This window comes from Pseudopipra pipra, chromosome 8, assembly GCF_036250125.1.
Source record: "Pseudopipra pipra isolate bDixPip1 chromosome 8, bDixPip1.hap1, whole genome shotgun sequence".
NCBI classification, from domain to species: domain Eukaryota; kingdom Metazoa; phylum Chordata; class Aves; order Passeriformes; family Pipridae; genus Pseudopipra; species Pseudopipra pipra.
The window spans coordinates 37,463,645-37,576,601 of NC_087556.1; the positions used below are offsets into that span (position 1 = coordinate 37,463,645).

The following is a 112,957-nucleotide window of genomic DNA, read 5'->3' on the forward strand; positions in this document are numbered from 1 at the left end:
TGCACAATCTGGTTGATATTTTAAAAATGCCTTGACAGAATAGCATTTTTTACCATATATAGTTGGGTGCATATTTGGAGAATAACAGATGATGGTATGATCATGTTAAGTTATATAATACATCTGTTTCTTCTGGGGCTTTGTTTGTTTGTGCTTTGTGTTTCTTTGGCTTTGTTCTGGATTTAAGACACCCAGGGTAGAGGAAGGGCAATGAATTTAAGGAGAAAAGGTGTTCAGGACATACAATGTGAGTGGGAACTCTTTGGAATTGAATTTATCTTTTAATTCTGTGCACACAGCAGCTACACATTCCATTGTGATCCATGAGAAGACCATAGAACATTTATATGATGGGAGTGCTGGACACACACTAACAGTGTAAGCAGCGCTGAGGGCTAAAGTACTCTCCAAATGAGTTAGTGTGCTGCCAGAGATTTGTGAGCACCAGAGCCACACTTTTACTGTCTCCAGCCCAGCAGTTTTGCTGAAAAACCACCCTGCTGTGAAATGCTGGAGAACTCTATGCCGGCAGTGTTCCCAGAGGGATACACTTCCAACAGATGCCAGGATACCAGGAATGAGAAATGTATAAAAGACAGGTGAAAATTATATAACCTGTTCCTTTTGAAGAAATCCTTCATATTCCTATGTGCACAATAAGCTGCTTTAATGAAAGGCTGTGACAGTGATGAATAGTTTTTCATTCTTCTTATCTTTACAGAGACTTCTTTAGTATTAAAATAAAAGGCTGTTTTTAGGAAAGGGGAAGATAAAAACTGCATCTAGGGTAACAGATTGCCAGTTGACTCTGTAATGAAAATAATTTTTAAGTTTTTTAGCACATGAGCCAATAAGCAGAACTGGAGAGGGTTAAGTGCTGTAAGCCAAAAAACTGTACAGCTGGAATGAAGGAGGACACTGCAATAAGTTATGCAGGTGACAAACAGAAACCAGGTATTGTGTGTTTAATGATGCTCCAGAAACTACTACGTAAGAGGAAACTTTGAAGTAAGAAACCATTAATCTGGGAATTTTAATTGAGCAGATAAACATGGTGCTTTATGAGGGATTCCTGAGCTGCCAAGATGCAAGGTGTCCTTACCTGCTTTCTATTCTTTTGTTTGAAATGTGGTGTGGTTTTTAAAGATACAGCTCTCCCTGGTAGCAGTATTGGGCTGGGTGTTGGGCTTCAGTGGCGGGCTGGTTTCTGTGTCTGTGATAACGTCCGTACCTCGTGCTGTCAGGTGCATTGAAAGCAATACTCAAATGCCTGTATTTCTTCCAGATCTCTGTGCCTTGTGTTTCCAGCTCACTGATTCTCCGTGCTACCCCATCAGTGCCTCACTTAGACCCCTGTACTCATGAGTGAGAAGCACAAAGCTCTTCTCACTGACTAGCCACAGTTTTCCACAGCTCTCACAACGTGCGGGTATGGCCCCGAAAGGGCACTCTGGTGGTCTTCAATTCTCTCATGAAATTTTGATTGATGCTAATGGATCACATGGATGTGGTAGCCCTGCTAAAATCAGTGCTAGGTTAGGCAGCTATTGTTCTTGTACTGGCAGTTTCTGCCAGCGTGTCTGAACCCCTTGTGTGATGAATTGAATGGTTTGAGGCTGCAGCTTTCTGGGGATCACCTAGGCTGCAGATGCAAAATACAGTATATTAAACCACTTCTCGATTGTGCTTGAGGGGTGTTCAGTCCAAAATAGATGGCTGAGAGGGAACTTAAAGCAGACATCTGCCCCAAGCTACTGCAGAAATCATGCTTTTCCTCATAGTCAGGCAGTACCATAACAACTAGGTTGGTGCTTGAGTTGAACACTGATGGGTGCCTTGGTTGTCTGACGGAATAACACTCTGATGTTTCAGGGTCAAAGAAAGGTTTCCTTTCTGCTACTACTCTCCTGTAGTGTACTAAGCTAGCTGATGTTACTTCACTGAGAAAGAAAAAAGTTCTTTCCAGACCCACACTAAAATTGAATCTTGTGTATGGGACAAGCTGAGGTGTTTGTATGAACAGGGGTTCAGAGGATGTAGATGACTTGATTTATTTCATCCTTTTCAAAATCCATCCATTCATTTTTACATATTTAGACTGATTTTTCTGTTAGACTTATAATATAATAAACAATTAAAAGCACAGATTCCAAACAACCTGTCAAAATGACCATAGAAATGACAAATTCCTATGGAGTAAGTAACAAAAATGGAGCCTCTTCAGCCCCAGAGCAGGGTCATTTGATATAGTGACCTTTTCAAAAAGGTTTTTTTTTTCATATGAAATGCACTTTTTTTCACTTCCAGGGGAGAGAGAGATGATAAGGGAAAACTAATGAAATATTTTATTTTTCTATAATTAATTTTCATATAATTTTTATCTACATAAAGCAAAACTAAATTTAAGGGGCCTTAGTTCTCAATTTTATATTTCAGATTGACAATCTAATTTTACTTTAAATGTATTTCTTTTTAACGGGGTTATAAAAGTACGTACCATGAAAGGTCTTATTTCTGAAACTAGCTAGTCAGTCACATGCCTTCAAATATGCTCCTTCTGCATTATTCAAAACACCTACAGCTGAGTGTGTAACTTAGGCAACCTGGCCTGATATTGAATAATGCAGTCACTGCCGTGACATTCGGAAAGATGTCTGCACCCAGTAAATGCTATTTTTATGTGTGTTGTCTTGTTTCTTGAGGGATTGTGGAACTAGACTGCATACAATATTTTTTTTTCCAGAAAGTATATGATTTGGATATGTGTTTAGGGGTTTCTTGATTGCTTCTTTTCTTTTCCTCTGCCTTTGTTAATCATCTCAATACATGTTTAAAGCCTACCATTAATTGCTATTGAAGTGCATTTAATTTGAAGGAAAAGTTTCTGCTATTTAAGTCTCTTGTCAGGAAACCAAGTGTTAGAGTTGTTTGGTTTCTTATTTCCGAGGCTGTTTAATGACAGCGTAAATATTCAGCCTGACTCTAAATAGGTAATTAAAGCCAACTCTTGGCCAGATGTTCCCCTTTGTTGCCTGGCCTGGAGCTGAGGGAAGAGCAGGAAGCGGCAATCCCAGTGCACGCTGTCCCACTGCACACTGTCCTCGGGCTTTGGTAAACTGTGGGTGATCCCCACTGAGTGTCCCAGGGAACCTGAGCTTACAGCTGATGTGAACAGTGGAATGAGCTGCTGTTCCACCGTGCTCCTTCCCTCTCTCCTCCTCAACAGTTTAGAAAATCCCTTTAGGCTGCTGATTTTGAGAGGTGAAGAACTGAGTTCAGCTTTTTCCCTGGATGAGACACTTTCAGGGAGAGAGAGTCTTCTTAGCGTGTACAGGGTTGGTGAAGGCCTTTGAGAGGGGTCAGGTGTGTAGATGTGAAGGAGTTTAGTGCTTTAACTTTTGTGCCACACCTTCTGTCCTCAGAGGCAATAAAACTTACAGAGAACAGAGCAAAGAGAAATGAGAGCAAGAAACCAGGGAACAGAGGGAGGTGCTGAGTAAGCACCTGCAGCATCTGGGATTTTGCTTCAAAGTTCCCCACTCTCCAGGGGTTTCACAGGGATCCTGCCTTGTGTGAGCAACAGCTTTGGTGAGAGGACATGGGAGAACTTTAGGTGGATTTTACACTGCAATGAATGCCAGTGACCTCCTGAGCCTAGGAATTATCAAGGAACTGAGGCTGTGCTCCTTTATTTATTTCATGTGAACTGCTGGCAGTGCTTTCAAAATGTGACTGGCTGCTGAGGCTGGAAAGCAAAGGAGATTTAGACAATGAAGCACGGGAGGAAACCAGGAGAACCCTTTTTCTGGCTCCAGGATTGTGCATGGGAGGATACCAGCCTTATTTTCATTCTTGTGTTTGTAATGGCCTCTTATATAGTTTGGAAAAGTCTTAATCATGGATCAAGTGACAGCAGGGGTGTTTCTCTCTCAGGTCCTGGAGACAATTAGCTAAAAATCACTGGAAACACGAGGTTCTGGCCTGATGGCACCGCAGAACCACGTGGAAGAGTTCATTCCAAAGACAAATAAAAAGAATCCCATGTTGTAAAAGTCACCCCGTAATTCATGATGCCGAGGGACCTATTAAAGTCTGACTGTTCGGGTTACCTCTACCTACACACCCCTGGCAACCCGACGGCAAGCAGCCGGTGCAACCTTTGCAGGCATCCTCACGGCTCCGTCTCCCGCAGGATTCCAGCACCCTCTCCCGGCGCCCAGGACGAGGGAGTGGCCACGGAGAGGGGTCTCTTTCCATAGCTGTCCCCGGGGAGGGGTTTCTGCTTCAGCAGCCGTGAAATCCGCATCTGGGGCTGGGCCGTCCGTCCCTCGGAGCCGCCCCCCGCCGGTCCCCTGTGCGGCTGCGGGGAGGGAGGGGCGGTGCGGCCCCGCAGCCGGCGCGGGAAGGCGTCAGCGCCGGGCCGGGCGCGCAGCCCTCCCCTGGCTCCGCGCAGCCCTCCCCTGGCTCCGCACCGCCCGCAGGAAGGCGCAGCGGGGTGGGGACGGGAGGAAGGAGCGGAGCCTCCCCCGGGCTGGGCAGCGCGGCTCCAGCCCCTGCCATGTCGGAGGCGGAGAGCGGAGCTGCAGGTAAGGGGCAGCGGCGGCGCTGCCCGCTCTCGCTCCGCCGGGCCCCGCCGCAATGCAGGAGCGCTGCAGCCCGGCGCGGCCCCGGCCGATCGGGGGAAGCGAGCTGCGGCCGGGGGGAGCCCCGTCCGGGGCGGGGAGGCGGGGAGGCGGCAGACAATGTCCCGGCCCCGCCGGCCGGGCTGTGCCGCGCGGGCAGGGCAGGGCAGGGCAGGGCCGCCGGCCCCTCGCTCCCGGGCCCGGGGGTGTCCCGCGGGATGGGATGGGATGGGATGGGATGGGATGGGGGGTTCCTGCGGAGCGCACCCCGCGGAACCCCCGCGCAGCCCCGCGGCTCATCCTCCATCACGGGCCGTCCCCGGGGAGCCGGTGCAGCAGCGCGGGGGCTCCAGGTGACAAAGCGATGCGGCGGCACCGCGGGCGGGGCCGAGGCGGGGCGGGAGCCCTGCCCGGGGCGCTGCGGCGGGCGCGGCATCCCCGCCGGCCGGGCCTTTGTGGCTCCGACCCCCCCGCCAGTCCGGGTGTCCCTTTGCCGAGGGAGAAGAGGGAGGGCTTAGAGAGGAGATCAGGGGCTGCTGCTGACATAGAGGCAGCACCCCGCTTGTAGCGAATAGCCTGGTGCACTGGAAGAGAAAGACCTGGCAGCTGGGTGGGAGAGACGGCGCTTTCTGGGTTGAGCGCCTGAGCATCCCGACGCATCGTCGGGGACCGGGGAGCTCCCACCGAGGTGTAGGGGTGGGGGAAGCCCCGAGCGGGGCATTTTACCACGTTAGCGGGTCCGCATGTCTCCGATTCTGCAAACTTGACACGAGCTTAGCTGAACCTCGTTTTGCGTGAAACAAGGATTCTGTGTGTTTGGTCCGTTTGTGGTTACGCTGTGCCTCATAAATATAACACAGCCTTTGCAGGACAGAGGTGGTCTCTCCTTGTGTGGAAATGGAGCTGGGGGAGGGAAGGGGGTTCCTAGGATACAAATGATATGGGTGAATAACTCTTAAGGGAAATGCAGACTCAGCCTGATTTCATTCGAGTTCTCCATCCCTTCTTCCTCACTGCATGCTGCAAAGGTTTGAGGAAACTGTAATGCTGAGCCAAAGGTGCTGGTAGAAATGTATGGGGAAACTTAAAAGGTTGGGTTTGAATACAAATAATAGTATTTGGGGAACATTTGGAATAATATAGCTTAATTTCAGTGCAAATGGAATAAAAGAGTAATAAAGTATCCATTGAAAAAACCTAAAACCAACCGGACTACAATACTTAGAAACTATTTGAGTCTCCAAGACTACCTGCTCTACTGGATTTTCTCTCTCTCCCCCACCTCCCATCTAAATGTTCTCAGTGCTTCCTAAGTAAGTTCTCTAATATCTGTTTGATTTGAAGTAACCTGTAACAATTTTCTAGCATGCAGCTGACAAAGGGAAGAACAGACTGACGGATTCATTTGTCTTTCAAATGACAGGGTATCATGTGTTTTGTTTTCTGCCAACTTGCAAGGTTAGCGTGATGCAATACTGAAATGAAGTAATTTGTGACATAGGGAGAATTTGCACAGGAGGGATTTTGTTAGAAGACTGAAGACCAGGTAGTAAAGCAATGATTTGTTATGTCAGAAATCTTTATGTTCTTGCCATGCGCTGGAATGCTGAAGCTGTCAGAGGAAAAAAGGCTTCAGGGATAAAACGTGATTTGGTGCGTGTTGTATTGACAGTATTGATGCTGCAGTCACTTATTGCAGCACAGTACAGTGTGTAAAGAATTATCTGTGTGTAACATAGCTGAGTGTTGTGTGCAGTGCCTGCTGATCCTTGTTCCAGCTTCAGTTAGCACAGCACTGCGGTACCTGCAGCTTGGTTAGTGTGAGCCTGGGTGAGATTGGTCATACCCAGGAGCTATTGCATGTAAAGCTTCTAATTATACTGACTTCTGTCATTTCTAAAGCGTTGGCTCACGACTGGGTAATGCTGGTTGAGCCGACAAGTTTTCCTTTATGAAACTGTCACCCTGTGAGCTTTCAGTCCAAATGTTTAGTTCATTCCCACAGGGACAGCAGTTGGTGTTCAACAGAGCTGCCCTTCTCTGTACCTGCAAAGTCTCCCCAAAGCTTCAGTCAGCTGTAGTGAGGCCCCAAAAGGTCTCTTCTGTCCAGAGGTGTTTGTAGCTGATGTGTGTATGGTGTAAGTGGGTTTCATCCTAGTCCCCAGGGCATGACCAGGGAGTCAGTCAAACACCACTGTCACTGGGTGCTGGAAGAGGCTGCTGCAGTCTCGGATGTCAGCTCAAGTTAGAGCAGCCTCTGGGAGGCCGGTTCTGTGCAGAAGACCACAATGCTGCCTCAGCTATAAAAGACTTGATCCCTGCATGTACACGTCAAGATTTAGGATATGTTTTGCTCTCTAACTGTGTCACTGGTGGTTGGGGTTATATGGGACCTGACTGGTGTCTCATCTTGTGCTCTTTTCTGCCAAATACTTCTTTATTTTGTTGAGTGCTGTTGAAATTTTTTAGGCCCCTCCTGGATGTCATATCTGCTGTTGCAATTAAGACTGAATTTCTTTTTTTTTGTTTTTCCTTTTGAAGTTGCAGATCTGGTCAAATATTTTAAAATTTTCAGTTACTTATTCTTCTAAACTGTTCTGGGTGATTAACTCCCTTTTGCTGTCCTCTACTATGATTTTGCCTATTCTATCTATAAATGCACAAAGCAACCTTCCTTTTCTTAAAAATATACTTTTTATGTTGCAACAAAAACATTAAAGGATCCTATAATGTCAGTTTTCTGTACCTGAATAGGTTCTGCCTTTTGACAATGTGTCAGATGGGATTTCACAAGTATTTGACTTCAGAAAGCACACCATTTATGGTTTTAGAAACTTCTCTCTCTGGCTGTTTTAGTCTGTAGGCATTGTGAAGAAGCAAATTGGCTTTTTTGGATATTTAAAAAAACTGTGCTGGCTCTTAGTAAACGGTAAGGGAAGATGAAAGGAATAAAAAACAATGCACGCAAACAATGCTACTTTCTGTTAGGAGAATGAGAACAGTCATGACCTTAATTTGGCATGAAGCAACATGACCTTTTGGGGAGTTTGCATCTATTCCCTTTTTTATGTTCTTTAAGTAAAGTAGATTTTGGTGTTTTCCATATGCAGCTTTAGTGAAATCTTTAGAGTATTTTGTCTATCCATAAATTACTTCAGTTCTTACTTATTCAGCTGCTGTATGGCACTTGTCCCTTTCCCATTAAACAGCCTTGGCCAGTGGAAAACAGAAATGGGTGAAACTCCAGGTTGCATCAGTATTGCACTTGCTTGTTCAGCTGTATTTCTGCAATGAGAGAGGTACCAGGAGGACTTGGAGTCTGTTCCAGCAATGAGCTCTGAAGTCCATTGGTCATGATTGTAAATGGTGCAGTTGCTTCACAAATGTTTTACTGAAGAGTGTGCAGATGTTTGGTGCTGTAAGGTCACAGATGTTGGTGTTGAGCTGAGGGAATGCTGCTGCCAAGTACAAACCTCAGTGATCTGAAATGCCTGTGACATATCTGCAGGCTTCATCATCTTCACTGTGACAAGTGTCCTGGCTCCTGGGTCATTAAATTGAAACTGCCTTTTCTCAGTGACCAGGCACATTTTTGATCTTAAAAGAACATTCCATAGCTCTCATTACTCAAAAATATCTCAGCTTTGGCTCATGTGCTGTGCTTTTAAGAGTCACAGTGATATGCATTTAAAATAAACAAATGCAAGTTTTAAATATTGCCATAACTGCTGTTAAAACAGTGACGTTGCAGTGTTTTAAAATTAGTACAGCAGTGGTTAGCTGTGTAAGTAATCAGTATTAAAACAGGAAATTCCTTCAAAGGCTGTCTCAGAGGGATTTGAGAAAGGTTTTCATGTAAATGAAAAGGAAAATGCAGTCAGTTCTAATAAGTAAGCAAATGAATAAATGAAAATACTCAGGATATGAAGGCCAGCATTCAGCCTAGAAAGCCTTTATTCTTCACTAAGGACTTGACAAAACGCCCTTACTCAGGACTGCATCAGGGTGTGTCAAGGACATCAGAGAGTGGCTCAGCGAGCGGTGTTGGTGTGCCCTGCCATCAGCACCTTGTGCTCTGCTCCTGGGCGACAGTCACTGGGTGCTCGCTGGCCCCAGCATTGATTTGCAGGGCTCTGGGTGGATCAGTTCTAAAGACATCTGAATTTGCAAGAACAGGAGACCTGGAGAAGGTTTTTCTTTTAGCTGTTTCTTATGTCAGTATTTCTGAGTCAGTCCCTGAGTCAGTACTCTCAGACTGTGCTCTGCAGATGCAGTTTCTGAGGAACACTGAGAGAGATTTCTAGTAATTGTTATCAATTTGAGTCCAGAAAAGTGTGTGTTATGTGAGGGTAGTTCCATAATAGCAATTCCATGCCATCTGAGGGAGTTAATCCACTTCCTATCTGTTTCTATTGTGGGAGCCTGCCCAACCTGCATTAGTTTCCTTGGGGAAGAGACCAGAGATAAATTATTCTCTCTATGCTACTTCCTTATCTCATAAGGATATCTGGGAATACTGCTTCAATTTGTCCATTTTTTGGATACATCTTGTGTTCTAAGTGTAGAACAACCAGTGTCTAGGGTTGAAGCAGTTTCTCTCCAAGGGTTTTGCAGTCCTAAGCACTCTATGTCCACCTGTCCTGACACAGCCTTTCTTTGAGAGGTTCCATGTGTTTGTATCCACACTTTCTCTTTTTCCTGTTCCCTGTGAGGTTGCAAGAGGGAATATTCGGGTGTCTCTTTCCTCATTACAGGGTTTGGGATGTTTTTCTCTGTCAAGAGATAATAGCAAATAACTGTTCTTTAGTACATCCTTGTCTCCTCTGTGTCATTGTTTGGGAAATGTGACCGTTTGGTCTTGTGGATTTATCATTGTTTGAGGACTCAGTGCTTTCTCCACATTTAAAGATCAGAATACCTGAGGTTAGGCTAGGCTGACTGTCAACTAGACCCGTTCCCTGGTGCCAAACAGATACAACAAATTTAACATCTTTTTCTCAAGTTTCCATGGATACCTGAGTAGAGCACATGCTGTAATCTGAACAGCAGGGCATGCCATTTACAAAAGCTTCCAGTATTGTCATTATGGAACTGCTGCACTCAAAAATCAACCTTATGTAGTAGCTTTCTTGCTGACTCAGCTATGGTCCTGTTACGATTTTAGCCACTGGAACTCCTTTGCCATTGGCTTGTCACCATGACAGTGTCACTTTGCAGTTGGTTTTCTGGCTGGTCAGTGTTGGTCTCGGGGTGATCTGTGTGCACAGTCATGGCAGCTCAGAGTGGCAGAAGTGGCACTTCAATATAAACCTGATGGATGCTAGTATAAAAAGCTCTGGAAATAGATTTTGGTTGGTGACTGCATGACTTTATGACCTACTCTACAAATACTAATCATATATTTTCTTCTTTGCTCATATTTTCCATGGAACTTTCTTCTAAGCCTGATAGCTGTTATGTTTTCAAGATCACCAAATAAAAAAAGTAAATGCAAACTTACTTTTGATATAGCAATGAGATGTCTCTCAGAAGCTAAATCAGACTATGGTTTCACAGATGACTTTGCTAATGATTTGTCAAATGTGATAGGATGTTTTTCAGTTTTGCCACAACTAATATTCTTTTATTTTCCCATCTTTGAAAAAGTTGGGTTTAATAGCCTTGAAGAATATGAAGGGATTTATATATAGCATCACTCATGCTGACTACTATAAGTAATGGCTGTTCTAGTTGGCTGTTCTTTTTACCCTGCCCGCCACTTCTTTTTTCCCTGTGAATTGGTGAGAGAGGTTTGTTTTTTCTTGTCTGGACTCTACAAATGTATGAATCGTGTTTAGCATTCCTGAAGATTGTTAATATGAAGACAAACATTTTCAAGTGTTTTTTCCAATTTATGTTTTAAGAGAAAGGTGTCACTGCATTCATCCAGCTTGATGCAATGCAAGATACTTTGTGAATCTCAGAATGCTTGAAAACTAAATAACCTTTTTGCTTTCTAAGTAAACAGATGCCCCCAAAAGTGTACTTTTTCCTGTGTGGTGGACACATGGTCTGGAAAAGCTGAACAGCAATTCTTGTTCAGTCTTTGAATAATATTTCCTTGAACATCTCGATCTAGCAGGTAGATCTAGGATTGTGTTCTTTTTGGGATACATTTGCATCTTGAGATGCTTCTTAAATAGAGATATGCAGTAAAACAGGGTTTGATAACTCTGGAATATTTTGATAATGCATTTTAAAAAGAGAAAACAATGAATTATCCCACTCTCAGGTGGGAAATCATGTTTTGTCAAAGAGAGTGATTAACATCACTGGAGTTCTGTTTTATGAGTATGGTCCTGGGAATTAGAGCATAATCTTATTAGGTGCCATTCCTGATAACCTTGCAGTAACCAAGAGGAGGAGGCAGATGATGACAGACATCATGATGAAGGAGAAGCAGCAGGAAACCTTTTCTAGGAAGTATACAGAATTCTGTACATCTCTGTTTTGCTTTCTGTTCCTTATGTGTTTCTGGAAGCAGTGATGGAGGAAATGAGAGATACAGGAAAGCAGTGCTTGCACTGAGGCAAACAGTGCAAGGAAGCCTGAAGGAAGCAAGTTCAGAGAAGAGCTTGTTGGAGGAACAGCAGATTAGTGTGTATTAAAGTATCTGTGGAATATGTAGAAAGATCATGGAGAATTCTCTTCTACCACTCGGAGCTGCCAAATCTGTTGTTAACCCACCTTTATCCCAACATGCAGCCTGCCCTTTGCAGCTTGTAACCCAGGATCAGTTTTGTCTCTCCTGGCAGTCATACGTGGGTGTGGAAGAGCTGGAGTGCAAGAAGAGAGGGATCACTGCAAGGCAGCACTGGGGAGTTCCCCCAAGCCCGGGAGCTGGGGCGTGGGCAGGTTTTGAGCAAGTTGGAATCTCATTAGGACAGGGAAGGAAAAGGGAGCTGGCTGATCACAAAAGCTGGAAAGTTCCTGAGTCATTCAAGGTGGAGCTGGATTTGAGACTTACAGTGTAGATGGTGAAAGGGTTTGAGTTCAAGGCAGCTGAAGGGCAGACAGCTGTTGGTAAGGACCTGTCTGAGGCACTATATACCCAGCATGCACAGGAGCGTGATCACTCTGGTTTAGTCCAGCTTACCAAGCATTAGTGAGGTCAGACCAAATGTAGGTAAAATAGTTCAGCCTACACCCTGTCAAAAAGAGGAGAAGGGAACATAACCCATGTGGCATTTTCAGAAGGTTATTGCGAGTTCTTGTGTGTTTCTTTCATCTTAAATTAAGTTCACAAGTAGTGTCTTTCGGTTTCCCTTTGCCAGTGAGGCGCAGGAAAATGAATATAGTCCACAGAGTGAGTTGTTAAAAAACAACTTGGGGTTATTTTTTAATACTGTTAACAATAAAGGTAAAAACTTGACTTAAAAAGCTGGATAGCATAGTGAAAAAGTAATTCCTCTAGTCAAACCGTAATCATGGTGGGAGACAGTGTAAACGCATAAATGGAAAAGGTCAAAGTCGTAATGAAAAACGTCTTATTCTTAGAATTTTATCCAAAGAATTGGGAGATTATTTTTTTTTTACTTAGGAAATTACTGCGCTCTAATTGGTATCAGTGCAATGAATACCAGCTCTTCGGGGGACCAGATATTATGAAAGGCTATCAGGAAACTTGGATTTGTATCAGAGGTTAGCTATGGCTGTGTTCATGGAAGAGAAGTGTATCACAGTCTTCCAGCAAACCAGCTGGATGCCTACTGGCATTTTAAAACAAAGAACTCTGATTCCGTTGATGGCAATAACAGTGGTGCCATTGGATTCAGTAGAAACAGAAGGTTCTTACTTCTGATATGAAATGTGGGATCTTTTTATTATGCATAAGAGTGTTTTAAGTGTTTTTATTTTTTTTAGTATTTACTTCTCTCAGTCTCTTTTTTTGTTGTTCCTTAAGTATTTTCAAAGGCCATCTTTGTGTTTACAGTTAAATGCTCTAGGTTGTCATGTTACATTTGGAAGCTCTGACATGTTGTACTTAATGCAAAGCAAAATCTCAGCAATGGGAAAAGCTGAATAAGCTAGTAGCAATATGGTAAACCCTTCTTTTCCTATTCAGCAAACATCATTAGCCAGCTTTGGTTGTGTCAAAATTATTTTCATGCTGAAAAAGATATATAATCTTTTGAATGAAAAACAGTGGTATCGTTCCATTCTCTTATTGCCTGATGACTACTCTATAGCCATATTTGATTCAGTACATCAGTTTGGATTTTTTCCCTTTTTTTCCTAAATTTTAAATCCAGACACAGTTCCTAAATAGGAAATAAAGCATTTGGCTAATATTTTGGTATTGCCAACAGTCTGGCTGAGAGCAGAGCAGTATATGTACATATAGCAGCAGTCACTCTCACCATGTGCTGGATGGCTGGAAATTCCAGAAGATTGGCTATCAGATATGTGCCAGTGTTTGTTTGTGAAAGTATTCAGCACATACATGGTAAATTCAGTTAACCTGGATTTATTGGAGCCATAAAGCTCACTTGTAATAGTGGCATTTTTAGTAGGTCTAATGCATCCCAACTTACCCTGTGCATCTGGTTCATCAGCCTACAAATAGCTGAGAGCTCAAATGTTCTGGTATATGGAACAGTGGATATGCATTATACAAATCAGAAAGAGTTATTGCAGCTTTCCTCTTGAGCCAGGGTGGTGTACTGCAGCTATTCTCAGTTGGGAGTTTGGGAGAGCCTGGAAAAGGGTGTGCAAGAAACCACTGGGTCCTTGGAGTGGATCCTCAAGCTCAGTCAGAGACTGAGATCTGCACAATGAATGGAAATGATTGCATTGTATATTACGGATTGAAAAAACCAATTCATCATTGTAAGAGCACTCCTTAAAATTCTGTAACTATGATCTAAAATAAGGAATAGTATTGATCCTGTTGTTGATTCAGAAAATAGCGAGAAGAGTTTAATTAGCAAGTGTTGGGTTTGTGGCCACTCTGTCAGGATAGAAATAGAGATTAACTTGGGTTGATTGGGATATAATGTACACACGAGTGTCCAGGCATGTTCCTACAGAGAGGTGATATCGTGGTGATGCTGCTGATTTTCAGGTTTGCAAAACAGCTGTAGGAGATCCAGAGCATGGTGAGCCCCTTTCACCATCACTTGGAAGTGAGGTCTGTGAAGGTTTGGAAAATGCAGCTTCTCTCCTCGCCAAGCCTTTGCCTTTGTAGGCATGACTCTAAAGTACTGCAGAATGTGCCTGAAAAGATCCGTGGTGGGGTTTTGCATGGCAAAGTTGGGGCTTGAGTCATTATTTCTTCTTTTTTTTAAAGTTGTTTCTTTTCCATCTGGTGTACTGGTGACACGAGACATATTGAGAAATGTCCCCCCTTTCCTGATCTGACTGCAGTTCTGTGCTTTCTGCTGTGGAGTAGCATACCATGCTGCCGGGGTTCCTACTTTGACTTGTTACATTTTTAGAGATGATTCCCACTGTAGCTTATCCATTGCCTGTGTTGCTTGGATTGCCAGGAACCTTCTGCCAGGAATCCACTGCTATGGCATCCTGCTTCGCTGGGGAAAGGAACAACTTCCATGAAATGTGAAGCAGGAGATTTTACTGATACCTTGTGTAGTTCAGTTATATATAGTTGAAATATTTAATAAAACCTGAATTTAATAGAAAGGAGAATATTTTGTGTGGCTGCTAAAACGTTATTTTGTTTGAGTCCCACCTTAGTGGGTTGTGACTGTGAGGTTGAACAGTCATCTTTCTAGAAACAGGTTGAAGCTACTGTCTTGGAACTGGTTATCTGGGCCTGTACTGGTCCATGTCTGATTTTTATTTTTTTTTTTTTTTTTTTAGTGTTCACTAAAACTCATTTATCCAGACCTGAATAGGAATGTGTGGCAGGGACTCCCAAATATTCAGAATAGACTTATAGACTTGCAGCTGCCACTAACTGATCTTTCTAGTTAAATGATGAGCTTGGTCCTGTTCTCTGGATCTATTAGAAAATCAGATTCAGCTGAACATGCAAGACTGCATCAGCTAAGTTTTTATAAATGTTCTGGACTTTGCTTCTGCTCTGCATTCTGTGACACTTAAAGGTTAATCCTTTATTGCATTTTGTTCAAATCTACAATGTAGCTGATCATTTACTGAAGAACAGAAAAAGCTAAACTGATTAGCCTATTGCAGGAAACCACAGAAAATAAACTCTTGCATGTGTTTAGATGAAAAGAAGGAATAATTTAAATTAAATCTACCAAACCAACAATTGGAGCTAATGTGATAATGAATATGATTCACTATTAATACAGTATCTGCTGATCTCATAATTTCAACAAATTCTGTAATTGTTTAGGAATTTGCAAATCAGATAGGACCCTCTGAATGTTAAAAAAAAGTCTGAAAATAGGAGCCTTCTCTGTTTTCTCTTCCACTTCTGCTCACCTTGAAAATTCCCAAGGTGTTCTTTGGCAATTGCTTAGGTTAGGACTAAAGTCAGAAATTTTAAAGATGTGCTCAGAGTTATTCTGTACACATTTAGTGAAATTACCCAAGCTCCTGATATAGACAGTCAATATTCATATCATAAGTAAATTTAAGAATTTTTATTCAAGAAGTTTGCATTGTATTTAGAAAAAGATTATTTTCAATACCGGTGTAAGTGTTCTAAGACTTACTTTAATTTGAATTCTAGATCAGATTCATCCATTTAATTTGGGGTGCAAATTGGCAAGGATTAACTGTTTATTTAATGTATACTGTTTAGCTATATGTTCCTTTCATAGCATGTAGTTTGACACAGATAGAGATCCTTAGTAAACATGGGAGATAAAGCTGGAACTTGAGCTATGTGGAACATTACTTGATGATGTTTTTTCATCACAGAAGCCTTAATAAGTTATTCTGCATTTAAGAACTGTTCCAAATACCATGATACTATCCAGGACAGGCTAGGCATCCTTTTTCTGTTTCGTGATTGCAAATCAGGTTCTTTGCAACCCTTTTCCCAATCTCTAGCTTGGAGCAGATGCTTTTGTTTCCTTCAGATCAACCAATCACAGTGCTTTAGAGATAAGAGATTCTTAAATATCCATTAATTTACTGCTCTTCAGAACACAGCTGTAAAAATTCGTGCCACATGCACATTTTTTTCCCCCAAGGAAACACTTAACAAAATATGAAAGCTCCCACATGGGCAAATATATTTTAACACCTTGCAGTTTAGATAAGGTAGAGAGTATGATGTTACAAATTTCCTAATTTCATTTGCTTTTAACAACTGTTTCACTGCTTGTTGAGAAGAAGTCTTGACATTGAATTCAGGGTGATGGGCTTGCAAGCCATTTTCTGTATGTGCCAACCACTCTGATAAAACATATCTTAACTTCCTAGTGTTCTGAACTGCACTTATTCATTTATTACCTCTCTGAGCATGTCAGAGCCTCTTTTAACAGCAGAGTTGGAATATCACAGTTATGGCTGCCCCAGTTATTGCACATGATTAGTTAGTAGTCATGAAATCAGTTCCGACTTCTGCTTTTGCAGAAGCATGATAGAACATGATAGCACCTCTATAAAACCACTCTAACAGTACCTTTGGGTTGAAATTGTACTGTGCTACTTTAGAGGTTGTAGCACTGCCTTCCATGATTTTCCTTGCTTGATCTTTCTCTAGGCTGGTGGCATGTAGGATGCATTGTAGAATTATTTTATTTAGGTGGGTGTTTGCAGGAGCAGCAGTGAATACAGTGCAGAATGGTCATGGGTTTGGAAGGGTTTTTTTTCTCTCTTCTGAAAATATTGATAAATCACCTTAACCTTCCAGCAGAGCTGAACAGTTGATGAAAATTAGAAAAAGTTAGTCCTTCTACAATTCCAGCCTTTATGTGTAAGTTGTCAAGAGCATTTTGAAAGTGAAATGGACAATTTGTTTCAAAGATTTTTGGTGAAAGTATCCAAGTCCATTTTCTGTTTTAAACATTATTTTTTGTGGATCTCTAAGACAGACCTCTTATCTCTGATTAACATTTTTGGATGTGTTAGCAAATATTTTTACACTTAGGAATACAGTGAGTGTCCTTGTATACTTTTTACATCTCTGGATTATCACAAGTTAAGTGAATAAATTCTTGATAGAACCCAAATTAGCAGTTTCATTGGATTGATATGAATATTGCACTGGTTATTTAATCACCGCTCTGTGAAATACAAAAAGAATGTGTATACTGTCACACAGGATTTTCAGAGTTACATATAAAGCTATAAATAAGTTCTCAGGGTACACCCAAGCTGATAACTGAAGACAGGATGGAAAATACATCATGGAATGGTTTGGGTTGGAAAGGACTTTAAAGATCATCTAGTTCCCTTTGCCATGGGCAGGGAATCCTTCCACTATCCCAGATTGCTCCAAGCCCTGTCCAACCCGGCCTTGGACTCTTCCAGGGATGGGGCAGCAACAGCTTTTCTGGGCAACCTGTGCCAGTGTGTCTCCACCTTAGTAGAGAATTTCTTCCCAATGTCTGGTGGAAATCCCTCTTTCACATTAAAGCCTTTGTCCTATCACTACATGCCCTTGTAAAATGTCCCTCTCTGACTTTTTTGTAGGCCCCCTTTAGGTACTGGAAGGTGCTCTAAGCTCTCCCTGGAGCCTCTCTCCCGGCCTGTCTCCAGAGCAGAGGTGCTCCAGCCCCCTGAGCATCTTTGTGGCCTCCTCTGGACCTGCTCCAGCACATCCCTGAAACATGAGTGCGGAAACAGGTAACCCAAAAACTAGTGACAGGGAGAAACACTGCAGCACAGAGAGAGTGATTGATGTCTGCATTTCTGCTCTGCAAAGTCAGCATCCTCAGCAGGGGGAAAGAGCCAGTTTCCAAAGATGTTGAGTCAGTATTGTGATGTCCTGGTCTGCTCAGGAAGTACTGGTTCAGGTCCAGCATTCCCCTGGCATGACAGCAAGATGCAAGGAATATATATTGTGATCTATTCCTTTTATTTTTTTTTCTGTGCTGAAATACTGTTCTTCAATTCTAAAACAATGATACGTTGATGGTACAATAATTAATGTTTTGAAAAGAGGAAGAAATGGCACAAAGGAGGCTCATAACAGCATCTGTTCTGAAGATATCTTAATGAACCAAGCAGACCCTGTGGTTGTCACATTTGGCCTCTTGTACTTCACTGCAAGAGGAGTAACATTATATATTCCTGGAGAACTTGTGTATGAAATGCAAACATTCTGCTTCTGTAAATGCTTCTGAAAACCAGGCTGAACATGCATGTTATAACTTAAAGAAATAAATGGTGTACAAGAGCAATATTAAGATTTGGAGGAACATTTTTTTTTCCTGTGGCAGATTATCCCATAGTTGCCCACTGCAGAATTTTTGAATCTTCCCTGGAAAACAACACATATTCGATTACCAGAAACAACAGGATTCTTCACTAAGTCATTCTAAGGTCTTTGAGAGTAGCTTCTGTGTCATCTTGGAATAAAGCTTTGACTTGTCAGTCATGTCTAGGAATTACATGCTGTGCATAAGTGTGTGATATATCCAAATAGTAATAAAAATACATTGAAATGTATTATTTAATATTTATTATGATTACTAATCTTCAGAGACCTATTACATCATTCTGCTTTACATCTCATTAGCTTGTATTCTACAGAAGAGAATTCAGTGAACTCAAGGCTTACATTTGGGGACAGAGTATGAGCAGGGACAGAGTGTGTGGTACCATTTCTACATTTTGATAAACTGTTGCATTCTTCATAAAAGAACATATGTATAAATCCTTCTAACTCATCAATACTTAATTGTTTTAATAAGCCATTTCCTTTTCTGTCATCAACAGTGTAAATACAAATAGTGCATTACAGTATTTATCACTCATTTGGTCTGTTCCTTTAAAGGAAGTTTTAGTATTGTATGCTGGGTAGAAATATTTCTTTGATGACTTGTTAATAATACTTTCCTTTTTCCCAGCTGGATTCTGTCCTGCAGTAGTATTAACAGCTGCAAGATGTTTCAGTGCAGAGTGTATTGAAGAATAAAAACAGAGACAGTATTGGGAAAGTTTCAGAATAAAGGCTCAGGATGGACTAATTGCAACTTACTCTTCCTGCTTTGTTCAATTGCTATCAACTCCTCTTTTTCTCTTAAAGTGAATCTGTCTTTTTTGATCTCACAACTCGTGTTTTATTTTCTGCATTCAGACATTTAAATCTTGGGCTGTAATGTGAGTGTGTAGTGCTTGAGATGCTTGTATCAACTATGATTTGTGAATATATTTAGGAAGAATTTTAAAATTGTACATGGCAATGTAAGAGGCAAAAGAATGGAAGTTAGTCATGAAGGTCAGACAAATATTTTAAAACTGAAACTGCAGCTGTGTCTTAGCATGTTGTAAGGGCAAGCCATGTATTTTAGATGGCAGCTGTGGAATTTGCTTTCTTTTTTAGCAGATTTGTTACAACTGAAAAATAGTATAGCTGTTTGCAAAGCATATCCTGCTCGTTCTGCTTACTGACACTGACAAACGTTTGTTTCCTTTTAGATGCAGTTTCCACATCTGCTTACTCATCACCAGCCAAAAGTTTGGGAGACCCTGGAATAACTCCACTGTCTCCTTCACATATTGTGGTAAGAAATGCACTCTTAACATATACTGTGTGCTGACATTACTTTCTCCTGCCTGTTTAGTGGGACATAATTTCTTCAGAAAGCTGTCATTTTCTCACATAGTGATCCCCTTTATGCCATCCATAGTATTAAGTGAAATTTTGGTCACACTAGGGTTGGTGACAGAGCTCTAATTCATTTCATTGTGGTCCTGGTTTTGCTGTTTTTTACTTGCTGCATAATTTTGTATCAAACACAGGGGCTTCTTGATCCTCAGGGTTCCCAAGTTCTGCCCCTGTCGTTATCACTGATTTATTTAGGCAGACCCTGAAAAGTCCCATTCAAAAAAAACCAAAGGGATATAAATGATACTGAACAGTAAAATCCAAATTCCCAGAGAAAAGAATCTCCTCCTATAGATACATACATCTAGAGAGAGAAGCTCAAAATAGAACTGGTTTCATTTCTTAAGGAAATAACAACTTCTATAAGCATTTAGAAGCTAGCAAATGTCCCATAAAGGTAGTGTGTTTAACCTCTGGTACATCATGCTGATTTTGTTGATAAAATCCTGTTAAGTCTCACATGTTTTTAAGATCATCTGTATGATTTGTAACACAGGAAATGCACAGTGTATTTCATGATATTGCAAGGGATCGTGTTCAGAACACATTTTATCCTTGTCAGACTTCTGCCTTAGCTTTCTGAATCGAGTTCAGAGTTGTACAGGAACCTATCTTGAGGATTTCCAGTGTTCTCACTCATAATTTTTTGCTTTTATTACCTTCTTTCTCCATATACTCTAGAACTTCCCCTTTTACTTCTGTCGTACTGATGAATTTACATCCTATTTCAGTTACATTTGCTCCTTAAAGTCTTTGAGGAAGACATATAAAGAACATATTGTCCTAGTTGAAAAGCTTTATTAGGAGAATCCAAATCAATCTTTTCATGATTTGAGACAGAAACTTATTACTCTTGTTTCTCCATTTTAAGTAGCAGGCCTATGGGCTGATCTTGGCAAAAGTAGGGGCACAATGGAAATGTACTGGAAGTAGTAGGCATGGAACTAATGGAGATGTGGGGAATATGGTGGTACACTGCTCACAGAGTGAGAACATATGGCAGTTCCTCTGTAAAAGATAACGACAGTTGCTTCAGTTCTGTCTTGCTAAGTTGTTTGTGCTTTAACACCCATCAGCATGTGAATAGCTCTTTGATGTTTATTACTTATTCCTCCTTTATACAGGGTTTAGGTTAGGCCACACCCTACTGGGGAATGGTACAACTTGTTTATTCACACCGTGCTTTGTATCAAATCATTATGATTTGAGCCATAATCCTTCCAGCTCTTCCAGTTAACATTCCTACATTGCCCTTGAGCATGCTTTTCAGGGATTGCAGGATTACAGGTAAAAGGCAGGAAGGAGTATTCAAATTCACTGTAAGCAGCCAAACAGCTTTCCACATTCTAGCACAGGCAGGAGGAAAGAATGCATGTAGTGCTTGCAAAGTAAGTGTTATGTAAATTCTTCATAAATAAATAATTTTCTTGGGATATAAAGTTTATTGCTGTATTTTGGATTGTTCTGTCTCTGTTATTTTTGAATAGTAATAGTACCTCATGTTCAAGGTTATCACACAGTTAACTCCTAAAACCACCAAATAAGTCCCAAATATACCACATCAATGGATATAAACATATTCTTCGGTTGATGAGTTTAAGAAAAAAACCCCAAAAACTAAAAGAACCCCAAAACCACAAGTTTTAACAATATAGGATAAGAAGTATTCAAAAAATGAGTATGAAGGAAACTCTTGATCAGAAGGTTATATATAAAAGGCTCTAGCAAATATGTTGAGTCATATATTGAATTTCCTCTTCCATTGGAATGTGCAGCTTTTTGGTGTCAGCTTTGGTCATAAATGCAACTGTAGGGAAGCTCTTATTTTATATGCATGTCACAGAGAGCAAAAATACTGACGATTTACAGTTATTCTGATCAGTTACTCAGTGTCTGTTTTGCTTCTACTATTTAACAGAAGGACTCTGATGCAGATGATGCTGTAGAACAGTTATTTCTTGTTGTTGTGGCTATTGATTTTGGCACAACATCCAGTGGCTACGCCTACAGCTTCACCAAGGAACCAGAATGTATTCATGTAATGAGGTAAGGGCTGCAATGCAGCATTTCTTTTTGGACTGTGATAACACGGGCTGTCTGCAGTAGCCATAGGTATTTCCTACAGGAGCCTGAAGTGTCTAGAACTGTCTAGACATAGTATGAATATTTCTCATGATTATAACTTTCTGTTGCATGTTATTGTATTCTAATTTGCTTTAGTAGTCAGTGGAAACATATCCTCTTATTTTGCCGAGTTTACAAGATGACACAAGTGAAAGGAGGGATCAGTGAGTATATAGAATTTTTCAGGGAGCATTATTAAGTCAGGATACCCTTGTCTTAGATACCGAGAGAAGCTACACTTTACTGAGGGTCATGGCATTTCCCAGGAGTTGCCCATCCCCTGGAATCATACTTGTGTACAACACTAAGTTACTTGCACCCAGAAACTGGTAGTTTGTTTGACTGATTGAAGCTTTGTAGCACTAAATTTGAATCCAATCTATGATAATGAAACAGTGATACTGGGAAATAAGCAATCAAAAGGCATGAATGTAAAAATGGAGGTTTAATGTGAAACCTGTTCTGTTTTATATGTGTGTAAGGGACAGACTTCAGATGCTCTTAAGTGGGGGGGGGGGATTTTTTTATTTCTTAATTAAATGAACACAATATAAATCAATACAATTGCAAATAGAAAAGCTGTTATGGCAGCTATCAGAAAGGTATGCCCTGCAAACCATTGTTACACTATTTTATAGTCTTTTTATTAAAAACCTATACAATTCTTATTGAGGTATATTTAAAATCACTATGTTGTAACAAGGCCAAGATAATTTCAGACATAAATTAGGTATGAAAGCTCAGTCACAGAAGAGTCTAAACATTGCTGCTGTTATAGCAGTAGGTAATGTTCTGCAATACTGAGAACAAAAGGTCAGAAAGACTAATTTGCTGCAGTCTAGTGTGATATACTGCAATTTTTCTAAGCAAAGATGCTGGCTGAATGCAGCTCCCTTAGTCTCAGCAGACAGTATTGGTTGTGCAGTCAGCCTGCATAGTTGGTTTGTGTATGGTTGCAGAATATTTCTAATGCAACTGAGGGATTTGAAATACTGTCTTAGGGGAGGTAAATTTCTCAATAGTATTGTGCCATCCAGGTACAAAGTACCACTTGCAGTATGGACAACTAATGCATTCGAGGGCTTTCATGCATTTCAACCCTCTGGTGTTCTCCCACCAGCACAGGAAGGTGCACGAGGCTGGAAGTCAAAGGACAGGCCACGTGTTGCTGTCTCAGAAAGGTTACAGGATTGGCAAGTTGAAACCCAAGTTTATCAGTTACTATTCTCTTTTGACAGCAAGTAATTAATTAAAGTTCTCAAAGAGGTTGGATGCAATGAGGGAAGACATCTCTGAAGCTGTACCTGAGCAAGCCTAAAGTGTATGTTCTGTGCTGTTCCTATAACCTCTGGGGAGATTTTACTGTGTGAAATCCCTACCACTTTCTAGGCAAGTCCTTCTTTGGACTCAAAATTTTATCTTAGGACCTGATTTTGCCATTGGGTTCATATTACAGACAAGCTTCTCCTTCCAGGGTACCAGGCTTCCTGCGGCCGATGACTGGGGACACTGAAATCTAGGTGCTTTGTGCCCAGCTGAGAATATATTCCTAACCTTAATTGACTTTACTACTTATGGTTCAAAACATGGTATTTTCTTCCTAACACAGTAACGGTAGCATGATTGTGATTTCAGAACTTTGTAGTTATTGTATGAGATACTGATATTGAAAGAAATTAAATAAATTACTTCATGGATTTCCAACCAGAAGAGAGGAACATTTGGCAGGGGGGTAAATGTATTCATATTTCCAATAGGTATTTCAAACAATGGAAAATATTTTAATACCAAGAATTATTTAAAAATTTTTTAAATAAATAAATAGGGCTGGCAGGGAGGAATTTTGGGCAAGATATAACTCAAACTGACTTACCAAATAATGTATGTCATGTTTTTATATATATTTATATATAAATACTCATGAAATTATGAAATTCAATTAAAAGAATGGTATATTTATCAAAATAAGTCTTCAGTAGTTCAGAAGGTATTAAGAGGTTCAAACTCTGTATATAATGAGGCTTACATGGAGGATAACTTACAAATATTTCAGGAGAGTAAATGTGACTTCCCGCCCGCACTGGAGAATGTTTACGTTAAAATAAAGCATACCAGTGATGCATGGTCCTCTGTGCTTCCTAAGATTTTTTCCACCTTTCCCTCCTTAGTGTTGATCCTTTCCAGATACTTAGATTTCTGACTGCCTTTTAACAAAGCTGCTTTTCTGTAAATGTCTCAGGGAAGGATAAGATGGGTTTATTTAGAAGGTCCTACTTTGGAAAAAATGAACATAAGGGGCTTTAGCACCAAGTTTGAGTGTAATGTCAGCAGCACCATTATTCTAGTCCTGTAATTAGTAGGCAAAGTCATGTTTTTGTGTGTGTTTATTTGCTGTGATGCCCAGTACTAAAAAGAAACAAGTTTATAAGCGTTGACCTAACAGTTCTTTAAGCATATACTTATCTTTAACTGTATGAGTAGCCTCACTCATGTCAGCATGTGTTTGCAGTTGGGTGTGTGTTTCTTGATGAACAATGAATGTCTTCACTTTGATTGCAAACCGCTGGTTACTGTTTTATCACTGTTGGGTACAACTTCACACGTGACAACTCTCGTAAGTTCCCCCCAGCTTCTCTTAAAGGTAGTTGTGGTTGACTTCAGGTTCTTGTTGCAGAGTAGGAGTATGTGTTATTTGCTGCATACCTTGACACTGTGAGTAAATGCTTATGAACAGCCTGGCCATGAGTTCCTCACTTCAGCGGGCAGGGCAGTGCCAGGGCCATGATGAAAGTTTGCTGCTGTAGAATGAGTTAATAATGTCACATTTGGAGAGAATACACGAGCTGTTACACAGTTTTTGAAAAACTCCTATTGATTTATATGCCATTACATGAAGTTACAGATGTTTTGGCTACTGGTTAAATAGCAACAAACTGAATGTGAGTATTTCACAAATGGAAAAAAATAAATGGAAAAATGCATGCAGTTGTGAAACAAATTGCAGCCCGTCTTTGGAAGGAGGGAGATTGTGGTCTCTTTTCAGTGTAACTTCAACCTTCAGGTTTTATCTTTTCCTTCTCTTCCCTGGCTTGTAGTTATTGGGAGACACACACTTGCCTTTCTGCTGTGTACACACTCCTCATGGCGTTCATCTGCACTCTGATGATCACTCTTTCATTTCCTTGACTGTTTTGCTGCAGCTCTGGATCAAAATCTCATCACTCTGCACAGATCACTCTTTGGTCTGTCTTTTAGCCTGATTGAAGTGTAAGGAAGGACATTTCTCTAACCTTAGTATAACCTTATGGCCCTTTCCTCACTAACTTTCCTCTTGTCTCTTATTTTCACTTCTCATACACAGTGAAGATGTTCTGTGGATATAAACAGGTCTGTGCCGTTTGTATCACTGTTGAGATAATCCATCTATATCAGCCTAGAAGCTCATATGTCTGCATTTGGGCAAAAATCTACCTTGGTTCTATCTGAATAGCTTTTTTGACTCTGATCCTGCTCTGAGAAAATATCCCCCATATGCATTTAGAGCAATTCTGGCTTGTATAAGTGTATGCTTTTAATAGGTATTTTATTTTTATTTTTCTTAAGAGCATTATTACCATTATTTTGCCTGTATTGGTGCCAAGAAAGAAAGCTGCAAATGAAGGTGTTGCAGTCCTAGCTCTACTGACTAGAAGCCCCCACTAACTGGAGCGAGGCCAGAGCTCCACCTGAGAAGAGTGTTGCAGCCAGGGGTTACCATTCATGTGCCTTTGCAGCTGCTTCTCTCTAGAAAAATGTCACATGGCAATATTTTTAAGTCTCCGATTGCCAATGGTTAAGTCATATTTCACTTTCTCTTTCCTTATTGCCCTTTCTGTGACTGAACAATAATACAGGCTGAGCAGTTATCGTGTCTAGTTTCCATCAGAAACTCGTCAGGAAGTGAGCATCCAATTCTCTAGGTGGCTTTGAAAATTTCAGCCTGTAGCACTGAACATAAATTTGTCTTCATTTAAACCGCACCTTAAGTGTACTTGTTCCGGAAAGAGAAGATGTGCCTGGCCGTAATGAAAAACAAAGAAGTATTGTTATTAGCCACAGCCTATTTATGGCATTTCCCCCCGTGACTCAGAATGAATCATTAATGATTCCAAGGGAAAACGATATCAGTCTGGCTCCTCTCTGCCTGCAGCGGGGGTGTGGGATTTAACAATCTGGTGAAATAGCAGTCTTTGCTGTTCATAGGCTGTGAGATCCCAGCTTCTTCACGTTGGAACCATATGTTTGCTGTAACACCTACTCAAAGATTTTGGAGTTGACCAAGTGCATTTCTAGCAGCAGGTTAGAAAGAAATGACCTGGAGCAGAGCCCTTGCCAGCTGATCATAGCTCAGGCGCTGAGTAGCAGAACTAGGGAGGCTTAGGAAAGTTTTTTCAAGTTGATGAAGATGGAAATCATTCCACTCTTTATCATGCTGTTTCTGCTTCAGAGCAGCGGAATTGTCCTCTACACTGAAAATTTTCAGACGTGTATTCTCTGCTGTCGCTGCTGCTTGTGCAAAAGGGGGCAGATTTTGCTCTGTTTGATCCAGCTGAATGGTCCGAAGGGTTTCCTGCGTGTTACAGGGTCCTGGTCCTTGGTACTTTGCCAAGTATGAACCCCTTAGTTTGCAGTTTTCCATGTCAGTTTTCTGCCTTGGTCTAGAGGTCAGTTTATTTTCAATGGATTCAAGTGTTTTTGAGAGTGAAATGGAAATTATTCTTTCTAAATAATCTGCCTGTGTCACATAAACAACTACCACAGAGCACGACAGCCTTTTTGTGCTTCAGAATAAGGACTTCGGCAGGAGTATATTCTGAAATTGTGTTTTGCTATTTTGCTATCTTTGGAAAAAAGCAATCAACATGTAGTTTAATAATGAATGCACTTGCCTTTGTGATCTTAACTTGGCTCCTGTTTGAATTGTGTTATGATTATGTCTGAGAGCATAAATAGATTTTCTACTGATGCCTTTTTAAGAAAATCTTTTCTGGTAAATGTTTGTTTCTCATACTGAACGTACTTGTATGTGAGGGGGGGAGGAACAGCCATGCAAGTTTCTTGTTCTTCCATTCTGCCTTGGGGGTTTTTTTGTGATGGGAAAGTGAGGAGAAGACAGGAATGTTCACAGCTGTCTCTGGGATGACCTTCTACTGTCTGACCTTGTTGTCCTGCCAAGCCCCCCTGCAATTCCTGCTGCTGCATGCTCTCATATTTGATGTTCTTTTTTATTTTCTTGTCCATTCTGTGAAACAAGCTTTGGGTTACTTCTGCCTTACTACTTTTGTGCCTCTTAGGTATCCTCAAAGATACCTTTGCAATCTTGATAAGAGAGGATAGTTATATTCACCAACAGTGACAGAAATATTTTGGTGCCTTTGGGAGTTGGGGAGTCTGCTTCATTTTTGACAGATTAAAACTTTTACAGCATTTTTGGCGTTTAAAACACAAAATGCATCAACTTCAGGTGAGCAGAGAGTGCAATGCAGAGAGGTCAACATCTGCAGGCATGTCTTCAGAGATTCAGGTGTCCAGGAAATGAGGCACGTGGTCAGATGTTATTTGAACTGGCTTGTCTTGTTTCAGAGAGTATTCTGTGACAGAAACAGGGATTTGATCAACTTCTCCATAGTGGTGTGCAGATGGCTTGAGCAGGTCCCTAATTCTGTATAGGAAAAATATCCCATACAAGTAAGCATTCTTGGAGCCTGATAAGAAAGTGGATAGCCCAGATTTGGGTTTTTATTAATTGTGTTCCAGGATAATTACTTTTTTTTTCCTTTTCTGTACAATGTTTCTTACATTTGTATGCTTAATTAGAAAATTTAAGTACAAAACTGTATCCTTTTTAATTGTGTATGTCTTACTTCAGGGAATCTGTATTCTTTTCTGAGTACAATTATGTCCTTAAGAATTATACAGCTAACCACAAAATGTATTGAATTACCTGAAACGAAGATTGCAGTCCTTTTTTCTTAGGTGGGAATAAATCCATTTGATTTTGGTATTACAGGGTTTGAAATTAGTATCTTTGGAGGGAAAAGCAGTCTCTGAAATTTACCACCACATTGTTTTTCTCGTGCTACACTTGGTTTTTTTCTGTGGCTCTAAACTTGAGCATTACTTACTGAAGCTGTTTCACTTCTTGGTTAGACGATGGGAAGGAGGAGATCCAGGTGTATCCAACCAGAAGACACCGACCACTATCCTCCTAACTCCAGAGAGAAAGTTTCATAGCTTTGGCTATGCAGCAAGAGATTTCTACCATGACTTGGATCCCACTGAATCGAAGCACTGGTTGTATTTTGAAAAGTTTAAGATGAAACTACATACCACTGGTGTAAGTAAGAACCAAGTAGCATTTGCTACTCAGATTATTTTCCTCTGAACAGTACTAGGTCCTTGCCTGAAGATTGTCAACTAGATGTGAAGCAGCTCTATTTCTAAGTTTAGAGGGTAAATTAAGCAAATGAAACTCTTCAGTTAACGTGATTCATTTTGCTTCTCACTGCATTTGGCAGCTGTATTTTGCCAGCCTTCTTTATAAATCTTAGAAGTTCAGTATCTACTTTGCTTAGATCTTCATGTCCTAATTTTCCTGGGTGAAATTCATAGCTGTCTGGGGAGTCTGCATGAGTTGGTTTGTTCTGTAAATCTAGTCAGCAGAAATGGAATATAAGAGCCATACTGAGCTCTAGTGCAGAGGAGCAGATTCACCCAGAATTTGCTGCCAGAACTGCAAGTGCAAATCATGCTGTTAATTTGACGTTATTCCTATTGATTATATTTTTGTCTTTAATCCATTCTAGAGTTTTGGGAATCAGCCAGTACTTTCTCTGTTGAGGTGTTTTCTGGTTTCATGTGTTGGTGGGAAGCCAAAAATCTAGCCTTTAATTCTCAACTGGGCTTAAATTTCTTGCATGTGCAGCTTTGTTGCAATTAATTACAGATACACTTATTGCAACTATTTAATATTTAATCCATATTCTTCTCTCTGCCTAGAGTTATCTGTAGACATGGTAAGTGTTTAAAAACAAAGTCTAAAATAAGCAGCAAAATTTCATGCTCCAGGAAATTCAAGTGATGAGTTAAATCCTCTTCAGAACAGTTTTGTCACTTTTTCCTCACCAGGTGGATAATAAGGATTCCCTTTCCTCAAGCAGTGGGAATAAATTTCATGTTTACCTTCTTTTAGTAACTTCCTGTTATTTTCTTTCATGTAGAATCTTACCATGGAGACAGACCTGACAGCTGCAAATGGCAAAAAAGTCAAAGCACTTGAGATATTTGCTTACGCTCTGCAATTCTTTAAGGAACAGGCCTTAAAGGTGGGGTAATACTTCCTCATCAAGATCTTCTGTATTTATAACTGGTATAAATATGAGCTTAACACTTTTAACCTTGCCGAGTTTTGACCTCAGTAGTATTTGATGTAAACAAAGCAAGGCAGGTGTAGAAACCCTGGGCAAGCTGTGGACTTGGAAGAGCTCACAGTAGTCTGAAGTATTGTTTTCCATTTCCCATTTGAAATGTCTATGATCACAAGATAGTTTATTGTGTTCTCCAGTGAAATACATGGCCCCAGTAAACTGGTTTTGGGATTTAAAACCTCATGTAAACAGTCAGTTGTGAATTAAGTAAACACTGGCTTCAAACGTGCCACTATAATGTCAACGTAAGCATAGCAGTTCCTGGGTCAAATCAGAATATTCCTCCAAACAAGCATTGTTTAAAATAGCCTTGTTGCTAAAAGCTAACCTACTTTTTTGAATGGGTTTAATTTATTTTCTCTGAGATCTCAGTCTCTTCCTTATGGCTGCAGAGAAACAGTCCTACCACTTCAATTCAAATGCCTCATCTTTTCAAAGACTTTTTAAACTGTTTTGTGGTTGGTTGTGGAGTCACAATGACTGTGAAGCTGTGCATATAGGGGGGAAATTCTTAGCAAATGTGAATGTGGTTGGGTACAGTCCCGTATTTACTGTGCTGCCTCTTCAGGGCTATGTCCTTTCCTGATGTTAATAACTAAATCCCTGGCATTTATGAATAAATGCTGGAACTAATTAGGCAATGTAAGTGAGCTGTTACTTTGGACTATAATCTGCCCCTTTCTGTTGCCTTGTGCAGTATAAAGGTACTACTTTTCCAGCATGGATTTTTGAACTGCAGCATAGCTAAACAAACACAACACCTTGGCTCAGCACATGCAGAAACACTTTTTTACGTTCTAAAGGCCTGTTGTTCACCTTTCTGAACCTTTCTGTGTTTGGATGGAGATTTAGATAGGACATATGGTAATGACATTTTACTTGGAACCTTTCCCAAAACGTGTCAGTATATCACCTAATTTGCAAGTGCAGTACAGACTTTCCTCTTTTTAAGGGAAAAAAAAGGACAATAAAAGTACTAAACTAGTCTTGAATGTTTGCTTAAAGCAAAATTTTGAAGGAGCCATCAGTCATTTTTTTAAAGGGGGTTAACTGTAACTTCCCCTTGTTAACTGCATTGTAAAACTTTGATTTAAAGGTAAGTGGTGTATAAAGAAGTAATTGAAAAATCCAGTTTGTAAAACATAATGTTCATCAGTGATACTTCAAATATTTTTCTGTCTGTTAATCAAGATGTGTGAATTCTTGAAGCCAACAGCAAATACCACACTGCGACTAGGAATGTATATAAATGTTTTGTAACACTCTGTAAATTGCTGCTTTTGCAAAAACCAAATTTTCTACTTCGTGTTTGCAGTAAACTTTTCTGTAGGTCTCCTTGAGAAAGCTTCAACCCTAATCCCACCTTTTGGCACAGTAAAGCATTCTTGACAGGTTGGAAGTAATCCTGACTTGTAGCATAGATGTAACAGGAAGAAAATTGAAAAGAAAGAGTTACTGTTACTGGAGCCAGCAGAAAATAATATTTTCTTGTAAAGTAGACACCTATGATTTTGCATTCACCTCTATTTTCCTTTTATTTAGGAGCTCAGTGACCAAGGAGGCTCAGATTTCGAAAACACTGAAGTAAGATGGGTTATTACAGTGCCTGCTATTTGGAAACAGCCTGCAAAGCAGTTTATGAGACAAGCTGCCTACAAGGTAATATTACAGGCTGAATGTAAAAATGCCCCTTTAAAGCCCTAGTTAGTAGGCTAAATGATAAACTGTATTTGGGACAATTAGCTCTAGTATAAACTGTATAAATAATGGTTTAGAAATATTGAAAGAGGAGTTAACTCTACCAAGCAGTAGCTTAAGCTATATGTATTGACCTCTTAACTGCCTTTTTCTTTCTATTTACTTTTATATGTTCATGTCCCTCACTGTAGACTGATATTTTAGTCATCCTGAACAATATATTTGAGCTGAATTCAGTGCACATGGAACAGATGCAGTTTTGAGACCCAAGGGAAAGTTGATTTTAAAATACTGGACACAGTTTTGTTTTGTTAACTTTCTTTAGGTCATCACAGACTTTTAAAGTAAAAAAGGAAAAAAAAAAAGAGGGAAAGCAAAGAGCCTCCTTGGTGGGACTTTTTTTCCAGTTCCCATTTTCCCACAGTAGGAATGAAAGGACTCTGAACTGAACAGTCTGGATATAAAATTAAATTCAACTGTTATTTTCACCAGTAAGGGGTTTATCTGCATTTAACTCTTTCCCCCCAACCACCCCTGGATATGTCCCCTTTCGGTGTGCATGCCCTTTATTTCAGTTTCAGTTTGTGTCCACGAGATGTGCATTTTCATCAGCATATTCATTTTCAGTTTGGGGTTTTTGGTTTTATGGGGGGGTTTTTTGTTCTTTGGGTTTTTTAATTTTTGGTCGGAGACTTGCATAACGCATTGGCAGCAGCTGTGTGATGCACGGTTCGTAAAATGTCTACCAGTTCATGAGTAATTTGCTGAGTGGTCCTGGGAAGCACCCAGCAGATTTTTCTAACTCTGTTTCTAACTATCTCTAATGTTGAGCAACATTTTTCTTAACAGTCTGTATTGTGGGATTGCTAATGCTAGTGCCAGAAGCAAAACACTCTTAAAGTTCTGATGGAAGGACACGGTTGTAGGTAAATCTGAAACACTAGAGACCCATTCATTATCTCTGTATATTGTTGTCTGCCTGCTGTCTGTGTGCATGTGTGCTCGTGAAGTGGGAGCTGTGGAAGGAGCAGGGCAGGGTAAGGTAGATCTCTTGGCATTTCTCATTTGTGGCACAATGGAATGTTGTTAATTAGTGTCTGTGTCTGTGGTTGTGTCTGTGATTGTGTACTTTTATGGGCAAGCTTGATAAACAGCAAGGACTGACAAGGCTTTTAACTTGGGGTGTGTGATCAGTTGCAGGAAAACATGAATTTAGGGAAATAATTGATGTTAACTTGACACACGGTTGATTGTTTTTTAAGTAGTGGGGATGAAGAAACAAATGCAGAAAAGTGAGAATTCTGCATGCCATTCAGTCTTTCAGATTCCTCTTGCTGGATCCAACTCATTCCTCAAACCAGTATGTACAGATGGAGCAGAAGTTGCAGCTCTTGTTGCTAGCTATTGGAAGATGCAAGCATCTTGAAAATGAGCACTTTTGTTGTAAGAGTAATCGGCACATCATGTAGAGAGAAGTGTGAAAAGGCAGTGGTAGAAACCCTGTTACTGGAAACACACTGCACTACAACCACTAGTCTAAGCTGAGAGTTAACTAGTGGGAAACGTTAATGAGCTTTGAAAATCTGCTGAGTAATCTGTGAGAAGCAGAGGTAGCTCTAAGAGAGCAAAACCACTAACAGCTTCAGTCACTGCTTCACAATGTAAAGCCTAGCCTTTCTGGAATGGTTAAGTACTTGTCTAGGCAAAGCTAATGGAATTATTTGAGTAGAGTAAGAAGTGTTGGAAATCTGCTGCTGTTCTCAGCATCCATCAGCTTTTGAACTGATGGTGCACAATCTCAGTGCACCTCTGACATCCCCTCATCTCTGTTTTGCCTTAGACGAAACACTGCTGACCTGGAACTCTTAATCTGCCCAAGGGCTCCTGCAGTGTCCCCTTCCAGCTGCTGTGCTGCTTTCTCATTGAATGGGTAATCTGGGTGGTTCCCTTCAGCTCACAGTTCTTCCTCTCTCTTCCCATCCAGCCTATCCAAATCCTGCTAATTCTGTCTGCATGACAGCTTTTCCTGTTCGTGCTGCTGAGCTTTCATCCAAGATGTCAGTGATTTTGCATCTTGGTTACTCCAACATCATTTCTTTGGCTTTTGGCAGCTGTCATGTGACCTGGTTTGTATCTCTTCAGAGTATTGCCACTAAAGACTTTTGTAGCCTCATATTTGACAGGGAATCAACCTACATTGGACTCCACCTGTGTCATCTCATGCATAAGCTGCATGTCCTGGACATGAGTGTCTGTATTGCTTATTCAGTTTCCTCTTCTGAAACCCTTTCTAAAATGCTGGTTTTTTTCATGCCTACAAAAACTTGACTGTGATTAGTCTGTTTATATGGGAAAACTACTCCTCATTGCTCCATGCTGTTACTCTGCCTGCCCAATCTGTATTCATCCGTTGTGCTTTGTGTATCCTTAACTCTTCTTATACCTGAGTTATTATTACCTCTTTGAAGCAGGTATTTGTTTGTTCTCATTTATCTTGCTCTCTGGGGCCTCCTGAGGGACTAAGTCTGGTAGGATGTAGAAAGTTGCACGTCTTTACAGCTTACTTTGCTGAATCAAAATTGCTTTATTCCTGAATAACAGGTGCTTCTTCCTGTCCCTCGTGCTTAATTCCTGTGTGTCCAAAGATGGTTCTAAAGCTGTGTGACACTTGATAAGGTCTGGTCACAACTGGAGAGAGCTCTGTGGCAAGAGCAGAGTGTCAACTCTGTAGGACCCACTTAGGCTTGTTTCCTTTCCCGAAACTTGTCTGCTGGGATTAATGTGTGTTGCATCACTGTTTGTTACATCCTGAATAATGATTCTTAGGATTCTTAGTCAGGTTTGTCATTGTCCTCACCCGTAAAATATAAGGTATCATAAATAGCATTAACTTTTCTTGTTTCTGTGTCCCATTAACTTGTCTTGTTTCTGTCTTGTTCTGTTTCAAATTCTTTGCTTTGGTGTATTTCTGTCAGAAGTGCTGTATTTGCCAGTATTAGAAAAAATTCCATTCTCATGAAGAACTCACATTGTGACTCATAAATTCAAATTGCTGATATATTTTCTTATTTGGAAGTCCTTGTCAGCATGGTCCAGTTGGACAGCATGTGGGAGGACTCCACCCTGTTCGTGTGGATGGGACCTGTCCTTGTTGCTGTCCTTGCAGAGGGAGCTCAATGCAACTACCTGCACTGGGCCTGACATTTAGACCCCAAAATGCAAGAATGGCTTAGGCATGGAACCAAACCACTTCCTGCTCTTGAGCACGGCCTGGCACTTACAGCCTCATCAGAATTACACGTGAACTTGGATCCCACCTCCGTGTTACCTGAGGTCCTACTGACACAAGAAAATTCATTGTTTTGTTAGTCTTGTATTACTGATGACAAAAAAACCAAGACAGTGTGTCCACTAGTAGAGAGGTGAAACTTTAAAAGTAGTCAAGAACATTTGTGTAGGAACGCTTTATATCGAGACAGGCAGGAATCATTGGTTCAGCATTAGCAGCACTTTGCTGTTGTAATATATTACTGTGAGCAGCACTGTTAATCCCTTATCCAAATGGGATTCAGCACTGCAGGTTGTGTTTTAGAGGAACACAGGATCCAATACTCTTGGCGCGTTGTTTCTTTTTAGTAAAGACATTCTTCCAGCTCATCTTTCAATACACATTCCTTGGGCACAGTAAGTGCAGAGCAGAATCTGCAGGCTGGAATTCCTTGAACATGCTAAGAGGAGTAAAGTTTTAAGGAAGAGTTTGGAGTGTGACAGAAGTATGGGAATGCAGAAGCTATAAAATAAGGAAGTAAAACATGGCATAACAAATGCGCTCAGGGCAGACAGAAGGAAAGGGAAGGATGTTGCATTTTCATAAACTTGCCCAAAATATTCTGTAGGCTTGCAAACATCATTCATTTGGTCTACTTCGAAATATCGAGGGTTTTTTTCTTTTTAATATGAACTGTTGATTTTGAAATGGAGTTACAGAGCTCTGAAGTAGATTTATCTTTCAGTTACAAATAGCAAATAAAATCATTTGCATGGTAAGCTCATATAAACAAAAAGAGAGGTAGTCTAAGTTATAGGCTTAAGTATATGAGCCTGAAATTCCGGAGGCTTTCTTTAACCAGCTACTATGCTGGATGTTTATTATTGTTTTCATATCTGTTTTGTCATGGAATATGCATGATGGGAATTACTTAACACATTGTGTTGGGGTTCACATTACATTACATCGATCAGTACTAGCTTGCTCTGTAGAAACCTTCAGAGAAAAATAAACAAATGTGATGAAAGATTGATGGGACAGCACCTAAAATTCCTTGCTAATAAAAACGTGATGTGAAGTATGTTTGTTTTTTTAAAAAGATGACTAGAGAGACTTAACCAGATTGTAATCTGTGAAGCTGAGCTACACCTACTCCTTCGTAAGTCTGTTCTTTGGTACAGAAAACACATGCAACTGAAATTTATTTGTGTAGGGACAGTGTGAGGCTTCTGCTGTAAACCACATATAAAGGTGTAAGCAGCACTAGGAAGCTGGTGATTTTTTTTAAACAGTACTTGTTAGTGAGGCAGATGAGGCAGAAGTGTGTTCATACATCAACTACCTTGATTATTTGTAGCTTCTGGGGGATCTCTTAAGTCTGTGCTTTCACTTTTGTGATATTAAGATCCTTTTAATCATAAGGATTAAAATGCTTATTGAGTGATGTGTTAGGGAGGATTCTGCATCTTGTAGCTATGTTTAATTAGGAAAAGATAACTAATTGAGGGGTGGAGATTACAGAGTGGAAAATGTGTACTGATCAATCTCTGCTTACACATTTTAGTTACTCAGACAGGTTCATGGGAAAGCAGAGACAAAGCCATCTGCTAATCTAGTCCTACATTTCTGTTTGTCCACCTCTGTGCCACAAGTTGCGACATTTGGAGAATTTCTTTTTCTTTTGCTATCCAAGTAAATTAAAAGGTTTTCATAGCATTCTGTCAGAGTGCATCTGTGCTTATGTTCTAAAGCTTTGAAACACATTTCACAGGATCTTAGACATTGCCTGAGAGGTCACTGAAGCCAACAGAAATAACGAAAAATTAAATTCTTCATTCTGCTTGGTGGAAAGAGTGTCTAGATGGGGTTTACCAACCAAAAGAAGAAAACAATGGTCTGAAAGGATGTAAACTACAATCATTAGGTAATGACAGAAGTCCACAAACAAATGTAAATTGATGTGGACAAGATCTAAAACTAGCGTGTTTGATTGTTTTTAATTAGTTCATAGAAAGGACAATGGTGAAGGATAATAGATAGGTCTAAAAGACATCTTAGATGCCAGTATTAAGTTACAGAGAAAAGAAATAAAAGGTGAAATTGGAACTGTAGTGAAAAATATTAAGGAAAATCAGAAAGCCCAAGGTACAGAATAAGATGCAACTAACAGAAAAGAGCAAGCCTGTCGTTTTCTCTGTGAAAGTCCACTCAGTCAGGCCACTTGTGTCTTTTTAATATAATCAGCCTGAACCATAAGGACCTACAATGAGGATATTTCAAAATACAGAAAAGGAGAGAGCCTGACACACTAGAAATGTGAAACTAGACTTAAATAGGAAGAGTCAGGCTTTGCTGTTGTGGTAACTGACGCATGCCCATGGTACAAAAAAGCATTTCTAGAATATTATAACATGAAAAATTGAAAAGCTTATGAGAATTTAATGGCTTCATTTTTCTGATGCACGCTAGTCATGAAACTTGCAAGTAATGTTCTCCTGCACCTTGGGGGATATAATGTAATGCAGCAAAAAATTCTTGGTAATGCCACTTGGAGCTAAGCTTTCATTTGTGCAACAAACGTGATCTGTGGCAACAATCCCTTGGGAATGAGCTGCAGCAACATCACCTTAATGAAATATGAACTGAATGCCACTGTGGTCCCATCAACTTGTCAAAAACATAACCTCCACCTTACCACGTTATCATTCAGCAATATGTGACTCAGCTTTAGTAATGCTAATTTGGATTTGTTTGTGGTTCCAGTACCTGAGAAGCTTCTGGGGGAATGAAAGGGCAGAGGCACAACAAAACAAGCAATTTGGAGATTTTTTTGCACAGAGAAAAGCATTGGTAATTTCATAGGTTGTTCTTACCTAATAAAGGATCCAAGATGCTTCTCCCTAGAAACCTCTGTCTATATTTCTGGGATTACTTCTGAGACCAAATTGTGATGGACTAGATCTGGTGTCCTAGGTAAGGTCTGCTGTAACTATTCGTATTCTTTTATATCTCACAAATACAAGAAATCCTTTTCTCTCTCATAATGATCCTGAAATCAAGTGCCTTGCCTGTGTGTAGCAAGAAATTATCTTTCTTATGGGCAGTTCACAGAACCTTTTGAGAAATAAGCACAGGTAAACTGCAGAACCTTCTCCATGAATTTTAAACAAAAGTGCTGCTTCATGATAGGTAACCAATAGTCTTAATTCAGGTATATCCTTCCTTATGCTCCACTTTCCTTCCTAAAGAAAAAAAAAAAGGTTTTATAGGTTAAAAAAAGGGAAACTGTAATACAAAATCCAGAAGACCTGACAAGTATACAGTCCTGAATAATTCCAAGTTCAGGTTAAAATAAAAGAATAGATTATAAAAATAATCTATAAAATATAAAGTATAGAAATGCTCAGGTAAAGCAGTCTGTACTCTTAGCTGGGTAATAGCAACACCAGGAAAAATAAATTGAGGCAATCAGACTGTTCTTACCAAAGGCATTTATCTCAATAAGACAGCCTAGCCATCTATAACAAACTGCTTCATCTAATCAGTGACCACATAAATGCAGCAGTTCTGGCTGTAGCCAATGCAACTCCACAAATTCATTATTTTGAGTGTGCTGAAAATAAAAGTCACACTTCATTAGAGCTCCAGGTGCCCCATTTATTTTCTTGCTTTTCAGAATGAGATAATGCCATAGTTTCTAGACAGCCATTAAGAGGGAGAAATGTTACAGGCTGTACATTATTTCTTGTCATAGGAATAGCTTTACTGATAGGTTGGTAAACAGAAGTGAAATATCAAATGGGTTCTGCTTTGGTTCAAAGCACCTTGCTAAGTAGTGGGATCAGCTGCAGGACTGGCAGCCAGCATGATTATTCAGAGTACAAGTACCCCCCATCCCAACAAACTTCACAAATAGCTCCACTGAAAACCTTGGTGTTGAGTTGGATACTCAGAAGTTGATGCATTTGCTTTAGGGGGTGGTTTCACAAAATTTAGTCCAAGTGACTTGTAAAATGTTATATAGGAAGCTTGTAGCAGAGCTGAATGCAGAAAATTGGGTTTGAAGTCCATATCTGCTATTTCAGACAGCATTCTCATACTTTTAAGCATAAAGACCATATTTTAACTCTACAATGAAATACAGGAAAATGAATTTATTAGGAACTGAATTTCCCTCACCGACAAGACATTGGACCGAGGCAGATTTTTTTGGAGTGCAGGTTATGTTAATATTGTAAACTCAGCTTGTGCATCCTTGATACATTAATTTCTTTCAATATGTTGCAGTCACTTTTTAAATGACTGCTGGCTGATATTTAAGGTTAAAGGACTGCTTAGAGCTGTTGTGCTCTATATATTTTCAGATTAAAAAAGAAGTGTGGTGTGACAAATGTTTCCTTTTGATCCCAAGACACTTAAACAAAAGTTGTAATTGCAGTCCATACAGAAACCTGTGAGGACCTGAATAGCTGCAGGCTTGTAGCAGAGGCTGGTACTGCTGTCATACTGTCAGACACAATGGGCTCCCTCTCACTGATACACTCAAGGATTTGACGTGAAAGTCACAAAGACAAGGGATTAAAAAGTGTGTAGGTCTTTGGCCTTTGGGAAGGATTTCTGGTCTTTCTCAGTGTAGAATACCTGCAGCATTTTAGAATCCTGGAAGCACTAAGTGGAAGTGTTTGTTGGAGATCTTCTAATCTGTCCTTCCATTTGAAGCAGGGTTATTGCCAACACCAGCTCAGCAGTGGCTCTCTTTAGCCAAGTTGTAAAAATCTCCAAGGACAGAGATGCCTATCTGAGCAGCTGTTCTGGTGCTGCATCACCTTTCTAGTAAAAAGGAGGTTTTATAATACCCAATTTGAAGTCTAAGAGCTGCAGTTTGTGGCTGTTGCCCCTCATTATATCTCTTGGCAAGACTGAGAGTAAGTTGTGTTCTGCTGCCTTTGTAACTGCCCTTCAGATAGCTGCAGGCAGCTCTTAGGCTGCTCCTTGGCCACCAAGAGTTTCTTCCACCATAAAACTAATTTTAATTTTAAATAAAATCTAATCTAAATCTCTTGCTCCTTCAACATACAGGTTCATGTGCAACTCTGAAATGGGGAGTAGTGTTACTATTAACTGGAATTAATTCATATGTTGTCTGGTGATGTTCACCATACCAGTGATACAGGTGCAAATATGAAGCACCTTATTATTGTCTATCCTGATTATCTGCAGGTTAGAAGGTTTCACCTAAAAACTCCCTTCACAGGAGTTCACAGCTTGTGAGTTCTGTTTGAAGTTGGAGCAGCAATAAGTTCAGGCTAGGTGAAGACTGTGGGAAGGTTGTGAATTTTCTGTGGGTTAGTTACTTTGTACAAGCTTCTGGTATGGGCAAGCCCTGGGAATTCAGAAAGCACTGCAAATCCTACGCTCTGGTATTTTAAAAGCAGGGAAATAGTGTATAAATATATAGTAGCAGTATCTATGTCCTCATAGCAGAAGGGAAGATATCTGCAGTATCAGAAGAGAGGTCTCAGGATAATCCCAAAATCCTAAGGACAGTTTAAAGACCGATTTTTACACTGGGATTCATCCTTCTGTGTCTTTCATGTTACTTAATCCCTCATGCTTGTGCAAAGCAAATAAAAGAACTATTACAGGGATCTATTAATTTCCAGTTTTGTGTCCCCTCCCTTAAAACGGTGACTTTTCCACTTTTCATCTTCCATAGCTTATCTGCAAAATGAAGTTACTTCTATTTAACCATAGCCTGAGAATTCATTTATGCTTTCTCAAGCAGTTTTCTCACAGAGAGATGAGTATCTTTGTCTTGTCACTTTACTGTACAGAAGGGGGAACTGACACTGAAGGAATTCTGCAGCTGTGATAATTATCCACTATTTTCTCACTTGTGAAATGCAAAGTATGAGTGGCACCTGATCAGACTAGGATCTGTGCCACAAGCCTAATTTTAGCTCAACCAGCAATAATAGTGTGAAAACGTGTGCATCTATGTATATCTATAATGTATATGCATGTATGTGTAGAAAATGTTGTGTAAGAGAAAGCCAAATGGTCTTGGTTCTGTAAAGCAAAACCTGCCTCTATGACATTGTAAATATCAGATCTTTGCAGTATCAACCACCACCCAAACATTGTGTTGACCGGATTAAAAAAAAAAAGTTAGTATTCAGTTTTCATCTAGGCTCTTAAATCCAGAGGATAAATTTTTGAGAGCAGGGGAGCACCCAGCACCTCTTCTTCCTGCCTTTGGCAAACCCAGCCTCTTTGCTGTGGTCACTAAGAGGAATCTTTGAAAATCCTGTTTATTTTGTGGCTGTTCAGCAATTTTAAGCATCTATCTTTGAACAGATAAGGGGACAGAGATAACTGGGCTCTGACCTCACTGTATTCTGTTTATCCGCGATATTTACTGTACTGCAGCGCTCTTCATTACTCTGAAGTCTAAAGGCAAAGCATTGGTGTATGTGATGTTGTAGTGATTTTCAGACATTCTTTGTGAAGGCTTCTCAGGGCTGAAGATCTACCAAAACTGCATGCACTGTGCTTTTCCTGCAGCTTTGTGATGCCCACTTGCCCCACTCCCGGCCAACTGAGCTGCCCCTCGTGCACCTCTTTGGGACAGTGCTGTCTTTTCCCGTGTTGCTCATCTTCTTTCCTGGCGTGCTCTGCCTCCGGAATTAGATCGCAGTCGTTTATTTGCGCCATCCCAGTTGGATGGCACGGAACTGGAGAAAGTGCTAGCTAGTGAAAAAGGAGGAGGATTAGAGGAGCTCACTTAGCAAGGCACTAAGTGGATGGTGTTCCCATGACTCCCTTCACACAATGAACTGATTAGTTTGAACGCCCTCGATTGCACGAGGCACTTCATTTCCAACCATTCTTTGTCTCGCCTTCATTCAGTTGCACAATACTTTCTTCATGCCGCCTGCACGGGGCTTAACTTGCAATCATGCCTCTCTTATTGTTACTAATTACAATAAATATCTTGGAAAATAGCAAAATGTTGATGTTAATTCTCAGCTTCTGTTGTTTTGGCTGAATGATATTGTCCTGCCGAGCTTCATTTCCTAATGAACCATGGTATCTTTATGGAGCTGTTTCATGGGATCCAACGTTTAAATTTTGTCTCTGGTGCCTACAAATGGGGCTTTAGTAGTAAAACACATTTGAAAGGTTCTTTCTACCAACCAGAAGAATGTATCATTGCACTCACCTGGCCTGTAGCGTTGCTTCAGAAGTGACTAAAGTAATGCAGTTGGTGAAGGTGAAAAATTGTGAAAGAAGAGTGGGGACTCAAGGCTGTGGTGGAGCTGTGATGTAGCTGTCCCTGCAGCTTCTGCATGTGCTACGTGTCACAGGTAGAAATGGAAGCTTGCTGTTTGGCCAACGCTAGCATTTGGCTGGGACACTGAACTGGAGTTCTGGGGTTATGGAGGAATTTCCTACCTTTTTGTGGGTTCCTATGCAAAGTTAGAAAAGATTCTTTAGTCTGTGCACCTTGGTTTTGCAACTGTGTAATGAGAGTGATTCTTTTGTACATGTTTATCTGTTTATTCTATTTATGCTTCATTTCTGTATCTAGAAATGTCCTATTAATTGTGAATGCAGTGCTTACAGCCCTGAGGCAGTACTGAATTAGGTCTTGGATGACTACAAAATATATCAAAGCAGGAAATTAGAATTCATCCAGTCAGTTCTTTCAGTCAGCTTTATAACTCAAAGAAACAGGTGCACTCCATGTAAGGCATGTTCCTTGTGTTACAGATCAGTGGTCAGGCTTTTTTTTTTTTTCTTTCCTTTAAAAAGATATCTGATGTATCTCTCTGAAAAAACCTCTTAACTGTTGCTTTCTGTAGTTTGAAAGAGTAGTAATAGGAAATGTGTACCTTGTCAATGATGGTGTATTTCCTAACATACTATTTCTTTTGAGGTCACTGTGGTGTAATAAATAAAGCCTGATAGAACAGCAGCATTCCTGCCTGGCTGTGGAGGACTACAGCTAAATGCTGATTATAGCAGCTTTCAGAGATGGGACCTTTTCATCTAGGCCTACCTGATGGCTTTCGTTGTCTTTTGAAAAGGTTCAGACTATGTAGAATATTCTACTATAATGCTGTCTTTAAGGTCATATATGGGGCAGTATTAAAACAATACTATTAAAACATTACTATTAAAACAATATTAGAACATTGCTTTTCTTTGCTGTGTTGTGGCATGTGAGACTGGGTTTTAAAAAGAGCGTCTTTTAAATCTGTAGTAATGATGATTCTGCATATGGAATGAGTGAAAATTGTTTAGTTCTCTGGAAGTGCTCAGACTGCTAATACTGAGCTTCAGTTCAGACCTGAGTTTCGCTAATGATGAATTAGGCTAACAGTTGGCAGCTAATGCTGTTCACAGAATCAGGAATGTTTTGTGGTCAGCTACGGCTCTCCTGGTGACACATCTGTGGCTGTAAAAACAAAGCTAGTGAGCCAGGTTGAGAATTCACCTGCATCTGAATAGTAAAGTTATTAATGATCCAGTACATGAGACTTTGAAGCACTTTGAGGCTTGCTGTCGATCATGAATCTTGACACATGAACAGCAATGCACTGGCACCAGCTCACAGACCTGTGTTACTGGAGTGAGTGAAAATCTGGGAGTTCTCTTGTCAAAAAATGGAATCTTAGTCCTTAGGCATAGGAGCGAAGTTGAATTTTAGCATAGTTCTTTTTATAGTGTTCTTTGCTTCTTCCAGGTGTATAAATGCAGCCATATTCTGCAAATAAATTCATTTTTAAGAACTTTTTTGGTGCTCAAAGAATTTTTTGTAATTCCATGATGAATTTTCCACTTCTGTGGTTTTGGAGAAATGGCTGCTTCCTTCATGTCTCATAAGTGATCACTGGGTTTATACTGGTAGTGAGTATTATGGGAGAAAGAAAATCTCCTTAGCAGGCTAAAGTCAAGACACTGCGCTATTATAAAGTCTGCTATAATCTGCCCTAGGCAAAAAGCAAATTGATGCATCTGTCCCACTGCCAGAATGACCTATAGAATGTTGAATATCTAGACATTGTTTAGATCTGTCCTGTTCAGGCCTGTTAATTTATGAATCTCTGTTCTTAATTGCAGTAGTACTTGGGCAGCATTGGGCAAGAACATGGAGTGAGGCAAATAGAAAGCAGCAAGTGTAAAATACAGCAGATTCACAAATGTCTACAATTAATATTTTTAACAAATGCATCACTGTTTCTTTGTGTTGCCGCCTGCTGTTTTCCCTCCTTTTTCTCTGCATGCTCAATATTTTTCTCCCATCTGTCCCTTGCTCCTTGGCTGTAATGATGGGACAGATGTACTGCCTCCTAAGTCTTCATCTTAGGGCTTGTATTAAAACAACCTCATTGCTCCATTCCTCCTTCGCATTCTGTGTGTGTTCATGGTTCTTTATCATCTCCCCTTCCTGCGTTCTCTCTGTGCTGTGTATGGAGATATATATATATATATTAAGACTAATGTGCTCTCTCTCATGGTCTAAATAGAACTGCTACATACATAAGGTATGAAATATTGATTGTTATATATATATGTACATATATGTATATACTTATATATAAATATGTATGCGGGTATGTGTATATATGTACATATATATGTATGTGTACATCTAAAAATATGTGTTGGTTGCCTTGTACTTTTCACTGTGGAAGATTCTTTATATGGTTTCTGTGATGTGAAATAACACATTCTTCATTGTAACTGGCCCTTCAAACTCTGTAAGAAAAGCTTTTAAGCAAAAAACCTCTACATATTCTTCATGAGATTCTCTTAGGATCAGCTGTGCTTTGAACTGTTAAAAACTGCCATTTCTGTTGGATGTTTTCCTCAGGAGATATTTTGGGTATGTTAAATAATGGCTAGAGAGAAAAAGTAGCAAGAATAGCATCTGCTATACTTGGAGGGTCTGAGAACACAGAGCTCAGTCCATCCGCCGCAGGTCACCGCCCTCCTCTCCTGATGGGCAGGCTGCAGTGTGAAAAGGTCAGGGTGCAGACCTGCTGGAGGAGGGAGGAAGCAAATGTTATTGTTAATGGTTTACTGTTTTCTTTTAGCAGAAGCAGCCCTGGAAGTTTGTACCAAAATTCCCCCTAGAACAGATGATCTCACAGTTAATACAATCATCCCCCTCACCCCTGCTGCCCCCGCTTCGAGTTAGGAAATACCAGTGCATTCCCTGTGTGTGTAACTCAGTTCTTGTCACCTCTTGCAAATTATCTGTGTTGTAGCCTTTGGATTTTAATATCCTGAGCAACAAACTATTTTTTCCCTAAACACAATTTTGTCTTCAGTGCGTTGGTTAGACTGAGACTAAGAATTGATTTGTCTGTGCTGCTGACACATGCCCAGTACATGGAGCAGGCTGACCACTCCTGAGTTCACCCACATTGCTAGAGATTGGAAAAACCCGCTTGCTGCTCAGATTCAGAGCTCTCACAAAACATGATAATGGATTTAATGTAAGTGAAAAGTGCAGCGGGGTAGTAAGGAGCTATTTGTTCTTCAAGCCCTTATTGGATGGAGCAACAAGTGCTGGCCTTGGAATTTCAGCAAGATTCAGATTAGGCTTTTAGCAAAGACAGTAAAGGGCTGAGAGAATCTGTGTGCAGAGACCATACATTTTTGGAATTCTTTGGCAGATTAGATAAATGTCTGTCAAAGACCAAGTATTGATCCATATCTCGAATATTGTTCTTTCCAGTGCAACAAATCAAAGCTTCCTGCGTAGGAAAGCTCAGATGAGGGTAAGTGATGTTGAAGTAAGCTGCCTTGAAACCAGCCCTGCTTGTGCCTACTACATCCAGACAGGTTGGAGGAAAGACTGGGTTTATACTAAGGCACAGTGCAAGAACTTCATCCCCAGTACAGTTCCAGAGCTTTGTCTAAGCCTGTGTCTGCCAACATGCTCACCTGGAAGTGCTGTGATGGCAGGAGGGTTATGCTTGGACCTGGGCTTGATAGTCTTTTTCTACATTTTAGAGTTACTCTGGCTGCTGTGGACCTGTGTTTTCCAAAGTTTGATTGTTTGGTTGCGAACATATAATATTTTTTCAATATGTGTTGCCACATAGCTGGCAAGGTTTGATATTCTGCAGTATTTGCACAGTATTTTCCTTCCCAGACATTTGTACTAATTTCAGATCATGCTGCTGAGTCCAGTGGATGTAACTAAAGCAGAAGGTTTTTCCTAACAGCAGTAAAAGATGTAAAGTGACCATAGTCCCAGTCGTGAGGTGTGCTTTTAAAACAATGAGCAACCTTGTGTAGTTTAACCCTCACTTTTTTATTTTGAAATTTATTTGTGGTTGTTTTGCCTATTTTGTTACCAATAGTGAGGCAGATACTTTCTGTAAGAATCTATTTATCATATTTCATAAGATGGAGAGGGTAAAATGAGTCAGTAAATGTGAAGGACAGTTTTGTGTCTCCAAGTCTTACCCTGATATTACTTTTAAACCAGCTTTACTTCGAGTTTCTAGGTGCAGGTGTAAATTAACCAGTGATTCCCACAGCCCCACAATGTAGCTGTATGAAAAAAGCCAAATTCCAGGCCAGGTCTGCAGTCCTTCCATGTGAGTCTGCCTTCTTTTGAGGATGCTCTGGAGACACCACAATGTGTGTGTATGAATTGGAAGGCTGGAAGACTGACTGTGGAAGCAGAAACATATTCATTTTGTTCTGTATTTGCTAGCATACTTTAGTACTCAGGCACTTAACTGAAAAATAATAGCAGGTAAACCAAAATTTGGGCAGAAAGAGCTGAAAGATATTTTCTGTTTTAACATAAAATCATACTGTAGGCAGAAGTACAGGGGAAAAGAAACAAAAAACCAATTTTGTCAACTGTTGTTTGAATATTTTTCTCTAAGCCCAGCTCTGAGAGTGCACTATGTGGTTACATAAGAACTTGTGGCTTCTTGAAAATCTATGTATCTGAAGGCTGAAAATCCAGAAAGAAAATAGAAAGAATGGCAAATGTTGATTTTATAATGTGGGATTATTTTTAGCTTTGTTCTCATTACATTTTAGGGAACCTGCCCCATTGTATTTTGTGTCCTTGAATAAACTGAGTATTTTGAAGATATTATAAAAGTGAATGTGCTTAAAAGCAATGGATTTTGAACTAGAAAATGTTGGTTGTAAGTCAGAAGATGCATTACTGGCAAAGTGTATTGTATATTGCTGTACAGTTCAACAGTGCAGGAACTTCATTTCAGCAAGGACTGTGTATATCTAGGACATAAGAAAGGCATACTTAAAATACTGTTGTGAGGAGGAGAGGCCAAAGGTACTCTTTCATGTCTTAAAGGAGGCTGGGGCCCCTCTTAGCAGGCAAATTCACAGGTTAATTAGGAGTTCAGGGTTTAGGCCATTCATTACAGGTTTCAAAATTATTTCGTTTCTCCACCTGTCATGTACACAGCTGCTTGGTTAGACACTCAGCATGGTAAGTGCATGCATTCTTCCCTGTGCCAGCCTGTGAAGTTGTGCTATACATTGTGGGCAGGACGATTCCCAGACCTTGACCGCTGGCAGCAGCTCCTCTGTGGGTTGAACTCAAAGGGGTGACCTAAACTGAGACCATGAGCTGGGGAGAGCCTTGTTCAAGAGCTGAAAAGGTCTGCTAAGGCTGCGGGACTTCCCACGCCACTTCTCTGATGGATTCTCTCTCTCAGGCAGGAATGGCATCTCCTGAAAATCCCGAGCAGCTGATCATTGCCCTGGAACCCGAGGCTGCCTCTATCTACTGCCGAAAGCTCCGCCTGCACCAGATGATAGAGCTGAGTAGTAGGGCACCTGTCAACGGCTACAGCCCGAGCGACACCATTGGGACTGGATTTCCACAGGGTACTTCTCTTCATTCACCTCCTGGGTCCTTACGCAGAACTTTGCTTTGGGCATGAGGGCTGTTTTCCTGCTGTTTCTTGTTGTCCTTGTTCTCTTGAAATGTTTCAGGCTATCGGTTTGCTTTTATAAACTGTGTTGCTGTTTGCTGTAGATAGACTAGTTTAGACATTGATCCAGCAGATGTCACAGAATGGTTTCGGTTGGAAAGGACCTTAAAGATTGTCCAGTGCCATCCCCCTGCCATGGGCAGGGACACCTCCCACTAGCCCAGGTTGCTCAGAGCCCCATCCAGCCTGGCCTTGAACACTTCCAGGGATGAGGCATCCACAGCTTCTCTGGGCAACCTGTGCCAAGGCCTCACCACCCTCACAGGAAAGAATTTCTTCCTTTAATTTTAGCATGCAGGTGGCTTCCTTGCCTTGCCTTTTTTGGATCTTGTGGGAGTCTTCTAGTATTTTCACAGCAGTATTTTTCTGCCTTAATTTAAGTCAGTACTTCACGTTGGATCATTTTTTTAATTTAATGTGTTGGAAACAATTACGTGTTTGATTAGCTGCATTATTGAAGCAGTGTTAAATAACTGGATCTGCAATGAAACTATTAGTCTGAGGTGTTTCAGAGTTTTGGCAGATGCTTTTTGATGTCATCTTTATGAAATACCATTAATTACTTTCAACACTCAGTGGAACACGTGGCATTGGAATATAGCAATGAATTTATCTGCTCATAGAAGACCAACTAAATAGGGCACTTCTGGTTTATTGACTTGGGATCTGTTGCTAGTGTCAGTGTTTGAGGACTGACTTACAGTGAGGGACAGGGCTTAGACCACAGTGCAAGTCACTTGCTAAAAGATCCTTCATCACCAGAGTTTTTTGAGCTTGGTATCCTGCTGAAATTGGAGGGAAATAGGAGAGAAAAAAAAAAAATCAACAGCACTAAGAGTTGATGGCTGCATAATGCACATATTTGCCATGGCTGTGCACTGTGACAATTGCCCTGATATTAATGGTAGTGGGACAGTCTATTCCAGAATGAATTTTTCAGAAGAATCTGTATTTTATCACATTTGCTATGTCAAAACAGTAGAGACAAATGGAAGATTAGGCTAGTAAAGCTATTCTGCACTTACCAGAGCATTTTTTTTTCAGTTAGCAGAGTCACTACATCATTCTCTCAAATCCATGCCTCTCCTTGCCAGCTCTTGTCAGATGTGTTCAGTGTTTGGAGGCCCACGCAGAGTACAGGACACAATCTGTTCCAGGGTACAGTCCCTTCAGGGGCCCCTCAGCTTCTGTCCCTCTCATTCATGCCCTGAACCATTCGAGTTCCATGTGATTCTACATGAACTCACTGTCAGACAACACAGGGATTTGCCTGTGGGAAAATAATAAAAGAAAATAATTTCTCTGGATAAGGTTTTGAAGCTGGGCATAATCTGTCAGATCATGGATTTCTGCTAACCCTTGGATGGGATTACCACTCTCCTTCTTGACTTTGTATGGTAAAAGCTATTGGAGATGAGAAAGGTTTCATGTCAAAATTAATGAAAACAAAGTTTGGAATGAATTAATTTGGGGTTAGAATTAAAATTTCATAAAAGCATGGCAGGCACCCAAGACAAGCTGAGAACAGATTAAGGAGAGAAAACCCTTAAATATAAACAGAGAGAAGCACTGCAAGGACCATATTATTGCCGTGAAGTCAAAACAAAAATTTTACTGTTCATAGTAGCCAGGATAAGCTTAGTTCAGTTTTAGTTAAAGACTGGCTTGTGTTCGCTTCTGGCCCACAGGATTGATGAAAGGACTGCCATTGAATTTTGGGGGCTCTGTGTCAGGCCTTTCCTTGGACCTGGTGCTTGTTCTGTCCTGGAGTGCTCGTCGTGTGAGCTCCCACTGTGCTGCCCAGTCAGTGCAGTGAGGCTGCTGTGGCTTGTCTGCATCGGGGGGGCTTTGTGGGGAGGGTACAGAGCAGGTGGAACTGCTGGTCTCTGTTCTGGTGATGGGCACTAGAGAAACAGGAAGCAAAATGCATTCTGTGATTTGCATGCTGATATTTTCAGAAGGAATTTTCACATATGACCAGATGCCTTTCCTCTGTAGTGTTTTATAAAATGCCTTTGAAGGTGAGTGAAGGATACACAGGTAATGTGGGGTTTTTTGATCATTCAGTTGTAGAGGTTGATTTAGAAGCATAAGGCAAAGATTCTCGCTATTCTGCTTTCACTTAACAGACTGTTCTGCATCTTTTAAATGTCTAAGTAGCAGTTAAGTCTTGTAAGTTAACTGATTGTTATAACAGTATGGCTATACACATAATTTTTAATTAATGTATATTTTAAATATTATGAGGGTTAGACCTCCTGATCACTGTGTCCTTAAGAAGTTACTAATTTGAACAGCAGTGCTTTGGCTGCTAGTTTTGAGACAGACTGACATCCTGAAAGGCAGTGGACTGGGGCTACTGCTGACAGAGGCTGTGACGAGCCAGTCCCCCCTACCCCACTGCCAGCCCATGCTTTGCAATCCAGAATATATTAAAAAGCCCCAAGTCAGACCTGTTTATAGCTTTCTTATTAGGTTATTAGTATGTATTATTTGTTTATATTATTTATATTAGTTAATTAGTATATATTAAAATATATATAATATATATATTAATATCAAGGAAGATTAGTGTGGCTGAAAAGCATTTTTTCTTCTTCGTAGGAGTGATATTCTAATGTTCCTGATTCCAGTGCAGTAATTTTTGTTCATCTGTTTTGTTAAGAAGTGATACATACAGGCCTGTCAGCCTGCTTGCATAACCCTGCAACTTACAATGCCCACTTCTTCATGCTTTCTTATCCTCAGTAATTTATTCTCTGTCAATCCCTAGCTAAGGAACACGTGCGTCATAAACGACAGAGTCGTACCTTTATGGTGGAAAATGTCATAGGAGAGATCTGGTCTGAACTGGAAGAAGGTAGTGTCCTTTCTTGAATAAGCTTTGCTGTCACTGGTTTTATATTGCAGGCAAATATTGTGTTTCCCACAAATGTGCTGAGCACTGCATTGTTCTCACCGTGATTATAAATAGGAAAAGAAAAAACCACAGGTTCATGTGCTGCTCTTAGTTAGTAACACTGAACTGCTGTTCCATATGCTCTAGCAAAATACGGTTTATTAAGGAGATGGTAGAAAGCCATCCAGGTTTTAAAATGCATGCAGAATATTTTCCTCAGAATAGGCCTTTTAAATATGCCCTAGTATTAATTTGGAAGCCCACTAGAATGTACACAGCAGCACGAGCGGTGCCACTAATCTGCTTTACAGCTGCGCTGAATCAATAGCTTTTGACATCTGACTTCTATATTTGTTATCAATCATTGCATTATATTTACTAGTAATGATCAAGTCTTCAACACAGACATTCTGGCTTTCTGTAGGTCATTGTCTCTCATGGTGCTAGTGCCCCTGAGAAGCTGTCATTGCAGTGTGCTGGGTGTAAGACTAATGTCAGTCCCATTGCCCTCTCCCTTCGGCAAACTAGGGGACCGTTACATCGTCGTTGACAGTGGAGGAGGCACAGTGGATATGACTGTCCATCAGATCAGGCTCCCTGAAGGACACCTTAAGGAGCTGTACAAAGCAACAGGTACTGTCACTTCCATTGCTTGCTTTATGTCATTCTATTGTATATTATATATTTATGTAATATTTTGATTTGTCAGTGAAGGAAATGTGTGCCTTTATTACATTTTCCTAACAGTTCTTCCTTAAATAAGACCAGCATTCAAAATTAATATAACCCAGCTGCTGGTCATCAGACATGGATGAATCACTTAATGCATCTGATGCTTTTGAATGGCAAATCTCACACTGGTGTCTGTAAGATTACCTCAGGAAACAACCTAGTAAAAGCAAATGGGAGAATGTACACATTTAGGAGTGTCTACTCTTAAATACAAGTCCAGCCTACACCTCCTCATGTGTGGATAAGAAGGCAGTTTGCTTCTAATAAAAATGTTTCTGATTTATAGTGCTAGTTTTATTTTGGCTATGATGATAGAGGAGTAGAAGTGAGGCAAAGGTAAGAGCATGTTGTGTATTAGACCAGCTGTTACATTTAGGAAAGACACCTCTTTCTGTAGACCTTCTCCCTTGACAGTCTTGCTCTAGTGTTGCTCTGATGTTTATGTGGTCAACTAGAAATGTAAAAAGCAGTTCAGAATATTAAAGCTGTGCTTTGTTTGTGGTATAGGTGGGCCTTATGGTTCTCTAGGAGTGGACTATGAATTTGAAAAGCTCCTGTGTAAAATATTTGGAGAAGATTTTATTGAGCAATTTAAAATCAAGCGTCCTGCAGCCTGGGTGGATCTGATGATAGCATTTGAGTCCCGTAAACGGGCAGCAGCTCCAGACAGGACCAACCCACTAAACATCACTCTGCCCTTCTCCTTCATTGACTATTACAAGAAGTTTCGAGGCCACAGTGTAGAACATGCCTTGAGGAAAAGCAAGTAAGTAGGCAATTGAAACTAAATGGATGCAGAATTAACTACTGGTAGCAAAGACAAATAATTCAAATATCCTAATTACATGTAGACTGAAAGATAATAGTGTAAAAATGTAATAAGGGTGAGAAAATGGGATTGCCTCCATTGCAGTTTCCAGAATGAAAAGTTCTGATCAATCTCTTGCAAAAGCTTTTTCTGACAACTTGCAGTTGTCAGGTATTGCTTTGTATGACTTTTATTAGGCCACCACTGCATCACTTTCTTGACTTTGACTGTGTATTGTGAGTCCCTTTCATGTTAATTAGGAGCATCAGATCAAAGACAGAATTTGTTGCCTAAAAGTTAGTTACGTAGAACCTTAATTTTTATCAGCCTGGAACAAATCCAAGACTGTGAGATGTGTAAATATGTTCATGGCTTGAGGACAGTTACTAGCAGGATCAGATCACTGGTGAAAGCATGTACTACTGCATAAAGCTCTGCAAGGGGAAAGCATTCTTCTTTTGAAGTGATGGCAGGTTTTTGCCTCTTCTGGTATTTTACCAATTAGACAATTTGCTCGATAAGTAGGGAGACATAATCCCCTCCAGAGATTTTAATTCATGATTTTCAGTATCAAGAAGTCACCCTAAATGACAAGATCATGGGCTGCTATAGAAAAGGAAGTGAGAAGAAGGTAGAAATGGGCATTTTGCATCTTTTGAAATTATTATGTACTACAGGAGACCTGGGGATAATGACATAAAAGAGAATGAACAAGAGAGCCTGTGAATCTAGGGCAGAATGCTTGGGACCTGAGAGGGAAAGATTTGATGTGTAGTACCTGTACCTTAGTATTTGTGGGTTGCTTCCAACTCAGCATATTCTCTGATTCTGTGAATGTAGTATGCAGGCAGGAACTCCTGCATTTCTTTCAAAAGTTATTGGTAAATGTACTGTAAGCCTAAATGACTTGAAATCCAGCTAAGAGTCACTTTCTAAATGAGCCTGAGGTTCTGAAATCATTAAAATTTCCCCCTCACAAGACCATCTCCTTTTTATTAATAGTCCTTATGGTGAATCTTAGAGGCAATGCTAAAAATTTCCTTCAAATGAAATGAAATTAATTGGATAACAGGATAGAAGGAGTATAAAGGCTGACATATAGTGTGCATTAGTGAAAGGGAGATTACTGAGCTGTATAGATGTGTATCAGTGATGGAATAACCTAATGCCTGTATTCACTTAATAAATGTTGTGCTTCATTAAAAATGTTGTGCTCTCTTCTGCCTCCTGAGGCTTCCAGACTTGCTTGTTTTCCTTGTGTGTTTCCCGTGGCTTTGGCCTGCTACTGCTGTAATCTAAATGTTGCCCTTCTGGGCTGAATCAGTGCTGTTTCAAATGAGCGAGCCCCGGGTTGACTGCCAGCTGTTTCAGGAAGCAGTTGAGCATTGCTAATGCTGCAAAAGGCAGTCAGGCAAAGAAAACAACAATTAGACAAGGAAAAATAATAATTCTGTTTTAAAATTTTACATTGCTGCGGTTGGTATGGGGCTAGGGTGAAGTGGGGCGCTTTCTTCCAAGCAAAATGGTCACAGATCCTGTAAACTCATTCATTCATGTATTTAGTGTGTCTGATGATTGTTTTGCAACTCAGCTGTAATGTTTTAATGTTTTTTCCTAACTGTTCTTTTCCAGTGTGGACTTTGTGAAATGGTCTTCCCAGGGAATGCTGAGGATGAGCCCGGATGCAATGAATGCTCTTTTTAAACCTACAATTGACCAGATTGTTCAGCACCTCAGTACGTATCTGTGTGTAATTCCACTTATTGGCTGAGTTGAAATGGAGGTTTTTCTTCACTGTTTCAGGGCAGTAACTGTAATAAAGTCAAATAACCTTCCTAGTATGTACCAGTTGTGGGCGAGGAATTTAGTTCTGAAACTTGTAGTTGTCTACAAATTAGTTAGGAAAATAATAAAAGTGAGGGACATCTGAACACATGCTCCTCCTGCTTAGTTCTAGTACTAGTTACTGAGTGTGATTCAGTCCTGTTACTGCCTAAGCTTCAATAATTCTGTACTTCCAGGGCTGCAAGCATTCACAAAATTAAAATGCACTGAGAAACCCAGATCCCGCTTTTCTTTTTCCTGTTTCAGGCAGCAACTTAATAATGCCAAGAGGTGTAACTAGCTTCTGATTTTTCCTGCTATTGAGACCTCTAGTTCATTTCTTCCCAGCTTTTGTTCATGACCCTCCAAATCACTGACATCTCTTAAATGCAAATACTAAATGATGCATCATGGTAAAAGTACTTCCAGGTGTGGCTTAAGCAGCACCGTATTTATTTGTCCAGTAATGGAAAGTGATGTGGGCTTATTGGGAAAATGATTATTTAAGATCTTTGTGGTGGAAGATTGGATTTGTATCAAGTAGAGTATAATGTATGTACTGAGCAAAGTGTTTCTGTTCTACACATTAAAAAACACTAACTGAATCATATTTGGAATGGAATATCCAGTTTTGCTCACTATATGCGAGGGATTATTAGGTTAACTTCAGAGGTCAGAACTTACATATGAACAGGGAGGGAGAGGCCTAGAATTACAACAGTTGTGCCATGTAACTCAGTCGTGCTGCCTCAGTTATTTTGAACTAAGGGTGAGCCTGCAACTGAACTGCATGATATTCCTGAAAGTAGGGATTGTGGGTTTGAGCTAAGAAGGAACATCTGTAAAAATGTAAGGAGGTGTAACTTTACAGATGGTATTTATTGTGGTTAATATGTCAGGGTCAGAAATAATAAGTGAATTTAAAATGGGGTGACTTATCTGGAATGCAATAATGGGTGTGGGAATCAGTTGGGTTTGAGAATGTCTCACTGATATTTGAAGTGGCAAGATGGTGTCTGTTTCCCTATTACCCATAATGTGACTGGCAGGATTTTGTTGCAAGAAATGTATGTCTCCCTTTACTCAGAGAAGCTAAATAAAAATTCTGTTCTAAAGGCCACTTCAGAAATATTGTATGCTTTGAGGTAAGTGAATTCATAGTGAAATAGAGTATAGTAGAGACTACAGAAGTGGGAGTAGTGAATGCTGAGAGTGGCAGTGTGGGCATAGATGTGGCACTTTCAGATCTTGTGCATGTGCATGAAACATTCGGTGCACTCAGACATTAGGATTTGCATTTGCACTGCCTTGTCACAGTGTGTTTTCCCTTATTGAATGGGCTCTGTTTCTGTTTAGGTGAAGTGTTCGACAAGCCAGAAGTGACCAACGTCAAGTTTCTGTTCCTGGTGGGTGGCTTCGCCGAGTCCCCCTTGCTCCAACAAGCCGTGCAGAGCGCTTTTGGTTCGAGATGTCGAGTCATCATTCCTCAGGATGTGGGTCTCACCATCCTCAAGGGAGCTGTTCTCTTTGGCCTGGACCCTGCTGTCATCAAAGTGCGGCGTTCTCCGCTCACCTACGGCGTTGGTGTGCTCAACCGCTTCGTGGAAGGGAAGCACCCGCCGGAGAAGCTTCTGGTCAAAGATGGCACACGCTGGTGCACTGATGTCTTCGACAAATTTATCTCAGCCGACCAATCCGTAGCCCTTGGGGAAACTGTGACACGCAGCTACACACCTGCCAAGCCTTCCCAGCTAGTAATAGTGATCAATATCTATAGCTCAGAACAAGACAACGTTGGCTTCATCACCGAGGCTGGGGTGAAGAAGTGTGGCACCCTTCGCTTGGATCTCACGGGAACTGATGCTTCAGTGCCGAACCGGCGGGAGATCAAAACACTGATGCAGTTTGGGGACACTGAAATCAAAGCCATGGCCATTGATGTTGCAACCTCTAAAAGTGTCAAAGTTGGTATTGATTTCTTAAACTACTAATGGTCCTTTTCCCCACCACAGCCTGTTTGTGAGACTGATCTTCCAGTATTCCATTTTTTGACATTCATATATCATGTAATCAAGTTGAATTTCAGCAGGCTGCATGAGAACAGCTAGTAGTAAGGTGGGGTAATGTCATGTTTGTGCCCTTTGATGATCAAAGGCTGGATTTTGAAAGACCCTTAAAAAGTTTTGGGAGCTAAAGTTCCAGAGGTAGTTAAAAGTTCCTAAATTACTCAAGCATGCTTAAAGATCTACCTTTATTAAGTACACATTGATTATTGTTGGGTCTCGAAGGTTAGTTAAAAATATATAAAAGTATAATCTCTTTGCCTTGTTCTTCTTCTTCCTCTTCCTCCTAAGAAAAAGTCAGTAACCCACATGGTTGTTGTAGGGGGTGTATTTGTGTGGGATATCTGTTTAAACAGCACCATCCTCTGGCAATGGGAACAAATTAGTAGTCTGTAGTATTCTTTTAACTTTACCCGGTGCTTTCGGAATTTAAAGGGCTGAAAATTAATGACTCAAAGAAATGGGAAAAGAAAATCCTCAGAAATCCCTAAAATTAGATTTAGGAAGCAAATATATATATCTAAGAGCCTAATATTGATTGCTCCAGTTTGAAAACAAGGCCTTTATTGCCAAAGCTCTCAGAACAAGCTGTTAGATTAATTAGCTAGCATTGCCCTCATTATACTTGGGAAGATTATTAAGAGCTAAGCTGTTTCCCATTTGGGTCTTTTAAACTTATTTTTATTAGTTTCCATCTGAAACCATGGAATCACATATTAGTTGAGGTTGAACAGGACATCATTGACTGTCTGATGCGACCTCTCAGCTCTGAGCAGTGTCAGCCAGAACAGGTTGCTTTCTTCAGTTCTGAATATCTCCAAAATGGAGATGCCTAAACTTCATTTGACGACTCTCACTGCAAAAAAGCTTTTTCTTCTGTTCAAAAGGAATATCTGGAGTTTGAATTTGTGCACATTGCCTCTTTCACTGGATACCTCTGATAAGTCTGACTGCATCTTCTTTACTGTCTGCTGTCAGGCATTTGTACACGTTCCTAACGTCCCCTGAGCCTTCTCGAGCCTAACAGCCCCAGCTCTTTCAGCCTCTCCTCACATGGAAGATACCCCAATCCCTTCATCATCTTCCTGGCTCTTTGCTGGTCTCAGTCCAGTGTGTCCACGTCTCTCTTGTACTGGGAAGCACAGAACCAGATCTGGCTCTCCAGCTGTGTGGTCTCACCAGGGCTGAAGAAGGGGGAATAATCACGTTCCTTGACCTGCTGCCAGTGCTGTTCCCAGTACAGCCCAGGAGGCTGTTGGCATTCTTTGCTGCAAGGGCACGTTGCTGGCTCACACTGAACCTTGTGTCTGCCAAGACCCCGAGGTCTTTCACTGCCGCCAAGCTGCTTCCGAGTCCACAGCGTGTCCTGGTGTAGGGGGTTATTCCTCCCCAGCTTCAGGACCTTCCACTTGCCTTCACTGACCTTCGAGGTTCCTGTCTGCAGATTTCTCCACTCTGTTGGAGTCCTACTGACCTGTCTGGTTTATCAAGCACTTCTCCAAGTGATTATTTTTTTTTCTTGTTAATTCCTGTATTGAGATTTGGAAGTACAGGTAGATGATGGCTGTCCAGGAACATTTAAGTGACTTAAAAGAGAGAAAACCATTCAGATCACAAGTACCATAACATATTTTGTGTAGCAAACATTTAAATGGAGTAAAATATATTGCTGTGTTGAGTTGAATGGCCAATAAAGTGGAAGGCAGAAGCCAATATAATGCAACTACAAATAGCATTAAATAAAGCTACATGGCTTTACATGTCTGTGAGCACAGAACTCTGACACAGGGGAAATGCGGAGATGGTCGTGGCAGCATCTTGTTTTCCAGATAACAACTTTCTGGAAACATTTTCTTAAGCATGTTCACCTGGAATATTTCTTTTGCAACTCAAATAGTTTCTATTTTGCAAAATGCTACAGGTGGAAAACTTCTGAAACCTACATTCTATATCTGCCATGAACTGACAACTACAGATTCAAATCCAAATCCCACTCCAAATGAGCAGACTGGTGCCACCTAGAATCACCCCAAAATACTGATGCTTTCAGAGCATTTATACAGAGCTGCCCAATTACCTGCTGGAATTCACTGCATTTTTGAAACTTTGAAATGTTATTATTAATCTAAACCTTCCTTTCTAATAAGTTGAGCATGAATTAAATTCATTGCTGACACTTTTGGGAGATAAAAGCTTCATCAGTAATTTCACTAATTTATGTTCCAGTCCTGCACTTAAGCTTTCTGTGTTTATCCTGCAGTTTTGCCACAATAAAGAGCTGCAGAACTGATCCACTGCATTTTGTCATTGAGTTTTCTGTGTCTCGTGCAGAATTCCTTAGTTGAATGGGAAGTGTGTTCTGCATTTAGCTTTAAAATATATATATAAATAAAGGACTAAGGAGAATGCTAGTCATAGTATCCAGCTGGATACTTTCTATGATTACAAAGTGTGCTTGCTAGCAGTCGATTTCCTGCTGCCTGCTAAATGCTTTAAAAGCTAAATACTGGGATTTTTTTGTGTGCTGCTTTCCATGGTTTACAAACAAGAGAAACTTTAAGATGAGTTATAAACAATATAATTTTATGTATATACAATATTTAAATATTGTACAGACTCTTTCTTTCTACAGTGCTATTTTCTTGTATAAAAATGCTCTTTGCCTCTGTTGATTTCATTCAGCTGTTAATTTTAAATAACATAGTTTCTCAATCAGCTTCTGTAATTATAGGCTTTTAAAGATGATAAGATATGAAATGTAAAAAGGTGATCTTACAATAATAGGAAAGAAATGTTGGTGTGTCAGAGAATACAACATTCTTCCTGCAATGCAAGTCATACCAGTTAAACACATTACACAGATGCACCAGTATGATGCTGGGGTTTTCATTTCTTCATTTCAGATGGTGACCATTCCTTCTCCAGCAGTTCATCATAATAATGGATGAATCCTCCTGTAAAACCAAGTTTAAAATTAGTTTGTATAATCTGGGTATACAGCTTCTTCACTAGGTTTTTGGGTTTTAATAAGGAACTCTAGTTTAAAAAAAAAAACAACAACCAAAAAACAAAAACACTGCAAACAAGAAACTACCTTCCAAAGTCAGGCAACACTCATGTATTGTAACTGCAGGTAAGACCCAGTCTCTCTTTACCATTTTCACCTACCAAAAGACAAAATTCTTAAAGAAAACCAGGCTTCGGTGTCTGTGCATGCAGTGTTAAATTGGGTTGGTCCAGTTCCGCACAGATTTGTTTGCAGTGGCCTTAACCCAGAATTTGGGCTGCTAAATGGCTGCCCTGCCCTCCTCTCCCCTATGAAGAGGAGGTGACCTGCAAGATTAGGTGGCCCATGGTTTTTGCTGTTTTCAGCTGTCTGCAGGGTGGTTCCTGAAGCACAGTTCCCTGCACACCAGTGATTCTCTGCCCTTTGTATTCACCTTTTGTAAGATCCCGTTTGGATCCAAGCAGGGGCTTCTTGCTGAAGTTACTGCAGCTGTAAAATGTGGTTTGCGTATTTTTGCACTTCCTCCTTCAGTCTGATGAGAGCACTATCAAGCTTATCTTTGCAGAGCACTGAACTACTGGACAAACTCCCAGCTATCCTTGTTGCCCTCTTTAAGAATGGAAAATTAGCTTGTCTTCCTAAGGAATTAGAATTTTAAGTAGAATGTTATGCTGTCGTCTGTAGACTATAATCCAGTTAAACAATTTCACATTGTAAGAGGCATGTGGATGCCCATTTTGATAAAGGATGGTAGGCTGTAAACTTAATGTGGAATTTACTAGGGAATGAGTAAATTTTAGAATCATAGTTCTGATACTTTTGCAGGAGGTTCCCTGTGCAGCATTTTTTTGGTAGGGGTTTCAGATGACATTGTGCAACTTAATGTTGAAAAGACAAGGCCTGCTACCCTTAGGGAAAGCAGGGGTCTTGGCAGAAGTTTTGCTCTGAGCAGCAACTTGCAAGTTTGGGTCCAAGTTACTGAACTCTAGGCTAAAGTTTTTAGCAGCTAATTGTGATGGAATGATTAATTGTGTTAGAATATGATAAATGTGCAGTGATGGTTAGGACAGTTTACATTGGTATGAATATACCAATACTTATATACAGGAGTTTTAATGCATTATTATGAGAAGGCTAGTTATATATTGCAGGCATTTAATTGCCAAGATAGGCTGCATATTTATGAGATGAAGTGGCTTAAGCGGATGAATAGCATAAAAGTTGTTGGGCATAACGTCACAGTACTCACCTGCTTGAAATAAACTATATTATAAAACCAGCCATTGTGGTCTTGTTCACCTCTGTGCAAGATAAATTCAGATTTCACTGATGTTTGGAGATGTTCACAACTTGTCTGGATTGTATCTTGAGTGTTCTCGTGTCTTCAATCATGTCAAATAAAATACCTTAAAATTAATTTTTCTTTTTGGGTGTCACTGTTCTTATGAAAATGGCAATGACTTTGGGCAATACCATAAGCAAATCTGGTATTTTCTGTAGTAGTGCTCTCAGAGAGCCAGGAAATCAAATATAAAATTTGGTATATCAAAGAGAATGGTAAGCTTTAGGTCTTGTATATTAAAAGCTGGTTTATTGTTAAAATTGTATTATCAGGCCAATAAGCAGGTATATTTGCATGAAAATGTACCTCTTTATAGATCTAGAAATGTTTAATAAGGTCCAACTGGACTAAAAAAACCTTGCATAACAATTTGTGCAATATTACATTTTTCTGCTAACAGTTGTAGGCCACATCCCTCTAAAATTTTGCATTGTTGTCACCAGCTTTCGAGAGGATTCAGGGGCATGTGTGACCTTCGTCTACGGTGCTGCTCAGATGCAGAGATGCAGAGAGTGAACTGAGATGTGTAGCAGCCACTACGCCCCAACTTCCTCCTGTGTGCTGCAATGAAGCTGTTTTACAGGTGCTTTATGACTATAATTATAAACACCATCCTAATAGGCGAGGTACTGTATTTAACTTGTAATGAACTTGATTTCATCTAAACATTCAATTAATGTTACCAGTACAATGGGAAATATAATTACAGTCTTCAGAGACACATTGAGAACCAAATTTTGCTTTCAGTGTTCTAGCACATCGCTGAAGCTTCCAGTGGAATTTCATGTATGTGCATTCAGAATTTGATCCTTTCATTGGACTTTTCTAAATCTCCAGGTTTTCTCATATGAGTGTGTTTATCTTTAAAGTTACAGCCCCATCCTGATAGGAGGGATTATGTATAAATTGTTGGTTCTACAAAATCACATAAGCCCTTACTGAAATTTGCAGATGTTATATTCATGTGAATAGCAATAGAATAAAACAACTTATAAAATGTCTTAAGGACAATGAATGCAGAGTTCCTTTACTCAGTGCAAGAGCTGCTTTATTTTCAAGACATGCAGCCTGGGTAAATTGGTGAGAAATGCAGATGCTTTGTGTAGTTGGGATTCAGGCCTGTTATTTGCCAATTTCATTAGGTACTGATATTGGAATGCTTGTACTTAATTTTTTTTTTAAGAATAAATTCTGTTTTATTAGTTCTCATTCATGCCTTGTTGTGTTCTAACACAGAGAAACATTTTTGTGGTGGAACCGATACAGTCACAATAAGTTATTGTGCTTTTTTCCTTCAAATTAGAGACCTGAATGTGGATATTCAAACAAAGCAAGAAGTTTCACTATAGCCTGTGCAGTTCCACAGATGCAAAGATCAATTTCTTGCAGCAAAAACTCTCTTGTGCCAATCCTTATGCCATATATTAAGTCAGTTGACTGCAAACATTTTTCTGCAAACTGAGAAATTCTGTATTGTCTTTGGTTAACATACAATTGAGTGGGTGTTGCTTATAATTTTAAAGTAGTACTTATTTTCTAATTTTTCAGAGACTATATAATAATAGGGAAAGGTTTACTAGACACCATATTCCAGGACCTCTGGCTTTGTGCCCACAGCAGAAGTTACTGAACTTGGACATGGTGTTCACTACCATGGGATGGCAAAAAAATTAAGAAGTTGGTAGATTGATCCTTCTATCCGTGTCCACAGGTGAGCTGACACAAACATGGAGAAATGAAAAATACAATATAAGCTTACTCTGGGAATATTGTGTGCTGCAGCAGAGCCAAGACATAAAAAGAGGACAATACCAGATTGAGTGTAAGGAGACTGAAAGAATCAGTGTGTAACCGGGATTTTGAACTACTAGGACAAAGGCATTGGTGTGCTCCGGCAGTAACAAGATCAGGGAAGGTTTCAAAACAGAAAGAAGTGGTGAGATTGAGAGCTGTGAATGCAGAGTTCATTAAACCATAGTAATCTAAGGAGTTAGAAAGGTGACTCTCCCTTTCCGAAGGGCAGCAAGGAGTATTTCCTTCCCTTTGAGGAATAAGCTCTGCACCTCTAGTAGGAACGTCCGTCTGCCCTCAGCTGATAAGAGTGGACACCAGACTGAACATATCCTCTTCCTCTGTAGTACAAAGAGCAATCTCACTGCTGCCCTGATGCTTCCCACAACAAACACCCTGCATGCCGTGCCTGCGTATTTGCTAACACACACAAGGTTGCAGTTAAAACACTGCAGTTCAATGTGTTGTTCAGAGGTTTTACTTTTCATCTAGTGACAATCATAATAGATTTATTTTCTCAGCCCGTGACCCCTCGCCAACACTTTACCTAGATGACAACTGACTCCTCAAAATGAGAGGAGCTGAAATAAGTTAACTGTGAGCAGAGCAGAATCCAGCAGAAAAGATGCTGGTCCTGGATGATATATGCAGGAGTTCTTGTATCTAAGTGTGGTTTTTCAGAAAAAACATTACAGGATCCTTCTTGGGATAATTTTCTCCTCATGTTCCTTGTGTAAGCAGGGGTCCTGGATGGCAGTACTGTCTGTAGCGTGTTGGGAACACTCAACTAGCTGCCTTATCCATGGAAAAGTCCTTAGTTGTAGAACTCAGTGGTCAGAAGGATAGATATTTTGTCAACTCAGGATAATAAGGTCAGTGTTTCAGTCTGATAATTGTGTAAGGCAGTTGAAATATCAGATATGTGATTGAGGGTGTTCCAAAAAGTGTTTGAATAATGTTGTCGCTCTTTTGTTTTGTCTTAGGGGTGAAACACATGAGATTGAAAATCAAAAAGTGCCACACACTTACCAAGAATGCTACAGGACTGAGGGGATGTTGACAAACCACACTGATCACATCCCACAGAAGCATTTTTCATTTCTCTCCTTCAGAGTCAGGTAGTACATAGTGTATAGTATATATATTTTTCCCTTTTTTCTTTTCTATCTCTGTGCAAATCCATCCAGTATTTTTGCTGACTGCAACTCTCTCTCTGTCAGAGCATCACAGGGATCCATGTAGCTGGAAAGGACCTCAGACATCAATCGTCTATCACTGTCCTGCTGCAAAACAGTATTAGTTCTGCCTAAGCTATTCCCAACTTTTATTTAGTCTGGTTTTAAACCTTCTGATCCTGCAATGATGCTGCCTGCTTGGGCAGTTGACTTGTCTTTCACTGTCCTCACCTGTCTAAAATCTTACATAATGTCAGCTTTGACTCTCTCTGGCTGTCCTACCCCTAGAGAACATGGGAACATTTCATCCCATTCCTGCTCTGACAGCTTTTGACATATCTGAAGACTAGTTTCATGCATGCCCTGAGTCTAAATCTTTAATTAAACCCCAGGTCTTTCAATCACATTTTATAGACCTATGATCTTTCTTTTATGGCTCTGTTGGCAGTGGGTGCTGATTTCTTGCAGATCAGCATCTTATTGCTGGAAGGAGATTTGGAAACAGATGCCAAGGTTATTCTGTGTGCATACACATGAAGGGCTTGTGTTGGGTACATCTCACTACGAAACAGCCCTGATGAAGCATCAACAAACAATGAAATGTGATATGGGGAGCTGAGGCACATTGTGGGTTTGACTTTTGCAAACAATGGTTAAAGGCCTTCTTGTGTGCAAACTGAAGGGTGCATGTTTGAACCTTAGGAGCTTGTAGCAGTTAATATTGTATTATCTGGATGTGTTTTGGATAAATTACACCTATGAGGTAACCACAAATTATGGTTATGAAATAGACTGTGAGTTTTGCACTCACTTTGCTTTTACAAATTGCATTGTTAAAGCATTTTCCTTGGAACTGCTATACTGTGGAGGTTCTGATAAACTACTTATGCCTTGCTGACCTGAAGTGTGTTGAGCTACATGAAAAATGCTGCAATGAAAAACTTCAAGGAGTGTGAGAAATCTGTATCTTCACGAATGACTTGTTGGGGAAGTTTGGGCAGGATAGATTGAGCTTTTTACTCTGAATTTAAAATGCAAGAAAGTACTCCAACCACAGAAAATGGGGCTCCACTCTGAGGTTAAAGGCTAATTTAATCCAGTAGTCATTCCTACTTTTGGCTAGATGTCAGCACCTCTGGTCTTTAAGTCTCCCTTTTACGCTCCTCCTGTCATTAAAATCTCTGGCATCTTCTATGTGGCTGTAATGGGACATTATGTCCTTTGGAAAATGAAGATCTAAATGAAGAGTGTTGGAAGACAGTGCTTTAGACTCTGTCACTTAATAGCTGTTACTTTACTCAAAATTGATGGGTGTGGAAGAATCTCATGACCTCTTGGTAGATTCCCAATGTTCTATCACTTAAAACTGTAAGACTAATGTGATGCCAGCACTGAATGATAAACCTTATTTATCACTCTTTCCTCTCTGCTTAACCAAAAGAGAATTTCTGTGAACAAGAGAACAGCTCCCTGTTGTGCAAACTCTGCAGGCAAGATTTGTTTCATCGGCCCTATTCTCGTCCCCCCGGCCCCGGGCCCGGCCCCGGAACTCGTGTGGCGCGGCCGCGCGGCCCGGCCGGCCCCAGGCGCGGGGCCCGGCCCCGGGCGCGGGAAGGAGCGGGGAAATGGGAGCTTGGCCTGTGCGGACAGTGCCACCGTGGGAGAGGAGAGGGGAGCCCCGAACACACAGAAGAGGAGGACAACTCTAAACCCGGGTAGATGGAGCTCGTTCAGCCCTGTAAGGCAGGTGAACCTTAGGATCAAAGGGTGGGCTCGGTTCAGCGCACACTGTGTCTCACCTAAAAAATCCACTGCGCAGGCTCGAAGGCCTTACCCGCGTTTGCGAAGCCCTGTATCACCAGCGCGCTTGTAACAATTGTGGGTAAAGACCTTTCCCAAATTTTCGTTCATGAAGGCTGGCCATGATGATGATGATGATGATTCTACTCCTCCCGAGGTGAAATGAAGCATTTTTCATGCTGTCTCCATACCCGAAATCCCTCACATGAACAAAGCTTATGGAGTTGGCATAAGCATCTTGGCATGCCCAGACAACCCTAAAAGCCCTGCCTGGCAGAGGTGCGCTGTCTGAGGATGCAGTCCTGGTTGGGAGTGAGGGAACAGCTGGACCTGTTCTGGATACCAAAGCAAAGCAAAAACAACTGGTGAAACTCCTCAAATTTATTGAATCTTCTGGGGGCTTTTTGTGTGTTAAGTTATATTCATCTTCCCAGGGTACTATTAGCATATTCACCTACATTGAAATAATTAATTTCCTTGTTATATGCCAACTCTTAATTTTTTGTTCTCTCAGAATTATTGAAATTTGTGACAAGAGGTAGTGATATGAGGAAATGCTTGGTTTCTGGTTTGTTAATCACTTCCATAATATCTCATTCTTCACAATTGCTTTATTTAATAGCACCAATTTCTGCTTTCAGGTCTTGACTTCCCTGATAAGCATTTAAGTTTCAGAATTTTTAAAAATCTTTTAACCTTTATCCCTTTGATTTTTTTTTTTCTCAGCCTATAATTTATTATACAGTCTCCTGTCAGAGGAGGAGGTAGACTAGGTGATTTTTACTGTATTGCAAATTATAATTATTATCGTTATTTGCATTAGTAATGGATTCATTCTTATCACTGAAAACAATTCCATTATCTGATCAGACAGTTATCTTCACACTGTCCGTGATCATATCTTTTCATTAGGCACCTCTTTCTCTGTGGGTCAAAAGGAGAATTATTCTTTAGTTCAGTCACTTTTCACTCTTAACATTTTCCTTGCTTAAAAAGAAGTTTTTAATCCCCAACAAGGGTCTGTTGCTACAAAAATATGCTCCTTTCTGCTGCTGTGTTGCCATCCCTTCCAAGCCAGCAAGGGATGGCACAGCGGTGCCAGGAGCTGCCCTTCAGTGACCTCTCTGTCACAGGCACTGGGAGAGGGTTTGTAATTCAGGGTCAGTGGGAGGGACTGAGAGACTGATTTTCATGACCCAGCAGAGATATTTTAATGCCTTTTGGGATTAAAGCAAAGGCTTGAGGACCTACAGTCTCTCTTTAATGAAGGGCAGAAGCCTTCTTTCCCAAACCCTCCCTGTGCTCTCTGGGAGATGCAGGTTCGGAGAGGGATAATTGCAGAATGAGGGTGCAGAGGGAGCAAACACAGTCTCCTCACTGGCTCCCCACTAAATTTACTGTCCCTCTTCAGGGGTGTAAAATGGACAGAGGCACTGATTTCCAAACTGCAAGCAAAGGGGAAAAGAGACAGGTTGGAGAGACATGTGAGGTCAGGCCACAGACCCCCCTGAGGAACTGAGAGCACCTTGGTGAGAGCTGCAGGTGGTGGACAACCTCTTTCACACCTCTCCTGATGACTTCTGAGTAAGGAATTAAGGACAGTGCAGAAAAGGTTGTCAGTCTAAACCAAGAGTTTGTTTTATTTGTTGTTAAGCAGTTCCTGTGGGAGTTTCTGTCATCTGACTCAGGCTGTGGCCAGCAAACAGAGTGCTTTGTGTTGGGAGAAGGAGGGGATGGCTTCTGCTCTTCCATCACCTCAGGCAGGAACATACACATGCTTACTTTGTGTTTTGCATTCCGTGTAAAGAAGGTGATGACTATATTCCTCCTTAATGAAGAGCCTCTTCTAAGCAAGCAGTGGTACTGCACTCAGGGCAGACCTCACTCTCCAAAAAGGATATTCAGGACTCCCAGAGGAATCCAACCTCTGGAACTTCACACCCCAAAACTGAGGTACCCAAGCCACCAGTAATGTTCATTGCTGTTATTTTTCATGAGAGCGAGACTTAGGTTATAAAAATTTTAATAATATAAATTACTATGTAAAGAAGTGCATTACTGTGGAGATTTAGATCCACCTTTTTTCCCCCTTTACCTCCATAATTGGTGAGATGTGAAGCCATTACCTACATAATGCAATTAAAGGTAAGATTTTCCGTAGGATGTGTGCCACAACAATAATTCCATGGGTCACAGCACAAAGAGGAACTTGAAGGCAACTTTTGTCTTTGGGTCTCACATGTCTTCAAGGTGCCAGCAAGGGTAGTAGCCACTCAAATGTTATGGTGTAATTGAATACAACATTTAGACATAATTTAAAGGGTACTTTGCTTCTTGCTTCTGTTTGTATATAGGCACGGTTTAGAAGTAAGTGTCATGTAGGTCACTATAAGTATTTTTTCGTTCAGGGCTGTGGAACATCACATCGACCCTCTCCTTTCTTTGCCCTCTGCCGAAGCCTCCTATTTGACCAGGTAAGAAAGGGGATACATCCTACCCTTTTCTTGTTTTCAAATTAGAGAGGGTTTGCAGAGGAAACAAAATGAGTATCTGAAGTTACATAATTTCTTTGGCAAAAAAAATATTTTGTTCTAGTAAATATGTCTTTTGACAAAGAAATTGTCCCCAGTTTATATCAGTAACAAGTTGTTAACAAATTTAGACTTGTTTTTCCACAGTTAAATACAACCATACATAGTATATATTTCTGAAGTATGAGGGTATGGCAAAATACCTTAGGATTTACACTCAAACTAAGGAAAGACTAGCCTTCAAGGCATAACATCATAAAATTCTTATTTGCAACCTCTGAGGACACATCCCAGGAAGGTATGGAAATAAATACAAGTACATTATACTGTCATCTGTGACTGGGTGATGAAAGCTCTAATATGACAAACTAGATTAAAAAAACCCCTCGAGATTCAGCAAAGAGAATTCATCAATGCCAAATTAAGATAACGCTCAGATATTTCTTGAAAGATAGAACCTCATTATCCTACTGATTTACGGAACAAAGTAATGACTGTGGACAGCATTGTCTAAAGACAACAATGAGCTCTGGTATAGCTCAGTAATAATTAGAGCCACATGAAATCTTCAATTTATTTTTTTTATTGTTCTCAGATTATTTGTAATATGGGAGAAAAATGCATCGCACATGGTAATCTCAAATGTAATAAAAATACGTGTCCCAAGTTGTTCCCATATTTAAAATTCTGATTGCAATGCTGCCCACCAACAAAATAATAGTAATTTCTGGCAGGAATTATAAAACCTTAACTACAGCACAAAGCATTTTTCACCAAATTACTCACTTTATATCCACAATTATAGCCCATTTGTTTTCTTATGCTGATAACAAAAGATACATTTAGAGATCCTCGCTGTGCTACTCTTCCTTTAATAAATAAAGTGAGCTTTTCAAAAGCTACAAAATGATGCAGATAAAAATCAAAACATTCCTACATTTAAAGATTCAATCAAAGACTTGCCATGAATGGTGTGATATTAAAGTTCAAAAAAAAATAATCAATTTAGTGTGTATTTTTGAACACAATTTGTCACAAATAGCATTCCCAATAGATAAGAATGATTATATGGTAAAGAGAGTAATTTATATATCTCAAGCGTTCTGCTTTTGTCACCAACATCGTTAAGGAATTTGACACATTTGCAGGAGAACAATATATGTCAACTGAAATATATACCAATTAGCCACAAATGGGACACTGCAATGAATGATGCATGTGCATGCTATACTTACAAGTAATAACATGTGGTTTAAAGTCGCTCGCGTTTTCAAACAAGAATTCTTTTTATGTTGTCATTTAAAATATCTAATATTTCAAAAGGTCAGGAATAAATAGCACCATTAGCATTAAAAGCTAGCTAAAGGGAAAGTAATTTGTTGTTCATTTAACATTGCATTTTATGTAATAGCTTTGTAAAATGTTCAGAGGGGGGAGATTTTGCTCGGCTAAAACAAGATGACGGCAGCTCCAGTTCATTATTAAAAGGAGATTTTTTATTATGCTATTGTCAACTTGAACGTCTTGATTCTGTTAGGTGTTTGTTAAAATTACATGGGTTGCTGAAGTGGCTATGGCAAAGGATAATGCCGAGAATATCGTAACTGTCAAAACAACTGTGTAGGCAAGAATCTGCTTATACCAAGGTAATGGAACAAAAGACAAAGGAGAAACTCTTCTACAGTGTTAGGAAGTTAATAACCCTGGTGAGGTTTCCTCAGCAGGAGGTACTGAGATCAGGAAGCCAGTGTCTGGAAGAAACAAACAGTGAAGGCAGAAGGAAGTAGGCAATGTCAGGGGGGTGTGGTCTCTTAAGGCAACAATATTATGCTCCTGAGGGAGCAAAATTGGGTGGAATCATAGAGTAGTTAGGGTTGGAATTGACCTTTAAAGGTTGTCTAGTTCACCACCCCTCCCTGCCCCTGAAATAAGTAGATACAGCTTCAACTAGATGAAGGTGCTCAGAGCCCTGTCCAGCCTGACTTTGAATGTTTCCAGTGATGGGGCATCTACCACCTCTCAGGCCAACCTGTGCCAGTGTTTTACCATTCTTAAAGTAAAAAACTTCTTCCTTATATCTAATCTAAACCAAACAGTGCCTTTTAATCTGGGCAAGAGGCACAAGTGCAATTTAGAAAGTTTTTAAACATAAAAGCAATCCTGCACATCTCTGACTAAAACTGAAATTGCTGGAAGATATTATCTTCAGTTGTGTTAAAGCAAGGAGCAGTTTGGCTTTTACATAAGGAACTTAGTCCAGCTCAGAGCATGCCCACAGGTAGCTAATCTTCAATGCTGATGACGGTCCCTTTTCTATTCTTTACAGCCCTCATCTCCCTTCAAGAGCTGGCAGAATGCACTGAATAAAAAAGAAACACTATTTTTTTTCTATATTAAAAGAGTAGTGCTCTAAGACAGAATAAATTGGTTTCAACCTCCACCACTGCACAGGGAATCTAAAGCCTTGCTGGGAGGTTGATGTCCTTCAGGGAAAGATGTTATGGGGGAGGATCAGAAAGGCAGAAAGACCAGAGCGCCCCAGTCTGGGGAACCTGAGAAGAAACTGCAGGAAAGGTCCCCAGGACTGTCAGGTCTGTGTAGTGGTAGATCTCCATCAGTTCTGTGGGATTTTTTCTGTGAGGATGGACTACTTCTGGCAGCAGAGGCAATCCAGCTGGCTTCTCCAGCAGCAGGCTGAAGGAGCTGAGACAGGATTACACAGGGTCAGAAATGAATTCCTGAACTCTCCCCACTTTAGCTGAATCTGTTCCTCAGAAAGCATGGAAAGAACCGATCCTCTCATTGCATTACCTGTTTTGATCCCATCATCCAGCAGTTTTGTTCAAGGCTGAGGCCCAGCATAAGGGATTTCAGGATACTTTGGAGAATGTTATGATTATAAGCATTTCAGTGAAACTTCACTAACATTTGAAATTTTCTATGCAGATTTCTCAAAATAATTCTGTTTAGGTCATAGAAATCCTAGAATAGCTTGGTTTGGAAGGCTCCTTAAAGACCACCTAGTTCCAGCCCACCTGCCATGGGCAGGGACACCTTTCACTAGGAAAGGTTGCTCAAAGCCCCATCCAGCCTGGTGTTGAACACTTGCAGGGATAGGGCATGGTATGAGCTCAGTTCAGCATTAACACCCCAAAACACATTCGCAATTCTCCATCAAGTTGACTATTCCATCTCTAACAGGTAATTAAACTTAAACTTCTGTCCTCATTTTGTAACCTCTCACCGTCCCCTCCTATCTCTCTTTCATCTTTATCTCGTGCTAATTCTGGGCTTAGCCTTCAGTTTGACTAAGAATATCAGATTCCTTAATCCACTCCTCCTACTCACAAGCAGATCTGCTTTCTTTTGGTACTGCCCAGGAGCCACTATCCAGATTCTGTCACCTGCCCCCTTTCCTCCTCTGGTTTGAAATTATTTCAAAACAGGCTGAAAGCAGGGGAACACTTAACTGGTTTTGGCTCATTCTCTCCTAAAGCTATTAAAAAAATTCTATCTATAGAGAGATATCCATAGACTTAACCTCTGCCTCCTAAACTAGCAAAAAAAAATCAAACCAAACCAAAACAACCAAAAAACCCAAACAGACAAACAAAACAACAACAAAGAACCCCTAAACAACCAACAGCAACCAAAAAAACCCCAAAGCCAAAACAAACAAATAAAACCCCCCAAACAAACAAAATGACCCCCACATATCATCAGTATAGGACTGCAGACTCCAGTGTTTTCTGCATGAGTAGCTTTTATTGATAGCAAGGTTATGTGCTGTTAGCAAGAAGTAAGAGTTTGCAGAACATCTTCTCTCACGCTCTCGGACCCACAGAAATGGTATCTGAAGAAGAAATAAATGCAAGCACCTTGAGTTGTCAACATTTCTTGAGATTATACAAGTGGATTTGTTTTAATGTAAGTCAGCCTGATTTGTCATGTGACACAAATGGACAGAACAAACTTTGAGCATCTAAGTTTGAAATATTACTGCTGGGGAAAGCACTGGTAGACTGTGTCCATTCTGCTTTACTGCCTGCCTTCCTTTAATTTTAGTTTCTTTTTCTTTTCCAGATTTTGTGCTACCATCACTATGTAGATGACCACAACTACTTGTACAGAGGCCATGAGTCAGTAGAAAAGTGAGTTCCTATCTACAGGAATACACTTCATCAGTGATGTGCTTTGGTGTGGTGAACAGAGACTAAACTGGACCTAGAATCTCTGCTTTAAGGTAAGTTAAAGTGGTGCCGTAATCACTTCCCTTTGCTTGAAATTGTTTTCATCTCCCATGTTGTCTTTTAAATGATGGAATCTTAACTGTGCATTTGTATATGGGTCTAAAACTTACACTGTACCTCCTGTTCTAGATACCAAATCATGGGGTGGATAAAATAAAATAACTGAACAAGCAAATGAGGGACTTAATTGGCTCAGTAAATCCTACCTCTGTAATCTGAACATCAAGCCATATTCCATGAAGTCTAGAGCAATCGCTTTTAGCCTCTTTACTTCAATTTTATAGAGAGGCTTTAAGTGCAGGCTCTAAGTACTAGTCCTCATTGGAAGGCTTATTGTCACCATCCTCTTTTGTCAATCATGACCTCAAGGATCATCCATATCAATGGAATACTTCTGCTGGTCCCAGCTGACTGTGAATCTGACACAAAAACAAGCAGTTCTCGTGGAGCTTGGCAAGAGTGATGCTGACAGTCCAGCCAGCACTAATTTTTTTCACCCAAAGAGTTATACAGGAAGCTTGCTCTTCTAAAGCCTGGAAAGATTTTAAGTTTTTCTTTCGAGTTATTTAAGGTCAAGACTTGAAGTAGTAGTGAATCAAACTATGGATCAACAGTGTCTTGAAAAGAAGGAAATAAAAGGTTTTCTTGAGGGTCTTTTTCTTTTAATGCTTTAAATAGCTTTAGTTGTGAAAAGGCTTTCAATCCACTCACAGTTTTGTCACCTATCTTCTCAAGTAACTTTCAAGATTTTCCCAATGGATATACTTACTGTGTTCCATTTTGTCCAGATTCTACTGTGATAGTTGAAGCTCCTAATTTAGGCAAAGTTGGATTAATCCAGTTGTTGTTCCAAAGAAATTTAACCTTTGTAACTTTTCCAACATTAACTTCTGCATCGATGTAGGCTGTGTAAGTGTTGTCTGGTTTGAGAGTTCCCCTGTGAAAAACAACATTTTATGGATGTGAGGCATGCCAGCATCTACTATTAATTACCAGTCCTCTCATTGGCTTGGCTGTGGTATCAAATGAGTAGAGAATTAACAGAGAGACAATATTTATCATATAATATGGTAACAACATTACTGCCAATTTTCCAACTTAATTCATCCCAAATCAGTGTTTTTCAGAGGCAGGTGGGCCTGATATGCTGCAGTCACACCTCACAGTGAGGACTCAGTTAGAGGATAATCCCTGTGGAGGTGGTAGAGTTTGCTCCCTGTTGCTTATGTAGGGAAGGGATTTTTTTGCATATAGATGAAATTTTCATTTAATGTTAGTTAGTTTATATGATACAGATGTTGGGTTTGTTTTGGATGGGCAGAAGGTTTATCTACTAGCTGCTCAGCCTGGCTGTCTAGCAGAGATTCCCACACTGTGGCCAAGTAACATGGCCGTGTCTTCCTGGTATCCCTGGTTTATAATCTGATTACTTGCTTCATATCGCACCAAGAGAGCAAATTCTAAATGACAGCAGTTTGAGACTGGTGAAGGCTTCAGCTACTGCATCTCACTGAACATTAGCCAATACTTCTCCAGTCCTTTTCTTTGCTCTCTCTCAGACCCACGCTCTATTTTCTTAAATTTACCCCTGTCAGCAGACATTTGAATGAATCACCCAGAAGAAACCTCTATGGTTTTATCAAGCTTCATGAGAAAGACAGGACTTTCATTCCTCCCCCTAGCTTTGTACTCACTCCTGCATCTGCCTGCAGAGGAGAATGTTTACTCCCCTCCATATTAAAAGACTTATGGTAGTGGAAGTAGTGAGAGACAGGACAAAATCCATCTGCCTTTTTGTTCCTCTGCTGGATCCACAGTGGCGCCTGGTAGGATACAGCAGGTTTTGCTGGAGAAGAAAAGAACTTCACATCCAGCAACTGTATTGAAACAGGTCCTACAAAGCTAGAGAGGGCTGGAGTGCATCCCATACTGCCAGGTCTGCCAGATTCATCTCAGGTGAATGCACAGATGCATATGAACTGGGATCAGCTCATAGCACACACCTTCTGCTGGCGTGAGGATGTGAAGTCCTTGGAAAAGTGGAAGTGACATAGTTATAAGTAAAAAAAGCAAAGAATTAAACCCAAACCTCACATCAAAATGCCTTCTCCGTATTTTTCATAATTTCAAATATTTTAGTTGAAGCAAACAAGAAAAATGCAAATAAACAAAAACCACAAGAGGCAAGGAAGCAGCTTCAGTGTAAGCAGGAAAGATATGAGCAACAAAAAGTAGATTTTTTTGTATAGTAAATCATAAGGTAACTTTAGCTGAAAGCAACTGTGGCAACATTTTACAAGCCTGTGAGAGACAAAAAGATCAGAACTCTCCTATTGCAGGTCCAACAAGTCCTTTGTGGAACAGCAAGCAAGCAACACCAAATTCTGGCATTTTAAAATCCTGCATTTTAACCTTTTCCCTTCAAGTATAAACCCAGAGTGAGTGAACTATTGCTACATTTACATCAGTGGTAGAATTTGATCACTTAAAAAAGATCAATTTAAACAGAATTATTAATTAAAAATATGAATTAAATATTCTAGAAGAGAAGTTTCTTTTCTGTTGAACAATTAACTTACTTGGTGACCTGGTGCTGCTTTGTGTTCCCATCACTGCCATACAGGGCAACATTTACATATCCATTTACTTTACTCTTTCCGGAGAGGGTCACAGTTACTTTGTACCTCCAAACTATACAGAAGAAATACAGTAAGTTAGGCTGTACCCAGGGAGAAACAGTCTCTAAAATATCAAATGCTGGCATTTTGTCTATTTTTTCCTGTCTGTACACAGTAGTTGAAAGCAGAAAATACAAAACACCAATGAGTCAGGTATGTCATTATGTCCTGATGAGATCAGCATCAGAAATGGTAGACATTTGTGTTACTTTCTGGAAAAGAAAAAAGAGAAACCTGGTCCCTACCCTAGTAAATACAATATAGATTTCAGCATTTTGAAGGATTTCATACACAGTGACGTTGGAAAGAAGGCCGTGTTAGGAATCAATACAGAATCTAAGCAGTGTAAAAGAATCCTGAAGCTAAAGGAAAATAATTTTTTGGGCGGGTGATTTCTTTCAGTGTGCAATAAGCAAAAGCAGCTTGAGAAGATTGTGATTTGTGTTTACAAAGGTGAAGGAAGAACTGTGTTTTGAGAGCTGACATTTAGGATAACTAAGGTTGTAAATGAGGTTCATTTGGTCCATCCAGTTCTGAAACCAGGCCAGCTGTGATTGGCTTGCTCTTGGCCTTTGTCAAATGGAGTTTTGAACATCTAAAAGGTGGAGATTTCCCAGCTTCTCTGGACCCCTCTTCCTGCCTTTAGCCACTGTCATTGTGACTGTGATTTTCATACTACTTAATAAGAAATTCCCTTGCTGCAACTTGTGTGCATTGCCTATCCTTTCCTCTCCTTGCACCTTGTAGTGCAATCCACTAAACATGTCAGTGACCTTCACTAGACTCTGTAGTTTGCTAACAGCTTTCTTGTACTGGAGGGCTCCAAACTGGGCAGTAGAGTTGGAGCAAAACAGGAAAAAGCATGAAGAACTGAACAGCCCTTGCACTATGTTGAGACCTGTTCATCTGTTAAAATTGATTGTAAAGCAGGAAAATTAAAAATTTTTTTACAAGGAGTAGGTAGCAATGGAAGGAATCAAAACTCACGAGGAAAATCCCTGGCCTCTCCAGTATTCAGGTAAAGTTTGAGAAAGTCCTCTGTAATTTTCCCTTTGAATTTATCTGCATAGTGACCCATATTTGGGCATCCTTCTTCTGGGCATGGAAAACATTTTCCCTAGTGAAAACAAATATATCTATTAATAACATTATCCAGCCAGCCAAGAACAAAAAATTAGTCGCAGGACATATTTTTAATATACCCACCTAACTGGCCCTGTATCACTGCAACAGATTTCAAGTAACCCTTTCTATGACTTGAGAAGGATCATGGGAGCTAGCCAGCTTTCTCAGAGGCTCTGATTTTTCAGGGCTCTGTGCTGCTTCTTGGGCCATTTAGTTCAATCCAACCACATCAGTGCCAATCTTGAGTAGTCTTGAACTGGAGCAGGGAAGAGAAGTGTCCTTCCCAGCAACTGATGAGAAAGAAGGATGTCTCCTTATAGCTTCAGGTTGGGTCAAGGGAGGCTTTGTCTCGAAAACAAACCTTGCTTTTATCATGGAAGCAGCTTTCTAGTATGGTGACAGAAGCAGGTAGTCACCTTCTCCCAAAGCAGTCTGAGAAGTGTGATCTCTGTCACCCACTAGAATGTGTAAAGGTGGATCTAAGCACTGTGCAAGTTTATACCTCTGTCTGTGCTGCTTGTAGGGTATGATGAGCCTGTCACCTTCCTGCTGCTCTTAGGCTGTAATTCTTTGTCTCCCAGTCTGGGACAGGGAAGGGCTTCCTGACCTTGGTCCATAAAGCATTGCTTTGTCCCTGGAGCCATCTTCAGTCACCAAAGGACTACAGATTATCACATATTATTTTACTTCTTGTTCTAAACCCAAGAGACCTAAGCTGTGTTTGAAAGCTTGCCTGCTACAGTATGGGATCACAGTCCTTGCTCTTGATAAATACATTTGGCCATTACAGGGACAGCCTGTTCTCTTTACCTCTTCCCCAGTTCAATGCAGAGGAGCAGGCCTGGGGAAGCCACACAGGCTCCAGCAGTACTTCAGGGCTGCCACACCAGCACCAAACTAGATATGCCCCTGTTCTGTTACTGCCTTCTCCTACTTTCACCTGTGTCATCTGCACAAGCTGTAATACTTCTGGACGTCTGACACCTACTCCTCTTACAGATACATTCATTGGGTGCAAGGTAGCATAAATACATTGAATTTCAGATGCACAGATAAGAGCCACTATTTTCAATAAGGTGCATCATGAAGTTCTGAGAGATACTTACTGATTGAAAAAGATCATATGAAGCACAAGGATAGCCTAAAAAGCCATTAGGGTAGATGATGCTGTCCGAGTAATACTTGTAACTCCGCAAATGATTGCAAGCCACAAAGTCCCGGGTTCCTGTGAAGAGATGCTTCCAGGTTAGTTCTTCCTTTCTGTTACCCTTCTAGGAAAGAGATCAGCACAGCCCTTGCCCTGTGATTGGGATGCATCACTCCTGCTCAAAAGCCTTACACAGTTCTTGGAGCATCAAACATAAAGTTGGAAACTAACTTACTTACTTTTGGGGAATTGATGCCCTAAGGAATGCCACTGACTCAACAGGTATAAAATGCAAACTTGAAATGCTTTGTGGAGACTGACTGTGCAGCTCAGTGCAGCCCCTGCCCCCCAAAACCCACTCATTTGTGCAATCTGACCGAGTTTAAATAGAAATGAGAACTGCATGAGGCAACAGTTGCATTACCATAACAAAAGAAACCAAATGAAAAGTATTTAACAGTGAACTTCCTAAGGCAATGCTGATTTGCCTCAGCTGAGGACTTCAAAACAAAATTATTATTTGGGGGTGCGTAAGAAAGGAGACTCTTAGGATTAAAATAATGAATATATTCTTTTTCTTTGTGTTGCCTTTACTTTCCTATCTTTAGGTTAAAAAGAAGATCATATACAGTGCAGTTATTTCTTTGTGCTTTAATTCCCCACTATTAATAACAAGTTTACTCTATCCAAAAAAAAAAAAAAAAGGAGAAAGAAAAAGTAATGCCTCCAGCTGCATTTAATAAAAGATGGAGTAAAAGGCTAGTTATCACAAATCAGTTCATGGACTCCCAGAGTTTAAGGTGTTTGCAGTAGTATAAGAAAGACCTTAGATAATATACTAAAAAATCTCCACAGCAGAAATCCTCTGGTTTTTTTTATTTTTTTTTAACATTATGTACAATTTAAGTAGATAGACAGAAATTTTGTAATACTCAGAGATTTTATTAGAGCCATATAAAACAAAAAGAACAGTGTAATTGAGCAGCTATGTGCCAATCTTTTTTTAGCTGGCTAAAAGTAGACACGATAACATCACTTCAGGGCAACTGGGATTGTAATCAGTAACTTAAAAAAGAGTTACATTAATTGTTCTATGTCAGAAGAAGAATTTCAGCTGAAGATACACTAACAGGAGCAGCTGTGAACATCCTTGCCCTGCTCCATCAGTGCTGCTGCTGAGCAACTAGACACAAAGTGCAATGTGTGCTACAGGCCCTTCTAAATGTCTTGGCACAGTTCCAGTAACTTTTGTTTCTGCTATTAGATACTTTAGAGGAGACATATTTTGCAAAGGCAAACCCTTTGTCTTGTTTATTTTTTAATGAGCTCTGAAAAATTGTGTGTTTTGAGCCTATTAATAGTTTTGCTGTGCTCTGCAGCTGCCATTGCTGGTGGACACACCAAGAGCTAATGCAAAACACCTGAATTAGAGAAAGTTAAGTGGCTACACCGTGACAGGTGACATACCCATGAATTTATAATGGATCAACATCCTTACCTTCCCAGATGCCATCGAGATCTACAATCTGTGAGACGGCGTTCTTCCCACACCCTGGCATTTCCTCTCCTCCATTTGGATAAAAGTCAATATGTCCTATTGCTGGTCTTATGCCAAAACCTGAAGCATTTAAAACACTGGTAAGCATGCTTTAAATTACCATTGTCTCATACCTGTAGCTGCTGGCTTCAAGTTTGTCTGTGCATGGTGTTTTAGGAGCTGTTAGTGACCAGTATGGTGTATTCGTTCTGTGTCTGTGACAGCACAACAGAGTCTTGATGAACAATTGACTACTTAAGTGCCATAGGGCATAAATAATTCAGTATTAATACAGTAGATCTGAATACTCACCTAAGTTGGGGATTGTGGGAGCTGAGTCTGTATGGATAATGTCAACAAAGTCTGCATCAGATTTATCCAGTCTGACTTCAGTTGGAGTGCCTTGAAAATAAGGTTGAGCAGGGTCCAGTCCTGAATGAAAATGACTAGCATTATGTATAGATAAAGAGAAGTAGATGTAGAATCATTTCACATAACACTGATTGATTATATATAGTGATTATCAATATACAGTTGCCTAGGGTTCCTCATACTAGGTAATATAGGCATTAATGAAATGAGGATGTGTGCTCTCTCTTACCAAGTGGCTTTTCTTCCAGGAAGTCAAAGAGGTTACTTTTGTGAAACCTATTAAATTTTACTAATTTATATATTTACACCAATATTGAATCCCAACCCTTGGAAATAACTTTTTTTTTTTTAAATTTAATTGAACTTCCCTTTAATAATGTTCAGACTGAGGTTGCTGTGTCTGCATCCCATATAACTCATGTGGTTTCTAGCCCACCTTGCTTGAGAGTACTCAAAGAGGAATTTCAGCTGATAGCACCCTGTGTGTTTGAAGGGGTTGAAACCTGCCTGCCTACTTCTGGCTCCAGTCAGATTTTGGGAAAAACATCTTGTTTTGAAATGACGATCTTGGCTTTTGAGCCTAGCAGAAAATAGAATTGATGTGCTTCCCACATTGCTGCAGCAATTTCAGGAGCTTGTAAAGTCTTGCAAATTACACAGTTTTTGCCAACTTATAGTTGCATCTCTTCTTGTCCCTGGGCAACACATTAGGGTTTGCTTTTAAACTGACTTTTGTAGACTATTAGTCCAAGGTTCACCAAGCCTGAAATCCCTGAGGAAAAGTAACCAATTGAAAAGGGTTGTGTTAATAATATCCAAAATTGTCTTTTATGCATGAAAGGTCACTCTGCTTAATGCACAACGTCTTGGTGCTGCCCGTGTGATGAATAAGGAGATCAAACCCATAGCTTTACCTCTGGAAGGGCTGAACATGTTAGAAAATTTCCTTTGCTGTGTAACACATGTGCAAGCAAAATAATCATCATGCTGACTGTTTTCCCACGCTTCTCAGGGCACGGCTCCTTGGTGTACCATAAGAGGCTGAGTTCTGTAATACTCAAATTACCTTGACTACCCTGCAGCCCATGGATAAAACCAGAAGAGGAAATGAGCAGCAACGTTTTGTTTGGTGGCTGAAGTCACTGACTTACCAGTTATTCTTCCAATCCCTGGCCTCCTCCTGCCAGCCTCACCAGCAGCATGTGCTCCAAGGCTGTGCCCGATTATGTGGACATCAGCCGGAGAGTATCCGTATTCGTCCTGGGGAAACAACAACAAAGAAAAATTGCTACATCTCTTTTCATCAGCAGTAGGGAAGACTAAAAAGGGGTTGAAAAACTAGTTCTAATTGGACCACTGACTCCTCTCCTATAAGGAACTCTTATAGGATTTCAGCATCTGTTTGCCTGTATAGTTACTTATGTTCAATACATAGATTTTTCAAAACTCCTTATTCGCACCTGAATAAGGTGAATAAGCCTTTGGAGGCTGTTACAGCTCCAGACAGTTCTGTTCTGAGAGGCCCTGTACCTGTGTCACATTCTAGGCCTGTTAAGATTCACAGAATGCTTATCTGGCTTACGAGAGTCAGCCAGGCAGGAACTCTGAGTTGCACCTGACAGGTTGGGCACCACATGCAGCTGGGGGAGAACATGAGAGGAGAGATACCCTCAGCCTTTTTGGACAGTAACTCAGGAGCTGCAATGCAGATGTAGAGAGTGAGACGTGGGTCAGAGCACTCCTAGACCCAGCATGCTCTCTGTTTTTAGTGATTTATAGTTATTTTGTGGGAAATGTGTGTTGAAAGCAATTAGATTAAAAGAAGGCTTCAAACCAAGCATCACTTCCCATGTGAGGCTGCCTACAAAAGTGGGCACGGGGCACCTCCTGCAGAGTTGGGTACTGTCCACCGTGGCTTTCCCTGGCGGGTCCTGCTTGTCCCCAACCACTGTTGCTCCCTGAGAGTAGTTGTCCTCCAGCCTCTGCTGACTGGCAGCTTATTTTCTGGCATTCTTACGAGCTCTTTAGTAGGTTTTGGTAGGTTCTGTCTCCATAAAGAAGCAGTTTGCCGTGTCCATTATTTCTGCCTGGCTGTACTGTGGGAATATCTTGTTGAAATTCCTATCCCAAGGTTGTCTAGAACAGTTCTTTTAAGAAAAGGTCTGGTTTCAGCACAACTGAAATGATCGTGGAGCAGAAGACTGTTTTCTGCTGGCTACATCCACATTCATGGAAGTTCCAGTACTGTATTTCTTTCAAATCAGTGTTATAGCTATAGCTTTGTACACAGAACACTCTTACCATAAGAACGTCGACAAAATAAGCGATTTCGGCGCCTACGACACGGATGTTGTTCGAGGCCTGGGTGTACTGACATCTTGCACCTCTCTTCCAGTTCACACAGATGCAGTTCACATCTTCCACAGTAAGCATCCTCTGTTTCATAAAACAAGAGTAAAACCCATGGTAAATACCATACGGAATCGAGTCGTGTTGCTTATTGCAGCTCAACTCATATATTTTGTGTGAACTTGTAGACAACCTCTTAAGAACCAAAATCTGTAGCATGTGGGTGTGGTCGTGCCTGCTCACAGTGGCGTGTGTGCTCACACAATGCTGAAATAGGGGGATGTGCTGTAGGAATGGCCACAATCATTTCAAATGCCTATAGCAGTATTTTTTACAGAAGGGAAAACAATATCAATAGTGCTACTTTTAATTTTTATTTTCAATCAAACTTTGTATGTAACACTAAGAGCTCTACTTATGTACTGATTCACTTCAGTGATTTAAAAATACTTATTTAATTAAAATTGAATTGGAACTTACATTTTTGATTATAAAAATCAACAGTGTTTTTCTGATACAGATTTTTAAAAAAGAGAATGCCTTTTTATAAGAGGGTGCATAGACTGATGGTGTTCCTGAATATCCATTCCAAATTTATTACTTTATTTGGAGATAGATAGATAGATAGAAAGATAGATATGCAGGCAGATGCCTTATTGTCTGCCATAGAATGAGAAGCTTTACTGTCCTCCACTGAGCTGGATTGTTTGGCTAGAAGTATTTTGCTTTAGAAGCTTATGTATAGTTATTCTTCTTTGCTTTGTGTTCGGACATTATAAAGAATCCAAAAACAGTTAAAACTGGCAAAGGATAAAAAAGGCAATTGAAGTGTCTGTGACCATGTTAGAAGTAATAAAAATCAATGTGCAGATAGGATTATTGCTTAATGGGAAGGAAAGTAAGTAACAGATACACATAGGAGGGTTGATGTATTCACAATCCCATTTGCTCCACTCTTTTTTAAAAAGATTCACTGAGACCAAATTTTTTCTAAATATAAATAAATTGGAGTGTTGTGATAAAACATAGGCCACCATCATGGAGAAAAAAATTAAGGATTTATCTCAAGCCTCTACATCCTTGTGAAAATTGATCAGATGGATTCAAGGTACTATCTGAAGGAAATTATGAGCTATCTCGTTGACTGTGAAGTTCTAGCAAAAACCCTCTATTTTAAGAGGGGAAAGGGGGAGAGAGAAAAGTGTGAAAACATCACTATGTTTCTAATACTGTAATTAAATTATTAACTAACAAATCCAACAATCATTTGTGAATTTTCATAAAGTGATAACATAGATTTTTTTTTTCAAGAGAAAGTGACAAATAAATTTAATGTCTTTTCTTTTTACCTAGTATCAAAGAAAAGCAGGTGATGGGGATGCAGTAAGTGTGAAATGCCTTGATTTAAGTTTCACATTGTTTCTCATAGTGATCTCATAAGTAAAATAGGAACACATAATTTTAAAAAATTGTAGTTATGTTAATAGATTTTTGAAAACCGTATCATGCAAGTGCCATCAACTGGGATTTTGCTCTGTGCTGTATGACCAGTAGCTTTCATTAGCTACAGCTGCCACATAAGCATGTTTGAAGGACTTGAGAAAACCACAAGCTGGATTTGCACTTTGTGTGGGGACAGGGTTAAGAAATAATTTGTGGAATTAGCAGAAAAATCAATAAAGCAGAGTGCTTTACTACATTCAGCGTTCATAGTAAGTGTTAGATTGAAAGCTTTGTTTGAAATGCTCCCCTTGAGGTCCCTTCTGGATATCATTTCTACAGCTTTATTGCTCCTGATAATGGCCAGCCCAAACAGCCCCCAGCCCCCAACAGCCACGCGGCAGCCCAAGCCTTTGTGATAAACTTCCACATCTAGAAACCTCTTCCTTCTCTGGGGAAAACAGGATTCAGCAGCTCTGAGTCTGCAGTTATTTCTGGAATCATCCTAGATCCTAAGCAGTATCTTTATCCAGGGTTTGTGTTGTTTTTACCGAGAAAAAGGACACTTATGGAGTCAAATCCTGTTGTCACTTACTTCAGTAAAGAGAAGAACCTTATAGATTTTGCCTCATGCTTTTCCTCAAGGTGCAAAGCTACATATTTAAGTTGATAACAATTTGAAAATGTCACCTTTTTCCCCTTTCTTATCACTTCAAATATCATGAGAAAAATTGGTTAGAAACAGGGAAATCAGACAATTTTTAGGAATGTGTTTATAAATGCAAACTAAGGTACCTCAGAGGGACAGGATGTTCCTGTGGTACATACCTTGCACATGTCTGACAGCCAGTGTTCTTCTCCATTGTCTATAAATCCATGTACTATAAATCTGGTCATCCTGCTCGTGTTAAAATTGGAGTTCTCAATTGTTGACTTATCAACTGCAGAGACTTCCTACAGGAATGTAGATATTAAATTAATGTAGATAATAAATTAATAAACCTTTAAATCTGCTTTTTGTAAATAGTTTTTCAAAATTGCAAAGACCTGAGCTATGGTTATCTGTATAGGTGTTTAAAAGTTATGCAATGTTAAACTCATCTGCAAGCATTCACATGACTATGGCTTGAGGTCTGTATTTCCATTCAAACAGGCTTTGACACATATCTTAGAGCAGAAAAGACTTTACTTTTCAAGTGTTTTCATTTTGTCTGTGGAAAAAAATACCCAAAGATGCTCAGTTTCCAAGTACTTCTCGATGGGGACCCTGCCAAGGAGCTGGAAGAGGTTGTCTCTTGAACAAAGTGGAATTTTTAACACTTTTCAGGAACACAGCTGAAGCCTGTGTTTATTCATGATTTTTGCATGTGATTTACTAATGTTTAAACGCAGCAGTTCTTACTTGAAAGTCAGTAGGATTTTCTTTTGTGTACAGGAGGAAGTGAATGTCTATACTCTCTGGTTTCCAGGGTAACTTATAGACTGGTCTTTCTACAGTCCCAGACCATGGCGCATCATCTGTGAAGCATCCAAGCCTTTCATAGCAAACTTCTTTGCCTGTAGCATTAGGATCAGATCAATAATATATGAGTGAGCAGAGAAGAGGAGCAGTTAGTCAGAACTCACAGCATCGCTTCTCTGGGGGTCTCTTGATTCCTTTTAACAGAAAGCAAAGACCAGAAGTTTCCCCCTCCTAGATCTTTAGAGGCTACAGTTTGCTGTAAGGAAAGAAGCCGCCCTCTTGCTTATCAACCAAGTCTTCAGAGGAGTTCCTCTGTGGTATCCTCTCTCATACCTTGGGTATCTTTCCCCAGATGTTGCTTTTCCCAAAGCAAAGACAGCTGAAGAGTTTCTCCTAACACCAAGCCAAGGAATTGCAAATGATCAGTAATAAATTGAGACTGTGCTGAACAGCTGACTGCACACAAGAAGTCACACTATACAAGCCAGTGTCTTCTGCTGAATATACAACTAGAGCCTCATTAGACTGCCTCCACTCCCCGCCCCTGGCTTTTTCTCCATTTCCATCACTAAATAATTCCCTAGGCATGGTAGAGCAATAGCTTTTTTCTGACATAGGAAACATCAGCATTTCTTGCTTATTCCTAGATTAGAATTTCCAGAGTGGAGAAGAGGAAGGACAACGTGCACATGCGTTCATCTCACCATTCTTGTATGGGACAGTGAGCCATGTAACCTCAATCAGTAACTGTGAAAGCACCATGTTGTAAAATAATACCTCACAAAATACAGCAACATAGGAAGGCAATATAAATACTAATCCCTAAATGCTTACCTTCTGCTGCACTGAGAAGGAATAGGGCCAGTATCCAAATTCCAAGCATCTAGAACAGTAGAAAAAGAAAGAAGAAAAAGAAGCAGCTGGGATTTGCTAACCCACTCGATTAGCAAGCACACTTAGCTTTCTGGAGCTGAATTTTCTCAAGGTGAACAGGGTGCTGTGCCTGTCTTCTCTGCAGCATCTGTTATGACTGCTGTGTACGCAAGACAAGCGTGAGTCAGCTTTGTGCTTGCTTGCTCCACTAGAGACTGGGGGGTCATAAATATACGAAAGCATAGCTTAAATCCAGAGTGATTTTTGTCCTATTGAGGCTGCACTTTTTTCCCCTAATCAGATATAGAGGAGCTACTTTAGAACTATCATGAGGAATAGCATAATGTGAGCTGTAATTCCCCGTTATACTTCTCACGTGGTGTTGTGAGAAGTCAAAAACCTGACAAGGTAAAAAAACCCCCAAATCTGAACTACTTACGATGCAGCCTCGAAGGTCCATGCAGTAATGTGCAAACTTTGCAAGCACTTTTTATAGTCTGCTTTATCCTTGGAAATGTTCCTAGAAAGATAGGAATATTTATTTCAGATTATAGATTATAGCTAAGCTGAAAAACAACTTTAATGGTTGGTTTCTCTGAAAACTCCAAAGCCCATGGACATAGATTTCTTGAATTAGTGTGCTGGAGGCCGGAATAGGATTGGGGCTCCAGAGGTAGGATAATTCCTAGGCAGCAATGCATCAGGAGCAGGACATTAAAGAGAATTATATGTGTCTGTGTGTTTTGTCTTGGCTGAGAAGACTGTTATTTTTAGTGTTGTGTAGTTGGGACTACTGGGGATCTACTGGGACAGTTAGTAGGGAGCCATACTGTTTTTATGTCTCCTTCCTTGCCCTGCATCAAGTGACTTCAGATGTGGAATTCTCCTGTGTTTCTGGGTCTTTTGTGCCCCATTCCTGACATCAGCTCAATTTGTCAAACTCAATTTGAAAAACTTCTTAGTGGTTGGTTGGTATATTCTTTTCATAGTGAAAGAGCCTTATCTTCTCCTGATATCACCTTAATTTCTTTGTTGAAATGAGTAAATGTAGAAGGACAATTATCTGACCCTTTGGATCCTTTCTATACTACCTGTGTAACCCAAGTTTTGAGAAAGCCCTTCTCTGAGGGATGAACTGAGAGCAAACACACTGGAAAGCTGTACAAATAACACACAAAATTCCCCCAGACATTGGGACATGGCTGGTTTATATAGGAACGCTACAGAGCTCAGTAGGTTGTTCAATTAGATACATCAAATAAAAGGTGATAAATAGCCTGTAGAAATGAACAGGACTAGGCCTGGGAACCCCTTGGACCTGTTTATTTTTAGGAGAAGGCTGTAAGTGAACTCAGGAAGAAATGAGACCTGAGCTAACTCCACTTAGAAAGCTTTGTCAGCTTGGCTTTGCTTTATGGCTTTATGGCCATCTATGTTTGCAGAGCTGATGTTCCCTAATCTCCACCTCTGGGAATGACCAAATGGATACCAGCTGTGTGTATAGGTGTTACACTGCTATTACCTGTGCTAGTGGAATTTGTTTCTTTAAACAGTAGTGAAATTTTATTTTGTACTAAAATATCACTTTGATACTGATTTAGAGCTTAGTGCTCCCATCTTTAATTGGAGTAGCATTTTAGTTTGTAAATATGTTCATGCCAGTGATATAGGAGAATCAGTACATGCCCTAGTGCACTGACAAGTTTTAACACTTGTTCAAAATGGGGGGGAACAGTCTTTCCCATTAGTTTAAGAGCTGGTGGAAAAGATTTGAGTTGGGATTTTATCAGAGCTAGTCTACTGCTCTATTCAGCACTGTAATAAACAGGGCAAACAGCATAAACAGACAATTCCTTAGGCCCTGTCCGTTGGGTTTCAGCTCCTTCAGGAAGAATTGGCAGTGCTGGGGTGCATGTCCTTCCCTATGATGCAGGCTGCTCTTTGCCTGGAGGAGCTGTTTGGGGCCTCACAGTCAGAGGCTTTGGAGGAAGGACAGCATTTGAAAAAGAAAGCGATAGATTAAGGCACAGCTACGTTTCTGCACTCCTGAAGAAGCTGTGGCCTGGAATAGGAACATGCAGAGGAAAGGACTGAATTTGTGGAGTTGCAGGGTGCTCTGGCTGTCTCCTGGGACACGGTGTGGTGCTTCCCAGCATTGTGCACGTTTTCCTCACCACTTTCTTAGAAGTTTATCTGCCCAAGTACTTGGACATCATTTCTCAAACGTGGGGAAATGGGAGTGAATAAATGATTAACTCTTTCTTCCTGTTCGTTAACTTAGAATTTGGGGTTTATACTTTGAAAAATATCCACTCCCTCGGTCTCTTAAAGCTCCCGGAGGCTCACTCATGCCATGTTTCGCAGAGCAGTAGTGTTCACTGAAATGGGGAGCAGTCAAAGCGAGGTTTTGCAAAGCCTAGATTACTCAGCGTTTCTCTCTAGGACTGTCAGCGGGCACAGCAAAGGTTCATGTTTGAAGCTGAACAGGAGCCAGGAGCTGGGCTTCAGTGTTTAGTTTCTGCCGAAGTGGGGAGTGCTTCACTTGTACTTCTGTGTGTTGCTTCCATGCATGTGCTGTGCACAAGGGGCTGTGCTGACCTGCCGCAGGAACGTCCTGCTCTTGTTCTGCTCCCGCCTCATCCCACAGTGTCTTCTGAGGGCTGAGTTCTTGTGTGGGGCTGGAAAGCTTTGAGCAGCAGCAGGGGCCACAGAGAGGGGCTGTTTGGGACCATCCTCAGCCTCAGGAGTATTCTGAGGACACGTGCTGCCTTGAGAGTGTTTGCTAATTTGCCAGATTTTCTATCTGTCAGTGTGGTGGAACTAAGCTCTCGCCTTGGGGCACTGGTAAAGCAAGACTGTGCAGTGTTATAAATGGATTTTAGCATCTGTGATTTCTCATTTCTCCCATAGTTACAAGTACAATAAACTTGTTTCAAACATGAAAAACCTTGACAAGTGTGTTTGCAAAGAACTGAAAAAAAAACAAAGGAAGCAACGGACTTTTTTTTTTTAAACTTTGTTTTAATTGCCTTATGTACTAACATTTCCATGCACAGGGCTGAGGGTTTGCTCAGCTGCTGTATACAGAACGTGGTGACCTCTAGCAAGGTGTAAGTAACTGGGGAACTCCGTATGCCACAGTTCCATGGCCACAATAAGTTGACCTGAGAAGAAAAAATATCTTGAATCAAGATTTATTTATCTATTTTCACCCCGTGAAAAATGAAAGGGTGTCAGCTGTCACCTTGAGGGTTGTTAGTTCAACTCATAATCCCACTTAAGCCTTCCTAAAAGCCTGCTGTACAGAATATTTGCATCTGTATATTAACAGTAACAAGGTGAATGTCCTTCTTTTGGGGACCAGCTGTAAAATTTAAGTTTTAATATATTAATAAAATTAATCTCTAGATTCACAAATATAGAACTCTAGATAAAAGTCAGAAAAGTGGGTTGTTAAGCTCCCTTTATTTAGGCTATGTGCTTAACTAGATTGCCCCAATCAAAGTTCTGCAGCTTTTTGGTTTTTAGGAGCTCATACCAAAAGGGATTTCATCAGCCTCTCAAAATAATCCATGACAATGCCAAACTATGGTTTTTCTCCTAATATCTAAGCAATATTTCTTCTGTTGTGAAATACATTAATTAAATCTTGACCTAAACCCAGTGGCTATTTGGAATAGTTGATGGTGACCCTTCACAGACAGCTTAGGCCTATGTTTCTGTCCTCCTCTCCAGGTTTTTCTTTATTGAGGAACAAACTTCCTTCAGCTGCTCTGAAGTTTTCTTAATCTTTTGATATTTTTCCAAACTGCGGTCTGTGTGTATTTTTTCCTGAGGTATACTCTCCAAACTTGAAAATGCCCCTACTTCTGGTTACAGTCTTACCCTAATTATTCCAATTAGAATAAATACTTCTTGGATCTTCTGTATATATATATATATATATATATATATATATATATAATTCTGATAATGCACCTGGGAATGAGGTTTGCTTTATCTTGGTTTGTAATTGTAAATTATTGGACATTATTCACTGCTGTGTTCTACTCCAGACAATTATTCCCTGGTGCCTACTCAAACATTTGATTTTCTGTCCAAAGTGTAGCAACTTGTCCTTGTCATTACTGAAATTCACATTGTTGAATGCAAACCATGTGTCCAATTCAAGACCATTTTTCAATCTTGTCTCCTAGGGTTTTTGCACTCCTTTCCCATTCCTTCTGACCTGTAAAAAGGATATACTTACCTCTGTCCATCCTCTCCATGCACTATATTGACTGTTTCTGCTCCTAGTCTTGTCCAGAGCAGAGAAAATATGGCTTTATTCCAGAGAAATTCAATTTTTGTAGTATTTTTGGGGTTAATTTCAACATCAAGATATTTTGTGTAGACTGCACCTTGAGTGAGGTCTCCACTGCAAACAGAATGAAGACAGCAACATGAAGTTTGACGGGGCAGAGATTGCTGAACCAAATCACATTCTCCACAAACTCTCAGTTTTTCCCTTTGTTACAACAGAAATTCGCACTTTTGTTGTTCTTTAACAGAACACAGCACCAGGGCTCGGGGGCGTTATGCTCTGAACGAGGAGAGGATGAAAACTGGTACCAGACACTTTATTGGGCCTGTGGCAGGAGAGCAGAGGGAGAGGAGAAGAGTGTCCCCCAGGCTGTGTGCCAGGTTTGCAGTGTCACTGCAGGGAGAGCTGCAGTGAGCTGGAGCACAGAAACACAGAGCTCATGGAAACAGAGGTGACTTCCATTTCCTTTTCTCAACCATCCATCTGCCCTCATGGGTCTTACTTACGTAATAACTTCTTTCATATCTGATGTTAAGCAGAATGTTTGCAATGCAGGATAAATGTTCACACAGCTTAAATATGTGGAAAATATGCAGACCAATGTTAGGAGCATTAAATGCTATAGAGAAATAATAATTTAACTTACTTGGCAATTTCATATTCTTTTGTGTGCCCCTCTGTGTCATAGAAAACTAGGTTTATGTCTCCTCTCGTTTTCTTTACACCAGACAGTTTTATAAATACTTTTTGTCTCCAAGCTGCATAAATAAAAGCAAAAATAAATTTAGATTATCATTGCTATGAGAGACCTAAAAATGCTAGTATACCAGGAAGTTATTTTTTTCTAACTGGAATTCATTCCTGTTAAGAAATGGAAGACTTTGTGAGCTTGAATTCTGATAACTAATGTAGCATTTTTTGTCAGAGATATTAGCAGTTGTTCATAGAAGCAACACAGGTACACGGCTGTAAATCACATCAAGGCAATGACTTTTCAAACAAGTGGACAACTGTAACAAACCTTCTCCACTCACCAGCAAAAGGTTCATCTGCTGCTGTATTCAAAAAATACTTTTGGTTTTCCCTCTTCAATTTATCAGGGAATCTGTCAGCATAGTGCCCCATCATTGGACATCCCTCGGGCGGACATGGGAAACAGTCTCCCTAGGGAAAAGAAGAGCATCAGTTAATGAGTCTTTTTTCATCCTAGCTCTGATGAAATTAAGGCTCAAGATGTTGTTCTGATCTTGCAAAGCTGTAGCAGTGCTGTATATTGTCACAGCTTACCACCAAAACCTGATAAACTTGTTTTAGATAATGGCTCCTGCACCCAGGAGGGTGTAGAATGAGCAGGTTTGATATCTGTGTATGATAATGGTCTGAAACTCATTAGTTCAAATATTTTTCAGTTAGGTTCTAGTTCAAAATGTAAGCCAATTTTACCCTCCTAGTGGAAGAGAACTTGCCCACATTCACATTGCAATATCATATGGGAGAAAATAAATGGAGCATCGTTCATAAGTGCATTAATTTAGGTGCTCTAATCTGTGTCCAATGTAAATTAGAGGACAGTCGAGGATTCTGGAGGCTCCAAATGTCTCTTCTTCCAGCCAGGAATTAGTAGGATAGATATATCTAACCTATGTGCCCTTTGCATAAAAGTTTGGGGCGATAATTCCATGAGGTTTAATTTTTTTCCCACTTTTTTGGTGATATCATCTATGCTTCAGGATTCATTTTCCAGAGTGGAATAGTTGATGGGAACTACTGTGTGCTGTGCTTCCTCCTACACAACCACACCATGGGACCACAGCCACCAGCATCTAAGTGCTACCTGCCCCTGAATCCTGGATGATTTTCTTTACTCCTCACACAGTCCTGGGCTGATGTACTTACTTCCTGAAAGGATTTGTACGTTTCACAGGGATATCCAAGGTATCCAGTGGGATAGAGGATGCTTTCAAAATAATATTCATGGCTGCGTGAGTGATGGCACCCCCCGAGCACTGTAGCATCTGTTGGAAAAAAGTTTATGATCATCAGTGAGACAACCTCTTGTTATCCTATGTGAGAGTTGCACTTGTCTCACCATGGAAACAGCTGAGGCACAGAATGGAACAACAGCATGGTCTGGTATTAATCCTTTTGTCTGAATTTGCATGTTTCTACTTGTAGAATTACTGTTTTGTCTGTGTTTTATATGGAGAACTGTGTGTCATTACCTCAGGATTTCAAGGGAGATGTGTTGGTCTGCCGTGATGTAACAATCCCTTTTAAGAAGACACTCACACATATGCATGTATATATATTTGAGATGTCACAGCTAGATGATTACATTTTTAAAGGCTTAATAGAGCATGGAGAATCCAGCAGCCTTCTGCCAACCTGTCCAAAGCCTCTGAAAACAGAGAAGTCTCAGGGAGAGAGCTGAGGCATGTACAGTCCCTGGAAGCGCTGAGTGCTCTTGCCTAATTCATGCCTCATAAGTGCTGGATGCTCTTTACAGCATCTGCAAGATGCTGCAAGAAACCAGAGGTGGTGGTGTCATGCTGCTGATTTGGTCACAAGACTGGCCTATCTCAGCCTGGAAAACCTCCTGCCGGGGTTGTTGGACCTGCCCACTCCTTGTCTCCTGCTTTTTGGGTCCTACATCTAATTTCAAATTACAGAAGCAAACCTCAAGCATGAATGATACCTCCTTTCCCTACAGCATTCTCTGTGGAGCACTGTTCTGTTCCAGCCTTTATTTCTCATTTCCTTTTTAACTTAGAAGTAAATAGGCAAAAAGAAATTTTGTTTTGCTGTTTTCTCCCAAACAGGCAGTTATTTTCACAGTTCATGTTTCAGAATTGAGCAAAAATAAAGTACTATGCATGTTGGAAATGTATGTTTACCTGCAATGATAGCTTCAAAATCGCTTTGCTTCATCTCTAGAATTAAATCATTGCATCCAGGCATCACAGTTCCTCCATTTGGGTAAAAGTCCAGGTGCCCAGTGGTGTTATACATTCCAAGCCCTGAGATGTGCATGTGATGATGTCAGTGTCTCGCTGACGTGCCCATCCCTGCAGGTACTTACTTGCACATGAACACTTACCTGCAGCAGGAAAGTGAGCAGCATTACTGTGAATAACATCAACAAAGTTTGCATCTGAAGGATCCAGCCTCACCTCAGGAGGAGTGCCTTCAAAATAGGGCCCAGCTGGGTCTAAACCTAAAAACCCACAACATTATTTGAGGGAGGGAGAGAAGCGTTGCACATGTTAACATGTCTTTTCCCCACTTATGACATGGGGTGTTCAGTATTGTACAGGGCATGTTCAGTAATGATGTGAATTATAAGCTAAACTGTAAAAAATATGCAGCAGTATGCTTCTGTGAGCCTTTTTGAAAACCTATTCCAACAGGAGTAAAATTTTTTTTCAGTTCATTATATAATAGCATATTATCACTATGAAGGAGGCATTTCATTACCTGTGAGCTTATTACTGTCCTGTAAAGCTTTACAAACAAGTATAACTAAGGATCCTTGCTGCTTTGTCTTTGTGTGGGGCTTCATGTAACACAGTGAATGATGGTGATGTTACAAACTTCTTAGCTATGTTTATCCTTCCACTAAAGTCTTCCTCTAAAGAGTTCTTAGCCTAAATAGAGAGAGAAGATGTAATAATTTTCCTCGTTTCTAAGAGGCATAAAGTTTGAATACTGTTATGACAGGTAGCTCCACCACTACCAGTAATTTAATTCCAGTCTACAGACCAGTGTGTTGCAAGTTTCTTTCCCTTAGACATGTGCTGTTGGCTCTGCATCTTGGTGAACAGCCTACCTGTTATCCGTCTGATGCCTCGGATCCTTCTTCCCGCTTCTCCTGCAGTGTGTGCTCCCAGACTGTGGCCAATTAAATGGATTTCGTAAGGGGAGTACCCGAACATTTTCTGATCATTAAAGTGGTGGTGGTGGGAGATAAGAACACAGGCTTTGAATAACAAACAAAGAGCACGTCTGACATTATGGGCCTCTGGCAACATCTAGAGCGACTTTCTGCATAGCAAACAGGGTGTGAGCCCCTTGAGTTAATTCTTGTTTAAATTACACTAAGAATTGATAGAAACATGATCCAATCTGGAACTTTAAATGCATAGTGATGCAGGATTCACTGCTGTAGTGTTGGCATATGCTTCCTGTATTCCACTACCCTTGCTGACAAAACATGAATCTTATTTGGATCAATGCCTAATGTCATCTTCCATAACAGTGATCTTATTTTTTTCTTTATGTACTCTATTATGAAGCTATTTTTTATCACATGTCTACTTAGAATATATGATCATATCACTGAATAATAGTTTCATTGACAAGCTCAGGTGGGGTGACATTCTTCTTTTTGCCAAGTGTCACCTGTACAAGACCTGCACTGCTGAGATATTACACGTGTTTTGAAGGTCAAAAAGGAGATTAATCAGTCTGTAGGCTGTACAAAGGGGACAGATTTCATTCAGGGATTTGATGTGTTTCGTAACTACCAAAACCAATAAGTTTGCTAATTGCTTGAGGCTTTTAATTAAGTTTTGTTTTGTACTGTGTGTACCAAAAGTAGATCAGTAGTATTGGCCCATCTACCTTTATTGTTAGATGGCAGACTCCTCTGAATACATTTTACTGCCGTGCTTCCATTTCCAATGCAGTTTAACCTTTCCTGCAGTCAAACTCTAAAAGTTTGTAAATCAGGGAAAACAAAAGAAAGTCTAAGCATCACCTATGCATTTTTGTAAGGGAAGAAAGGGAGGCCTAGACTGCAAATGGTGCAGCAATAGAGATAGTAAATGAGAAACTGAATCCATCTTCAAATGACCTGGGATTTACACATAAAGATCCAGGAGCAAATGTGTGAGGCTAGGTATGAGTTTCCTGGGTAGGAACAGTTGATTGTACCCCAGCAGAATCTAGAAAAGTGGTCTTTGATTGTCAGGTGCTGCAATTTTGGCACTTTGCTTTGTGGGCTCTGAATTATCTCTCGCAGCACTTTAAAATGAGCACCTCCTGACCAGGATCAATCCATGGCCATGCAGGATTCTGATTTTCAGCTGCTCCAAGTACTCATGAGTCTTTCTGAAGTCAGTGGGAAATGCTGATACACAAATTTTGCTAGTGAGCAGTTCTGTGCTCTGTTTATAAATGTGAACACCTGCCTTCGGGAACATGAAGTTCAAAACTAGAAGGCAACTGGACAGTTTATTGTGTCTGTAGACTGCAAATATGGCACTATCAAGTGACGCAGCTCCTGCTCATTTTGGTGGTGTAAGCTGAGATCTTAATGTACTTCTGGCACATGTGTATAATGCTTGCAAAACTCTTATAAGCGCTGAACCTGCCTCCTTTCCACGGAATGCCTTCTCGCCTGTGTCATCGTATGGAAATGTTGCCACCTACTGGTCTTTAATTAGTTGGCACATCTTCTCAGCCACATTAGCTTAATTTGCGTCTTTTGTGGCTGCGAGAAGTCTTTACAGGGCTGATAATTAGTGTAATTAGCTGTATCTCTGCTGCATGCGCTGTGCAGCTCTGCCTGACCGTACTGGACAAGGTTCAAACCCAAAGCAGCAGTGTCATAACCCCCCTGTATCCACTGAGGAATTGCAGGAGGTGAAGCGGGGTCTTTTACCTGTAAAGCTGTTACGAAATAAGCAACCTCAGCCCCAATCACGCGGATGTTGTTCACTGCACTGACGTAGGTGCCTTTTGCACCTTCTTTCCAATCCACAGCAATGCAGTTGATGTTTGCCACTTCCAGTAACAGCTGATGTGGGAACACACAAAGCAAAGTATTTAAGAAAACAAGTAATAATCAGAGATTCAACTTAAATCAGAAAAAGCATTAAAAGGTAACATAATAGGGAAATATCTCATTCTCTACAAAATGGGACTATCACTGTAGCCCACACCACACTGAAAGACACATCTTCTTACTAGACAGAATATATTATTCCAAAAAGTATCGATTATGAAAACTGTAATAAGAATATTTTACTTTATACAATGTTTTTATGCATATTTGAAGCAATTTGGAAAAGCCATACAACTGCACAGTTTTTTCTATGTGCAGTATCTGACTTTCTTTGAGGGATGTTAGTAGCTTAACTGAATTGTATAGGAAGAAGACTTATTTATTAAATGCCTTTAAAACCGAGAAAGTCATGTCAGACTGAAAAGACATGGAGTGGAGCAGAAAGGTTCTATTTCAGCAAAGAAAGCTAATGCATTGGTCACTTCAGTACTGGGCATGGCCTTGCAGACATCAGTGATTTTTCCAGTCTGCAGTTATAGTTTTCTGTACCTAAAGCTCACTTAAGGCTGAGATAGAACAAGGAGTGGAAACAAAAATTAATTCATGTAAAACAGCTAAGGGTGAATGACAAGGAAAACAAAAGCTTGAAACCCTAGTGCATCCTGGACTCTCTCCTTTCCTGTAGGGACCATAAGTTTGTAGTGTGGAGAGGCAGAAAGAAATGCTGTTTCTTTTCAACATTTTTTCACTGTAATCAAACAAAAAGCAAAAAGTTTGATGGTGGTTCTTTTGTTGTGGTTGGTTGGTTGGTAGGGTTTTTGTTTGTTTTAAAAACTGAATAGTGGTGAACCAGAATAGTATTTATAAACTGAAACTTGAGCTTTACAACTCCTGAAGGCCTTTTGACTGAAGGACAGTTCAGTTTCTGTTGATGGGAGCGGCAGTGTCTAATCCAATATTCTGACATGGCTGTAGAGGCTGGAGACACCTGTGTTCAGTTTATTGCTTTGATCTGATCTGTAGGGTTTGGGAATGGAAACTCTCTAGAGAAACAGCATCTCAGAGACGACCAAGAAGCCTTGACTTTGCTTTATCTTCCTGAGTGGGAACATTTTGGTTTTTGTGAAATTTAATTCTTGGTTCGTATCTTCTACTACCCAATGAGCTGCAAAATGGAAGGTGAATGTTAGTGCCTAAAGGATAGTGACAAAGCTACTACTGCTGCTGGAAATCAGAGGATACTCTCTCATACCAAGCACATTTCTACCACCCAGCCTGTTTTTCCAGTGCTGCCAAATCCATGAATGATGAAGGAGGTTTTCCTGCGTGAAGAAAAATGTGAGTTCTGGATGGTTGAGCAGTTTATCGCCGAGATCACCTGTATGTTTAAAAAAAAAATAAAATTATCTATTCATATTTTCAAACATTTAAAAAAGTCAGTCTGCAGGACTAAATGAACTTCTTCGAATGGACAAAGGTCTGTGATTTTTGGAACTCAGGGACCCCTTTATCCCTCTTTTCTTAATTCCACTATGGTTTCCAAAGGGTTGTTGCCATGTGGTTTCTGCTGCTCCTGTCTGCTTAACACAGGAAGATCCCCCTTTAGTGGAATATGAAGCAACCTAAAAGGGCCACAGTGTCAGTGGTGTCTGTTGGCCTGACTTGGGCGAGTTCCTCCAGGGTGCAGCCCACCAACTCCACAATTCCTGCTTCAGCTTGTCCTTTTACCGACCTGACCTTTGGCTTCACTGTGCTGCTTGCATCCAAGCAGCAGCCTGTTTTGCCATTAGCTACTCCAGAAAGGCTGGAAGAATTTCATGCAAAAATTGCATGCAGTAGGGCTGAAACTGGTCTTCACACATTGCTGCAAGCTACTTAGTTATATATTTTTCTTTGAGAATGATATCTGACTATCTGTATTGTTTTCAAACAAATACAGAGGCTGTGATGTGAGCTCAGAGAGTTTGGGTGTGGATGGGCTGTGCCCTAGATCATAGATACACTTAAGTTTAAATGTACTGGGAAGTAGTGCAAGAAGTATTTTGGTTTATGTTATCAGCAACAGAACTGCTGAGTAATTTGCTGAGTGTATGTCGTGTGCTGACACGTCCCTGCTGTGCAGATTGTAGAACTTTGTTACAGGTTCTCATCCATGGAGCATTGGATTCTCAGTGTGGCAACCAGAGTTGCTGTAAGCAATGCTGTCTGCAAGGGCAGTGGTGGCATTATGGTTCGTAATGGAATGTAGTTCAGAGGAATGCCAAGCGTCCCTGTACTGCTCAGGGGACATGAGGTTTGGGGGGCTGAAAGGAATTTAGCAGCTTCATAAGCATTTACTGAAGCCACGTGATCCCAGCTCCTGATCTTCCAGGTTCCTCCACATTGCTCTGCTCAGTATTTCAGGGCATAAGCAACTTGAGCAATTCTACTTTTAGAGTGCAGAGAGACAGGTGAGAATGTAAAATCATTCCAGTTTCAATTGGAAATTGCATAAAATCAGTCACCTTCAGACTTTTATTTTTAAAACTCACAGTATCTTCTAACTCAGCTCCCCTTTAAGTCAGCAATATTTGCTCTCCCATCTGATACTCAAAAGGCTATTTATTTGAAGGAGGTTGCATTGTTGCTCAGAGACCTAAATATATGCAGAAGGTAGTCTGCTATAACCTATAACCTTGTGCAGGAAAATACCAGGAAACTTTTTGTGTCCTACAGATCATTCATAATGAATGTCCTACACTCATTCTTTTTTTTTTTTTGTACTTTACACCAAAGTACATTCATTACTGCACCTTCAAACTACCTTCTTATTTCGACTTGTTTGCCTATGGTGACTGACATAGATTTGGTAACAAGTTAACATTTCTAGGTTTAGTCAGTTGTTTATGTTAAAAGTAAATGTCACCTGTGAGTTATTTCCTGTTTCTCTGGTGTAGAGAGTGAAGCTGATGTTCATATGTTCTGGAGAATCAGGCAAACCTGTCAGAAGTCTCCCTGGTACCCCAGACCAGGGCGGGTCATCTGTAAAACACCCAAGCCTGGGGTAGCAAACTTCTTTACCTAGGGAAGAAGAAATAACTTGTTTGTATGTCCGATTCCCTTATGCTTGGTGATGTATTTGGGACTACAATAGTCTGAAGAGCAGAAAACTAAGTATTTAATTTTATGTTAAATTTTGAAACTCATTTCTTGAAGTTCATTCTTGTTTCCTTCATGCATTTTGCCCAAAACAGGTAACATTAGGGGAGCAAAATACTTAGAGAATAAACCAAGTAAAGACCTACACAGAGTTTTGACACCATTTCCTAGGCTTGTAAAGTATTGGTTCAGTTTCTTTTTAAAAACAGACTTTTAAGAAATGCTCATTAGAATTGCTTCTGCATGGTTTCTACTCCAAAGCATTGTGTGTGTGCTCATAGGAATGAAGCATATCTACCCAGTAACCTTGTACTGTGAATGATATGAACATTTCCTTTAAGATAGTAGGGGTTTTTTCTAGATCAAATGGGTCTCATGCTCACTTATCCTTAACTATTATGTTTTAGTACAGTTGTGCTAAACACCCTGTTGCTGATCAGTTCTTTGTACATGACAGTAATGTAAAGAGCTCGTGCATTGGCTTGATAGGACACGTGACACTGAATTTCTCTGTGGATTTTCAGCACAGAGGTATGTCTCTGGTGTTCTTAATAATAACTTGTAAACAAAGCAGAGCCTTTTAGCATTAGTTCTGTGCACAGTAATAGACGTTGTCATACAATGACCCACAAATCATACTACAGTTTCAGTGTAAAGGAAAATAACAGTCATCATATCCTATATATCATTTCATATGAATTCACTTTCTAGTGGTAGTTTTTAAGGTATAATGTCTCACCTGCTACTGTGCCAAGGAGATAAAATGCAATAATCCACATTCCAACCACCTAAAGCAAATTGAATACACAGGTTAAGCATTTTGCTTTGAGTGATTTGTCCTTTTAAAAGGAGTGTAATACAAAGAGAAATGCAAAGACCTGCACCTGAAGAGGAATAACCTCACACGCTGGTCTGTACACAGTGGGAACCCATCAGACAGGAAGAAGCTTTGCAGAAAGAGGCCTGAGACTCCTGGTGGGCACCAACTGACCACAAGCCAGCAACATGCCCAGCACCCTTTACTGTCCTGGCCTGCTTTAGGAGGAGTGTTGCCAGCAGGATGTGGGAAGCGATCCTTCCCCACCACTCAGTTTTGCCATTCATTGTATTTCTTGCCCAGACAATACTACATGCAGATTGCTGAGGGAATTAACCAGAAGCCAAGGTCCTGATTTCTTTCCAGCTGTGAAGAGATAGGTGAGAGGTGTGGTACCACACAGACAAGGATCCCTGTAGCTTGTTCAAGTCTGCACACTTGCCAGCTTAGGCTCCTCACTATAAGAAAGACATTGAGGTGCTGGAGGGATTCCAGAGAAGAGAAGAAAGCTGGTGAAGGGGCTGGAGCACAAGTCCCGTGAGGAGCGGCTGAGGGAGCTGGGGCTGTTTGGGCTGAAGAAAAGGAGGCTCAGGGGGCACCTTATAACTCCATACAACTACCTGAAAGGAGGTTGTAGCCAGGTGGGGTCAGGCTCTTCTCCCATGCAGCCAGAGACAGGACAAGGTGAAATGGCCTCAGATTGCACCGGGGAGGTTTAGATGGGATATTGGGGGAAATTTCTTTACAGAAAGGGCTGTCAATGGGAACAGGCTGCCCAGAGAAGTGGTGGAGTCACCATCCCTGCAGGGCTTTAAAAGATGTGTAGATGTGGCACTTAGGGACATGGTTTAGTGGTGGACTTGGCAGTGTTAGGTTAAGGGTTGAACTTAACAATCTTAAAGGTTTTTTCCATCCGAAACAATTACATGATTCTATCTTCAAGCTCTTTCGGCTGCTTTTAGCCAGGGCTCTTTTTATTTATGCACTTTCATATCCCTGACTTTATACAGATTCCTTTCCTCTACACTTGTTTATTTGTCTTTTCCAGGGCAGGAGTTCCATTTATTTCACCTTTCTCCCTTCCCATTTTCCTCATTCACAGTTCTCAAATTCCTCTTCTTCTAGGTGTTTCCTATGGCATCTTCCTCCTGTTTTCATCATACCGCTTTTATTTTAAACCAAAAATTTGAGCTGTCACTCCTGGCCACTGGGATAGCTCATTAGAAGTATTAAGAAAAAATGGTAAATGTAGTAGTTACAATTTTGCTGTGTGGGCAACACTCTCCAAGAGATATTTCTACAGACAGGAGAAAGCTAGAAAAACAGTGCTCCAAAGCTCCTTGACACTACAAAATGCTCTTGGAAACAAAGAAGAAACAATTCAGAATTTTACAGAATTTGTCCTTGAAGCTTCTGTGACAAATGTCAAACAGGAGGTATATGTGATCCACCTATGTACTTGTTTTTGGTGGAAGTTGGATTACTTGGCTGTAAGACATGGTTTCCTAACAAAGCGAAATGGGAGAGGTCAGAGAGTGTGTATCAGCACTCTCTAAAAAACTCTGAAGTCTCTATTTGGTAACAGCTTGTTTATGTATTAGGGCAGAGAAAAGAGGGTAAATATCTAAGCAGTGAGCAGGAGGTGCAGAGTGCTGAGCTGAGAGGAATTATGAAATTTCCTTGGAAATACAATTCTGATCCCAATTCTAATTTATCCTTCGGTGTAGTTAACAGAAAAGAAAACAATCTGATCAAGGAGAGTGGAAATCAGAGAGGAGGTCTGGCAGTAAGAATAGGAGAGAAAAGGATCAGGAGTTATTTGAAGCTGCTGGTGAAGGACAAGAACAGTGAACTGTTCGCCAAAAAGAGCAGCTCCCTTCAGCTGGAATATCTGTCAAGCACTCCCCATCACCATGCTGAGAACCTGATGACAGGAAAATCACAGATGATGCAGCACATCAAAGGGATTGCAGAGCTCAGGAGCATTTGTTTCTATTTAATGGACAGCCCTCCTACCCAGGAGATGTATAGTCCACGTTGGGAACACTACCGCAGGAAGGATAGTATAATTCCTTTTCTGACCTAAAATCTAAAATGCAAGTAATTTTAGAAAATGTGGGAGACTGTTGACAAATAAAGGGGATCCATAGTTTCTTTCAGAGGATCTTCCTTTGAAGGCAGAAAATTGAAATGGACACATAGCTAGGTTAGTAAAAGAAGAAGCAGAAATGTTATTATTAATGTATATAATTTGGATAGAAGACAATTTTTTAGTGGGAAGCCTTTTTATATTGATCTATGATAATGACAAAAAGATTGTAAAGAGGTCAAAAAATCATGTCTTTTTAAAAAGGGTTCAGGCAGCATACAACCTGAAAATTCTTTCATTGGGCATTGAAGAGGCGTAGTGCTGAACAAGAGGAACTGGAATTACTTGTTTGGGAATGTGATCTCAGCCTAAGCAGTAGTGCTGGCAAGAGGCTACTGAACACTTAGCTCAGTTAATATACTCAATGGACAGAAGACATACACTTCTGAAGCAAAACTGGCACTAAATATTTCTAAATTGCTTTTCAGTTCAGGAAAAAAAATTTGCAAATACTGATAGACTGCCATCCTATTGTATAAAAGTTACACTGGAGCAGTGGTTGTCCTTCACAGTAGGCCATCAAGTCACCTTCAGGACACTGTTGCTCAGTCTGTGATTCATGGGCCACTTGTAGATGGTTTGTGAGATATGAGACAGTCTGTATAATGACTGTCAACAGTGTACTTTTAAGTCCCACACATGTACCCACACACCTTCCTTAGGACATGCACACAAGCAGACACACGGAGTCTATTAAAGAGAAACAAGCCCAAATCTCAGTTTTCATAATCAGTATTTTAACCTAATAATTTCACTGTAGGAAATAGGTTTTTAAAAAATTTTAAACAAAATTCGTTATTTATCAAATTGCTAAGAATTTTACTCACCATTCTCTTATAACACTTGTTATTTCTTTCTCTGGTGAGTAGTACCAGGATACAAAATGGCCACTGTTTTCTTTAATGAAAATTGGGTAGCTGTATGCTGAAAAAAAAAAAATAGAAAAGAGATTAAAAACCTGTGGGTAACTTGGTAGAGTGGAAGAAACTGGAAGACAACAAGAGGACAAAAAAGGGCAATATTGATAACTGAGAATTATTGGCTAGGAGTCACACAGGTTTCATAAGGAAAATGTCCATGCCAACATGTACACTCGTGGCCATTAGAATTAAGTTATGAATTAAGTATAAATATTTCATGCATGGAAGAAACTTTAAAAGAAATTTAAATTTTAAAATAAAAAGATGAAATTTTTTTTGTCTCTTGTTGCCAAAACCAGCTGATATTCACACCAGAGAAAAAGAAGTATCACACAAGAGAAAAAGAATCATGGTAAAACTCTGTCCAGACAATAATTCTAGATCTAATGTAGAACAGCTGCTGAAACTAAATATTCTAAAATCATTGACTTCAGTAACTCATAGCTGAACTCCTTCAAAAAATAAAAGGCTATCAAAGGAAAGTATTGACAATTTTTTTCTAAGATTTGTAAAAAAATTCCAGATATATGATTTGAAGAAGACTAACATAATAACAGGTAAAAAAAAAGTAGGATGAATTAGCTGAAGAATTTCAGACCTGAGGAGTTTCAGTCCAGTGTCAGCCTGAGGCAGAAAAATGAAACCCTCCACAGGATACTCAGTCATTAGAGAAGAATTGTGAAAAACTGTTAAAAGATTAGGTTGTGTAATTGAATTCAGGTACATGACATGACAAACTAACTGACAGTCTTATAAGAACAACATTTTAAGTTGCACGATACTGGGATTCTAAAAAGATCTCCTCTGTCACTTGATATTTTGATTAAGAAAGTCAAATTATATGCATGTGGTACTACAACAGTTAAGTAGATTAAAATTAGATGCATAGATTAAGTAGATTAAACATTGAGTAATAATTACATTTCAGGATACAGTTGAAAGAACCAGATAGCTGCTCCTGGATTTGCAAATACAGTTCTTGCTACTGTTCACCATCATATCATATCATATCATATCATTTCATCTAATCATATAATATCATACCATATATCATTTCATATCAATAATGTCTCATGATCAAGCTATGATCATGATTTTTAGCTTTTTAACTTAATTTTTTGATCCTATATTTAGTCACTGCTCATGCTGGCTCATCAGCCATCAAGATTTTAGAAAAGGAATCGATTCCTTGCAGTGGCATTACACTGCATGTCAACTTTCAGCGCTGGTATTGCTGGACATGAGCTCATACTGAAAAAATACTGACATCCTGATTAAGAGATAGTAAAAAAAGGTACAGGTTATGAGTGTTGGATTAATTTTTGTTGGTGGTAAAAATAAATGCTGTCACACTGCATACCATACTTGGTTCAGAGGTGAACATTTGAGGAAGCTATAACTGAAAAGGCCTTTGAAGTCTTGCTAATGTATTACTAGTGACTTTTGGAGCACCAGGGAACGTGTTAGTCTTTGTTTCCACACATACAGTTGGGAGGATATTATTTTCAGTATACATATTGCACTCAATATATAGCTAGAGCTGTTTTTTAAAGAGCACAGATGTTTCAGTGGTGCTGCGTGCACATTTCAACAGGCATATTGGAAAAACAGAGAAGACTAAAACAAAGTCTCCTTGGATCATCGTGAGAATAGCAAAGTGAAAAGAGGACTTTTTAGTTTAGGGTTGCAAGGGCTCAGAGTGCAAATGGTTTTTCCCCAGCCATACAACCTGAGACCACAAGAGGAGCTGTGATACTTAGCCAAGCAGCAGTGGTGGAACAAGAAGTAGCCATGGAAAAAGGAAATCCAGCATTGTCCTGAAATAGCCACACAGCTGGAGGCACAGGGCAAAAACGTAGTTGGCTTTAATGTGGAGTTTTATCCAATTTCCTGTGATAATTTTATCCAATTATCCAATGGATAAGGGAGAGGACAGTGCCTTCCCCTTCCTTGTCCTGTGTTTCAAGGAGGCCAAATGGGAAGTTACTGTCTCCCCTCCACGGTCTGTGCTGAGGTAGGAAACAGCCTTTGCAGATATCATACAGCACAACGCAAGCAGCGCCCGAGCAGGAACAGCCCTTCAGTAGCACCCAACTGCAGTGCTGGCTCACTTCCATCTGTTAGCAAGGCTAAGCATGGCATCTGCTGTCCCTTCAATCTTACGCTGTCTTCCCAATTTTCAGGTCTGCTTTTCCCCCTTCAGTACTGAAGTTCAAGTTCGTTACCTTCTGCCAGGTCTTTTTGATGTATTAATTTTTTTCAAGTTTTTCTTGCCTTACCACTCCAATTTTACTTGCTCTATTTCCTGCACTGGCACTGTCCTTAAGCAGAGAATATTTTTGCAGTTCTATCTTTCCACTCTTTTATTTTAGCCTTTTAAATTTTTCAGGAGTTTGGCTCAGAGTTCAGTTAAAGTCAACACAAGGGAGAAGAACCCATGCAGAATGTAGCATATAAGCCTTGGGTATAGAAGTTGCAGGTTAAATTTCCTGTTTTCTCAGCAAATTCTTGCAAGGCTTTGAGCCTGAGCATTTAGAGAATGCTTGCTAATTGCACACCCTAGTATTGAACATCACTCAGAATGGTAAAGAAACTAAGGGAAAAAAATTTGCAATAGTATCGTTAGGCCTCATTAAGGAGATCATGTACATATTTACTCATATGCAAATACCTGAGAGTAAAATATGATTTTGGGAGTTGTTTTATTTGAATGTAATTTTGTTGTTCAGCTTGTTCTGTAGATGTATAAAAAGAATACCATCTTTCCTAGGCACAGCCCCTGCTCAGTGGCTCAAGCACACTATTTGTCCAGACTGTCAAATACAGGAAACTGGTGTGCACAGTACTGAGCAAAATGCTGGTGATATGGTGTACTAATTCAGGTAGCAGAATAATTGGCATTGTTAAAAGACCTAAATTAACCTGCAGCTCCTCCCCACGAACAGTCCATAGTAAGGTCCTGATTCTGGATGAAGGCTCTTTGGCTCTGCTTCAATCCAAATGAGGATAAATAAGTAAAAGAGCATCTTGGCATTAGCCAGTTCTCCTTTCCTGCTTGCTCATCAGCTTGTAGGTACAGTGAAGCTCTCCAGGAGGAAACTGGTCTTAACTGAATACAAATTTAACATTAGAGAAACCAATTTTTTAGCAGATCAAAGATGTTCAGAACCTTTTGTAGATTTTCTTCCTTCAAACCACTCAATACGAGGTAATACCTAAGGCAAGGCAGGGCTCACACAGGTTGTCTGGTCTGGGTAGTAGATTTTTCTGAGTGCCAGTTGACCTCTTAAACTGAATCTGAAACTGTTGACTAGGGCATTGACCTGAATGACTCAGAATAGTGATGCAAGTTATATTCTTGAGGCATTTAATGTGGGAAGCACTCCAATAAAAAGTTAGTAAGTATGTTGGAAGGTGCTGTAATATTTAGACTTTTAAGGTTTTTTGAATCAGTTTCTTAGAAATGGTGAACAATCTAAAGAAATTGTAAGGTAATAAAATAGTATGTCTTTGGCTTCCTACTGTTCAGTATTTGCTCATATTTCCTAAATAATAGGGTTCTCACCTTGACCTTATACTGGGATTCATACATTTAAATTTCCATAGACAATTATGCTAATTTAATCCTAGTACTAGCATCATAAAAAACCAAAACAGACCAACAACAAACATGATTCAGTTTTGGGAAGTAGCTGTGTCAATTCTGAGTAACTAGGGGGCTTTCAGCTGACTTGTAGCCACCACCTGGCCACTAGTCTGTCTTTCCAAGATGATCCCCACTGTTTGTCTTCATGATTAGGCTGCTTTTAAATTTAGTCAACTCCAAGACCAATTCCATTGGCCTTTTGCCATTTCTGAAGTGCAGACTAACCCTTGCCAATGACTAGTTCAAGTCTCTCTGTGTACAGTAGTCTAACAAAAAAAGTCTTGTTTTCCATATACTTCCACATAACAGCTCCATAATTCTTCCCCATTTCCATTCTCCCTTTAAATTTGCAGTGCTCCTAATAATGCTTAAATACATAGCCTGTTTTATCCTCCTTTTTCATTTTCTCTGTTATTTGTGCTCTCACGCATTTCGCCTTAAAAATAAAAAAAGTCCGGATACCATCTGGAAATACTGTCATTTTGTTCTTCCTTTAAAATATAGGGATATATTCAGGCTTAAATTACCTTAGCCCCACTGAATCCACCCCATTTTCCTAGCTGCATTACATTATCATAGCCTAGAAATTCTCATCTCCTACTGGGACTTCCTGGAATTGAAAAGTTTTAAGCCTTGTAGCTGCTGCCAGGGTCTCTCTCCCCTCAGGATCACTCTGAGTGCTGCTGTTTGCTTTCTGCATGTTGACTCAGACCACACCATTCAGCCTGTGAGTTCCTGCAGTCCTCCAGCCCCAACCAGCAGTCAGTACGGACTCTTGCCCCCAAACCCCACGAGTTTTTCAGCCACTTACCACTCTGAATGGAGGAAGGGTTGCTGCTTTGCAGGCTCCCTTCAGTCAGCTCTCTGTCAAATCCTGGTTGCTACTGGCCCTTTTCACTTGGAATCAGTCCCACGACAATAGGTGCAGACCTGCCCACATGGCCTCTAATTACAGGCTTGGTGTGGGTGAGTGAGAACCTTTGTAAGAACGATACCCTTGCTGCTGGATGAAACTGATATTACCTTTTCTTGGCCTTGGTCAGATCGAATTCATCAAAATTTTCACCTCTCGAAGTTTTGTTAGTTTGAAGAAAAGCAAGACGAGTCCACTTGAGCCCTCAGAGGGGTTATCATACATAATGTTCGTAAGAGTCATGAAATGCTTTCCTGAGTTAACTAGTTATTGGAAGCTCATGTTACAGGTAACAGACTCTGCTGGGGTGTTCAGAACAGGAGCTTCATTTCTTCGCTCTGTGTCCCCCTCTAGAAGTCACAGCTATCTGTTTGATAGCTGTCTGATGTACACGCCTTGTCAAAGCAAACCCTTGTACATTTTCATAGGATCAAACCTGCTTATTATTTTTTAAACTTTTTTTTTATCGCTGCTTTTAGAAAGACAGGAGTAAGGAAAAATAGTCTTACAACTTAGTGACAAGGTATATGAGCATTTAATAATAATAGCTTTTTCTAGTCTTTGTCTTCCCACTACCATTTTGACTAATCATAAGGCCATGTGGGATTCCCAGATTAGGTGTCTCTGTACCAAGCTCTCTTATCACCTGGCATGCTCTGAATATAACTGACATATGCTGACAATATTGTGATCCACTTAGATGAGAGAAATCCCAGCCACTTTCATTCAGAACTGTTTCAGGAGAAGGGTAGGATGATAATCATGTCATTTATCTTTTCATGACTTGTCCATCACGTAAATCCCTGGTTCTCTTCTGTGCTCTGGAGGTTGTGAGTCACAGCTATGTCAGAACCCAGTTCTTTCAGTGTCTGGGCAAGACCTCAAGTCCCTACACTGCTATCTACAGGATGGGTGCTGCCACAATCACCTGTTCAGGCAACTGTACAGGAGTGACTGTCATCCTTATACAAGGAGTGATTCAAGTGCCTGAGGGCAGGAAGTAACTTGGCCCGAATCTATGGGTCACATAAGGACCCAATTTGTGGTCTTGAGATATGGGCATTGCCTGAAAGAAGATATAATTTCAGAAATAACACCTTGTTCTTGTTGGTAAAGTGGTACAAGACAGTGCCATATACAAAGACAGTCATTAGAAAGAATTCTCAGAGGAATGTGGAGGGAGCAGTGGCTGGTAAGGGACTGGATCTCATATTTAATTGCTGCTTATACAGAAGACATTATTTCAGATAAGACTGAACAGATCTAGCTAATAAAAAATTGTCAACACTCTAGTCTGTGTTCATGGACTGGAAGATGGAAATTTGGCAGCAGGTGTGGCACACGTATCTCCTCAGAACAATGGAGCTCATTAGACAAGTCTGGGGAGGAATGAGTTTCGGGAGCTAAGGAAGAGAGATAAGGAATGTTATGTGCCCCATTTGTCAAAATTCTGGCACTTGAGTTAAATGGAAAGCAGCCAGTGAAACTGGTGCCTCTATTTTTTATGAAACATCTTCAGAAACTGATGGACATCTTTGTGTGACAGTCAGATCCTTTTGAAACATTTTTAGGGGACCGGGATTGATGGATACGCTCAAAATATTTTGCTGTTCTTTCCACAGAGTTACTTTGGGTGTGAGTGCTGAAACAGTGCCACTGAGTTTCAATGACAGTATATTTCAGAGGGAATACACAGGGGTGCAGATTAAATTAATGTAGGCCAGCATGACAAGCCAGAATTAATAGTAAAAATAATCTCTAACCTATGTTGTAAGGTTTTGATTTCTAGCTCCTTTTAGGAATGGTCAATTTTTCTGGGCCCATTTTCATGTGTTAAGAGGAACAATGGGTTTTTGTGAGCAGGAAGAAAAGTCTGGCTTTTGCAGTTTCCTCTGACGATATGCAAATGAACATATCCAGTGGTTTTAAAAATGTCAGCCTTAGAATTATCAAGGAAATAAATGCATTTTGGTAGTAGTGGCCTTCATATAGGTAGGAAAAAGAGGATCAAAACACTCAGTGAGAATCATGTTCTCCAAAGGAATCTCAGAAACTGTGTTTCAAGTGCAGCAATACATAAATTCATGAGGCTTTCTTAGAAAGACAAGTGTATAAAATTGTAAACCCAACATTTTTCCCTCTCAGTTCAATTTTAGATTGAAGATGGTTAAGGAATTTCTTAGCTTGGGTGGAGGTCATCTGGAAGCAGCTTTGTGTATTCCATCCCCTAGAGAATTGTTAATATGTATAGACAAAGACCACCCAGCTACTTGGAGGATCTTACCTGTAGTCTCTGAGTGGCAGAGCCATGAATAAAACACTTTCTCGATATTTCTATTGTCTAATTCCAGTATGTTCTTTCTAGTCAGTGAAGAAATTTTATGTTGAATAGAGACAAAACCAATTTGTTTTATGTATCGTTTCCAGTATCACACAACAGTAATAAAAGGAATATTTCGGAATTATAAATATTTATGACCTTCCATAATACATGCTGATTTAATTAAATCAGTCAAAGCAAGCAAAGATAATGTTAACTATTGGTTTGTGAGCTGGAGATTTATGGAGCAGATGATGAAAGTAACCAAAGGCAGAGAGGAGTCAGTAAGGACAGCCAGAGTTTCTTTACAAGTAATGGGCAGAATTAAAGGGAAGAGGGTGAAGTTCATTATTCTGAATGCTTTATGTCCTATTAATGCTAGAATAATAAACTCATTTGAAAGAATCAGGTGAAATAAAAGGCACTAACTGTGGATTTGCCTTGGAAATTGAAAGGTGAATGCAGATCATGACTATGTGGGTGGATAAAAGCACAGCTCTGAGAAGCTCTGTACAGTCTAGGGCTCAGAACAAAGCTAGTAACCCAGGACTCTGGACATCTGCATTTGGCCCTGAGCTTTCCTGGTGTCACAAGAAAGGACAAAATTATGGGATGGATGGCAGACTGACAGCACTGCCAGCCTGCACTGTCACACGTTGCTCACGCTTCCGCTGTCGCAAGGCACTGCCTGTCCAGCCCGGGCTGGGAGGGGAGGCAGCTCTGTGTTCCTGCAGCTCAGCACCGTGGGCGGGCTGGCTTTGTGCAAGGGCTGGCCATGGTGCGTGTGCTCTCTGCAAGTTTTTATACCCTTGCTAGTTAATGATAAAGAACAGATTCCTGGCTCTGCTTTATCTTGGAAATATGCCATAAAATGAGATGTGGGCATGCTATCAACTTCTGCTTCCTAATTATTGGAAACAGAGTAACTTAAAGGAGCTTGGAGTCTACTTGAAATTAAAAAGTCCCTGATACCATGTTATGATGAAAGTAGAATAAAAGAGCCAAAAGTTTTGTAGAAAGCCCCCGAAGATGGATTTACTCATAGGTCTGTGATAGGTCAATTCTTTACCCTCACTACGGCAACTCCAACTCCAGTCAGCTTCGGTTTTGGAAAAATATCTCAAATGAATGTTGGACATGCACAAAGTTCTTTTGTTTTGCTTCTGTCCCAGGAGCCTGACAAACATAACTGTTAGAGCCAGGAGTTACACAGAATACTCTGACTACACTAAAGTCTCAACAAAATTCCTTTCCAAAGTGTTAATTTTACCTTCTATAAACAGATACATACTTGAGAATTGGAGCCCGCTGTAGGAAAAATCAGTAAGTTGCACTAAAGGAATGAAGTGGGAACTGTAGGTAAATAATTTTCCTATGAAAATATCCAGCAGGAAATGGAAGAGGAGTGAGTGAGGAGATGTCCCTGCAAGAATGGAACTGCGAAAACAGACTTACTCCTAGGCCATGTGATCTTACAGGTGAGTTGGTAAGTGGTATGACACAACTGTGGGCTGAAAAAACTCAAAAACTAATTTCAGGTCTACCAAAAGCACCTTCAAGATGTGTGTTCTCAGCCATTGGACCACTGTAGTCATCCACTCACTTCTGATAAGCCAAAGACCCTAATCTGAATTAAATATAAAAGAAGAAGTCAAAAAACTTACCCAAATGCAACTGTCTAGAAAAGAGTCAGTTATTCTTGGGGAAACAGAAGCCTGAAGAGAGAAAAAAACCTGATAAAATAACATGGGAACACACAAAGTACAGATAATGTAGAGGAGACAAAAAAGAACCTCATCTGTTTTTACATGGAAAAAAAATATGGATTTTCCTGTGGAGTTTCTACCAGGAAAGATGCTGGCAAGTGACTGATCTGTAAAATGATTTAATCAGAAAGGAGGTAGTCTTAAAGGCAGAATGAAGGCACTGGAGAGGCTTTCTGTAAAAGAGCCTTGTCAAGTTTCATTACTAACAAAGATGAAAGACCAGAAGAACTTGGTAGGCTTATTCCCACAGATTTATGGTTATTTTACAAGGATTGTATCAATATATTCTAGTGCATTAGAGTAGCATGAAAAAAATCTGAAAAGTCACAGACTAGAATAGGATCAAGAGTAGGAAGAGAGATAATTGCACAGACTGAACGCTGAGGTCTCTGCCTATTAGTTCTGTTTAATTAATTTTCATTATTTTTGTTATTTTAGTTCCAAAGATTTCATACAAGTAACAATTTTAATTTTTAAATACAGAAAGAAACAAGGAAGAAGACTATTTGCTACCAGCAACATACAGCTGATGTCAATGTGGGGTTTTTTCACCTTTAGCTCATACAAATAAATCTCTTGCTCTGTCTAAAAATATATTAACCAAGAAATACAGTGTTGATGTCTACTATACCGAAGAACAAAAATTAAGTCAAGAAATAGCATATCACAAAAATGAAAACAGGACAACACAAGAGGAAGAAATTAATGCAATATTTTATTTTTAGCTGAAAAGACTGGGTGAGAAAATGCATATTTATAAGTGGTCTAATTAGCTGTACCACACTTATAGCACAAGTCATCAGCCCATATGAACTGTCATGTTTTGTCAGAATGCTGTTGAAACCAATAGTTTAAAAATAAACAAAATGAAACTTGTATTCGGAAATGAGTTATTATTCATAAAAACATCTAATTAGTTTTTAGAATTGCAAAAGTGGCACAGTCAAGTATGGAGACAGGAGGGCTTGGGCTTTAGGAAAGTCTTGAGTTCAAGGGGACACTGCTTCCGTTCTGTGAGAAGCGATGCCCTACATGGCACTGATCAGACTCCTGTCTCGTGTCATTAAATCCAGTTCTTGGCCCTGCTGCACAATTTTTTGCAATCCTGAGGGAAATATTTACATTTATTTTGCTTCAGTTCCTGGCTGTAAGAAAGGCAAAACAAGTCTTTCTTTTTCCCTCTCTGAGTCTCTTTAATTTGTGCAACTGTGGGGCAGAAAGCCACGCGTGATTTATGGAGGATGTTAAAGATGTTGTAATTACTGGCTGCAGATATTTCCCAACTGTGTATAAATACCTGGGGGGTTGTTTTGTTCATCTCCAGGGGAGCACAGAAGAGGGAAGTCCCATCTTGCTCAAGAGGGGCATCTTGCCAAGGAGTAAAGAAGGATGAATTTCCTGCTAAAGACGATTTCTGGATCCTACTCTGCTCACATGGAGATGGTAAGGGTACAGAAGCAGCAAGTCTGAGAAGGCAGACAGCTGAACTGTCAAATGTCCTAAGCAAGCTCCTTCAGCAAACTTCACAGGAGGTAACAGGGTTCTGACATCTCAAAATTATTGCTGCATAATTTGAAACACATCTGTTCATCACTAACATTTAGCCTTGGGTAACACTAACATCATCAATACCTTTTGATAACCCCCACTGGAAGTATTCTGGAATATTGTTGTTAGGATGGGACAGAACACAGTTACCCAACAGAATTGATAATTTCTGCACCTGAATGACAAACCTCACATCAGATGTAAAAATTAGTTGAATGTCTTAGGGTAATTAAAAACTCAAAGAATTTTTGTGGGTAGCATGTGTTGAAACAAAAACAACCTTAGTTTATTTTGGCTGATGCTGATAACTCTGGCTAGTCTGGTTTTGCTAATCAGTGTAGTCAAAATGCTGACAAATTTGGAGTGGCAACGCTAAAGCAAATAATGTAGCTCAAGCCCAACTTAAGCATCTTCACAAAGGCAAAGTACAGGTGGAAAATTCAGCTTCACTGATAAAGAAAAAAATAGTTACATATTGAAGACTGCCAGAAAATTCAAGTTCCTCAATAATCCACCACAGTTTTGAGAGCATCCCAGCTCACCCAGCATTCAGCAGAGCTCTCATGAATGAGTTTTTCCCCAGGAAGAGGCAACAATCAAGTATTTTGCTGTACCTTAAGCTATCCTGCTTGATGCATGGTGAACTTTTGATAATAGAGTTCCTCTGTACAACTTGATACACAATCCCTGCTCCTAAGCAGTCTTTTGGATGTGCTACTAAAATGTTGCTTAAAAGTGTTCTTCAGGAAGGCAGGATATGTCAGATAACATCATTCAAACTCTGCTTATTTATATATTTAAAATATACACAAACTCCTGACATAGAAGCAATCAGATGCTTCTGAAAGCATGCAAGTATCTTTTTCCTGAACAAGTAAGTATACACTTTTAATACACTTTTAATTTTATCTATCTATGCTCCTGTTTTCTCCCCCCCGCCCCTTTTTCTTTTTTGTATTTTCTTTAGTTTTTCTCTCGTTTTAATATATCTTTCTCCTATTTTTTTTTTTCAGTTGCTTCTCTTTGAGTGCTCCTCCCAAGATGATAGTGTTTCAAATGGGAATTGGTAAGGTCTCTTTTTTCCTGTTTTATTATTTTTCCCTTTCACTGCGAAGTATAACCACACTGCATGTGTGTTACTACTAAACCACGTTAGCTGTCATTGTAATTATAAATCAAAGAAGTGAAACTCCTCTGTATGGAGAAAAGCTGACAACATTAACTTGGAAATAGAGCTCAGGTAGTGGGCTGGGCAAACTTTCCAGAATCTATTGAGGGAGCTTTGTAATCTGTTGCTGCTGACTGCAGTGTCCTCTTCCAGATGGTGAGTGTTGCCACAGTGGACAAGCATGGCATTCCTGGCTGAGCCTCAGCAGAGTGCCAGGGCTTGCCACATGCTCGGCTGCACAGTCCCACACCCACAGAACACAGACCTGCCAAGGGGGAAGAGTTTAAGGGAATATTTTTCAGTACGTGGGCCATTTTCTTAGCAGCAGCCTAACAAAATCAG

General features: G+C 40.2%; 3 protein-coding genes and 1 long non-coding RNA gene across 5 annotated transcripts; 1 reads left to right on the forward strand and 3 right to left on the reverse strand.

The window, feature by feature from the left end:
• Window positions 1–4,317: 4,317 nt before the first annotated feature.
• HSPA12A (heat shock protein family A (Hsp70) member 12A) lies at window positions 4,318–59,687 on the forward strand. 2 transcript variants are annotated; one of them, XM_064663697.1, is made up of 13 exons: window positions 4,362–4,586; window positions 17,238–17,390; window positions 19,188–19,273; window positions 21,296–21,423; window positions 27,691–27,877; window positions 28,761–28,865; window positions 30,510–30,626; window positions 46,659–46,830; window positions 49,711–49,797; window positions 50,365–50,469; window positions 51,076–51,334; window positions 53,009–53,112; window positions 54,557–59,687. In XM_064663697.1, the coding sequence occupies exons 2-13, from the start codon at window positions 17,375–17,377 to the stop codon at window positions 55,189–55,191; spliced, it is 2,001 nt and encodes a 666-aa protein (XP_064519767.1). In that variant the 5' UTR covers window positions 4,362–4,586; window positions 17,238–17,374; the 3' UTR covers window positions 55,192–59,687. The 2 variants fall into 2 exon arrangements, with proteins under 2 accessions (XP_064519768.1, XP_064519767.1); XM_064663698.1 differs by lacking the exon at window positions 17,238–17,390 and having other exon boundaries at window positions 4,318–4,586.
• LOC135418388 (uncharacterized) lies at window positions 37,078–41,383 on the reverse strand. The gene is made up of 3 exons (XR_010432419.1): window positions 41,156–41,383; window positions 40,321–40,683; window positions 37,078–37,175 (listed from the first exon to the last, which is right to left on the reverse strand). It is a non-coding gene; the product is annotated as an uncharacterized LOC135418388 (long non-coding RNA).
• A 10,965-nt stretch (window positions 59,688–70,652) lies between the features above and the next one.
• On the reverse strand, window positions 70,653–84,256 carry LOC135418389 (pancreatic triacylglycerol lipase-like). The gene is made up of 12 exons (XM_064663699.1): window positions 84,104–84,256; window positions 83,210–83,364; window positions 82,636–82,761; window positions 80,320–80,454; window positions 79,170–79,278; window positions 77,959–78,078; window positions 77,608–77,727; window positions 76,069–76,187; window positions 74,825–74,954; window positions 73,739–73,850; window positions 71,929–72,096; window positions 70,653–70,762 (listed from the first exon to the last, which is right to left on the reverse strand). The coding sequence occupies exons 1-12, from the start codon at window positions 84,150–84,152 to the stop codon at window positions 70,699–70,701; spliced, it is 1,407 nt and encodes a 468-aa protein (XP_064519769.1). The 5' UTR covers window positions 84,153–84,256; the 3' UTR covers window positions 70,653–70,698.
• Window positions 84,257–87,186: 2,930 nt separating this feature from the next.
• LOC135418474 (pancreatic lipase-related protein 2-like) lies at window positions 87,187–105,331 on the reverse strand. The gene is made up of 12 exons (XM_064663861.1): window positions 105,328–105,331; window positions 97,136–97,290; window positions 95,483–95,608; window positions 94,108–94,242; window positions 92,272–92,380; window positions 91,543–91,659; window positions 91,340–91,462; window positions 90,342–90,460; window positions 89,480–89,609; window positions 89,092–89,203; window positions 88,392–88,559; window positions 87,187–87,306 (listed from the first exon to the last, which is right to left on the reverse strand). The coding sequence occupies exons 1-12, from the start codon at window positions 105,329–105,331 to the stop codon at window positions 87,243–87,245; spliced, it is 1,362 nt and encodes a 453-aa protein (XP_064519931.1). The 3' UTR covers window positions 87,187–87,242.
• Window positions 105,332–112,957: the final 7,626 nt, after the last annotated feature.

Excerpts from the sequence above, each read along its gene's own strand:
- HSPA12A (XM_064663698.1), top strand. The coding sequence starts at position 4,559 with ATGTCGGAGGCGGAGAGCGGAGCTGCAG. Across the intron at positions 21,424-27,690 it reads GAATGTATTCATGTAATGAG|ACGATGGGAAGGAGGAGATC; the intron begins GTAAGGGCTGCA and ends CTTCTTGGTTAG. Across the intron at positions 51,335-53,008 it reads CATGCCTTGAGGAAAAGCAA|TGTGGACTTTGTGAAATGGT; the intron begins GTAAGTAGGCAA and ends GTTCTTTTCCAG.
- LOC135418389 (XM_064663699.1), bottom strand. The coding sequence starts at position 84,152 with ATGCTTGGAATTTGGATACTGGCCCTATTCCTTCTCAGTGCAGCAGAA. Across the intron at positions 78,079-79,169 it reads AGGGATTGGAAGAATAACTG|GACTGGACCCTGCTCAACCT; the intron begins GTAAGTCAGTGA and ends ATTTTCATTCAG. Across the intron at positions 76,188-77,607 it reads TCTCGATGGCATCTGGGAAG|GAACCCGGGACTTTGTGGCT; the intron begins GTAAGGATGTTG and ends ATCTCTTCACAG.
- LOC135418474 (XM_064663861.1), bottom strand. Across the intron at positions 95,609-97,135 it reads AAACAGGAAATAACTCACAG|GTGATCTCGGCGATAAACTG; the intron begins GTGACATTTACT and ends TTAAACATACAG. Across the intron at positions 92,381-94,107 it reads ATTTCGTAACAGCTTTACAG|AAAATGTTCGGGTACTCCCC; the intron begins GTAAAAGACCCC and ends TTTAATGATCAG.